Source organism: Phalacrocorax carbo, chromosome 9 (genome assembly GCF_963921805.1).
Source record: "Phalacrocorax carbo chromosome 9, bPhaCar2.1, whole genome shotgun sequence".
Taxonomy (NCBI): Eukaryota; Metazoa; Chordata; class Aves; order Suliformes; family Phalacrocoracidae; genus Phalacrocorax; species Phalacrocorax carbo.
The window spans coordinates 3,693,195-3,819,790 of record NC_087521.1 but is presented as its reverse complement, the minus strand read 5'-3'; the positions used below and the strand labels follow the sequence as shown (position 1 = coordinate 3,819,790).

The 126,596-nt window shown below is 40.9% G+C and overlaps 3 protein-coding genes and 2 long non-coding RNA genes across 10 annotated transcripts; 3 read left to right on the top strand and 2 right to left on the bottom strand.

Annotated features, from left to right (window-relative positions):
- The first annotated feature begins 38,144 nt into the window (after positions 1-38,144).
- ARHGAP11A (Rho GTPase activating protein 11A) lies at positions 38,145-51,221 on the top strand. Of its 3 annotated transcripts, XM_064460137.1 has the most exons (12): positions 38,145-38,375; positions 40,556-40,626; positions 40,961-41,057; positions 41,589-41,839; positions 42,388-42,548; positions 42,654-42,800; positions 44,507-44,581; positions 45,232-45,399; positions 46,664-46,799; positions 47,153-47,261; positions 48,033-48,180; positions 48,588-51,221. In XM_064460137.1, exons 1-12 carry the CDS (start codon positions 38,244-38,246, stop codon positions 50,177-50,179), a joined length of 3,087 nt encoding a protein of 1,028 aa, XP_064316207.1. In that variant the 5' UTR covers positions 38,145-38,243; the 3' UTR covers positions 50,180-51,221. The 3 variants fall into 3 exon arrangements, with proteins under 3 accessions (XP_064316207.1, XP_064316209.1, XP_064316208.1); XM_064460138.1 differs by lacking the exon at positions 44,507-44,581 and having other exon boundaries at positions 38,146-38,375; XM_064460139.1 differs by lacking the exons at positions 44,507-44,581; positions 45,232-45,399.
- A 1,532-nt stretch (positions 51,222-52,753) lies between these two features.
- Positions 52,754-81,590, top strand: SCG5 (secretogranin V). Of its 2 annotated transcripts, none has more exons than XM_064460140.1 (6): positions 52,754-52,828; positions 54,149-54,381; positions 68,304-68,453; positions 71,395-71,507; positions 77,052-77,105; positions 80,887-81,590. In XM_064460140.1, the coding sequence occupies exons 1-6, from the start codon at positions 52,773-52,775 to the stop codon at positions 80,980-80,982; spliced, it is 702 nt and encodes a 233-aa protein (XP_064316210.1). In that variant the 5' UTR covers positions 52,754-52,772; the 3' UTR covers positions 80,983-81,590. The 2 variants fall into 2 exon arrangements, with proteins under 2 accessions (XP_064316210.1, XP_064316211.1); XM_064460141.1 differs by lacking the exon at positions 52,754-52,828 and adding an exon at positions 53,359-53,442.
- LOC135314983 (uncharacterized) lies at positions 55,971-60,615 on the bottom strand. 2 transcript variants are annotated; one of them, XR_010374386.1, is made up of 3 exons: positions 60,493-60,615; positions 58,833-59,230; positions 55,971-58,121 (listed from the first exon to the last, which is right to left on the bottom strand). It is a non-coding gene; the product is annotated as an uncharacterized LOC135314983 (long non-coding RNA). The 2 variants fall into 2 exon arrangements; XR_010374387.1 differs by having other exon boundaries at positions 58,833-59,116.
- Positions 81,591-82,818: 1,228 nt separating the features above from the next.
- Positions 82,819-99,604, bottom strand: LOC135314982 (uncharacterized). Of its 2 annotated transcripts, XR_010374384.1 has the most exons (4): positions 93,617-93,736; positions 93,055-93,141; positions 85,715-85,907; positions 82,819-83,427 (listed from the first exon to the last, which is right to left on the bottom strand). It is a non-coding gene; the product is annotated as an uncharacterized LOC135314982 (long non-coding RNA). The 2 variants fall into 2 exon arrangements; XR_010374385.1 differs by lacking the exons at positions 93,055-93,141; positions 93,617-93,736 and adding an exon at positions 99,442-99,604.
- Positions 99,605-106,042: 6,438 nt separating this feature from the next.
- Positions 106,043-109,727, top strand: GREM1 (gremlin 1, DAN family BMP antagonist). The gene has a single exon (XM_009512455.2). The coding sequence runs from the start codon at positions 106,044-106,046 to the stop codon at positions 106,596-106,598; it is 555 nt and encodes a 184-aa protein (XP_009510750.2). The 5' UTR covers position 106,043; the 3' UTR covers positions 106,599-109,727.
- Positions 109,728-126,596: the final 16,869 nt, after the last annotated feature.

The window sequence follows — 126,596 nt, the reverse complement described above, 5'->3', positions numbered from 1 at the left end:
CCCTACAGTAGTCCATAGCAAAATAGTTTTCTTTCCTTTATGGTCTTTCAGAGTTAATGTACTTAATCAGTTTTGATTCAGGTCATCAGGATGCTTATGTGTACATACTATTTGCCAACTGATTTGATAAAAACTGCACAAAAGCGAATCTCCTTCCCTTCCTCCTCCCTTTCCCCCCCAAAACCCCAACCATGCTGCAACACCTTCTTTCATAAAACGCATGTGTATAAAGTATGGATAGATAAGGTGAAAAACAGCCGGTACCCTTGAAATAACGACTATACAGAAACAGTGAGACTCAAGATACAGAGAGGAAAAGCTAACAATACTACTAAGAATGCTTCTTTTTGGTTCACTGTCTGATTTAAAAGAACAAAACAGCTACTTAGACAGGATGTAGATAACATCATCCCAAACGTCCTTTTGTAAACATTTTCCAAGGAGACAGTGATTAGCTACTTCCTTTACTGGATATCTCTTGGTCAGCACCAAGAGGCAAGACACCACTCACTAGAAATTTATTACGTGTATCGGTTTAACCTTTTTAAAGTGGTTTCACAGATAAATTGTTGCAGATATAACAGTCCATTTGAAAGTGTCGCAGAGTGAAAGTTGGGCTCACAGAAGTGGGTTTTTTTGGTTTGTTTAATATTTACTTTAAAATTTTCTGTTTATCAAATAGCACCTAAAATTACAGTGCTCCTTCGAGTTGGAAAGAAATGTAGACGTGATTTCCATGTGGTTTGTTTCTAACAGAGCTGCTTCGGAATTTCCAAACTGAGTGGGCCAAATTTAGTTTTGCTGCTGCAGGGTTCAAGGCCTGTATTACTGATTTTGCCCTTGTTATTTGCAGTGACAAAGTCAGCGGTCAGGATTTTGTGAAGAAGCAGGAGTGACAGTTGAGGTGAGGAGAAACGAGGAGTAATCACAGGGGTTTCACAAGATGCGGGTGTGCAGGAACTGGTGTTCCTCTGCCCTGCCTGATCTCATCTGCAGGGCAGGAACCTTTTCCAAGGGGATTTCACCCTGAAGCGCAAGGTTGCACTGATTTGAACTGAACACTGGACTGAGTGCTGAAAATCTAAGTGGACGTGATACATCACATAGACAAGACCCATACCCCTCCTCTGCTGAGGGACTCTTGTTTTGCATCGCCTTAAGGGAAATGCTCTTTTCCCTTCTCACCAGGTTTGGCTTGCCTCTCTTGCTGTTTCTCTTCCTAGGCTCAGTACGTGAGTCAGCTGGGGAAGAGAGGAAGTGAGAGGAGAGGGGAGGAAGAGCATCTTCCCTCAAACCCATTCCAGCGACTCACTCGAGCCCTTGGTGCTGGGGATCAGAAGAAGCAGAACAGGGCTAAGGACAAAGGCAGTCTGGCTGCAGATAACAGCAGTGGCTGCCAAGGGCTTTCTGTCTTCTCTTGTTATTGATACAAGAATTAACAGTAAGGTGACCATTATTTAAAAGGAAAAAAAAAAAAGAGTCTTAGTTGTGGGCCGAAAAGATTCATCTTTCTAGGGCTCCATTTGGCTCTCTTGTTCTCAGTTAGTCTGTATACTTGTGGCTTGACCTGGAGGATATTTGCTCCACATGAACTGCAGAAGGAAGGGCGGTTGACTGAATAATTTATTTGACACCTTTTCATTTGAGCAGAACTGATATTCCATAACAGATTTGGAGCTAGTTAGAAGAACTAGCCTGTGTTTTTCAAAGCTGTTTACAAAAATTGCTACACACAACAGTACTTTGTTGAATTTCTACTTTGTCCCTGAAGAATATCATCAGGATAGGTCAATGCACTCATCAGTCTCTATAGTTCTTAGGCTTACTAAGAATGAATGGAGAAAACACCTTGAAGAGGTCGGTGACCGAAATACCAGTAGAACAGTGCTCATACTCTTTACAGGAGAATATGTAACACTCCTATGTTGATACCATCAGACTTCTACTTACACGAAGGGAATGTAAAACCTGTTCTCAGTTTGCTGGATTTAATAGACATTTTGGAATAAATTATACTGGGGACAGGATCAGGCAGATAAATGGAATAAAGAAAATTTTGAGTAAGCAGAGAGATAATGGACCACCTTCATTTGTGGTCTGTTGTGGCTAGATTTAAAATGAATACAGAGAAATGTCAATTACTTAGACCTAAAATGATGCAAGTTTTCCTGAACTCCTAGGGTCTTTTCCTTCTGCCAGCTTTATACCTCCTTGCCTTCCCAGCTTTAACGCAATGTGTACTGCTTCCTGTTTTAAAGGACTGCTCGGAATAGCAGCATTGTCAAGCATTACTGTCACTTTTCTGGGTCAGAAGCATTATCTATCGCTGGCTTCAGTTTTAATCAGGGAGAGTAGCTATAGCAGTACTGAACAGAATGTAATTGTGAATATATACCAAAATCAATGTTCAGTACCGTATCAATAATCACATCGTTTGAAGGTATTTAGGCGCCAATTCAGCAAACATATTTAAACCTACTCTTATTTTAAATGCCAAACAGGGACAGCTTGAAAATTCATATGCTGAAAATTAATCTGGTTTAAAGGAAATTCTTATTTGTTAGGAGCAGCTCCTTGAGGGGCAATATTAAGGGGTTCTTGTAAAGCCCTAGCTGAAGTACTTTGTTAGGTTGAGGAGCTTAGTCTCTAATTTTAGTGGTGTCTGTTAACATCTAACTTGCAAAGCAATGCACAATTGTCAAGATATGCTGAGCACCTTTAGTGCTAAGATTTCTGGTAGTCAGGCTACAAGAGGGTTAGGTAAAGCATCCAAAACATTTTGTAGCCTCAGCTAGAAGGGTTTGGTTTTTTTTCCAAAACTGTTAGTTTGCAGCTTTTTTATTTTGCCCCTTTGATCATCTGTAAAAAAGATTTAGCAGTACCCTTCTTGAACACTTTTGAAAACTTATAAAATCCTGTGGTATCAACATGAACAGTGAAGTCTTATGACAACCTGAAAATAATATGGTAATAAAAGTTAGTGATTCTCTTTCTGTCTGAAAAGTGGTTGTTTGGGTGTGTTTTCCATCTTTCTAGCTACCTGTCCTATTTTATCACTTCTTTTGAATTTTGAAAGGAAGAGTAGTTAATGTTTGTTCAGGATGACTCACAGGTTAAAAAAAATTTGTGTCCTATTGTCACCGAAATCGGGACTAAACCTCGTAACACCAATGTAGTGTTAAAGGCAGGCATTCTTTATTTGCGGCACTGGATGCACGGGCATCGCTCCTCCTGACGTGCATCCCTGTCAGATCTCATTGTGCCGGTTAAGTACATGCTTCGTATACCTGTTCATTAGCTTTCTGATAAAAGCTATACATATTCGTTATATGCAGATGTCATTTGCGCAGGCCTATTGCTGTCTCCGGGTGGTTGTCAGGGGTCTCTGGATGAAGGATATACTCTTCCTCACTGTGCCCGCTAGTTAACCCTTGATTTTGCACAAACTCAGTTCTGAGATCACGTATATACTGTCCTTGAGGGATGCTCTGTTCTGGTTTAGTGTTTGCTCTGCAGTTCCTTATCTTTATGGCTCTGTACATCTGCTTTTCTTAAGGCCAAATGTCATCGTGACTTTGTTTAGGTACTTCAAATCTCGAGGCCTCTCTGACTCCCTAAAGCAACAAGGTTTTGTCACCGTGCAGGCTGTTCTTGTTTCGGCTGCCTCCTTATCTTGGCTAAGTTTTGGCTCCGGGTCCCAGCCTTAGCTGAGCTGCACCAGACCGTATTAGTAACTCCCAACCATTTATACCCTGAACCATTGCTACCGAAAAGTGAGGCTTTAATTTAATCCTTAAAACAGAGGTTTGGACCCTAAGGACTAGGAGTGAGGGTTTGGGATCTAAAAACTGGGCTTTGAGTCTGAAAGGAGAGGGGTTCTGACAGAAACACATTATCTATTGCATTAATGATTAACTAATGACTAAAATACAGATTAAAGAATACACTGCTTGTCCCCAGACTTAATGTTCAGTTGGATGGTATAGCAGCATCCATGGTTGGTTAACTTCATCACCCTGGTTACGCTATGTCTTTGTCAAATACAAGCACATTTTAAAATTTGAGTTTAAACTTAGTGGTATCTGTCTTTAAAAGGTCAGAAAACAAAGAGGAGGAGGGAAAAACATTGTCAATAAATTGTGTGACCAAGGACTCAGAGTAACTGAGCTAGTATTCTTAACGCAGATTGGTTTATATGGCTTTTAAGAACATACCAAACACTATTATTCTCAGCATCAGTTACAGAATATTATTTAAGAATGTGGACAAAAAAGTTTCATGCATGTTTCCATAGTAGAGAGAACTGACCATAAGGAAGGAAAATTGTGCTTAAATAGACATGTCAGATTCTACCAATATTCAAATCACTATTTTACAAGGTGCAAACTATTTGTATTTGGACAGGAAGGTTGTTGAAGTGCTTTTGTCTCAGTCTGCGGTTGTGGCAATGAAAAAATAGTTTAAACCCTTAAACAAAACAGGTCTGTAGATCCCTCAGCTTTTTTTTTGCAGGATAGGTGGCAAAAAAATAGATAGTAGCACCCTGCAGGAGTAATTGCTGATTAAGATTCAGAACCTTATACCTCTTTTACCTAGTTTTTATGATTTCCCTGACACACAGTATATTTATGCACTAGTTACCAAGGGCTCAGTTTGACCCACGAGTGGGAAGTATTCACGTGCCATGCTGATTTTACAGCATTGCTAATCATCATTAGAAGTTGGGCAAGTACATGGATGTGCCAGACCATTTCATTTTCATACGAACTTCCAAGACTGTGCTATGCTAACAGTTGTGGTGATGATGCTCAGGTAAACAGAAGCAGTTTTAATGTTTGACATGCCTCCGTAGGAAGTTGTTCCCTTGGAGCTGTGTAGATTGCAGACCACGCTTAGGTATACCATACAGGACTGAAAGAGTTACTTCATTGATTTTTTGTTGTTGTTTTCATGTTTTATTTTAACTACCTGTATTTACTTGTATACAGTTCAAGTTAATATGCAGCCACCTTTTCAAGCATTGTTTGTATCCCTCAACACTACTTTCATCATTTACCTCATTCTCCTGTTCCTTGAACTCTAATCTCAGTGTTTTTGGAAACGTCAGGGATAGGAGGAAATTCAGGAGGTCACCCCAGCTATTTAACAAGCTTATCTCAGCCGTGCACCTCTCGCTTTCATTTTTCTGCTATTTATGTATGGACCAGAACATGCTGGGTTCTTCAGAATTTCATTTTCTCTGTTGTGCAAATACTTTTCCTTTTTTATCTCATCTGCCTCTTTGGCTCTCACACGGCAAATTATTTGACAAGACAGTTATTCAAAGTGTTCTGCAATTAGTTTATGGAATATGTTTTGAAAAACAACAAAAACTTCCCACTAGGAAAAGTCCTTGTGCTATCTTCCGACTGATTAAACACTATGCTTTTTGCAAGCTTAATTCTTTTAATCTTTTTGATACTTCGAAAAATTGCTTAAAGGAATCTTTTAATTTGAAGCTGTTTGACTTTGTTAAATCTTTGTCAGTTTTAATTTTTATATTCCATGACCACATGGTTGTAATTTCTCATTTTCTCACAGTTTTAATGAGTTAATCACACAGAACCTGGGGAAGGTAGGGAACTACCAACATTGTCATTTTACTAATGGACAACTGGTCAGCAAGATTGACACCTCAGTCCATGGAGTATTTTGTATTCCAAATTCTTTAGATCCAAGTTAAAATTCTTTTTACTCTGCTGCTTCGATCTGGTGGCATCTAAAGCTCTGTTTCTGGACAGGCTAGTCTTACTAGCAATCAAAATCCACAGGCTGTTTGCTCCTCTGGCTATGTTGCTTGAAAAGCTTGATCCAAGGACTGCTTCATATTAAATATAACAGAAATGGAACCTAATTTCTCCCCTTCCCAAGAAAGTGTTCTGGCAGTTGGCTGTGTTAGTATTTGTTGTGTGCATCCCCTGTGCACACAAGGTTCCTTAATTATTGAATAGGAGAGAGTGAGAGCACCCTTCTCTCTTAAATACCCTATAGACTGGCATCTAAGACATTTTTCCACTGAGACATGGGAGGTAAGATTTTAATTTCCACAGACCGCAGAAGGAATTGAACCCATTGTCTCATATAATGATATCATGAGTGCTAGAGCACTCTCTAGGAGTGAGAGCATCTCTGTTTGGGCTCCTAGTGTCTGAGCCATTGAATTTAAACACATTACAAAAACAGAGTGTTGACTTCCTTGCCCTTTGAAGGGAATCTATCTTGGGGAAAGATTCCAGAACCTCAAGTAAAAGAAGTGCCTCCTTTCAGCAAAGACCACTTATGTACCTCAGATGATGGAATTTAAGATATGATCTCTCAGAAGGAATTACTATTAACTATGCTCAGCTGCTCCCAGGTCAGAATGCAGCCTCTTGTCAATCTGAGTAACTTAAGGTTCGGGGTTCTGCTCCGTGGCCAAGCACCTAACATGGCTTGTTACTGCTCATAACTTCTAGTCAGCACTGTGTTTCACTGGATCTAAACTGCATGAAATGGTCAAGGCCACAGAGGAAAGCTGAGGAAGAGCAAATACTGAATTTAGATTCCAAAAATCTGGTGCTAATATCTTAACCAAGAGCCAGCCTTCCTGTCTCAAATATTTCATCATAATTCAATACACACATCATAAGCATGCTGTTGACTTACGCTTCCATCTTTCCTGGATTACATCACCTTCTTGCATTGCAGTTGTATTGCTACTGTTTGAAAGCACCACCCTCTTTAAATGTGTAATTGCAGTCATCACGCAATCATCTTTATCTGTATTCATTACTATAGCAATCAGAAAAAAAAAAAATTCCCTAGCCCATGCCATGCAAAAAGGTCTTAAAGTTTCAGCTTCTCTCTTTCCACTTTATGCTGAGTGAATGCGTGTGACACAGTGGAAATTCTGTGCTTTGGTTTGGTTGAAGGCTGCTCACGTTAGTGGGGGTAGAAAACTGAATTAAATTAGAACCCTTGTTATAAAAAGGGAAATAAAATTTCTGACCTGCTCAGCAGTACTCAGAGGAAACATATGTACCCTCTCTCCGGCTTCATTCACGCATTCTTGGCAGGGTAACTCACCAGCTAGGAAGAGGAGCAGTGCTGGTAAAGGAGGAAATAAGTTCCAACATGAGACAGATGCTCAAACTGCATATTCTAATGTTAGAAGCTGAATCATTGCCTTCCCTGAGCCTCAGTGAGGCCTTGCCTACGCTATATTTCTGAGGAGACCTTGCCTAGTTATAATGGCTGAGATCACTAACATAAATATTCTCAGTCATGAACATCCCAGTTTTCATCTCTGTTTCCTCCTTCTTTCTTTAAATACAGCAGAGAGGCTTTCTGCTACCACCAGTTTTACCCTCTGAAGCACAGAGGAAAGCTGAATGGCCTTGTGGCTATTCATAACGACACGATACCCACAGGCTGAAAGGAGAGATGCCATCCGTGCATAAGCAGTTATTCTAGTTTATTTTTTAATTATGAATAATACTGTATTTGAGCTTCTTCCTAATGTTGCATTGTCTCATGAGATTCCATTTTGTGGTTGGGTTTTTAATTAATAAATTTCGTAATAAAAAAATAAAACTCTAAAACCTAGCTGAAGAGGTCAGTGAGTGGTTTTGTTCACATCAAAACTAAAGTGGCACGATTTATATCACATGAATGTTCTTGCTTTCAGGCTACAGCCTGGCATCTACAGTTGTCCCCCCTGTTTTCACAACATTTGCATGACATTACCTTTGAGACCAATGCCTTTGATTTACATTATCTTTGGGACCAATACTTTGTGTCCAGTTTCACTACGGTTTGCCAATAGGTTCAAAAGTTACTGCTTGAGCACATGTGCAGGCACCTATAAACGCCCACTGTGATTGCACAAGTTTCATTTCCTTAGGAAACCAAACTGAAAACAAGAAGCAAAACCAGAGAACTCAAAACTGTGTCTCCTAATCCAATATGCTATCCACATTCTAGCAAGTTAAAATTGAGTATTTAGTTTCCCCTGTAAGTTTTACAGGTGAAAATCAGCCTGATCCACTGCTTATCAGGTTTAAATGCAGGAAATCTTGATTTCTTTGTTTGCTATTAGTCAGTTGTGTAATTTTGGCCAAATTCCCATCTCCCATTTCCCCTTTTGCCTGTTCTAGACAGTTTGGTGGGACAGGAGCAAACACTTTGTGTCTTTACAGTGCTTAGCGTGCTGATGCCCATGAAAGACACTTAACATCAGTTCATATACATAGTGCAGCATCCCTGCAGAAGAGAATTCTTACTGGAGAAGAGAAGACTGAAGGGGGATCTTGTCAATACTTATAAATATCTGAAGGGTGGCTGTCAAGAGGATGGGGCCGGGCTCTTTTCAGCGGTGCCCAGCGCCAGGCCAAGGGGCCACGGGCACAAGCTGGAACACGGGAAGCTCCCCCTGAACATGAGGACAAACCCCTTCCCTGTGCGGGTGCCCGAGCAGGGGCACAGGCTGCCCAGAGGGGCTGTGGGGTCCCTTCCCTGGAGACATTCACCCCCCGCCTGGACGCGGCCCTGTGCCCCTGCTCTGGGGGTGCCTGCTCCAGCAGGGGTGGGACGGGGTGAGCTCCAGAGGGCCCTGCCAACCCCTGCCATCCTGTGATTCTGTGATTCTGTGAATCCTCTAGTTGATTATTGTATAGTTAACCAGAAAAGAAACAATATCTGAGGACTTCCGTCTCCAATACACCAGAAAATAGAGCTCTTCACAGCTAACTTTTTGAAATCTTCCTGCAGATTAGAGGGGATTTATCAACTCTGTGGGCAATTTTAAACTGGTACATCTTTTTTCTGGATCATTCAAAAGCAGGAAAAATATCAAACAAGTTACTCCTTATCAGGAATTAATCAAAATGCTAGTTTCTTCTACTCTTAACCACTCTTCTTAAGGATTCTTCTCTTAAGCACTCATTTCTTTGGCTATTTAGAAAACGCAAGGATCCTAAGAGTGAATTACAGTCTTACTTACTATTTCTCCTTTTTCTAAATCGAGAAGGAAAACTACATTGAGAAATTCTGTGTAGTTTTGATGTTGCTGGCGGTGCAAGTGCTGATAACTGTAGTAGAGTTTTTTTAAGTGGGTTCAAAGGAGCTATAAAAGCCTGGCTTGCTCAGTACCTTACTGTAAACAGACCAAGGGATGGGTTCTACGATAAGATAGTAAGCGCACACCACACCCTAGATTCAGTTACATCAGGAAAAATGATAGGTTTTCATTCACAATGCCTCTCTGAGATGCTGTTTACCTCTGCTTTTCTTTCAGCACAGACTGAAATAATGGATTTGTGCCTCTAAAGTCTATAAGTAAGGGTTCTGAACTGTTAAAAGCCATCCTTGGCTTAACCATAACTGACGTAGTCTCATTTTGCATGAAAAATGTGTGCTGTGCTTTGGACTAATGTAACATTGATCCCGCAAAGCCTGTGAAAATTGTGAGGAACAGTCAGTGAAACTTGAGCTTAGTTTGGATTAGGTGTCCATCATTCTCAGTTTATGTTCAATCAGTAACAAATTTTATACTGGCAAAGCCACCTCCTTCCTCCAGTTACTTTTAGGTCTCCTCGTCCTTCCACAGTGTGTTTACAAAGGCCTATTTCTCTTCCATGCACTATCCTAGGAATTTCCAATGTTCAGAAACTTCTGATTAATTTTCCTACCTGATGGATAACTAATCAGAGTTTGTTCCTGATTCATAAAAGGAATTTTAAGAAAAAAAACTTTGACAACAAGATATAACTAGTATATACAGCATCAATTAACGGCTGAGGACTAAAAAAAAACCTTCAGGCTTGCATGAACTGATGCTCTATGCAAATTAGCACGACATGCGGTGGCAATGAGTACAGTTAAGCTGATGAATGGAGGTTGGAATAGTAAGGAGAAGCAAATATGTTGTCTGTTCTAGGAATGTGAGAACTGTCATTCTAGAATGCATCGATGCTCTTTCCTTCCAACCTCGAACCTTGCATTTATATAATACATTGAGTACTTCAAGCAAGACTTTAAAAAAAAAAAAAGTGTGTTTTTACTAAAAAGTAAAACCGAAGCGAACATTTCCATCGTGTTGTAGATTTTATAATAGGCTATTTTGTACTTGGAGTGCTGCTTAGGAAACAAGCCCAAGTACCCGGGGTTCAGCCGTGTAATGAATGCAGCAGTACTGTCATGAAACAGGACCTTTTCAGATCCCTTAGGTGGAAAGAAATTTTACTTTGGTGCTGAATTCTACTTCCACTTTTTTTTCAAATGCCTGTGACGATCACTGAAGCAGCACATTGTGCAAATTGTGCGCAGTAACTACAGAACACTGTGTTTTTCAAAAATGGGTAGTGCCTCTGTATATTGAAGATCAGAGCTGAAGCATTAGGAAACTGGTGTCGGGGAAGGCATATAAAATACACTTCGACATACGACACTTGTACCCACACAGCTGTACATGGAGTACAGAAGACTCTTTTTCAGGTTATGGACAGAATAAGAGGTGTGATTTACGCTTTTAGAATCAATCCTTACAACTGAGATAAGTTGCTGTGTAAAAAGCTTCAGATGATAGATAAATAAGGGAAATAACTTGGCAACATAGAAAATATTACTTAACATTGTTTTGGAAAAAAAAAAAGCACAGATATTTATCCTTTCTTATCAGCACATTTACGAACAAAATTAATTTACCAGGTTTTGCACATTTATAAAATCTAGCTCATAGCTTACCGATTCTACCATTCATTAAATGTTCGTTATTAGACTTACTACATCTCTTAAAATGACTCATGCACTTTTATGTAGAATTTCAATAACAACCTGGTTGCTAGGGTACATGTGATCACTCTGACATACAAAGCGTCTGTTAGAAATAGATTTTTTAAAAGTATATCATGAACAGATCTGTAGGGTGTTTTATTCATTAAATGTTTCTGACAGTAGTTAATTATGCAAAACAGCATGACATTTTATGCCTTCAAATAAATATTGAGCTGTATTTTACACAATCCCTAACTGATATGGATGACAAGTTTTTTTTCCATTTCAGTAAACAACTTTTTATTTCTGCCATATGCATGTGATACAATAGTTTCCTGAGTGATTTTCCTTGACTTATTTTTTTCCCCACTGGCCCACTCGGTCAACATTGTTGCTTGCCTATAATTGGGTTTTATCTTTGTTTCAAGCTTCTCCTACATTTTTTTCTGAGGACCAGTACAAAAACATTACCTCAAATGTACATATGGCTTTTGATACACGCTTCTATGTCTTCATCTTAGAACTACTGTCTTGTTTATGCACATGGCACTGTATTTGTCCCTGCATGAAATGCTTGCTTGCAGACACCGGAGAGGTTTGCAGGCACTATCACTCCTCCATTAGTCCAACCTTCTCCAGATTTTATGCACATGGATGGTGTGACACAATCTAAGCTTTAAGACCAGAGCCATCTCTGCCATACTGTTCTTTAATTTTAAATTGTTTCCTGAAAAAGAAATGTTGAAGGAACACTAAACCTGCAAAGTGATAGGGTTGGCGTGTGAGGAGACCAGAATTCATGCTGTCTATAAAACTAGAGGTGGGTTAAATAAATTATTTTTTTCAGTTCCATTGCAAAATCAAAGCAATCAGGAAGTCTATCCGTTTTATGTCAATCCAAAGGACTTTTTTTTTTCTTCTTAAAATACGTTTCTCTTAGTTTGGATTCACAAAAAATACTTCCTTGTGAGTCATTAAGGATTTTACTCATTTATTCCGTGTAACATTTGGGTCTTTTCAATTGTTTTTAATTTAGCTCAGTAATGAAACACAGCATGATTTTTCAAAATGAAACGTCAAACATATTTCATTATTTATGAGATGAAAACTTTTGCCTAAATAATAGCAAAACCCTAGAGCTTAATACTCCATACCTCTTAGTAACGTGTATCAGATTCAACTAGTGTTTGCAAATAGTAGAGTAGAAAAGACATTTTTGATTACTAAAAAATTCCCTAGATTTATAGAAATCCTTGCTTTAGTCTCTAGGTAAATGCGTATCATTAGGCAGTCTTTACCTAAATACAAACATATTATTTCTGCAGGACTCCTGCCTAACAACCGTGCATTCAGTGCACGTGATAATCAATGCTCACTAATTACTGAAAGCGCTATATTGCGAGAGAGGAAGCTAGCTAAAAGGAAGCTATCAAGCGTCGCTGAAAGGGAAAGTGCTGTTACGAGAGTATGATTGCTAGAGCTCTCCAAGGGTCAGTCTTTAAACAGTTCTTGTTTAATAATTTCATTAATAAGCTTAGTATGGAGGTGCAAGAGTGTGATAATTGAGTTTGCCAGTAGCAAAAAATAGGTCTATCATTAACATGGGGGAAGGCTGCGATATCCAGGAAGACCTGGATGACTGTAAGGACTGGAATATTTAATAGTATGGTATAGTGTGAATAGTATGAAATTTAATAGTATGAAGTACATGAACTCTTTGGGACTAATACTGAGAGTTTCTGTTAATTTGTGAGCTCACTGACTGGAAGTGGCTGTGGTGGCGACAACTGTTGTGAGTGGTGGATCACAGAATGATTTATGAGTCACCGGTGTGATGTGGCTGTGGAAGGGCAAGGGTACTACAGGACGTTGATTACAGTAGTGTTGGAAAGCAGTTGTGTTACTGGATGAGCAGGAGCTCTCCCATCCACAATAGTTCTCAGCATCCAAGCTCAAGAATTATGAACTCAGAGTGAAACAAGTGTTACAGAAGGAGGTCCTCCGTGTCTCTGCTGTATTCCAGTCTGTCATAAAGTCTTTGTTCATTCAGCTGCATATATGAAGTTTCATTCTAAAAGAAAACACTAGCACAAGAACAGATAGAAACTTCCCATGAATAAATTCAGATCAAGCATTAGAAGTTTCTGGCAAAGCGGTCAGTCAAATCCAGGGATGACGGGGTTGTGGCTTCTCCTGTTACGGGCAAGCAATTCAATAATCCTTAAGACAATTTGGAACATTTAGGAAAAGGATTAGATTACGTAATTGGGTGCAATTGCAGGAGATTAGATTTAGTGACCCACAGCATAATTTAGGTCTGACAGTTGATAAGCTGATAAGGTGATAGTTTAGGTCCTATGAACAGTTTGCTATTTTCTGCAGTATACTGCTCCATGAATTATTTACAGTTTCTTGCAGTCTGCACTGAATATGGAATAATTAGCTTCCATTTTACAATTTCTGTTGTTATTACTTAACTCATTTTAGTAAAGATTGAAAGAAAAACTGTTTATTTTGTACTTGTGGAATACCAAAGTACTGAGAGTAAAACCCAAACGGGTAAATCAAGTAATGTCGGGTGTCCCGTCTAAGCTATCTATTACCTGATTTTCCAAGTATTTCAAAATTTATATTCAAATCATAGTTATCACTAACTTCTGCTGAGGAAACTCAGCTCTGCTGCAAGTGCGGCCTTTATTTTCTTCTGTGTCTTGAGTGATACTTAGATTGAGGAACTGCATGGAAGAGGCAATTTAATATAAAACCCTCCATTGTGTTCTATAACACTAGTTTAAGCTGTAGCAAAAGACCATATTTTTTTTTTCACCCGATTTGCCCCTAACAAGTAGAGGTGTTTATCTGAGTAGTTTTATCTTAAGGTGACTGTTAAGGGTTGAAACTGAAATAGTGCCGATATGCAAAGGACTTAAGCAGACAACATGGTTGGATTAGTATCATTTGTTGGCTGCTCTACCAGTCACTGTCATTACCCTCTGAGTGTCAGTTCGGAGGATAGCCCCCACAGGCTCTATTTCCACCATATAGGGCTTCAGTGGTGATGCCGGTCTAAGGCATTCTTGTCTTTCCCATGCCTGAACGTTCATTACTCCGGTGCTGTAGTTCACGCCCCCTGCCTCATAGCTGTACAGCCGACGGTGGGATTGTGTTGTGAGCTAAGTCAGCCAACAGATCCACCTCATCTGTGCATGTGTTCTTTCCTTCTAACATAAATCTGTTAAGTTCTCCACTTCACAGAATGAGTCACAAACTGTTGCTCTGGCTTAATCTAGAAGGGGGACATGCACTACATCATGAGCCCAGGAACAATCAACCTGAATAGCTCCTCAGGCCACGGTATCATAGAACAATGACTTCTGGGTATGTCTGTGATGGACACTGGATGTGTGACCATTGCCTGGGTAGACAAAAGAGTTCAACTGTGAGTTGCTGTTTGGTAAAAGTGGCTGTAGTCATGACAAAATTATCAGATGAAGCAAGTTTTAATCAGGGCTGGCAAATCCACACCATCATCTTGGTGAATTTAACAAAGCATGAAAAGATTGATTTATCCGCTGGGACTGTGCAGAAGTTGATCCTATTATTTAACCTTCTCAGTCTACAGAAGTCTAGAATGTAATTTAACACAGATAATACAATGTATTTTGTCTTGATTTTGCTCTCAGAGATGGTTCCATTTTGGTAGCTGAAATTTACAGAAATACCCAGCTAGCGGCAAACACTGGCATGAAGAATTTCAGCCCAAACAGTTGCAGTTTGCTAGTTAGAAACAAGTAAAAGTAAGTTATTTTTATGGAAAATTGTAAGTATTATAACACAAAAATGCTAAGCCCGTAAGCATTGCACTTGCTGCCCTACTTAAAAAAAAAAAAGGCGGGAATGTTGTTTTTTAGCTGTGGTTTTACTCTGTCCTTACATGCTTTGCTTTGATTTTGACACAGCCTGTATGAGAACTTCTAAAAACTGTGATACAATAGGTGTTTTTAAAGCATGCTTCTGGGAAACCTTTGTGCCTGTCAGGTAGTGATTTTGTAAAATCTGACCAAAAAGAGAGCATTAATCTCATCACTAGATACCAGTTTCTTCTTTAGCTTTCTTTCTCAGTCATGTGCAAGTAGTTTCTATTTCATCAGAATTCCTGAACAGTCAGACCTGAACTTTTCTCGTACTCCGCTGTAAGGTACTGCACGTTGCACAGGTGCATTTGAGAAGTGTTTTCTCTCAGATATTTATTGACATCTTGGATTTAAGCCAGAGTTTATATGTTCATGATTTTTACATCAGTGTTCTGTCAAGCTCACCTGCCATATGCTTTAACCAAGGGGGTCATTCTGCTTTTGATACCATTCCTTTCAAAGAGAAGGTAAAAACTGGAAATTATAACAGATTAGATAATTGCAGTAAAATGATCGTCTTCCTTTTTGCATACGCTTCTCATAGGTATCAGGTAAGGCAAGTGCCCATGCTTTAATTTTACCTAGTGTTGAGCAATGAGTGGTAAGTTGAAGGACAGCCTTTCAAGTTACTTAAATTATGGCAACTGGGCATGACTGCTTAAAGATGAATCCATGTTGCAATCTTCTTGTATTTTGTCTATTCAAATTTTGCTCACCAACTTACTTGCTAACTCAACAGTGGTCTTATACGGAGTCTGAAAAAGGAACATGTGACAGATGGATTTCAAATGAGTTAACTAAACTACACTAACTTGAATGCAAATGCTATATTTGGCCACATTGTGATGTGTAGAAGACTTTAGGTCATTTATAGCCTAGGTTTGTGCTTTAGAAACAACTTGTTTCTGGTTTGAAAATGGAGAAAGCATAAATAAATAAAATAAAAACAAATAGCTATTGAAACGGGAATTCTAAATGAGAAACAGTTCAAGTCCCATTCTCAATCCAGGCTTTTGTGTAAAGGAACACCACCTATATTTCAAATAGTAAAACCATGGACTGAAGTCTTAACTTCTTTCCCTCTCATTCTAGCTAAAAGTGTAGACAAGGGTCCCTGTAAAGTAAACACTTATCCAGTAAGAAAAGTGTCGTGGAAAATTTACATTTCTTGAATAGATAGACTCCATCTTTCTGTTTTTATGGCATATAACACCTGACAAATAAGACTAGACATTTTTAAAAGAAATTCTACAGTTGAGAAGTATATTGAACTCATTGAACAAACTAATTGAAGGAGAGAAGGGAGTAAGGTTCAGTGCTGCGTACATCACTGAGCAGAGGAGACAAAAACACATTTCCTATTGAAAAGTTCCCAGGCATTGGTTCACCTAATGCAAAATTTGTCCTATTAGAAATACTGCTTTAGTTTCACTTTTCTTTCTCTTCCATGTTCTCTCTCTCCTCTCATAGTAGTAATTTATTTGCTGGTTTTTATTAAGTCACATGTGTCCCTTGTTATACAAACAAATAAATTACACACTCTTTAAAGAATAGATGGAAACAACATCCCAGTAGAGGAGGAAGGAACTACATGGCCCTTCCACTGAGGTGGTATGCCATGTGTGCTTCATGGAAGACTACAGCCTTCTTACCCTAAGTCTATGCCTAAACAATTCTGACCTTCTAGTCTCTGAGATTCACTGATTATTTTAAACTTAGCCACCTAAGCATATAAGTAACACTTATAATTTAAAAATTCAAATAAAAATCAGCCTTAAACTCTAGCCTACTGGCTGGAGTAATCAGATGAATATAATGAATCAGATGAATATAATTCTGATTTCCACACCAATATATTTACAAGCATTTAGATGAAAGACCAGGGAGGTGGACCTCTATCTTGCTCTTGGGTGAACACCCTAACCAGTTAGGTGCATCTCTTGCTGAATGCATGAAATAATGCACAAAACAATCTTAAGGCATATTGTTTTCCTACAGGGTGTCAAAAACTAAGACAAGAACAGACTAGATGATACATCCTCCTATTTTGATCTACTTTCACCCTCACAAGAAAAATGTAGTGTATATATTTGTCACAGAAAAAAGCCCTTTTAGTGAGAGCCTAAGTTGCCTTACATTCAATATTTAATTACATATTCAGGAGACAATCTCCACTTCCAGCAGCAGTGCAAATGAGTAATGATTTGGAAGAAGCAATTTTCAGAGATTACTGTAGATAAGTACATAAAGTTTCAGATGTTATCAGCAGGGTTTCTGAGCTTTGTAATGGTTAATTAAGAAGGTAGGTATGTCACTCGGCATTGACCCAAAGAAGAATACATATCCTTAGGCTCCAAAGAGCTTTTTAAACAGATCTTAAGTAGTTGTTCCCTTTACAGCCCGAGTATGTGTTAGAACTAAAATGGAAAGAGAGGAAAAGAATAAAAAGTTCTGTGAGGAAACATCAAAGGCCATTAGAGAAAGAGCTTTTTAAAAGGGGACAGTAGCATATGGCAAAATGATCAGTCACTGCTATATAGGAAAGAATAATATTCAGCTATTAAATGGAACTGACTGACTATATTTTGAGAGCAATAGAACATTCAAAATGTATAAAACTTGCCTGTGAAGTGTTTTCTCTTTAGTGAAAGGCTATTTTTAAAAAGTTTGCTATTTTTAAAAAAGTTTACTTCTTCAAATTGATTTATTATTTTTAATGGAAAATATTTATTGTTCATATATTGCATATCAGTAATGTCTGGTTGTTCTAGGCTGAAAAAAATATGCAGATAAAAAGAGTTCAGCAGGTCTACCACTTTGATGCATTTAAATAAAAAAACCCAGAAACTCCATGTGGCTTCGTAAATAAGAGAATGTTTTAATTAAATGGAACCATTGGTTGACAAAAGAATGACCACTTTTAGTCATATCATTTTAATGAAGTCATTTTACATTTAATAACTCAGATGATTTAACACTGAGATTAATTGATAATTTTTTTCTTAAAGTTATTGCTATAGAGTATTCTTCTCCATTGAACCTAGTTCAGTCTTTCAGTATATATTCTTGTATCTCTACTTTATGCAAAGAATGGCCTCTCTGACAACTCACTGACTACGTGGTAAATTTGAAGTATTGAAGACTTTTAAATGGACTAAAATGCAGAGTGTCATTCTGAACCTAGATCCAATCTCTTTCAAACTGTGATGTTATTTGAAATCTGGACTCACTTTGAGATACACATCCTTCATTTTAGAGATGCTTTCTCTAGTAAGCAAGCAAGAGCACAACCTTATCCAGTCTTCCAGTATTGCAATATAGTAAAAGGCAATTTGGCATGCCAGTTCCTCTTAACTGGAACAATGATGCAAAGGGTAAACAGCAGGACACATTTCAAAAGGAAGTAAGGGCCCATTACTCTCTTAATTCCAGTAGCCTCTTCAGAAAATTCAGTTACAAAGGATATCTAATCAGGCACGTGATGTTTTATATATAGCAGACCATAATTTGTTGAGTTTTGATCTAGTTCTTCGTCTATACTATGAGCTCGATATGTTAAAAATAGGCTAATGTATAGCTACAACTAACTGCGGTAGCATTTGAGGAACAGATTATAATACTGGACTTGGGAAGTGTGTAATCCAGAGTAAATCTGGTTGTAAACCAGGACATTAATAACTCAAATGTTAGTGGATACATTATCAATTAACTGATAGAAAAAAATGTGTTTTTTTTAAATTGAGGCTGTTTTTTGCAATTATTCCTAGATATTGCCACATTTTAATTTTGTATCTTTTATTTTCATTATGAATATTTCAGAATAGTTGAGTCTGTAGATAAAAAAAAAATACACAATGTCAAAGAGCGCAGAAATACAAATGTAAAAAAGTAGGTTCCTAATTTATTTTTCTCAGTTCTGATTTTTGTTTTGAATTGCTGTTTTAAGGCTGCTCAGTGTATTTGCCAGGGGACCAACAATTCATATTTTACTGAAAGAAACAAGTTATTTACAATAGTAACTTGAATGCATGTTACACTGGAAAGCATACGCACCTCATATAGATGGATTAGAATTGACATTTTGCAGAGTACCTAGCCTGCACAGAGAAAAGAATCCCATTCTTTTTTTTTTTAAATTTTCATGTTTTTGGTCCAGGTGGCATGACCGGTGAGGTGCAAGACTGGCTTGTTCTTCACGAGACTCATCCAAGTCATTGCATAGAATGAATATCATGTCCTTTTGGGAGATCATGTGTTCATCTCATCTTCACCTTGGTAAAAAAGCAAGGAACAAAGTTGGAGAAGCAATACGGGAACCAGAAGCCCTGTGTTGGCTGCTGTGTTGGCAATGCCACATTGAGCAAAACCAGCAAAATCCTGTTTGACTTGGAAGAAAAGGCTAGGAATCAGAGGGAAAGTTACATCAATGCCAGCATCCACAACATCAAAAGGTTATCAGTTAAGAACGAGTTCAACACCACCCACGAGCCAGAGAGACTTGGTGCATTTTGTTGGGTTCGTTTGGTTTTTTTTTTTTCTCTGAAAACAGGTTCTTCTGGAAAACCACCTGTCTGAAGCATGACAATTTTTAATTTATATTTCAAGAGAAATTTCTGTTTATATTGCCTTATGCTAAGTTTATGGCACATTTCCCTGCAGCAATGTATCTTATGCCAATGTATGTTTTCAGAACTTGGCTGATTCATGAGATGTGAAATAGGTTGCTTTAGCCTTTTTGTTTAAAACAAAAACAGCTACAGTGTTTGTTGGCATAGCCTGTATTAACTATCTCAATGTCTGTAACATAAAAGAGTATGAACCTTGCTATGACCTTGCTAGTCACCCGAGGGTCTGATACGAGCATATACTGCTTTACTGAGAGCTTGTTCTGTAGCATATCTATGCATGCTCTGTCACACAATAATGTGGTATCACCAGGGTGATTCTGGTGCCTGTTTTATGAGACATTACTGAAAAGCAATGGGGAGAATGTGCTGAGGCTATCTTCCCTTTTAACTCCATTTTTGAAAGTGAAGATTTGTGCAGGAAACCTGCGCTGACATTCTTAGGTTCCCTGCTGAAATATCCGGAAAGATAATGTGCTGCTACATCCAAGACCAGTCCTATGGATTTCTCAGGAAGTGTACGTGCAGCTTTGCATCCCTTAAAGACATGCCAAGTAAAGGATTTGTAGAGCATTTCCAATGACGTAGGAGTCTTTCAGACAGAAGCAGCCAGCATGTCCATCATTCACGGCATGGTTCTCTCACACAGAAAGTAATAGGTGAAGCCAGACAGCCTAGACATCTAGGGAATACTTTTGGGGAAATGACAAGGAAAATCAATTGGGAAAAAAATCAGGAAAAGATATCTTTACTAGCCTAGCTCGCTAAAAAGTCCAAGTATAGTTACATGCGTTAGGAAAGTACAACAATGCCAAAACTGAAACTCCATAGAAGAAACCCACCCTTTTTCCTCACATGGGGGGCGAAGAAATGCTAAAAAACTTTCCAAGCTCTTGCACATGAGGAGTGACACACCCAGAGCAGAATGATCCCTTGGCTAGAACTGGGTTTGCACTGTGTTGATGCAGAGTGATTAACTTTCAACCCAAAAAGCAGGTAAGATTTCTTCTTGGTTAAGAGTTTGCAGAACGAGAACTCTCATACTGTGAAGTTCTTAGATGTGGCCTGAAATGAACACATTTCTGAGAGTAGGCTGTTATACTCTGACAACACTGGGTGGCATTGTACAATATTTAACATTATAAAGTAATAGAATATGTATACAAGTTTTTAAAAGTTTAGCATCTTCTGCCCTTCCAGCCCTCAGATTGTGAAAATACTGGGAGGAACTCACAGCTAGCTTGGACACACATTCTTGTGCAGCAGTTTTAGCTCCTGAGCGTACAGGCAGGCATGATGTCTTTATTGCTGCCTCTCAAAGGAAGTGTTCATGTCTTTGCATATAATTAGCTCCACTGTGAAGGAGTCCTGAGAAGAAAAAGGCTTGGTTATCTTGTTAGACTTGCGGTTCAGCAGGATGGGAGGGTAGTGAGGTAGAAGAGAGGGTTTTGCACTTAGTCATAAGTGGTGCTGGAGGCAACTAAAATCATTAGTATAGACTGGCTGTGTGTGGGATTCCATTACCAGCAGAGGAGGAGAGACCCACAAGCCGAGAGTGGTTTCAAAGAAATGCTGCAGGGTGGAAATTCCATTCCCTCCTGAGCTCTGGACGTAGGGGCTCGTTTCCCATTAGGGAACAAGAAAGAAGGATAAAAATAAATATCAATGCAGAGAAACCACACCCATATGTCAGCCAAGACAACTAGACACAAATCTGAATGATATTCCTGACGATAAGAGTGAAATTTGTTTTCCCTTCAGTTATTTGGTATCTTACAGTATCTAGCAAGTAAACTTTGGCATGAAACACTACTGAAGAGGCACATAAGCAAGTTCAGCATAAACACTTACCTATGTTTAAGGAAATAAATTGAGTTAGTATCTAGATATTTTGAAAAACAGATTAGAAATAATATTAGATTACTAACCTGTCTTTTACTGTTATCTCTGTGGCTTTACCTCATGTAATTTTAATGTTTGTTTCTCCTCTTTTGTTGTATAAGGTACAACATAACTGGTAGGACCCGCTTGACTAAAGTATATCTGATAGGACTTGATATATCTGATTTTTCAGCAAGTAATACATAGCAAACCAAAGAAAACCTTTTTTGTCTCACTCCTTCAGTGGTAGTTAGCTAAGAATAAAGACAAGCAGCTATTGAAGTTGCAAGCTATTTTTAATAGGATGCTACTTCTTAGGAATCAGGGCTTAAAAATCTTTTTTAATTAAAGAAGGAGGAAAGAATACTAATAAACGAGATATCTGGTCCTGGAACAGTAACATGCATTAGTTGCTTTATTTGCATTATTTGACTACGTACAATATTGGTAATTGTAGGAGTATATAAAACTACATCTCCACCTCAAAAATATATAAAACTACCTCTTACCTCCATCAAAAGTACGCATGTAATGATGTTCACACAAATGTACTTGCACAAAAATATATTGCTTATTACAATGCTGTACAGGTTAAACTGATTTCATAAAGAGTAATTGGAGCCATACTGGAAATGGCTAACTTCCCATAAAGAAGCAAAATGCTTGAAATGCTCTGCCTTCTCATCAGAAGATACTCAGGGCAGGGGCTTTCCTTATTGATTCAGGAAAATGAAGCAGAATTGTTTCCACTCTCAATTTTATGCCCCCGGTTTGGAAGACTAAATTAGTGCTCTACGGCCAGTGACAAAAGGAAGGCACTTTTATCGGGCTATTCAGACCACCTGTGGCAGAATTCAAACTGCTGCCCCATTTTAGGTGGTCTGAATCACCTTACAGAAGATTCCCGTCTTTTCCCATTAATACATATAATTTAGGAAACCTGCTCACGTGTGTAGGAACTTACTGTAGCTGTATATAAATTTGGCAGTAATATTGAAATTGCCTTCTACAAGACCAGTAAAATATAGGTATGCACTTCACAGGCACTGCATCATTTTTACTCCACTGTATTTATTCACAATGGAACGTAGCCTTGTACATTCTCTTACTGCTCTCCTCCATATTTATGTTTAGATGGCTGAGATTAGAAACACATTACCTTACTTCTCCTTTTAAAAACTGTTTCACTTTTCTACTTAAACCCTTCTCTGCCCCAGCCCCCACACAAAGAAGTGGAATTTGGAAAATGGGATTAGAAATCACTTTTTGAGTCACTCAGTAGTACCCTTTCATAGGCAACCATGAAATCTCTTTTGTAAAGTAATAAGGTGCGTCCTAAAGCCAATGAGGTTATTTACCCCATTACTCCTTTTGTAAGGTTATTTTGGAACCTTAGTTTCCTGATGGTTGGAATTTTTATTCTAATTTACAATCTAAATGTGTTCATGCTACATATATCTACGTGTGTCTTGACTATCACTAGCCTTAATCTAAATAATATCTTACTTTATCTCGGAAGGGTTTCTCTAATACCTTTTTAGACAATGGAATTTGTTCTTTTTCTTTTCCCCCAAGACAATTCTTTTAGGCTCCCCTTGCAATACATGCTCTTTGTTCCTTTCATCATCCTAGGAGCTCTTTGGATTGTCCTGTCAGCAAAGGGTAACTAATTGCCAATGGTAGCAAGATTCAAAGGATAAGAAGGGAAGCCAGACTTTTTCAATCTGTCTAAAAAAACCCCAACAAAATATTTACAGCAGTCTTGCTGCCAACCCTTAGTTTTGTAGAAGGATGGATTTTCACAAGCGTGACACGTATATGTATAAGGAATATATATATATAAGCAATTTATTTGTTATAGTGAAACCTCCACGATGAGAAAACATTTGCAATAGAACTGAATGAAGATCCTAATTTATCTCTGCTTATTGTACAATGTGTGGATTTTACATCACTTGACAGAGAACTTCATCTAAGAGCTATATTTTTCTAGGCCAATAAGGACTATACTGAAGTTCTGCTCCTACCTGGTTAATATAAGCCACCTTAGTTAACTTTACTGATAGCAGGTGTCTAATGTTGATGTGTGTGAACAACCATATTAGCTCCATAGCAAAAGATATATAGGTCTCAAAAGTCGTGTTATAACTTCTATAAAATCATGGTTGTACAATATTAGTCGACAGTTATTTCATCAAGATTTTATGAGTTCTGTTTAGCTTAATTGAAATGCTTATATATGCGTATGTATAAAATTATATATTTATATAAATTTAAAGAAAGACATTTAGACAGTATTTTATCTTGTCTTAGACCACTTAGAACACTACAAAGCCAGAAGGATTTTTATGGAGTTGCTGTCAATGTACAAGTTAATTAGGCTTATAATCAATAAGAGCCAGGAAAAATGAGAGTGGGCTGATAATAATGGATGAGAAGCGTTTTCATATCCAAACCCACAAGTATTGAAAATCTTGAAATGGATGAAATCAGAGCATTTAAAACCTTAAATCTACATCTAGACTTTGTTTTGAAAAGTGCCAGTAACTGAATATTTCAATTTGCTCTGCACTTGATTGGCAAATCCAAGTCTCTGGGGGTGCCCATTAGTGACTACACCAGCTATTCTTAGTGCTGACCATCACTGTGCATCAAACCTAGATACTTTGAGATAATCAGTCAAAATGGCATTTAAATTCAAACAGCTCCTAAAACCCTATGGCCCTTCTTTTAATTATTAAGTACTATTCCAGCCAACTTTATGAAATTCATTTAACTTAGGGGCGCAGGTCTTAGAAGCTAAACCGTAACACTCAATCTGTGCTAACGGTTGGTGAGATCATTTCAGCACCTGAAGCCCTGTAACCCCTTTTCTTCCTTCCTGTGTGCACCGTGTCTTGTACCCTGTCCCTCGGCTGGCCATGCAGTGCCTGCCCCATGAAGCAGTCGTGTCCCTCCATCATGGGACTGTGTTTCAGCGGTGCAGCAAGTGATGTGCAGAGGGATGGGAAGCCAGGACCAGCAAGCCATGGAGTTACTTCTGCTTGGCTTCCCGTGCTCAAGCCCTTCACACAGGCAAGTTTCAAACACATAGTGGGGAGGAGACGGGGCAGCTTGGCAGATCCACATGACTGACTCCAGGCCCTGGTGTGAAGAAAAGTTCCTGGGGATTAGATTAAGAGACCTTTAATGTAGACAATTAGAAGGTCTGGGTTTAAGGTCATCCTATCCATATTTCAGAAATGAAACTCTCATCAACATCAGATAGCCCTAGCAGCACTGAAGACAGTATTGCCTAAATATTTTCAGAAGCTGAATACCTAAGACAATGAAGCTGTTTTCTGAAAATGTACATTTTCAGGTGTTAAAGTCTAAGCTATTCTCGTTAATCAATTGTAATCATTTTAATTATGGAAATCATTGAGTTTAAATTGGACATGAGATACACTGAACGTTTGGCTTTGAAAAATAAGTAGAAGATTCGGAGTCATCATCACCAGACAATAAATATATAATAAATATCAATGAATTTATTTTAATTAAAAAAAAAAAAACAACCAGCACAGAAAAACAAATCTGCCAAGTACCACAAGTTACCTGTTGCTCTCTTCACGTTGTTCTTTTCATTGTCAGTCACGTAACAGACATTATCCTGGCACCATGGGTTTGAATCTGTCTTGAAGAGAGTGGGATGGATTTTAATTTTTAAAAAAAGCAGCAGGTGGAAAGTGACTGGGTAAAGATGACAGTTGACTGAAAAAAAAAAAAAGCAGCTGCCTACTCTTTACCCAAATACATGCTCTCTGGAGCAGCTGAAACTGAAAATTTTGACACTAAAGGATGCAGCTTGCTTTGCTTCATGCTATATCATCGCATCCACCAGTACTAACAGCATACATCAACCAGCGTATCTTCTTCACAGAACATGCAAAACATTTACAAGCTGTTCTGCATCAGATACACTTCAACGCAGTAACTGCTGAAAGAGGAGGACCTCTCAAAATGTACCTTTTGTTCTGCAATTAGCTTATGGTTTCTCAAGCAGGAAATCAGCTTCAGGGGTGGTGGTTTTTCTGAGCTAACATAACCAACGTAGGAATTGTTTGATCTTTGCAGGTTTTTAAACGGATAGTTTTGTGCAGAGTCAACAGAGAGAGTTAAGTGTCTCTGTAGCTACCTGAAAATATCTCATAAATCTATAAATAAATGGAAGTAGAAATTACTGAAATGAGAATTGCTTCGCATTCCGATTTTTTTTTAATTATTTTACATTTAGCTGTCTTGAGAGCTTGTATATTTATGAAAGATCGAAACCAAACAGGAGAAATAACATGCTTATGCAATAATATGCTAATAACTTTGTTTCCTAAAAAACATGAACAAGGGGAGTTTTGCTTGTTTGAGGATTACACGATGTAGGTTATTTAAATAAGTATCTGACTGGTAAAGGGAAAACTCTCTAATCTGAAAAGGGGAAGAGCAGCCCTACAGCTGTGACACTGGAACCGGCGGGTGCCAGTCTTCCATTCCTGGCAAACTTTCCCCCGAGAGCGTGTGCAATTCATAGCCTGTTTCTGCTGGAAATGTCTCATTTTCACCTTTCCTTTCTGCCAAAAACAGTTACAAATACCACAATCTGAAAAGTGCAGTATTTCTTGATTTTGCTTTATTCCTTTATTTTTTTATTTTTGAAGGAAATGTGGATTATAAACATTTACTTGGTAGAATACAGTACTCACAAGAGATTGTGGCAATTTAAGAGTAAAATAAAATTGGATGTAGCGTGGGAAGCCAGGATGACATGTAGCGTTTTCACCTTGACAGCCTTTCACTGGAGGTGGCACAGCAAAAGATCTTGACACATCTTGACACTAGTGTGAATGCCTTCAAGTGGAAGGCAGGTAATTTTTTTCAGCTGCAGTAAGAATCTAAACTTATTGGTAGTCATGAGACAAAAGAAACAGAAGAACTGCATTTCCTAGATGAGTGTTGATCTTATGTGTATTTTTAGGAGCAAAAGTAAGTAACTAAAAATAAAATAATTTTTAAAATAATTTATATAAATAACATATATGTAAAAATAGCTATATATGCATAGAACTAGTTTGCCTAGTAGAGTAAAGCTGTGGAGAAAGTCTAATATGGCGATTTGGACAACTGAGCTATTTGGAAATGTCATGTTAAAAGCAGTGCAAAATTCCAGAGATCACAAAGAATGGAGGAACTTCAAGTATACAGCAGTAGGTTCTTATCTGCCTCTTTTGTTAGCTCTCTTTTCTGTTCTTTTTTTCTTCTGAGCTGCTGCCTTCTCTTAAGTTCTCATTCTTGATGTGTTTAGTCTCTTTCAGTCATCTTTTACATTTTCTTCTAAAATAACTGAAAATAATAGATGCGTAGACACTTAATTCTGATCCTATAAAATAAACAGGTTTACTACATGAAATTTCAACTTTATTTTAATAGGATTGCTGACTACGTTAACATTAAATATGGTCAGTTTTCATTTATATAAGGCGATGAGGAGTGAGACAACACACTTAAAGCCTACATAATACAACACTTAGGTAATAAAGCTAGATGAATATATGATGACATGTAATAAAGAAAAGATTAACCATTGAACAATGCTTAGCTATGATGTGCAGACAGTTTCAAAAGCCTGCAGGCTCACACAGCGAGGGGTGCCACATACACGTGTATCAGTGAGGGAAGCGGCAGAGCCATGGTCGTGTGGCGCTGCTCCCAAGTGACAAATGCCACCCCCTGAGGCTGGGTCCCATACGACCGCACCAGACATACCTACACCGCAGAGGTCCGGCTCCCACAGTCATACGCATGACCTGAGTTGCTCTGCACTCGTGACACGCTGAGTCTGTGAAATGGATTAAGATCCACCCACAAATAGTAGAAAGGTATCTGTATGTGTAAGAGGTTTCAGGATTGTGGCTTTGTAGGTAACAAAGCTGCTTCTAACTACATTCACATATAACACTTAAGACAGTGAGATGTCAGTGCTGTTTGTTAAAGTAACTGTAATGAAAATAGGATTAATAACGTGACCTTACTACTGCCACCTACAATAATGCTGCATGTTTGGGTCCGGTTTTTTCTAAAACTTTGTCAGTAGACTATTCAGATCTGAAAAAGGGTGATAAAGAAGCTGTACTGTGGTCTCTTAAAACAGTTGCCATTGTCTAAGTTGAGGTCTGTTTGGTTTTTTTCTCCATCATATTTACTAACCAGTCCTGGCTTGTGAAAATGTAGTTGGTGCCTTGGTTGAACTGTTTGCGTAAGCCTATTTGAAGCTCTGATCTGATCTTCAATGTGAGCTGGACTCAATGGCCATTAGAAGTCTATGTATGTATTACAAAGGTAACAGGATCGGGCCATATAGGAGAAATTGATGTCTAAGTCACACAGTACCACTGTTTCTGCCCAGTTAGAATTACCCAGTTAGAATTTACGAAAAAAGGGGTTGTGTAGTGGGTAGTTAGTGGGACTGAATTTCAAGAGACCTGGATTCTATATTTAGCTTAGCCATTGACCTTCCAAGACAAGCCATATCATTGATCTGTGCCTCTTCTACCTAATAATATGTGCTGCCTTGTTTTCTTCATTCCAAGCTTTTTCTAATAGATTCTGTCCCTCACTGGGTTTATGTAGCATCTAGCGTGGTGAGGCTAAAATGTTAGCTAAGTCCAGCAGGCACGTCTGTAGTATGAATGTGTAAAAAGAAAGGGAAGGAGGAAAAAAAGAAGTAACAAAAATAACAGTGATTATTCTTGTTCATATACAATTATCTTTCCTACTGGAGGGGAAAAACCCTGAATTTGTATAAACAAATTAGATAAATCAACCCCTAAGATTAAAAGAGTGGAAAAGGAATTGGGGGAATATATTAAATAAACCCACAAAATAATTATCTGCTGTCATATAAACATTCAGTAAACAGAGCGCCTTTTACAGATGGAGGTTTAAGAGGAGCCCAGGACCACACAGCAGGAGAAAGGCGGAGTTAGGAACGGGTCAGGTTTCCCATCGCAAGCACTGGGGTATCATAACAATCCCACGACAAACAACTATGTAACTGGTGAGTATAGGATGACTAGGGGAGAAACTGAGGAAGGAAAGCCTGTGTGTGCTCTTCAAAACAAGTTTGCTTACAACCACACGTCAGGTTGTTCCTAGGCCAAAAAGTGCACAAATACGCACAGCAGAGCCCTCCAGTGACATGTACATCACTACGCAGTCTATGAAACTAAACAAAAATGCCACCTGAATATTACCTACAGATTTTACTTCTTTGAACGCTCTCATTGTTGGTATGTTAAGACAGTTTCACTCCACACAGGAAAGCCCCATTCCAGGAAAGAAACAGAGAATGGGGTTAAAAAATGGCTTCTGTTCTCTGCTGTATTCCAGTAAAATTGTCCTTCGAATTAGCAGGTGCAATTTAGTTACTGCTTGTTTTTGTCCAACCCCAACTCTAGCCCTAGATACAGCAGCACGACCCTCAACCTGCACTGAGCTCCTAAAACTACACACACTCCGTTGCAAAATGATCTAGTGATCATTGCATCTAGTGATACATTAAATTTGAAAATTGTTTAAATTATAAGGCTATTGTGAAAGTAGTTTGTGACAACTGATCTGTAGTGATGAAAAATACTTATATAATATTCAAATCCTTTAGCACCCTTCAAACATTTGAAAAAACCAAAGGACACTAATTGTGTAGGCATAGCTTTAAGCTTAAAAACCTTTTTATGCAAGAAATTAAGTCTTCATCAAGAAAATAACTGTTGAAATCTTAATATCTTTCAGTGACAGCCACATTTGAAGAGCAATTTTATAGCATAATCATCCATGTTGCATAATTTGGACAGGCTTTTGTTCTCATTTTAATTTCCCATACACCGCTTGCTTTACCACCTCTCCTTCCCACACCAATTGAAAGGGAGAGATCAAAAGTCAGGAGAGAAAACATCAAGATTTGGGTCTGGAGTTAAACTTCTAAAGATTTCAGAAGAGCTCCTGCTTCAAACATGCTATGGCATATCTGGCTAAAGCCTTGGGTACCTCACATGGGCTCGGGCAGCTGCATTCCGCCTGAGATCCCACTGTAGGCACAAGTCCAAGACAGCAACCTGAAAACCCCCACTCGGCTTCCACCCAGGACTAGAAGCATCTAATCATCCTGCTCTTTGATTTTCACATTCTCAAGGCATCTAGAATACGAACCTGCCCAGATGATGTGCCAGAAGAAGAGGCATTTTTTTCCCTTCTACTTTACCTCATAACAAAGGTTGTCTGAAATCTAGAAATTAGTTCCTTAGTCTAAACCTTCCTCCAGTAATGATCTGACAGGTTTCCTCAAAATAGGCCTACAGGACTGGGTAGACAACAAAATGGCATTTCACATTCTTGCTTTATTATCAGTGTAGCTGGAGGAGAGGTTTATACCAATCTTTTACACAATTTCATTAACAGTGACAGCATTTGCCAAGAAATGCAATTTTCACTTTCTTGCACCCAAGAGAGTCAAACACACATTGTTCTACCATTAGAAAAACTGTCTAACCACCAGTTGTTACCCTTAGTATGTAAACTGCTGGACTGTGATATACAAGAGGTCAGACTAGACAATCTAAGAGTAATTTCTGGCTTTACACTCTATGATAATCTATGGAAACTAATGTGTCGCCATAAATAAATAAGGCATTTTGCCTCTGAGACACTACTTTCACAATGTGACAATTCGCTAAGGCAACAATGAAAAACTAAAATATTGTCCTTCTGGAATATTTGTGACAAGTTCTGTGACACAAGACATGATGCTTAGTGTCCCATCTAACTTTTGCCTTGGGGCTTGCCCAAGTCTTTGTACTTTCAACTGCCTGAGGATTTCAGCAGGTGAGCTGAGTCCTACATATAGTTTGTGAAGCACTTCTGATCGCAAGTATTCTATAAATGTGGAGTAATACAAGAGGAATCTTAATTTCCCTTCCATGTACAGAATTATACCAGTCTGAAGCTTTTATTTCCTCCTAAGGAAGTTTTACTAACCCTTCAACTCTATAAACATAGGTCTTCAGAACAAATGCATTGTCTCAGTAATGCATTCTCAGCAGGATTACTGCAGTGGATCAAAACCATATCTCTTCATAGAAGGAACCTGTATTGGGCTTGCATGGGAAGGTTTTTCCAGCGGGGAGGCTATAGGGGTGGCTTCCTCCATGTCCGATGGAGCCAATGCCAGTGCCTGCAAGATGGACCTGCCGCTGGCCAAGGCCGAGCACATCCGCAACAGTCATGGCACCTCTGGGATAACTTACTTAAGAAGTGGAAAAAAACTGTAGTGGAGCAGCAGCTGGAGAGAGGAGTGAGACTATGTGAGAGGAACAGCCCTGCAGACACTGAGGTCAGTGAAGAAAGAGCGGGAGGAGGTGCTCCAGGTGCTGGAGCAGAGATTCCCCTGCAGCCCGTGGTGAAAACAATGGTAAGACAGGCTGTCCCCCTGCAGCCCATGGAGGTTAGTGGTGGAGCAGATATCTACCTGCAGCCCGTGGAAGTTAGCGGTGGAGCAGATATCCACCTGCAGTCCGTGGAAGTTAGCGGTGGAGCAGATACCCACCTGCAGCCCATGGAAGTTAGCGGTGGAGCAGATACCCACCTGCAGCCCATGGAAGTTAGCGGTGGAGCAGATATCCACCTGCAGCCCATGGAAGACCCCGCACTGGAGCAGGGTCCTGGCAGGACCTGTGGCCCCATGGAGAGAGGAGCCCGCGCTGGAGCAGGTTTGCTGGCAGGACTTGTGACCCCACGGGGGGACCCACGCTGGAGCAGTCTGCTCCTGAAGGGCTGCACCCCGGGGAAGGGACCCATGGTGGGGCAGTTTGTGAAGAACTGCAGCCTGTGGGAAGGACCCATGTTGGAGAAGTTCATGGAGGACCGTCTCCTGTGGAAGGGACCCCACACTAGAGCAGGGGAAGAGTGTGAGGAGTCCTCTTCAAGAAGAAATACCTGCAGAGACAGTGTGAGATGAGCTGACCCCAACCCCCATTCCCTGTCCCCCTGTGCGGCTCACTTGGTGGAGAAGAGGTAGAGAAAATCAGGAGTGGAGTTGAGAGCAGGAAGAAGGGAGGGGTGGGGGGAAAGTGTTTTGAGATTTGGTTTTATTTCTCATTGCCATTATTGGTAATCAAATTAATTTTCCTGAGTTGAGTCTGTTTTGCCCATGACGGTAATTGGTGAACAATGTCTCCCTGTCCTTATCTTCACCCATGAGCCTTTGATTGTGTTTTCTCTCCCCCGTCCCGTTGAGGAGGGGGAGTGACAGAGCAGCTTTGGTGGGTACCTGTCATCCATCTACCACAAAACCATACTGCCTTTCGTCCATTTTTCAAACTAACTCGGCGATGCCAACTGAAGTGGGAACTGGGAAGATACATCTCTTGAACTATGGTACACAAATAACGGATATAAGACACCTGAAAGTCTTACACAAAAGCAGAAAAATACATAACCCATCACTCTTTCCTGAGAGTGGGTGGGAAATCATTGCTCCACATAGCAAATACTGACAAAATTGTTCAGTGACTCGACTCCATTAATAACCTCACTGAGCCTAGCATCTGCTTCCCTTACAGCTCATGTCAGTATCGCACAATTGTATTCTCAAATAGCGGTTATCCAAATAAACTGAATTCTTGACACAGAGAGTTTTTAAAAACACAGATTTTCCCTTGGATATAATATTTCCAACCTTCAATGAAATAACTATTTATTATTTCAAAATTAAAGTATCCTAATTCTAAATGAGGATTATGGAATCCCTATATAAGCCTCCTACTTACATAGAGACTTACACAGAGAAAAGGAAATTAAAATTCCTATTATCTGAGCATTATCCCTAATTTCTAGGATTCACAAGATATTAGGGAGAATCAGTTGATGAAAAAATCAATTTCTCCTTTACCTACCAGGAAGTTTATGAAAGCGATGTGCTGAAAAAAGAGCTTGTATTAAGTAGAATTTTAAAAGAAAATGGAGGATGAGAAGTGAGAGGAAGAGATGTTTTTTTTTTCTTCTGAGCGCCACTATAGACCTTTGATTCAGACTTGGCTAGAGGAAACTCTTATGGTTTGGGGTTTTTTCACCTGATAGCAGCATTAAATCTATGGTACTGCATCCTCCTTCTCTTTTTTCTCTCTTTCTTTTTTGTCCTCTGAAAGGGAACTAATTACCATCTTGCTCTGCTCAGAAGACCTTGCTTGAGACTGAATAAGCTATTGTTGTCCCTGCCTTTAGAGAACAAGCAAACTCGCAGTAAATGCCTTGAGAACTTGCAGGGGAAGTCTGCAGTCTTTGCTGATGTGGGAAAATGTGCAGCAGCAGCTAAGACACACATTTCCAAATAAGCTTGTGTCTCTGCAAGATATAAACAAATAAATGCATTTCTGTGCACTAGTGGCAGGGTAAGTGTCATTATCCTACCTATATCCTTAGACCAGGCTCTTGTAAGACTAATTGGTATAGGTGGGGAAAAAAACCAGGTAAGCCTTTAGGTACTCAGGCTCTTTTTCAAGTCTAAAATAGAAAAACTGGGTAAAAGCTACCCCCCGCTCCCCCCCAGATCCCCCCCCCCCCAAAAAACAACAACCCACAAACAAACAAACACCAAAACACACAAAAAACCCCACCAACCAAACAAAAACAATTCAAAAGAGAAGTTAGAAACTACTTGAAACTGTTTTTAAATAAATCTAGCATGCCAGGATTTCAAACTGGTTTTGCTTTGTATATCTCGAAAGTAAAAAACTAAACATAGAACTGCTATCCTGAATAGAAACAAAAGACTGCTGTGAGTGTCTCCTCTGAGAAATGGAGCACTCTAGAAAAATTGAATGGGGGTAAAAGATTACCCACCCTGAGGCTACTTATCCTGAATTACCAATATTGCCTAGGATGTCAACAAAGCACTCTTTCTATCTACTATAGGCTACCATTCATTGAACTACTAAAACTTTCAAGTTTTTTTTTTCTAGTATTGTTAAACAAAAGCATTATTTCCAGGACAGTGGCTTGAACCTGGGAAATCTTTCCTGGGCTTTTGGATGTATTCAGTTACTTGGGTCCTCCCCCAGATTTCCAGTTGTCATACACATATGTTAAGGTGGAAATATGCATCATCAACTTCAGTGTTAGGTTTAGACTCCTTTTACCTTTCTGTTAAATAAACCTTATTTAAACTGGAGAATGCAACTCCTGCTCTCCAGTTTGACTTTTTTCTTTCTGGGTACCTCTGTTCTTTTTAATATTACTACCAAGGTAGGAAGCAAACCAATTGTTTCTTATATCTTTTAAATTCTATGCAATATTTGCAAGCTACTAAGGTGAATGTTACTAGTCTTCATTTATTACTACCATCCTGAGCAGGCCATCAGTTGATCTGCCTTGCTTACGTGTTGCTTAAGCTGTCTTACAGTCTGTGTTGTCAATAAAATATAAATCTATAACTATTCTATGTTATGGTTGTATCGATCTATATTTTAACTCATGGAGTCGGCTGTGGTTTAGGCAGCAGATGTGAAAGTCTGTGTCTGTTAGAGGGCTTGTTCAACTCTGCTTTTATTTTAAAGGTACATCCTGCAGCTTGATGTACAGATCAATGTTTTGGTTTTACCAGAGAATATTCCGCATTGAGGAACTGTTTAAAACATGGTCCTTGTTAGAGGTATCTTTTATTTATATTTTTATTTTAAATTCTGTGTTTTAGGGTTGAAAAGAATGGGTGAAGACTGCACATCTAGTCATTAAATCATTCTATCACAGGTAAATTGCCAGTTTCAGACTGTTCAACCACTCAGGCACAAGATCTGTAAGTGAGGTGGGAGAAAACCAGCAAAAAAAAGAACAGTCTTCCTACTAGTGTTGTTTAAGATAAAATGAAATGTATCATAAGTGCAAAACATTATTCACAGTGTCAGGTACAAACTCTTAGCTTCAGCCATGCTTGAAAACATCAAGCACTTACAACAGCAAGTCTCTACCTCAGGTTGAGTTGACCAGTGTGGTATCATCAGTAGCTAAGCTGCTTTGAATCAGAAGCACACTTTAAATTTCATATGCTGGTTTCCAAGCCAGTATGTGGCTTCAAAAATATTGTCCCTCTCCTTAGCATGGTAAAAGGAATTTTTCAAATTTCTCAGCCTAATCAACAAATCTTCTTACTTTCAGTCATTTTCTAATTCTTTATTTTCTAGAAGTGTTCCAGATGATGTGGTAAACTTGAAACCTGCTCACAGTTGTTTGATTTATTATAATTAGCATTTGAAGGTATCAGAAGTACTGTCTCCAGCCCCAAAGAAAAGTAGGTATAATGCTTCCTCAGTGCAATAAGCATGGAAGTTTAGTCACTGACTCTAGATCCCAGCATTATATACGTTAGAATCTGCCTATCAAATCTACAGGCTTTGCCAAAGTTTCACCAATGTAAATTAGAGATGCAGGGATCTTTTCCCTCACATGGTGATTCCTCCGTTCCTTCAAACATGTGGTCTTGCAGAGTAAATGGAAGAAAGGTATGCTGTGTACTGCTGTTCTCCAAGAGCTGTCCCAAAATTTCATTAGGAAAACTTATTTGACTACGGCACTAGTGGCTGTAGAAAACAAATTCAGTTACTACTTTTCATAAAGTAGTAAATTTAAGTAAAGTTGTAAATCAAGCTTTACAACACTTCATACAAAATACTGATGATTCTTAGTGTGGAATATTCAAACCTGAAAGAGTTAGCTTTGATAATCTCTACCCAAGATACCTGTATGGAGCAAGCTCAGATAGAGTTGACAATTCATACAATAGATACTAAGGTTTTAAGATCATTGTACCTAATTTTCTGCAACATTCTCTTCCAAAACCTGAGGAAGACAAGATGGTAAGTTGAGACCAAATTCACAACCCAAATGAACTGTGGGTGAAATAGAATTATTCTATCCTCAAACCATGATTCAGAGGAAATTAATGTTTGGAATTCATTCAGAGGAATGTCAGTTTGGAAGATGCTCTTTCTAACCTTATTTTCTTACTTCAAATACACTTTAAATCCTTTTCTTTACTATTTTCTTGATCTGGAATTAGTTTTCATCAAGCTAGTGACAGACGTAGGGGATATAGTTGACCTTAAATGTTTAAGGTATTCAGAGTATCCAGATTGTTTTGGTTCTGAAATAATTCCGAATGGTTGCAAGCAGGGACACCATTGCATGAGACTGATCCCTCCCAACACTTCCAGTCCTGGGCAAAACCGTTACTGAAGACAAACAAAGCAGCAGAGGGAGTGGGACATGGAAAAGGGACATAACTAACGTAAGTGCAGGCTGAACAGCACGTAGAGATGACAACTGGGAATTGGAGTAAATAATTTCTCATTAAGAAAGCAAGCCAGGAAGAGACAAGAAGGAGTGAGGATGTTCAGAATAAACTGTACTAGTAGTCAGACTCTGAGGACATCAATGCGCAAACGTACCTTGTGCAGCCACTTTTCTGGGTTTCTCCTGGATGATATGGTCTGGCTTTCCGCCCTCACAATCTTTCTTCATGATCTTTCTGCACTCAGCTGGTTTGGCTGAAGAAGTGAGGCAAATCCAGCCCCTGTATTGCCAGAACGAGGGATACTTACACTCTTTCCCACCAAGTTCTGAGTTTGTTCAGGGAGGGGTACTTCAGAGTAAGGTCTGTTTTCTGTATTCCTTATGATGTTACTCTGCTTCTTGAAGTAGCTTGTTTCTGCTTCCTCTGGCTGGGTTTCTGGTTGGTTTGACCACTGGCTGTTCTGAGTGGTTACTGAAATGAGACTATGAGTAAACATTTGACTTCTTTTTCAAAGCTCTCATTTCTGGAGTAGCTTCCAAAATTCACAAAATGCCACACTTAAATGTGTGTGTGTGCAAATACATTTGTGTATCACATGCTGGATGTGAAAAGGAACGTAAGCCTGACCCTTCTGATGGCAAAAGAGAGTTATGCCATTTACTTCACTCAGGACAGGATTTCACCCATAGCCTCTGAAAATTAGAATTACTTAAAATGACAGAAGCGTGGCATGTCAATTCTTAGACAAGGGGGGGGGGGAAGGGGGGGAATGCAAAGAGCTGTTTATTTTTTCTAACTCAGTTTTGAAACAGTTAAATAGATTTGAGTTGGGATGCTACAACCAGTTCCAAAACTAGATGCCTAGTTTTTATTTGCAAAGTAGTTTTTCTGTTCATCTCTACCTATAAATACAGTAGAAATATGTTAAAATAGATACCTCAAGGATATTTAAATATTTGACAAATGTTTTTTACAACATCACTAAATAATACTGTGGCTTTAAATATCTTCTGCAAAACATAAAAATATTATTTCTGTCACTTTTTGGGGAAAAAATACAGCTCATACTATCATCATGTGTTTTTTCTTACGTGAATGGAAAACACTTGACATGAAAAGTTTTGATATATTTATCAGATCACAGCTCCCTCTTGTGTAATTCATCATTACTAGAGAAAACTAAGTTGGATAGCGAATGCTTAAACTAAATCCTATGATATCTGTTTATTTTATTCCTTTACTTTTACTTTTCTCATCAGTGATATTTTATGTTTCAGAATTTTGTATTTTCATGTAATTTCAATGGCAGGACAGATAATAATACTTACAGTAAAACTGCATTTAGAGAAATATTACTTTTGCTCAATGACATGATTTTGATGTCCATAATCAAAATTCTGGGGGTTTACTTAAGAAAATGTATGTCTAATTTGCTATTTATTATTGCTGCTAGGTCCTTCTTCCACATAACTTTCTAGGGGTCTTTTTCTGTTTATATTTTGATGACTTTTGGAGGACCTCTAGCTATTCTTCTTTTGTTTTGTTTACTAGTTTTTGTGTCCATAGGTGTTCGGAGCACCATAACGTAGTTGTTATCATCCTGTGTCTAAGCTCTGTGGTATTCTCTATCAGCGAAATAAGACTAACTTTAGAACTAGGACCAGAATATGTTTAAAGGAAAAGCTGGAAAGCTTGTTTCTGCTACAGGACTTATTTCTGACTCTACTCAGAAAGACTGCATTTCATTAATTTCACTGCTATTAACACTTGGAGAGTTACCTTTCTAATAGAAACTTTAAAAAAAAAAACCAAACACGCAGTTCTTCCTATAACAACATGGTGCAACCCCCCAGATGACCCTCCTGGAGAAGGTGTGTGAGAGCATGGTAGGGAATAGGGAAGCAAACCCAAATTTAGGAAGTACAAACCCCGTGCTAATGGTTTAACTGCCGATTAAAGTGTCAACTGTGGTTTTGTCCACAGAAAATGATGAACCACCTTAGATGGATCTGCACAGACTAAAGCAGGAGAAATAACATCACTGACTAGGGCAGCTGTGAAGGTGTTTACTCTGTTTTCTGACCCAATATACACCACCATCACAATTATGTAAGGTTGACATCATATATTCATTCCTCCCAGAAGGATTCAGTTTATTCACGACACCGCTGCGGTTTACTGTTTCAAGTCGGAATTTATTTTCAAAGCAGCAAACATTTGCTTTCAAGTAACCAACCAACCCCAAACTTGGTAACGCTGGCCTGAACCTTGCCGGGGGCGTGGGGAAGGAAAGGCTGCCCAGAGACCGGGCGGCCCCCCGCAGCCCCCCGCCGCCCCCCGCCCCGGCCACCACTGCCCCGCTGCCCGGCCCGCCCCTCCGCTACCCCCTTAGCGGCGGCCTGGAGCGAGGACCTTTAGGTAGCCGCCGCGATCGCCTGAGGGCGGCACTGGGGGCGGCGGGAGGCTGCGAGGCGGCGCAGAAAGCAGGCGCCGCTGGGGCAGCCCCGGCTAGCCGTTGGGCGACCGGGGCCTGATTTCGAACGGCGAGCGGCCCAATCAGAGGCGCGGGCGGGGTAGGACGCTGGTTTTGAGCCGGTAACCGGCGGCGCGAGCGCGGAGCGATGAGTGGGGTGTGAGAGGGGCGGCGGCGCCGTCGTGATGGCGGAGCAGAGGCGGAGGCTGGTGCGGCTGGCGGTGCGGGAGGAGCTGCGGGCCTCCTACGGGATCAAGGTGAAGAGCGGGAGCTGCCCAGCAGCGGCGGCCAACCAGCCGGGGGCGGCGGCTGCGGAGGTAAGGAGGCGGCAAGGCCCGGAGGGGCCGGGCGGGCACCGGCCTCGTGACCCCGCCGTAACGCTGTTGCCCCGGCCCGGTGGCGGCCGCGGCGTGTCCTGCTCTGTGCTGACCCAGCCGGTATTCCCCCAACACGCGCCCGTGCCTACGGTCCACGCCAGCGCTTTTTTACACTTACCGTGCTTAATGTCACTCGCTGTGGAATTTAAATCTTAGTCGTTGTATTCTTTCTTGGAATGCATGGCTGCTACGTAGTTTCCAAAAGCTTTATTTCTTTCATCGTGAATCCTTAGATTTTTGAAGGGCTTTATTTGTATGATTTCTTGGTACAACATGTGACTGTGGGTATTTTGGTACAGACAGAGCTGGCCTTGATGTGCCTGTGCTGTGAGGAATATCTGCCCTGCTGTCTTAAATATCTACTTTGAATTTGTTGAAGTGTGTTTTCTGTCTTGGGACTATTATTTAAAACTGAAGTATCATAATGGATGCTAGTCCATGCAGCACTGACGTCCATTTCAGAACACGGACCTTCTGGTAGACTCTAATTTATAAAACGCGGACCTCTGTCGAGTCCTAAACGGGATGTCTGTGCAATTGATATGGCACAGGACTGGCCATTCTCAGCATGAGCCTACTGTAATGCTGAGAAGATATTACAAAATACTGCAGTAATCCTTGGTCAATATAAGCCAAAGAAGTTGCGAAAACACGTGCTTGAGTCGGTTGGTTTGGAAAGGGGGAGAGCAAGAGTAAAGTTAGAATTAGTTTCTTCCCTGTTGTCAGTATCAAACGTATGGTTCTAGACTTTTTTTTCCCCATTTGAAGCAAAAGTAATAAGAACTGTGAATAATAGATGTATGTCATGATAAAAGATGTCTCTATATCTCCCTGTAGTGCTTAAATTTTATACGAGGAAGAAAATGTATATTTAAATAATAATTGAGCAAGGTAGGAGGAGGTACAGAATAACATTTGTTTTGCCAGGGGGCATTCTACTTCTGTTGTAAGGGAACAGACAGAACTTTAATCACAACTTCTGATGTTTCAAGCAAAACCTAGTAAATAAGGCTACCAGTTATGAATTTTAAAAGCTGAATTACAAGGCACTGGAAATCTCTAGTATATAATCTTGTATATACAGGAAAAAAATATCTTTGAGTTAATTTTTTTTTAGTAGCAACCTGAAATACAACAACAAACGTGTTGCTTCTCTTTCCTTACCGGGTTATGTGTGTTTTCTGTAGAATAGATAGGCCCAAGGTGGCCTCTTGGGTTAGTTATTAACTATTTTCCCAACGTGGTCAGCACTTTGAATTTCAGTTATAAATGACCAAGAGTTTGCATTCATCTCTGATAACAAGTTGGGTGTGATCCCAATCCTCTTCTGGTTGGGGGGGAGGAGCTGGCTTGCATGTTCTGTAAATGTAAATAGAAAAGAGGTGGGGCAAAGAAATGAAAGTACAAGTTGTTACATTGAAGCGCATGCTTTTGTAACTGAAACAATCACACAGTAACCCCGGATAAACATTTTTTCTTCTAAATGCTGTAGGTGAGCCTCAGGAGTAATGACTGAAGAAACCGCTTTTCCAATGTCTAACAGATACTCTGATGTCTTGCTATAAGGCAATAGAGTTTTAATAGTTTCTTAAATACAAATGCTGACTATAAGAGTTCAGAACAGTTTTCTACACTCTTCTGTTGAATTTAATCCTCCCTGAAACAGTAATCTTGAGTGTCTTGGATGAAGAAGAAAAAAATAAATTTTTTTAAAGTTATTTCATATGTGTTGTGTTGATTTTTAAGAAAAATAGGATTTTGTCAATTTGAAAAGGTAAGGTGAGATTCCAGAACAGTCCGCTTAATATCCTTTCTGATTTGGGGACCCTGTAGGAAAACTGACTCCTTGTAAAATAAAAAGGGCAAAACATACTGCAGAAAACCTTTCTATTTCACAATGATCTCGGGTGTTACCTCTAACTAGAATCAGCATAGGCTCAGGTATCTACAGATGATAGTGGTGTTCCTGACTACATCTCTTATCTCTCTTATCTGAAAGACTTTGGTTTTTGTCTTAACTACCTTTCTGTTTGCACTTTGTGGAATATGTGCTTTTCTGTAATATGCAGTTGGTAATACTATCAACTTTTGAATAACATGAATTGAATTTTGTATTTTAGGGTAAAATCTTTGGAATATCTTTTCATGCGTTACCTCAATCACTTGTGCCAGAATATGGTTATATTCCAAGGTAAATTAACACCATATATTTATTTAGGTTTGCACTTGCTTTGCTCTCTTAATGGTATTGAACTCTTGTCAGAAGGGGGAATGTAATTTTTATTCCAGGCCTGCTAAAGCTTATGGGGGGCGGGGTATAAGAATAGTTTCAGCTGGGGAAGGAGGGTTGCAGAAGTTAAATGGGGAGCCACAGCTATCATTCAGTTGTATTTCTTTATACTTCCTGTCATTGGGGAAAACTATGCTATATATTAAGTTTTATCTATTTATAATGAAATAGTTTTTCTGGAAAAAAAACCACAAGCTTTATTCTGTGTCAGAGTATGTTACTGTTCTTTCCTCAGCTTTCTTGTAGATACTTGTGAATATTTGGAAGAACATGTTCATACCGAGGGACTCTTCAGGAAGTCTGGATCTCTTGTTCGTTTAAAAGCTTTAAAGGTATTCTCTAAAGCCTCTCTTTTTTTTTTTCCTTTTTAATAAGCTGCATTTCACTTGATCACTGCATGTTCTAGGTTTTTGAACTCTTTTCAGTCATATTTGAGTTTTATTATTGGAATTAGACGGGTAATATTACCTACTTTAGAAATGAGAGGAAATCTAGTCCAGAAACTGGCAAACCTAACCTTTTTTTGGGGGAGGAAATTTTTTTGCTTTCCAGATGGTGAGAATGCACTTGTGACTGAACAAACGTGTTAGCTGTTACGCACAATGGATAGTGTGAGGATATTTGTTTAGCAGTGTTCTCCCAGAAGGATGTGTACATGGGAAACCTGTAAATTAACACATGTGGTCTGACAACATCGTCTGTGTCTCTTTGTAGATAGTGAGGTAAAACATGACAAGGCTGAAACTAAAAATGGGGAAGATGTGACTGTCTTTTGTGATACAGACTAGAGGATTTATGCCGAAACATAAAAATCTGATGGTATGTTAAAGACTTCAAATCATGTTTCTTATAAACAATTTCAGAGTAAACTGGATCAAGGTGAAAACTGCTTCTCAGCTGCACTGCCATGTGATGTTGCAGGGCTTCTTAAACAGTTCTTTAGAGAGCTGCCAGAACCCATCCTTCCACTGCACCTGCAGGAAGGCCTTTTCAAAGCTCAAGAGCTCGGAAGTGAGAAGAAAACTGCAACTGTGTTGCTGTCGTGTTTGATGGCTGACAGAACAATTGAAGCTTTGAGATACTTTTTCAACTTTCTGAGAACTGTGTCCCTAAGGTCAGTGCAAAGAGAGCACTTGTAAACAGCTCCCAATTCCTTCTAAGATTTCTCTCTTTCCAAGCAACTGCTTTAACTGCCTGTGAGTGGTTTGTGACTTTAAACTTTCTTATCTGCAGTCATTCGCTAGAATTCAGTCGGAGTCTGTTCTTCCATAAATCCAAAGTGTTTCCTTTATGAAACCTTACTTTGAAGACTTGACTTTGTTCCGTTCTTTCATAGCTGTATTCTTCATTGTTTGGAAAGCAAAAGGAGTGACTGATAAAAATAACACAATCTAACTGATATCTTGTATTCCCCAAACTGACCGAGGTCTGTAACATACTGTTCTCAATAACAGTCAGGCGGTTCTGTAGGCTGGGGTCCATAAGTCTACACATTAGTCTCTGTATGTGAGCACTCCAGTGAATGACTCGGTATTTCTTTTTCACTGCATTTGTCTTATTTGGTCTCTTCTCTCTTCCACTGCTTATGTCCTGGTTATTTGTGTTTAAAAAAAAAAAAAAAACCCAAACAAAACAAAAAACCAACCAACTTTTCTTGTTAAGATCCAGTGAAAACAGAATGGATAGCAGTAATCTGGCAGTGATTTTTGCTCCCAACCTATTGCACTCAAATGAAAATGAAAAGATGTCAGCCAGTACAGAAAAAAAACTTCGCTTGCAAGCTGCTGTTGTGCAAACATTTATTGACCATGCAGCAGAAATTGGTAAGATAATAAATGTTTATTAAAACGTCTTGTTGCACATGTATAAAGCTTTTCTTTTCAACTTTCTAAATAACCTCAAAAAACCCTATTTCTCAACTAATTCAGGACAAGTACCAGAATTTATCTTGGAGAAGATTCCTCTGATGTTAGGTGTTGATGCTTTTCAGTCTACTCCCTCACTGTGTGGCTACGAAGACAGTGAAAATGAATCTCCCAGTGAACGTAAGAAAAAGAGGCACCGAAGTGTTGGGGGTAGGTATGTTGTATGAAAGTTTCAGCAACTATAATAGAATTATTTTGAGACTTTGGGTGTGCTGATCCTAAGCACTTCATTCTTCCACAAGCAGAATAGATGCCTGTGAAATTTGTTTGGGTTTGATTTGCAAAATCTATATAAGACATCAGTAATTGCGTAACTTTATGGTATGTTTACTCTGAGTTTTTTTAGTATGTCTGTCTGCCAAAGAAGCTGTTTTTCTTGTGTTTGGATTTGTGAAGCCAGACTAATGTTCCAGCTTTTTGTGAGTCAACTTCAGATACTGTTGCAGGACACTGAAAGCTTTTTTTTTCGCTGGTTTTGAAATTATACTTAGACACCTAAAGCTATTGCATTCATTGATAAGTGGGTCATGAGAAGGCAAGGATATAAATGGCGTGTGTGTTTTGAGTTACAGTAATTAATTTGTGCCTTGAAGTGTAACCCTGAACTGGATATTACTGGATACTGTGTGCTCTGATACCATGGATCTGTTGGTGGGTTTGTTATTTTTTTGTTGGTTTTTTTCAGTTTAGCTATTCAATGGTGGGGAGGTTGCCAAATACGGACAATCAAATGGTATATTCTCTGTTCTTCTGTGTTCTCTTTGAGGAAATACTCTGGAATACGTATGCTTGACTTGAGTCAAATCCACTGTAGCACTGACCTTTTATACATTGCTATAAAAATATTAGTACATATTTAGCTCATGTACCTGGAATATTGGACCTGACAGCAATTGAAATTAAGGCTTTACTATTGCATATGTTTAGCCAAGGCATGTTTTTCTTCTGTAATAGACTTTTCTACTCAGAAGAAGGGAGATCATCCTGGAGTTACAAGGTGATAAATGTTTGTGGATGTTAAAATTTTGAGGAGAAGCAATTAGAATTTGGTAATGCTGAGAAATAGGATTACAATAGTAGGCAGCTTCTACTCTTTCTCCAGATGCAGTAAAACATATTATTACACTTTATTTTTGAAGATGAGTTTTTAAAAACTACCCGATATCTACCAGACACCATAAAAGTACCACAGTCTTGTAGTTTGCTAAGCTTTGCTATTTCCATGTGTTCATACAACTGTAGGTTACAATAGCAGTTAATAAAAATACTTCATTTTACACTTTTAAAGACAGGAAAAACAATAAAACCTCATGCATATACTCTGTTGGGTTTAACTTTGCCTTTAAAAACACCAACACACCAAAACAAATGCGCATAGTTCACAGAAAAGTTGTGTGTTATTTCTTTGCAAGACCAAAACTTCATACTTCTATTTGGGCCTAACTTCAAAGCTCTAAAAGCTTTTTGGCTTCAAGACAACTGTCCAGTAAAATGAGAAAGCCTGTGAGAGGGCCTTCAATGGATACCTCCTAGGTTCGCCTACAAGAAATCAGAAGGCAAATAATTTTATAATGGCCAGTAAAATTTTCTACAAGAAACTTCTGTTGTCTGTGCAGGAATTTTCTTTTTTTTCACTCTTTTTTTTTTTTTTTTGTTAAGGAAAATAGAATTTTTCAGCTACTGTGAAAGCAACAAAATCTATGTTGGTGAGATCTGGACTATGGTTTTCCTTACATAAAACAACAATTTAAACTGATTTGCTTCATTTCTCTCTGAAAGAACGCAAGTTGAGTTGAAAATAGAGCAAGACAAACTTCATCTTTAAATTTGATTGCTCGGTGTGTCTTGCATTTCAGATATTGTTAGTGGAGCACTGAATAAATTTAAATCTAACAGAACACCCTCCACTACACCTCAACAAGACAGAAGCGGTAGGTATTGGTGTATTTGTACTAAGTAAAGCCTATGCAGTATCTTCTGGATTTGTCAACTATATTCCACATTTTTTTAACTGAAAAACTAGAACTAGTTGAACATAAGTGATTATGTTTAAATTGTTTAAAACTTTGAATATAGATACACATTTACTAAGGATACTGCATTTACTGTAGTTTTTGGAGCAGCTACAATCACTGCAGCAGTGGCCTGTGTGGTTCTAGGATTACACAACTGAACTTGCACTTTTTGTCTAATGCACACTAAGGCTTCAGTGCAGTAGTGCAGCATTTTATCATCTTGGGAATTAATTTGCCAGGACTGAAATTCTTTCACTCTTACTCTGTCTCTTCAACTTACAGAAGATGCTATACTGCTTTTTGGTTTTCCCCCTAATACCCATATTATTTCATTAATGTGTGGGTTTGGATTTTCCCCTCTGGTACTCTAGCTTGCAAAAAAACCAACAAAATAAAAAAAGACCCCAAACCTTAAGCTATACTGATTGCTTTGCCTGTTCAAAGTGCATGCCTTTTGGCTAAGCTTTTAAAATTTTCTTTCACAGCTTAAAAAAAAAAGTGTTTGTATTTTAGTAAGCTCTCAACATTTTAAGCTGCTATTGCAAATTTGACTTCCTTAATTTCAGTCCTGTCATCGGTGACTCCAGTGGTTTTTACTCCAAGTACCAAGCGTAAACTTCCAACTGATTGCTCTCAGGGCTTGTCCAGCAAGAAGAGACGATCTTTTAAGCATAGTTTTGCTTTTGAGTTGTTACCAAGTAGCATTTTTAACAGCAGCTCAACACCAGCATCAGGTACAGTGCCTTCATTTTTTCCTTGATGCTTGAAGTGGTTCTTTATGGCTTTTAATTTAAATATACTGTCTTTTATTCTTGTTAGGCTATCAGTGATAATCTTCATTTAACCGTGCTCCTTGAGCTACTTTCCCATCTTGGTAAATAGTCCGATTATGTTCATCAGTGACTGTCATGTAACATGGATTGAGCAAAAGCAGAATTCTGTTTCTTGTTTTCTGTTAGATTAATCTCTCAACTCTGCAATCCTGATGTCATTTTATCTTTTTCAGTCCCTCTGTATCACCTAGGTTATACTCACGTTTCTGTGATAGCACACAAATCCGAGAAGACTGGCTATGCTTCCAACCTTTTGAAAGTTGTAGCCTTCTGTCTCCTAAATACTTAAATAGCTGGTCTTAGCCCTATGTGGAATGTAATTGTTGCTATTGGAAAGGTACTTCCTTGAACCAGTTGCCTCTTGTTTTCTCTAGATGCTAAATAATGTCAGAATTCTATAGAAAAAGTTTTACTCTTGTTTTGACAATGCTTTGATACCACTTCATTCTATTAGAGTGCTTCCAACTCTCAGGCTCTTCTGCAAATCCTGTTTTATTTTTGTTTGGTTCTTTAATGTGCTACCAACTGAAGCTAGAGTGAAAACATATTTCTAGATTGGCGTGTTTGTTTTGTCTGAAGATCAATTTCTTTTCCTCAGTTGAGTAATATAAAACTTCCTGGGTTTTTTGTTTATTAAATAATTTTATGGTCACCATGATATTCTTGTTTCTATGGATAAGCAAACCAAAGCAATGACGTCTTCAAAAGATATTAGTTAATGCATTTGTTTCGTAAAAAAGTTTAGTAGTAGAATAGCAACTGTTTCATTTATTGTTTCTTTAACTGTTCTGGCTAGCTATTTTAAAAAAAAAAAAAAAAGCACACTACAAGTAATAGTAAGACTGAATCTAACTTTTCTTATTATGCTCTTAAATCTGAGGAACTGACCTGCTGATAGCAGTGTGGAAACTTACTTGAGGTACTGATATCAGTAGCATGCAATTGATTGCAATCCAGCTGCTTCTATGGATGCTATAAGCAACAGCTTCATTTAATATTAAATAAAAGTGGAGGTCTCAAAGTAATTTCAAGTCAGCACTCCACAAAATAAGCAAACAAATCTGTGCTGTTTAAAAACTTACGCTTTGTTGTATTAACTGTTAAGCTTTTATCTGAAAAAATGTGACTATTTTAAGATCATGTAAATATGATTTTGTTCCTGCAGTTCAGTTTGAAGCCAGCCCTTGTGTGTCTCTTGAGTCGTCACAAACCTCCTTGTCTCCTTCAACTGGTGGTGAAAATCATCTGTCTAGTACAGGGAACAGGAGAAGTAAAAGACATGCAAACAAAAAATTATACAGGTAATTTGCCTTAGTTCTCAGAAACTAAAGATAACTTGGGAAAGGTAGGTCTAGAGCCCTGGGCTAATGAAGTGTAAAATCTCAATCTGTCTTCAAATGATCCTTTTTGCTGTTCAAAACATATCAAATTTTTATAGCAATCTTGAAATCGCCAGAGCTTCCATGTGGCAAAATGGAGCTCAGAACAAAATAAGATCAGTATAGTAGCCTTGTGCCTATTAAAAAAGCTTGGCAAGAAGGCAACAGAAGAAGTAAAAGTAGAAGAAATAACTGTAAATAAGTGTCAGCATGTTTTCATTGTCCTCCTAAGAACGTTTTTTTCATGTATCACTTCTTTCCTTCTGTCCTGCCAGGGCTGAATCAGGAAAGACAGGTTGTTTTTCTCCAAAGATTAGCCGAAAAGAAATGGTTCGTAGGTCATTGCGCTTGAAGTTTGGTTTGGGGAAAAGCAACAGAGAAATAGTAAGTATTCTGCTTTGAACCCAGATTTCTTGTTACCATGCAAATTTTAATTTTGGGCACTGCTTTTCCAGTAGCAGGAAGGACTTATTTGGTAATGGAGGGATCACAGCATAACTGGACCTGCTATCAAGTACAAGAAGCCCTAGGTTTATTTTCATAGCAATAACTGATCAGCTTGTACTGCGAGAGGCTGGGAGAGGGGATGGCTGGGACAGCTGACCTGAATTGAGCAAGGGACTATTCCCTGCCATATAATGTCATGCTCACCAATAAAACTGGGAGTGGGGGGGGGGTTTTGCAAAGTAGCTGCTGCTCAGGGGCTGTCTGGGCATCGGTCTACTTGTGTGATTGCTTTTGCATCAGTTGTGAGTTTGTGGGTTTTTTTGGTCATCGTCCCCCTGCTTGCTGTTCCAGTTCTCCCACTCATCCTGCTGGGGAGTGGGGGAAGTGAGCAACCGGCTGGTTCGAAGCTTACGTGCCAGATGGGGTCAACCCACTGCACTTGTGATCAGTAAGTCTCTCAGTTCCTTAAATTCTGGTATTACAGAGCCTATGCACAGGAACACTATGTTCAGAGCGTGGTTAAGCCCACCTTACTGCAGGTGGGTTGTTTCCTACCTAGGTCTACAGAGAATCGAGGGAAGATGAAGTATGACCAGGAAAAGGCTGCTCTGGCTGAGTTACGTAGCCTTTTCCTGGAGGTTCCTCTATAAATGAGATTTCAAATTACAAGTCTATAAGGAAGTAATTAACACCTTGTGTTTGTTCAAGAATATTGCATCGGGATGTGCGGTTGGTAATAGATCTGAAAATATTGGAAGGCGTCTTGCAAGTCAACAAGGTTTGGAAAGCAGAACTGAATGTGCAAAAAGAGGTGTACTTTTCAGCCCATGTGTCAATGAAAAGTTCTCTAAGAAAGGTAATTATCTAACAGAATATATTAGAACGGGAAAATTTATACTTCTGTAAAGCAAAAATAACTTTATGAATAAAGTTATAAAAGCAAATGGATTAAAAATGCTTCTAGCTATTTGGACAAGTTGCTTGAATGTTAGTGGCTCCTGGGGAAAAAGAATTTGTTTAGGACAGGCTGCTTGTGTTTCTAGAGTATTTCAGTAGTTCTCTTATGTTAGTTAAGCAAGGTGAGATATGTGATCTTGGTTCTTTAATATTACGACCTTTTTTCACATCTCAAACTTAAGGGACTAATGGTATCTTTAAATTCAGTGCTGCTTTGATAATCAGAGGGTTTTTAGCAATAATTTTGCCTCTAATGATCATTAAAACTGCAACATATTATTCTTAAACACTGACCTTTATTTTAAGGTTCAAAGAATGTGAGCAAGTCAGAAGAAAACTTGCTAACTCCAAAATGTCACGATAAAATAGTTCACCGAATGTCATGGACTAATCCTACTGTTACGGATTCTCAAGTGATCATTCGGAATGAGGGAACTCTGCCAGGACACCCTGAAATAGGAGCTGGTTCTTCAGAATCTGTTTTGATATTTGGAAAGCCACCAGTTGTTCCAGATGAACTCAAATCCACAACTGTAAGCAAACAAGACAACAGCTTAGAACTCTTGCTTTGTGAAGAGGAAAGTAATTCAACTGCAGAAACATTACTGAAAGTTAAGGAAGCCTTCTCTGCATCTGGAAGTAATCTTCACAATTTGATAGGTGATACAAAATCTTCCCTCTCAGATGTAGCAGGTGAAACATTGAATGAAAGTCTGTGTCTCAGAGGGTGCAGTCCAGAGAAAGAGTTGTTGGCTGAAGAAGCTTCTGAAAATCTAGCAAATACAAAATCCAGAGACATGTTGCACCAATTTAACCAATCTTATGCTGTTGATAAACAGCAGTCAAAAAAAGATGAAATTAAGGTTTTGGAGAAAAGAAACTTCAAAACTTCTATTGAGATTGAACTTCAGGTCCCAAAACCAGATATAAAAAATGTAACAGAACCTCCTGTGCCTCAAGTACCGGCCAGGGAAGAGAAGTTGACTGTTCAGAGCAGTTCATCAAAAGATGACTTAAACAAATCAGATTTCATTAGAAGAAAAGAGGAAATAGAACTAACACACTCACAAACAGCTGGAAACTCTATGGTAAAATGCTGTAATTTGGAAGAAGATACTGCTGAACTTCCTGTGGTAGGACAGCTTCCTACTACTTCGCGGTTGCCTAAGTCACAAAAGGAAGTAGGCAACCAATACTTGCGAGCTGAAAATTCCGGTAAAACTTTGACTAAGACATCAAGTGCTTCTGACCATGGAAAGGTTTCTGATCACATACAATGGTTCAACAAGCTTTCATTAAATGATCCAAGTTCTGCAAGCAAAACTAAACCACCTCTTAAGTTTCAACGTACTCCTGTTAGGCAGTCTGTAAGAAGAATAAATTCCTTGCTGGAGGATAACAGACGATCTGTAAGCTCTCAGCTGCTTAAAGCAAGTGATGTTGGCTCACCACTTGTTAAATCTTTGAGCTATGATTCTGCACTATTCTCCTGCACAGAAAAGCCCTCAAAGAATTCTGTGGCTTTGCCACTCAGGAGTGAAAGTACATATGACCAAGTTTCTGTATCTCGTAAGCAGCTAGACTTAACATCCAAATCATGTTGCAGGCTGTTAAAGCCATCAGACAAGCTTGATGTTTCTGTCAAAACTGCTGGAATCCACGAACAGAAAGTGACTGTTCATCCATCAAAGTCGGTTCTAGAAGATCTAACCAATCACGAAACAGTGAAATCCAGTTTAAAGGTTAATGGAAATGTAAATATTCCAGGTGCTGCCCCAGAAAAAGCTACGATCACAAGAAGTGCTTCAGGAAAAGAAAGAGTTCGTTATAGAGGCTCTCCAAAGAATCCAATATCTAAAGTGAAACTGCTTCCAACTGCAAAACCAGTAGACTTATGAGATCAAATATGACAGCTACGTGGGCTTACTGAAACTGGTTAACCTTTGGAAAATCTAAATTTGTATGTTTTTAGCTCTAATTATTTGTGATGTACAAGTGATGGACTTGTACAAATAACAACATTTTATGTTGAGGCTTTCTACATTTACTGAAACGTTTGTAAATGCTAGTCAGGTCATCCAAATGACTTTGATTTCTAAAACAAAAATAACCTGTTTTTACAAATGTTTGTGTTAAATCTCATATTTAATTTCTCTGTTCCTAAAAACATGGTGCATCTCCCAAAACAATTTTTGCAGTATTTAGACTAAGTACCAAGTTTAAAAAAAAAAAATTCTCAGACATATAAACCAAAACTAACAGATACATGAAAGAAAATGTCTTGATGCTGAGTATGGACAGTAAAATTTATCTATTACTTCAGTTTTAAGTGTATTGTAGCACTACTTTGATATCAAAGTTGGACCTTACCCCAGTTCTACTTGTTTTGAGACAATGGGTTTTATTTCTGTTGGAGTAAATGGGGAGCATATTTTCCTCGCTGTGTAGGTAAGAGTTGTATTTTGACATGTGTACACACACACTGGAGAATTATTAGAACACATGGAAAATAAACATAGTTATTGAAGTGAAAAGTCTTAAAACTCCATCCAGCAATGTGTTCTCTAATAGGTACCAAGTATTTTCAGCTGTGAGCAGTAAAATGTTTTATCTTAGTATGAAAGTATGGTTTTAACTTATTTTTAGAGTTAGAGTGGTGTTAAGTAGCGGGTGCAGAAGCAGCGTTTATATGCTGATAATGTTGCAAGAGGTGAACGTCAGAAGCCATAGCGTGTTAAAAGTCGATTTGCACAAGCCGTTGTTTACATCTTTTGGAATTAAAACCGTTTGTCTGTGTCATCAGTTGTAAAATTATTTAAGAGTAGACACTTGAAACTGTTCATTAGTTTTCTGTATATGCAGATTGCTTATTGGCAAAATGTAAGAGCTGAAAGCACTGGATACTTTTGGTTTTAATAAAACCAGTGGTTTTGTCCCTCTTCTGAGCCTGTTTTTCTATAATGACTTAGAAATTTAGATTATGTTGTCCATAGTCTGCATATGACATCAAAAATGAGTAAGTCTGAAAATCCTGAAGTCAGAAGTGATTCTTTTCTCAGAACGTGGCTCTCCTTTTTGCTCATCTTGGACACGTGTTAGTGATTCTCACAACTAGCCCAAGGCTTAGCGCAATGTAACGTAGCAGGTTGTAGCCTTCTAAACTTCTTGAGCGATATGTTAATGAAAGGAATGGTTCTGTTTGCCTTCTGTTCCCTGCCTCTTTCCCCACCTATCCGCCAACTTAACTAGCTGAATTGGTTCCCTTCAGTGACCTGGGGAAACCTCCTGCCCCCTTCTCCTGCCTCGCTATGTTGTTGTTAAGATCCAACACTACAGAAACAGCCATGAGAGGATCTTAACAGGATTGCTTAAGCAGTGGAAGCTTTAGTTTCATGGAATAAGGGAGCCAACATAACGGTTCACCGCTCTCCAAAGAGGAAGCTGCTCCTCCCTCCTCTGGGCTACATGCTCCTGCCCTCTGCCTTTAGCCGGTGCTGGCAGATCCCTCAGTCAGCTGAACGTAGGCACCAGAGCACCACGTTTTTGTGTCATTTCACTGAGATAAATAAGGCTCAGCAACGCAACTGCCAGCTGTCGCAGCTGATGCAAGGAGGTAGGAGATGGGCATAGGGCAGGAGATAAAGGCGATGGCAGGAGGAAGAAAATGAGATCTGACTCCTGTAATAGTGAGCTGTCACATCAATTCCTGTTTGAAAGAGCAAGGCTTGAGCTGAGATTTTTTTTTTTTCTGTTAATATGTAACAGAATTTTTGAATGCTAGTGTAGCTTTGACAATGTGTCGTGGATGGAGCATAAGCTATTTTTGATCATTAATGCAAGCTGGTCTTGAACCAGTAGGCTTAAATGTCGGAAAGGGAGATTTTGGTAGGGGCCTGACAAACCCTTAAACACCAGGGAAGATTGTCAAAGAAATTTGTAGGCTCTGTTTTTAGAGGTTTTACAGAGCAGTTTAGGCATACATCGGTTTACATAAAGTTGATAATATTTTGGGCAAAGACTAGAAATGCCAGATGCCCAGTGGGGGTCCCTACTGCTTAATCCTGCATTATACAGACATGTATAATGTGCTAGAGGCCAGCAAAAAAAGAGAGTAATCTACATTTGAAAGCGTAGTTCGTGGATCTCTTGTGGTTTATGGCATGTAATTTCAGACCTTTTCTGTAGTTATCCTAAAACGGAACGTCTCATGTTGACGTCAGTAGCGGTGAAGATGTGTTACATGAAAGAGTCTTTAGAAATCACTGTTTTGCCAAGTGCTATTAAATGATAGGGTTCATTCAGCGGCATCCTTTTATAGTTATATATTTTATATATATATAGTTTTATAGGCATCCTCTGCTATGGATGATGTATACAGATTTGTGTAACCTGGGGGCCTTTACCTGCGAGAGCTTAGAGGCGGTTGCCACGTTGTTACCTCAAAAACCCGTGGTTAAGTAATACTGCTGTTCCCTAAGTGAACCGTTGGTCATGTTATTCCGGGGGGAGAAATCGCAGCGGGAAGACGGACACAATCCTAGGAATACGTAATATCTTATTTCTGTAACCGTTAATCCATCAACAACCTTCAGTTTATTTTTAGGCTATTGTGTTTAGCTGAAAAGGAGATCTTGAACACCCCCCAGCCCCCCCAAGCTTTGTGCCGTCTGCTTAACCGGGCAGAGCCGTGCTGCGGCGAGGGGAGAGGGGGCGCGGGGCCGGGGCCGCGGAGCCGCCGCACCGGGAGCGGGAGCGGCAGCGGGAGCGGCACCGGCGGGGGCCGGCGGCGGGGCCGGTGCGTGGCGGGGGGCGTCCCGGTGCTGCCGCCGCGCTGCCCTGGCTGCCGGGAAGGGTGCGGGGCACGGCCCGGCTTGCGGGGCGAGCAGCGGAGCCGCAGCCCCGCTCGCCTCCGTGTTAACCGGGCATGTTTTGTAGAAAGCAGGTTTTTTTTTTTCCCCCTTAAAATACGAGGAGCGGCCCGGCCGGCGCGCGGCGCTGCGCGGCAGGGCCTGGGGGGCGGGGAATGTTCCTGCCGTTGGCTTTTTCAGCCATTTTTTGCCTCAAAGACGCTTTCAGGTGCCTTGCGTGGCGGTTGGAGCGGTGGCACATCCCTAAACGGCTGGCGTGGAGAAATCGGGCAGCTGCGTGTGCTTGAAGGAAGGCAAGGGGGACTCGAGGGGGTTTCGTTTGTTCAAGGGGTTGGAAGTGATGAAGTGATGCGTTTTAATTCTCCTCTGACGTGAGGGGGAAAGGAGCGTTCTGATTAAAATTCAGCCTCTCAAAGAGGGCAGTAAGTGGTGCTTGGGTTTGGTGGTTTGGTTGGTTTTTTTCCTAATTAAGCTGCACTGTGCAGCCATTTAATGAAAGGGCTTCAAGGAAACAAATAAAACGTATTTGCTTTAGGTGGTGAAGATGATGCACATGAAGTAGAAAGCCTCTAGTCTTAAGGTACAAATAAAATATAATCCAGGTTGTTCAGCAGTTTCTAGTGAATCATTTTTCAGGCAATGCGGGAACAGAGCTTGGAAAACAGAGCTCTTTGCTTTTAGCCCAGAGCTTTATAAAATAGTATAATAAACATGGGGGGGAGGGGAAATGCATTCTCATTAAATGAAACAGTGGATCCATTTTGTTTGTTAATGAATGTTATGGGCCAATGCAAATCAGAAAGTTGATTTCTGCAGTTTGCTGCTTAATATTTTCTCTAGAAGAGAAGAACCTGTTCACCCCCGCATTTTCAGCTGCCCCTAGAAGCTGTGGTAGTAAACTGGGATGTGTAGTAGTAAGATCAGAAGTTATTCCCAGTACAGGTACTGGAGTTTTTTCCCTTGCTGGCATTTATAACCAAATTCCTTTCTTTTTCACAGGATAAAAGTGTCTATGAGAATGACAACTGCCTTGCTTTGCAACATGCTATTTCTGCTGGCATTTGGATTGGCTTCAGCTTTTAGCCACAGCCCTAGGAGCCCTGACAGAGTTTCTGAAGCAGATATTCAGCGGCTCCTCCATGGGGTGATGGAGCAACTGGGCATTGCCAGACCCCGGGTAGAATATCCGGCGCACCAGGCTATGAATCTAGTTGGTCCACAGAGCATTGAAGGTAGCTAATTTCTACTTTGAATTATGATGGATTTATCGGTATCCTTTGGCAATAATTGTTGTTTTGCATGTAGGTGCAGAATATCCTGAGCTTAAAATCATGGACTTCTCCACCATGTTGTTGCCTGATCTTTGTTTTAAAATCATCCATTTTTTACCTTCCTTAACGTAATGATTTTGGCAGAAGTAGCAGGGCTTTTTGATATGCAGGCTTCATAGAAGAAGTCATGTTGTCTTAGAAGCATCTGGTCTCTAGAACCTCAAAACAATGGGTTTACTAAATTCTTCCCCAAATAGCGTGTATAAATATATCGCATACGTATTTCACGTGAAACAAATGTGAACTATGGAGCCCAAATCTTATGGGTTTTTAGAAATATTTGCAGACCGGAAGAGATCAAATGTTTGCGTGTCATGCGAGATAATGGGAGAAGCCTTACATGGGGGGTTCTTCCTACGTGCTTCCAAACCCTGTGCAGCCCTCAGTGGGTCGGGGTTAGTGGGGGAGCAGGCAGGGCTCTGGCTGCGGGGGTCGGAAGGAGCCCGGTGCTCTCCTCTCCCTGCATCCACAAGGAGCACCACAACACTGTGTTGCCGTGATGAACGCTCTGAGCTCAGGTTCATTTTCTGGCTAGTACTTCTGGTCTCGCTCTCTGTGAGTAAATTTTCCTTGGAATCAGTCTTTTGTAACTGTGCAAACCATCTGAGGTACCTGGCTCAAATGTTAGGGTATTAGGATAATGTTGCGATGTATTGCTATTTGAATTGTGATACACTAGGTTTTATTTTGGGATTACAGCAAAAGGTTGAAGGCGTGCAGCGCCAAATATTTATGTGCAAACATCGAAATGGAGCAGAACCTCCTAACCCTTCCCTCAGAATTAAATCAATTTGACAAGTAAGTCTTCACAGTCATAAGTCTGTGCCTTTTATTTTGTCCCCATTCAGCTGTACAGACTATCCTCGCCAAAGAGATACAGTTGCCTTAATGGAGGCGAAGGAGATGATTAAGGCTGAATGGGCATTTCTACCAGATAACTGCAGACCTAAGTTTATATATATTCTGAGGCAACTTTGATGGACAAATGCCTTTCTGCAAATTTAAATGACAGAGACGGGGCTTAAGGAATAAAATTTAGTCTGCGCCCTTTCCTACTCCTTTATGAGTGTTTGTATGTAGAGAAATTGGGACAGACTGGTAGAAGTGAGTAATTTTACTCTGTCTCCCTCTTTTCCCCAGACTTTTTTTTTTTTTTTTTAAACCTTAGAAAAGACAAGCAAATCTGCGTCTCTGGCAAATATTTCATCCCAGCTGTTTGCCATTACTTTCTAATTACAATGTTAACAAAACCAGATTAAGAACCTCTTAAGTACTGAAACTTTTCTGGTGCTTGTGAGACTTGAATAATACTAGTTTTCCAGTCATCCATACAGTCTGCAGCAAAACGTGGGTTGGACAAACCTTTCCCCCCGCCTTTCTTTTCTTTTTTCCTTTTTTAAAACAAAAATACTTCCAGTATATGTAACAGAGTAAAACTAAAAGGTGATAAATCCAGTTTATTTATCATATTTAACATTCTGCTCTTGCTCAGATGAGGATGATGCTCTTTTCTCCATCTACCGTGGGTAATTAACAGCCTATTGAGAAATCTCTGCGAAAGCAGAAAAGCCTTGTGAGGTGAACGCTATCAGTCAGCGAGAAATAAACATGCAAATCAGACCTTCGTGCATATTGGTGCTTTTCATAGTGTTTTGCGGTGAGTTTTTCAGATAGTAATCACTTGCTCTTTCTCTCATTTCTTATGGTCGTAGGTGTCTATAGGCAGCTAGATAGATAATCTCTTAAAGTATCTGATTAGAAACTTCAACTTAAGAAAGGGTTTTGAAAGTGTTGGTTCCAGTTACAAGATTCACATGGTCTTATGACATTCTACACAACGTTTTCTCTTACTGCTTTTTTAAAAGGTGCGTATAACTAAGTAAACTTTCACCACGGGTTTATCTTTAAATACAGACCATAAATTACAGGATAGCTAATCCAATAAAACTGGCATTTCATTTTGTCGCAGGCATTTTAACTACTACTTTGTGAAAGACTTCAAAATTTAAGATACCAATTACTAATCAGTTAACAATGCTCCGTTTCGTACTCTTTCAATATATTTTTTTTGTGTGTGTGTGTGTAATTTTGGGGAAAACCTGCACAATGGATTTGACTTTCTCTTAGGTATCTACTTTGGAAACAGAACTGCTAAAATGGCATGGTGAGACATTTATTCAAGACAGTCTAGTTCTGCAAGAGATTCCCATACATAATGCTTCCACGTATGGTATCTGCCTGAAAAACTGCCGTTTTTACCATTTTCCCCACAGTCTGCCCACTGCTTGGTTATTGCCAGGGGACTGACGCTCCCGACCTCCCAGCGGCACCAGTCAGCCCATGTGTGCTGAACAAAACAGAGCAGGAACCGGATTCCGGCAAGCACCTTGTCCTCTGGCAAGGAATGAGGACAGGAGGCGTTTGAACGAGGACTCCCATGAGGCACTGACCTCTTATGGGCAGACGAAGTGTAACGCTCAGTATAGCAAAAATATTGTGGCCTTTCTGAACTGGGTTTTTGTTGTTGTTGTTTGGGGGCGGCAGGGCTGGATCTTACACACATATTTTGTGAAATTTTGTCACATGATGTAGAAAGATAATTTCCTCAGAGGGAGAAGCTCCAATCTCTGCTCTGCTAAACAGACCTGCAGCACTTCCCGGAGTAATGTTTCTGATGGCAGCGAGACATTACAGGTTGCTTGTGTCTCAGTGGGCAAGGAGGTGAACTGAGCAGTGCGAGGAACGGCGTCGTGGGTTGTAGTATTTAAGTGCCTGTAGCCCAGGTGTCAGCTGACAGGGGTATTGAGGAGGCTTGAGAGAGGACTTGTGATTGATGTTCCCAGTGGCATCCATATGAACAATACATAATTCATGGTTGAGCTACAGAAAAAATAACTGCATGTGGTTTTTTGAGTCCATCAGTACGAGGTTTCAGACTCTGAAGGATTCTCCTCTGGGCTTTCCACAACACACTTACATTGTCATCACTGGCTAATGGTTTTGCGTGCAAGTGCTTAGCAAAATCTACAGGAAAATAGAGGGGGAAACTAAGGGGGCAGGGAAGAAGGAGGTTGAACAATATGTCACAGCAAAATAGGGTTTTCATCCTAAATACTGTCATGGCAAAGTGCTTCACTAACTGCTCTCCTGAGGCACCGTCTTCATTGGGAATTTTTGCCTGAAAGTAGCGGAGAGTAGAATTGGGTATGAAACTTATTATTTATGAGAAATTCTGAGCTGCCAGGAGTGTGATTTCCAGCCATTTTTCAGGCTGTAGGTTGCAGTGACCAATGTAGACAGGTTAAAACCTGGTTTAACCCATGCCAGCATCCTCATCATCAACCCACTGACTGCTCTGGAGTGCATCTGTTTCTCATTTTGACCAGGTACTGCATCTCAGCATAAAAAAAAAACAAACAACTTTATCAATCAGAGCTTAATAAATTTAGTATGTTCCTATAGAAAGTTGTTTTACTTAACAAAATGCTTTTGTCAGACATGACCCCAGCAGTGTAGACCTGCAGCAGTGTTGATAGCTGCAGATGCCACCGCTTCAGCCGAGCCAGGATTCCAGAAGTACCACTGATTTTTCAGAAGGCCAAGATTTTACCCGTTATATGTGCACACTTGCAAAGGAGGTGCTGTCAGGAGAAATTAATTTCTGTGGCTTTGGAATTTGGAAACAAATTTAGGCTGCCATAATATAGACAAGTTTATACTAGCAGCCTGATTATAATTAAATGTTTGCAAATTTGATTATTATAATAAACTTTTTCCAGCTGAATACAATCTTAATAATTTTGTAAGTCACAAAAATACTATTGCTGTTAGTTCATTTCCTAATTATGCCCGTTATCCATCTCAGCTATCTAAATTTTTTCCAGTGTTAATCATGATATTTTGACTTTCAAATGATAAAAACCAGAGGATGGATGTGCTGCAGGGAGCTACACATGGTCTTCCCTTGCCCCCCCGCCCCCAAAACAACCCCAAACCCCGCAAACGCCGTAGGGCTGCCTTGGCTGTGGTAAGTGAAGTCGCAAACTTGCTTCGTACTGAAGACAACTGAAAGATGGACACTTTTCAGAAAATACATTTAGCAGCATGTGTTCTCTTTCCTAAGTGACCGGATAGTTTTCTTGTTTATGGATAGAAAAAAAAAAAGTACAGCTTGTTATTTGAAATAAGTTCCTTCCTTTTCTTATGTTGAAATCTATAAATACGTGGGGGTTTTTTTTCCCCTTCTCCTTCGCTTTGTATTTGTCGACTCACCTGTTACCTCGGGTCAAGCTGCTAAAATAGGAGCAGAGTCTAGAAGATGCCTGAGAAAGTTTAATCTACGAAGAAATTACCACGAAGTCCAAACCGTGTGTAGTCCAAGGAGAGCTCGGAGGTCCAGAGGACAGTGAGTGCCGTGGCTTTTCTCTCTGGGTTGCAGCGTGAGCTGCCCCAGCCCGCAGGGAGGTGCGGAGGCGGCGTGAGCTCTTCCTTTGCTGGGGCCCTGTTAGATGAGGGGGAGCAGTTCACAGGGTAAATATGTCACAAAAATGGGAATTTGCTGGCTGATTCCCTGTGCTTAGATACAGCTGCTGGCAAATGGTGCGCGGCATGTCAGCACGGCGAAGCCAGACAGGTCCTGCGTGACAAGTGACAAGTGAAGAGGTATTTTTAACACCAGAGGTGGTATCTTAGGAGGAGCTGGTTTTTGCTGACCACAGGACGGATTTTCTTTCTGCACACCCCCTGATGCCTCAAAGTAATAACTCCATATTAACTACTATAATTTCTCTAATAATATCTCTTCTCCTTGTTAATTTGTCTTTTCAGAAAGCTGTATTGGAGTCACTTATCAGTATCTATAAAAAGACAGAAAAAACATAGAGAAGTAAAATAGGAATTTTCAATGAGTAGCTGCGTTTCTGTAGTTATTACTTAAGTTTATCACTAAACTACTGTACAAGCACCACTGGGCTATATTCAAGTTTTCTGTAGACAAGAAGGGGGCTGTCGCTATGTTAATAGAAGACAAAAGTATAACATAAATATATGCCTCCAACATTACAAAAACTTAGAAGTTATATTTTTCTGCCTGGCAGGGAGTTTATGAAGTAAGAGGCCACATTGTTTTGTTTTTTTTCCATGCATGCTTATAAGTTTGTGCCAATATTTAAGTTGGGGTTTTTTTGGGGGGGGGCGGAGGGGAGGGGAATATGTATATAATACAAATTTCAGGACTGTTATACCATGCAAAGGAGAAGAGTAAAATCTCAAACACACGGGGGCACCAGTAGCTCAGCTCGGGCAGTTCACAGCACTTCACTTCCTAATGGGAAACGTGAAGTCCTATTTTCATTTTGCAAATGTCCCCTCCATACATTTTCATTGCCTCCTGTACAACTCAGTACAACAGAAAGCCCCTTGGGCGCTTTGGGGGCATTTGATTTGGTTGTTCTGTTTTTATTTTTTTTAAAAACATTTCGGACAAGATGATGGTTGATAAAGGCGCTGGCATGACAGCTCAGAGGGTCTGAAGTTTTCAGTCGGCAGAAGAGGCGTAATGCTGTCAACCTCCGTGGCAACATTAAATGATGTCTCTTAAATCTTGATCGTTTGTAGGAATAAGGAAATGTGGTGCCTCTTTGGGAGGCTTTTGACTCTCCTGCAGAGACTGCTCGTAGCTACTGAGAAAAGGCTGGGCTTTATTTGATTATTTTGAAAGGAAATAAATACCTGATTATTGTGTTAGAAAAAGGTATTTACCATTTGCCTGACTGAGATGATAAAACTTGAAAGAGTCTGGAACACTATGTTAATATTTCTGCTGACAACTGGTAGCGAATGACTTGTCAGCACAAACTCCGTACAGATAGCGCTTTGCGTGAAATCTGCTGCCTGTAACATTACGCGGATTACTTGTGCGTGTTAATAATGTCTATTTTGTTTACATTTTTCTTGATAAGAAAACTAAGACAGACGCTGCTGGATTACCTTGCTGTCTGGCCTGTAACATACCTCCAAGACCGCCGCTTCTTTCCTACAGGGACAGTAAAATCTTCTTAGTACAAAGTTGCCAAAACTTCTGCTTATGAGCGCACTCGTTGAAACCAGCGCGGAAATGACCTTTGTACTGGTTTGCTTCTGTGTTAGGATGTGCTGTGCCTATACCTGAGTATGTTTGGACTTCCTCGAGCGACCAGAAGCAGTAACCGTTGATGTCTGGGGGTCAGCGAACAGGGCAATGTGATGCCTGCATCCTCTTTGCTCTAGGTGACATCCTCTGCGCCAGCGTCCGGGGATGGCTGTGTAGGAGCCGCCGGGCTGGGGCAGACCTCCCGCAGCCAATTCTGCTGCTTCGGGGCGCCTTTGTAGTGTCCATTTAGTGCAAAGAGACCACACAATTGCTTGGGATTTGGGTTATTGTAGCTGTCCTATAGAGAAAGTCCTGCTGCAGTTAAGACACAGTTATATTCACATTGGGACTGCTTTTACTGAAGCACACATGACTTCAATCAAATGCTGCGTTATGGGCCTGACATTTAACAAACAAAATCAAACCCCAACATCACTCTACTAGTCTCTGCTTTCAGGGTTTGTTTTTTCTTTGATTATTTTTTTTTTTTTTTGCAAATACTGAAACAGACCAGGAAATATGATTTCAAAATTTAATATGGGCATCTCAGATTTGTAACATAAAATGAAAATGGTAAAGCTACACTTTTTAATACGTTAATATGGTAGATATCTGGATTTGTATAGATCTGACTAAAACTACCTATCACTACCTATCTGACTAAAACTACCTTTGTATTTAATTCCCCAAACTGTAATGTCAAATGTAACCAGAATTTGGGTATCAGGCAGTGGTGCATGTTGTAAGAGAGGCAGTTTAGAATGCTAATTTCACAGCTCTGTGAAGAAATTGCATCTAAAATTATTATACCTGCAACTCCACAAACAGCAAAACAATGAGGTGGCATGACTTGATTTGTTCTTCATTAAAGACAAGCGCTTGAAATGTTGGCCCATAATAACCTTGCTTCCATATCAATTAGTAAGCCACGACAAGCAGTGAATAATAAGAAAGCAAAGTTGCTCTGCGGAGGTGGTATGGTGCTGCCTCAGCGCGATTGACGGCTTTGCCCCTTGAGGAGCAAGAGCAGGGTCCCGCACAGGCTGTGTGCGCTACCCCTGCGGGCTCTGCCACGGTTGAGCTTGGGGAACTGCCCTTGCTCGATGCCCCTGTGCTGCAGGAGGTGTGCAGGCACGGCTGTTGTCCCTCGGCGTGTCTGGGGAGAGGCAGGGAGAATTCTCTAAATGAGTGGGCTTGGCAGAGAAGCCCAGCTAGTGGGCAAGAAGAAAAGCCTATTAATCCCTGTTTCTCTCTAGATCTTTGTTATTTGCCCCTGGGTCTGACTGAGGGACCTATTCAGCTTTGAGACTTCAAACCTTTTCTTGAAAGCCACGTGCATCTAGCAGCCCTCATGGCTGCAGGAGGGAATGCACACGTCGCGTCCCTCTTCTGAGGAACCAAGAAGATAAAGTGACTCCAGCTCTTAAAAACTCCCACTAACCACCGTTACATGGTACAGACTACTGCTGCTATTCGTAACGTCACCTTTAAAAGGTGTCACCAAAGGAGAAAGCAGCTTGAGATGGGACTCCTTCAGGGAAGAAAGGTGGCAGGTCTGTAGGGGTTTATAATTAAGTACCTAAAAATCATACGCCTAACGATAATTAATCAATTAGAGTGGGATTTGTAGCCACAGTTATATTTTTGTACGTGTAACTAAAGGGAAATAATCCAATAAGAGAGGTAAGAAACCTGAGGACGAGAGGGAATGTGATAGCTTCTGTATTGTCTAATGCCTTATAGTGCTTCTGTTTTCTAGTGTTGGCAGATGGTATATAGAAATTTAATATGAAACTGTTAAATTTTATCTAGCAATGGAATAGCGTCCATAAGTATTTAAAAATCTGTCAGTGAAGATCAGTCAAATTATGATGAGCTGTTGTTTTCAGATTTTTTTTTGCCCTGCTCGTCTTTCACATGGATAAAATAAATCCTTGAGTCCATTAGTTAGGTTTTGTACCTTTTTTTTAATTGTTCTCAAAATCTCCTGCTCCCATCTGAATTTTAAATTAACTTGCAGTAAGAAAAGCTTCTTAAATTTATTTGGTTCTATGAAAAGATATTTTGGAAGTCTAGATGAAGAAGAGATTCTTGCTTTTCTTGACTGTGGTGTCATGTGCAGGAGGTAGGATCTCTGGCACGGTCCGGGGTTTCCAGAGCTATTATACTCTCTGTGCTTCCCATGGTGCGTACTTTCAGCAGTACCCTCACAGCTGCTGCAGGGATGAATGAGAAGAGGAATGTTCTCAGCTGCTGAACAGGAGGGAAGAAGCAGCTGGTGTCTCCCCTTGGGATGCTTTAGTACATCAGGTTAGCTGGCCCGAGTCCCTCTTGCTGCACCAAAGAGCAGCAGTGGGCCTGGTTTTACCTGGCAGGGCTCTTCATCTCACCGCTCTCTTGCATCTTCAGCGTGTGCCAACGGTTCTGTTCGAGTGCAAAAGAAACCTCGTCTTGACTTGGGCCACGTTGGCGAATAGGAAGGCCTCTGCTTTTGGAGTTGTGAGTCATACTGGCCCACCAAAGCAGAGGCTTGGGAGCCTTGTGGCCCCATGCTGGTGTTGTTCACTAAGAGGTCGTCTGGGGGGAGTTAAAGAAATCTGCCCTGGTGGCAGCCATCAGACAGGCATGCAAAGCTTTTAAACGCTTCTGCTGAAGAACCATCTGGGACTTTGAGACATCTGTATAGAAAATGGAATGGAAATAATCTGAACGGGAAATGAACAGGAAAGCTTTGTGAAGCGCAGTGGAGCAGTAGACAGAAAACGTGGTCCTGTTCTGGACAATTCTGGTGCCCCCGTGCTTCACATCACAGGATTGAAAGCAGTATTTCTCTATGAGTGTGTTGACGTTGATGGAGCACCTTGGCTTCTCATGCAGCTGGTGTCAATGCCAGCAAACAAAGCGCTCCAGTCTTTCCTTGGCACATTTACATTCATAGGACTGAAAGGGCGTCCTACCCCTCATTGGATAGGCTTCCTTTTGTCGCCCTGTTTCACAGAGCCGTGCACTGCACGCGTGGTCGTTAGCAAGGTGACGTTACGGCGGCTACAGGTGCGTGCGGTTTGCTGGCCGTGCCGTCCCTTGGCTCTGCTAACTGGAAGCCAGTGCGGCAGAGGGGGCCCGTTGCCGCGCGCTGCAGGTTGCACCGTCTTTGTAAAAAGGGTAAGCTTACCCAGCCGGCGAAGCGCGAAAGCTTTCTGCTCAGACTGAAAGGCAAATTAATAGAGTCCATTAGAGGACCGTTCAACCAAGGGAGGCATAAGAGATTGCTTTTGCACTCTGCCAGCAAGTGAGCTGCTCGATTTTTAATTTTTTTTTTTAATTGTGTGTGCAGTTTGAATAATGAATAATAATGGCATATAAGCTACTGTTATAAATTTATTTTGAGAGGGGCATGGGCATTACTTTGTTCCTAACCATTTCACAATAAAAGCACTTCATATCTTAAATATTTGTACTGTTTGCAATTAAAATATGGGATGAAATGGAATTATTCACTGAAAGCAAGGTCAGTAATTGTGTGATGTATGTGCTTAAGGCTTTAGAAAACACATTGAAAGGAATTTGTCCCTCTGCAGAGAAAAAGAAAATCAATCTTTATAGTTTTAAGAAACTGTCATTAGGAAGACAAGCTGGCTCTGGAATCTGGGGTGCTTGAGTGTGTATGGCTGTAGTTTTCTTAGGTTTTCTGCGGCATGCTCTTGAATGGTTAAGGAAGTTGGCTCGGTTTGTATTTTACTGTTCTCGGTTCTTCTATGCTCTTTCTGCTTCCCTGATCTCTTATTTAGCAGCTTCTGTGGAATCGAGAAAATGTGATAATTTGTAATTTTGTCAGTGCCCCTCATTTCCTGATCTTAATCTCAGCAGCCAGGATAGGACTCTCTAGGATGAAGCTAACCGAAGGCGCATGGGGGAAGCGGCATTGGGACTGTAAAGCTTTTAGCGATGTTAGAAAGAGTAAGGAACATGACAATGTATTTTTTGCATTCAGGTATTTTTTTGACAGTTTGAATTAATCAGATTCCACGATGGGGGTCTTGCAGACAACAAAGGAAAGGAAAAGGGAAGTCAGTGGATGGTGTCCCAATTTAAGATACACAAGCACCAGGAAGCATTCCGCCAAACTTGCCTTTGATTAGGGATGAGATGTCACTTCTGAAGGTGACAACGACACAGCCAGGGTACATACAGCAAGAGGACTGGCGACGGAAGTGCAGGATAGTATGGAAAGCTGTCCCAGTGAAAGGCAAAAGAGCTATCTCTGTACCAGAGAGGACGACTGGAAAAAAAAAAAAAAGACAATTTTTCCTAGTTATAAGAACAAATAGTCCAGACGAACAAAAGCTTTTGCAAAGTAGTTAAGGTGGCATTGTACCTCTGAGTAATAACTCTTTACTCCCTCAGGAATCTTGCGCAAATGGGGTAAGGTATGCCAGGCTTCCCCTGCAGCTCATATTTGCTTGGCGTTTGTACAGCTCAGGACCATAAGAGGTGCAGTTCTTACTCAGGGGGAGTGTTCCTTTGTGCATCTGGGAAGGGCTTGGACACTTCAAGAATCTGCTTCATGATGTTTAAGAGCAAAAATATGAAAACTAGGGCATCTAACATGACTCTCGAAGTAAAGGTCTTTAATTTGGGATCTGGGATGTCTTCACTCACAACAGGTAACAGCGATCCATTCTATTTTGTATCTCCTCGCTAAGGCTGGCCAAGCCACCTCTTTTCTGAATTTGGAAGTGGGATAACCCTATCTACACAGTGATAAGGGAAACTGTTCCAATGAGACTGAAAGGCAAATTTGCCCTGTTATTTGTCTTTAAGTGGTCTGTAGTCATTTTCCGCTTTTGAAAATCTATTCTCACTGACTTTCTTAAAATTACTGTTCTGGGGGGCAGCCTTGCTGTTTGTATTTGATGTGGAGGATCGCTTCTGAGAGCAGGTTTGTTCCAGTTGTGCTGTGCGCTATCAGTAGATGGGTAGCAGCAACTAGAACTTCAGTGGGCTAACAGCATTTCCATGGGATGTGTTTGATCAGGGGAATACTCAATACTGGCAGAAAACTAGTTCTTTGTGTTTTCTCCCCCCCCCTTCTTTTTTTCCTTTTTTCTCACCAAGAACGGAGTGGTTGTGTTGTCCTCCCACCCATAAAGACAGTATTGCTCCTGCAAAGAAATGAGCTAAAACATGGGCACTTTGGATTTTTACTCATTCCATCTCTAATTGAGATGATATCAGCAGTTGGTGCAATGATTAAAGACTTTTTCCAGAATTACAGGAAAGGGGAGAGGCATTGTTCCATTTTTCTTTTCCACCCTGCGACAGTTCAAGACTAGTGCCAGGAGGTGGTTACTTATACATATATTTTAAATGACATCCAAAGCTTACTTAAGACAATACTGACCTGAGTCCAAAAGACCTAAACTTCTAGTTTATCCTGTAGGGATGTAAAATAACTACATGCTGACACAGAAATCGTGCACGTGAAAGGGAGCTGGCTGTTCTGGAAGGTTGGGGTTATTTTGCTAGTATGTGGCACACAAAAGCCAGTTCATACAAGAAATAAGGAGAGACGGGAAAAACATACATTTATCTAGCCCATCTTTTTTTCAGTACAAACATGTTCTCTGTGCTGTTCTGGATTTTTGCTAGTCCAGTTTCAAATAATTTAACAATGGTGTCTCTCGTGCTTCCCTTGGATAGAAAATTATGAAAAGTTCCTCATTATTTAGTAGTCTTGTCTGTCCCTTTCCGTCTCTGCCTCAAGGTTCACTAGGCCTATCTTACACTATTTTTGTAGCTAACTGTGTATGTTTGTATCACGATATTTTGATGTGGTAGCTGAAGTGTATTTAATCCTAATATGTTCCTTCTAATCAGTATCATTACAATACCAGAAGTAATGCAGTTGTGAATTACTGTGCATAATACCCCTATTTGGTTTATTCATAGCATTTCATTATTATTATTGCAGTCGTTACTGAGCGCACTATTTATCAGAGTTTATAAGGAATAAGCTTTGCAAGCGCTATTAAATCACTCAAGTGTGCTAAATTATGGCACCAGAGCAGGTGCTATTGTCTCCAGCTCTTTTGGAAAGAAAGGAAAAACCCTTAAACGATCCTGGACATTTATATCTAAAGGAAACAATCCTTTATATTAATATAAAAAGATTGTTTTGTACTCAGTCAAGGCAATTGTTGGCAGTCGGTTTAAACCTACATGTATATATAGCGCACTGGAGTCTGCTAAGTACCTGTGTTTTCTTTATGGATGGAGCTTTGGTGCCAAGAGGTCTGCACCACATACAAGGTAGATACGCTTCTATCTGATGGATCGTCCCATAGTGCACCTCATTGTATACAGGATGTTCAAACACGTATTGATTATGTGGTTCTGTAGTTTACAGCAGAATCATAACCTGATGCTTTTAAGTACGTATATGCAATCAATCTTCATGTGAAGGAGCTCAGTACAAAAGAAGTATTTTATGCTCTACGTTAGATGTTGGATGAAATGACATTAAACGTATGTTATCCATTTTTTAACCTCATCACCATAGCATTATTGTGAATCTATACAGTTCTTACAGTATCGTCTTTGTGTTGACTATGGACTGTAAATGTATAATAAAGTTCATAGCGTGTATAATGCTATTCTGGTTTTAGTACCAGGGCTCATGGTCAGCTACAAGGGAAAAACCTCATAGAACACAGACGCATATGATTTTACAGGGCTACTTTTATGTTTGTTACATACCTGTAAAACTTTCCTTCAACGTTGCATTACAGAATAAGAAGCTTGTACTTGAGGGGGGGGGAAAATTAGCACATTTATTAGGTTTTAGTCCATCATGCAGATAAAATTGAAACATATATATTTATAGACTAATTTGCTTCTGGTATTATAACGCCAGCTTTCAACTGATTATTTGCAAAATACAGGCAATTTGACTCAACTACCACTTCTAAATGTAGAAATGAATACAGACTTTGTCAAGACTACCTTATGTTAGCAATTTTTGAAAGTCATCATGTTAGCTTACAATGCCTAGCTGTATAAAAACTTATTTAGGCTGACAGTATTTGTTTGTAAGTTAGGACAGGAGTACTTGAATGATTCTTCTGGAGCAGCTTTCATGTTCAGGGGCTTCACTCCAATCTTTTAGAATAGAATAGAACCACTGAGGTTGGAAAAGACCCCTAGGATCATCAAGGCCAACCGTCAGCCCAACACTACCGTGTCTCCTAAAGGGAGATGCTGCAGTCATTAACTTCATCTTGCCATGATGTTGTCTGGCCATGTCTTCTTCAATTACTAGTCGCTACGATGAACAGTAACGGTATTGGTGACTGAATATGATTGTGTAGCAAATGTATTAAGTTCTATTACTGTCTCATGTTTCTTTGCATTTTTTAACCTATAGCTTACATAGTTAAGGAAAAAACCAACGCTAAGATTAATAATAAGTGGCTGATTCTGTTTCCTGGTTTCATTTTTCATTACTTAACCCTGTGACCTAAATCAGATAACTTATGTTTCTGAAAGAGGCGCTTGAAATCTAAACTTGGATCTGTCTCTATAACAATTATATGTGTATATATATAAAAATCTAAGTCTGGATTACTTGAAGCAACTAAGGCACTTACACTTTTAATCTTGTGAAAAGACAGTGTGTGTAAATCATCTTTGCTAGGTGGTGCACATGAGGGTCTCCAGCACTTGGGTCCTTATGGCAATATCCCAAACATTGTGGCTGAGCTGACGGGAGATAACGTGCCAAAGGATTTCAGTGAAGATCAAGGATATCCTGACCCTCCAAATCCCTGCCCTATTGGAAAAACAGGTAATTTTGCTGTCGCCTTCACACCTCTGGCTTTACCGTACTTCCAGTCTTCCAGCGCTGTACTAGGCAATATGATGCTTGATCAGCAATGGGTGTTTCCTTTCATTCTCTGCCCCAGGAGCAAAAGTGTTGAGCGCTCCAGGTGGTTTAGGTGAGATTATTTTTTTCCATATGTGCGCCTTCTGTATCGCTGTAAGACTGCTAGAGAAGGTCAGGCGGAAGAAATCCTCTTGCCCTCAGGGTAGAAGATAGTGAGATCTATGATGGCATCTTGTTCCTGAGGGAATTCATTTTTAGGCTGGCCCCTGAAAAAAAGTTATCGTTGCGTACAGATGAGATTCACCCTTATTTTAGAGACTTCCATTGTGCCAAGAGAAGTGAAACTGTCCGCCCCGATCTCCAACCCAGACCATGAGTCAACATTTAAGATACCTTGGCTCCAACCCACGTGGCTTTACAGCTGGCTGAGGGCGTGTCCGTGGGAGCAATGGCGAGCTGCGTGGCTGCTGCCTGCAGGCTGGCTCTGGCAGTGCCGCCTCAGGTGCCCGAGCGGCGTGGTACCCGAGACCCTGGCCCGTCCCGCCGCCTGCAGCGCCGCGCGTGCCAAGCCGGGCGGGTGGCTGCTGCTGAAGGCTCTCTAGAGCGGCCCTGCGTGGGCGTGATATAGACATTCCCCTGGGGAACTGGTCTTTTCCCTGTTATCTGAGCCGAGGAATGACTTCCAGTGCTGAAAGTAGTAGTAAAACACCCATTGGCTGCCTTGGGAGCTGGAAGCGGGAATGAGCACTCTATTTTTCCCTCAATTTTTATTTGTGAGCTGAGAGATCCCTTCAAAATCTTTTCAGTTTCGTCTTCTTTTATGTTGTTTGGATAATGCAAAACAGTTGTCTGTGTTCTTATTAAAAATGTTCTAGCTAGCTTAGAACGGATCAAAAAATAAATATTTGTCATGAAAAGGTTTGCAGTGTTCTTTAGATTTCATTCAAAAATACGGCAAAATCTCTAATAGTCTTCCCTTCGTGTTTTCTGTTACAAGCCATTTGGTGATAATGCCTGCATTTCTTCTGAAATAATATCTAATCTTCCATTTTGTTCAATATAGTTGTTGTCTGACAGGTTGCAAACGATGGGTTTAGGTTTTCTCACACATACAAGCACACACGCTGACTTTCTATCTTCTGTGCTTGCCCACTAGACTTCTGTTAGTGATTAGGTAAATAAATTAAAAACCTGGCATCCAGATAAATGCCACTGAAAATCCCTTCCGTTTTTCTTTCTTAGGTGAAATAAAAGTTGTTAGCGAAGCTCATACAGTGAGATCTGAACCCAGGGGGAATTCTCAGGGAAGTGCTGCCTGCCCAGATAAATGGCTCTGTCATAGGTACGCCGTGAGTGAAGATAGTATCTACTAGGATTAGAGTAAAATGTTTTTCAGAGCCTTAAATGGAAATTCAAGTGGGGACTGTGTTATGCATACAAATTACCGGAGGCCTTCCTCAATCAGGTCTGTGGATTTGCTTAATGGAAAACAATTTTTCCAGTCACTGTCTATATATGCGCATTCCACAGCAGGAATACATAAGCCTGGAGCACTTGAGCTTGAAGACTTTTGGATTAGCGGTTGCAGAGGGCACACGTATGTCCAGCTGTCCTTTGTGTTTTCTGCCAAAAGACACAGACGCTCTAGAAGGTCTACCACATATCTGTTGTCACCTGCTTCTCTCTTGAGGTGACCCTGTCCCTGCTGAGCCTGAAATAATTTTAAGTGCTGGTAGTTAACTTTAGTGGTTTCGGAGTTACTTAGCCAGTATGGTTAGTTTTCCTCCTGTTTCCTATTGGCAACTTTATTTTTTCTCCATTCTAAGGAGAAAAGAGAGAAAGCAGGATCTGTTGGACTTAGAATAACCTCCTCAGCTCATTGAATCAACTCATTTTTAAGTCAAGTCTCTACCGTTTCCCACATCTTAAGGGAAAAAGATAAACCATCTGCAAATCTTTTTACATGATGATGACACGAGGACAGGAGGGGAAGTCCACAGGTGTGTCCCCTGGAGTGCCTGCGCTCTGGCAGGTGTAGCTGGTTGGGTGCCCAGCACCCTGCCTTGGGCAGTAGGATCGCCTTGGGTACGCCTGAGAGGAACTCGGACCGCGAGCTCCCCAGGCTGACAAAGCAGAGGGAGCTCCAGGGAGAGACTCAATCCAAAACACTACTCTGGCCTTGAGGTGCTGAATCTTTGCTTAATCTAAAGATGATTTATTTTGGTAAAAAGTCCATAAGCTGATTTTTTTAAAGAGTATTATCCTTGATGTGACACTGCAAAACCACCCACTGTGATTAAAGGAGGTTTCTGGACCCATCAGATTAGCTACCAATCTGCAGAAGCATCTTCAGCGTAAAACTTTTTCTCATTATATTTTTATGAGATCTTATGATGCATAAATGATTTTCAGCTATTTTGAACAAGGTAGTAAACCAGAAATGGAGTTCCATGAAGAGCTACTCATTGAAGGAAATGCTGTCTTTGCTCACAGCATTGTTTTACTGCGGGCTTCAAAAGTATTGCCTCACTTCTACAACTTCCTGTGGCCATTTAAAAATGAAAAGAGTGTTCCCTTCTAAATTAGAATAACATGCATTTCTATGCAAAATCAAACTCAATCACTAATTTAAAAGAAAAACAAAAAGGAGGGGGACAGCTTGGAAAATAATTTTGTTTAGTTTTGAAGTTTCATTAAGTTGTGCTTTTTAAAAAAAATAAATATATCCTGACAAACTGCTTTTAAAAGAAAAAAAAAATACCTGACATTTTCCAGTCATCATCATCTTAATTTTTTTTTTTTAATTCCATAATAGCATTTAAGAAGTTTGCTGGTTAATGTGGTATATATTGTGTGTTTCAAGGCTACTAAGCACTCAATGCTTTCTAACATACTTTTGCAGTTGATGATGGGTGTCTAGAAAACACCCCAGACACAGCGGAGTTCAGCAGGGAATACCAGCTGCACCAACACCTTTTTGATCCGGAGCATGACTATCCCAGCATGGGCAAGTGGGTGAGTGCATGCTTCTTGCTTGTTTTTGTTGCGTGTGAAACTGGGTATTGTCTGCTGCGTGGGATACTATGAAACCACAGGGAGAATATTGTGCTTATTGCTGGAAAAATTATCACCCTAAGGGACACTTGTCAAAAAGGTGAACTTGCCGTTAAAGATATAGAAATAATGCCTGGGATGGATGAAAAGCGCATAAAAATAGAAAGTAGAAATCCTTGTCTTACCACCTGTCCCAAAGCATGACAACTATATATGTGCTCGAGAAATGCAACAAATCACATTTCAAACTACAGTGAGCATGTAAGCAAAATCAGTGCTGATCTTCGCACAAGGTTTCAAAACCTAAGAGGGCCCCAATTTGAAAGATGATTCAGGTCCAGTGACAATTCACTGTTCAGCTACTTAGATGCTTTAAACCAAACCAAAACAAAAAACCAAACCCAAAACCAAAAACGGAGTGCAGCGGTGCCTAAACACCTTAAAAAATTTACGTCCAGACCACTTGCTCTAAGGAATCCTCTCTAGCTTAAGGATTTTGGAGGACTTGATGCTGCTTCTTCCTCTATTCAGGTTGCGCACTATATTGTATTGAAAACCTATTTTACACATCGCCTATAATAAATACAGCAAGCTACACATCTTGCTCTTGAGTGTACAAGGACTTTAATAACTCCAGCTAGACTTTTTCTGCAGGCTAGAGGCTCCAAAGAGGGCTCTGCTGCTTAATCTTAGATTACATCAGTTAAATGTCCAATCCCAAATCCATCTTCAGGCGCCAGGAAAACAATAACAATGATCATAATTTATGCTTCTAGAGCAAATAATGAAATCTCATTTTACATTGTTATAATACTTTACTTAAGATTGCCCTAAACCAGTGCTCTGTAAGCATATATCGATAAATGGACATGTTTGGCAGCCTCTTCTGCTGTAATTGTGAGACAATGATTCATTGTTCATAATCAAACCAGTGTAAGATTTATAGTCCTAATTACTTATGTGAGTGCTAAATTTCTAGAGAGAATCATGCCAAAAATCCAAATTTTTGGAAACTCGTGTTGCATTCTGAGTAATTACCATCAAAGGTTTTCATTTTAAAAACACCAGATGGTGTACTTTCCTATTTATGCCAGATAATGCTGTTAGTTTTCTTATTATTCATAAGTAATTTACTTTCATAATACCATTTTGAAGACTATAAGAGCACCCCTCTAAATCTTTGGCCTATAGCAATATTTCAGAATGAAGCATACGTACTGCGTTGTCATCGGCAACATATATACTTAAATGGTAGGTAATCATTAGTGAATGCTGGCCATTTTTCTTTTCTCCATTCATCACTACTAATTCAGGGGAAAAAGCTGCTCATGCATGGATTAAAACAGACTGTTAGGTACTAAACAGTAATCATATCTAGCTGCAGCATAGCCAACTCCAGATCTTTTTAATTAGAGGTGAAACAGCTGGTAACGTGCATGAGCAAATGTTCTGCCGAGATCCAGGAGAATCGCCCTGGTCGCCGCCTCACTGTATATTACTACACCTTAAAAAGAGAAATACAATGGTATCTGGTTTTGTGGCTGGTTTTGTTATTTTTGTCTCTCTGGAAAAGTAAGAGCAGAAAAAAAATAGCTCTAAAAATTAGCTATTTGAGACTTCATAAAGGAGAGGTAAAGTAGACCAGATCTTTTAGGTCACTTACTGCCATCCGGATTAAGTCATAAATGACCGACGCGGCCGACCGTGGGCTGCCCAGCAGGTAACTGGGTGCATCCTCATCCTCCCACTGCCCCCAGCCAGCAGAATTCCCTCTGCCCGCCAGCAGCTCGTTCCCACTTCTCCCGTGGAAGGGCCTCGGACAAAATGCCCCAGGGGCTGTAACGCCTGCGCAATTCCAGGCTGCGCTTCCACGAAGCCCTGCCTGCTGGGAACGCCCTAGGCCGTCAGTGCTGCCCGATGCCCTCGGAGCCAGCGCCTCGCCGGGACCCGCGTGAGCTGCCGTGCGCTCGCAGCTCTCGGGGAAGCTTCTCCCCTGCTTTTCCCTGCCACAGAGCAGATGAGGCAGCGTCACAGTTCCTACTGACTTCTCCTTCCAAGGAGCCAGCCTGCATTCCTTAGCGCAACCACAGTAAAACCCAAATTACATTAGCAGGTCAGGGAAAAAAAAAAAAAAAAAAAAAAAAGGCCTGTGTGCTCATGAATAATGGGAAAGAAACAGGTTGATTGGTTTGTTTCGGTGACAGATGTTCATGCTTGCAAAGCTGTGGGACATCTGCAGTACCCTGCGAATAGTAGATGCGTTTCTTAAGGGTAAAACGAGTCCAGAAACTGTCTTACATGCAAAGTGTACAACCCTCTGTAGATGCTAACTGTGTGTAAATACTGCTGATACATACAAAGATATGAATCTATAAATCATGATAAATGTATACTGGGTTAAGAGAGGGAAGAAAGAGGAAGAATTTTCCTGTCTTTGGCAGAACTCTCCATATATCAATATGCCGACATATGGGAAGTCTTGGGAACAGGCTCTGTTTATAGGGCAAGATAGAGAGTTTATACTCTCCTCTCCAGCCCTGAAAACTCTTTTTCTTCTCCATATATGTGGAAAATGTAGAGGGGACAGTGGGAGTAGTAAGATGAGGGACTTTTGGAGGTTTCTACCATAGTGCACAAGTATAGTTTCTACAACTTCTGGCCACAGAGGTTTTGGAGATTTTTCCCCTTCAGTTCAGACTTTTCCTTGCAGGGGACAGGTACTTTCCATTTGAGTCTGCCTTTTCTGCACCTTGCAACTTGACTAGATGGTCAGAAGAAGTGGTGTTGGCATCCAGAAAGACTTGCACGCAGAGAGTTTACAACACACAATTTAAAAGTCTGAAACCCACTTATATGTAGGTTGTATATTTACTGAAGCCTGAAGTGTCAACCATTACCAAGCGTAGGGGTTAAAAGGAGGGAAGTTCAGCTGTGTTTTCTGACACCAGTATCAGTACAAATGGAGAATTAAAAGCAACTATGTTTTCCAGCAACATTTATTTTACTGAAGCAGTGGGCAATACTTCACTCTCAGGGTAGAAATAACACCAGTTTTACTTATCAGCTACAGTGGCAGGATCCGAGACGGTACAAAGAAAGGCCAATGGGAAGCAGGGATGGAAACATTTGACTCCTTGTTAAAGAAGTTGCCATCTCTGGCTTCCTAATTTTAATGAAATCCTGAAGCTAGTCACTCATAAATTTCATTTTATTCCAACTTCAGTTACAGTGAGCAACGTTAAATGCATCATTCTTTGCCAGCTGATATTTTTAAATATCTGGATGACAGTGGTGATTATTAGGATGGGTTATGATAGGTCTGGTACCTGTCTTCAACTTCAGGCAGTAAATACAGATTGTTTAATTCAGTATAGTATGTTTGGCGTAATAGAAATTGTCATGCTTGATATTCCTGATAACACTGTAAATTGACTGGAAAAAAAAGCCCTCCCAAGAGGAGGCAACCTTGCTAATGCAATTTTCCTTTTCAGTTTTGCTTAATAATTGTGCAAGTCCAGAATACAGAGGTGTTGATTTTTACTGATTTAAATTTCAGAGAAGTCTGAAAGATTTGCGGGTAAATCTCTCTCTGGCATTAGTTAGTTGGTTGTAAGCATTTTAACTTCTGAGTTTTTTTCCACGCAAACCCCAACCTGTTGTACCCTAATCCAAGTAGCTGGGGAGGTACGAAGGAAGTTCCAGGAGCGAGGGGAAAGTAGCAACTCAAGTGCAGCACATCTCCGGATGAGGTGTATCTTTAACTGGAAAAACTGTGCCTTGCTTCCTAATGAGTCCTACGTGGGGGTGAGAATGGTGAACCCTTCATGGGTAAATTTTGGTGGCTGGTGAGCTGAGGCCCTTATGCAGTGGGACATATTTTCAGGGTTGCTATTACTGTACAAGCACACTCGTCGCTTATGCTCCCTAATCTCGTTTGCTTTACACTCCACATAATGCAGTTACGGTCTTAAAATACTCCCAAACAGACTAAACAAAATACGATCTTCCTGAGCAGGAACAGTTCAATTGTAAGGAATTTTCCTGAGTGACAGAAATGTTAGCTCCAGTAGTCATGAAATTCTTTTTATTTCAGAAACAGTATTTCTCCTCTCATGAACAGCGTAAGGTCAAATAATTCACAAAGAGAGGCTTCGGCAGTGCTTTGTTTCCTAACAAGAATAATTTATGCATCCGTGGATTTCTTTAAAATGTTAGATTTAAGTTTTCCCAAAGTGAGTTTGCATAAATGGCTAGCCAAGAATGTCTCCCTTGGCCAACTTCATCTCTGTTCCCTTTTGGCACAGCTCAGACAAAATAACTGAGGTTGGGCAAGAGATAGGCCTTGTGAATTTGGGGTTTAATGAACATGAGAAGTACAGAACAGACAATTTTGGCAGATTTCACTGTAACACTTGAAAATGTTTGTTTTTTCTCATATCAAGGCTGCATAGAGGCTAGAAGTGTTTGGTCAATTTATCTCGTGCTAGAATTACACTTTCTATTTATGTAATCAACGTTAGGTCAGTTGTTTATAGCAGAATTAATGGCCTTGTTTATACAGTGTTCTGCTTTTATACATGTAATTCTTCTCTCCTTCCATTTTCAGGTTAGGGCTTGGTTTTGTTTTTCTTCATAGTACACAATTGAAACAAAATGTGTTGAGCATGTGTGTGTTATTCCAGACTTTATTAGAATTCACTACTTGTATGAAATACAACAATATGTGGATACACTTATGTAAACTATGGTCAGAGGGGGGTTTTTTGTGTTGGGTTTTTTTTTTCTTTTCTCATCATCATAACTTTCTCTTCTGCCAAGAAGTTTTTGGCAGTTTTTAAAAGGTTTGCCATTAAAAATGTTATAGACCAAATGGTTTTTAGAAACTTTATTGAGGGCACTACTTAAACAAAGGAAGAGTTGGCGCTGAACTCCTTTCAGCAGAACTTTGCACTGGGAAGTGTTGATATCTGGAAGGGAATAAGCAAAGACAACAAAACAGCAGGAATGACGCCAACTGCCGTTTTTAAAAGGAATTAGAAAATCCCTTGTAAAGATTTTTTGCTCCTGTTCTTGTGTCACCTCAAAAGTATAGAAAGATGTACCAGAAGCAGGATTCCTGATTCCTTGCCCCCCAACTCTTATTCTTCCTCCTTTCCTTCTTCTTTTTTTTTTTTAAATATATGTGTATTTTTACCATGTATCACATGATGGGGAACATCCAGTCTATATCATTATACTAGCGTGTACTTGAAGCACTTATTGCCCAACCACAGGCAATAATAAAGTGCCACATAGTGGAAAATTACTGGCTTTTTAATTGTTGGTAAGACTGACTGCTCATGAAAAACTGCAAAACGTTAGCAGGAATATCCAGATACTTATTGGTGGTTTATCTGTCCCGTAAAACTACACACCCCTCTGAACTTGCTAACATTTGATAGCAAAAGCAGTATTTTAAAAGAAGAGTATAATGAATTTGATGGCTGCATTTTTTCCCCCTTCCAGAGCAAGAATTTACTCCTTGAGAAGATCAGTGGTGGTCCAAAAAGAAGAAAGAGGGTAACTATCAGAATACTTTATAGCCCCTGTGTCATCTGGAGAGCTAATAAGAATTAAAACCGTACTGCTGAAATGAAGAGTTAGTCTAATGCATCTGCGTTATACCTTAGGTAATGTGCCGAGGCAGGGAATCTCTGTGATAAACTACTGCAGCAGGTTTCAGAACTGCCCACCGAACACAGGATGCATTTCTCGAAATAGATTGTTGCTTTCAGAAGGTGCACTTCAATACAGAGCGTCAGTTAAAAAAACTTTATATTATCTGTGGTTTTAAATGGATCCTATCTGCACAAAATTTAAAATTACTTAAATGTCTTTAAAACAGAGTTTAAAAGTCTCCTATTAAAAATATTCGTAAAATTAGTTAGCACTACCCATGCACGTGAATATGGTTTTGCTGTAAATGACAGCAGGACCGGTCCTTTAGCTGATGTAATGTGATTCAGTTGCATTCTTAGATTTACCTCAGATTCAACTCCTAACTCTGTGTCCCACTTACTTGAAAGACAAAGATGAATGGATTCTCATCTTTCTGTTCCTGAAAGAAGGCAGGCAATCCACAGAGAACTTCTGCACAGTCCACCTCACCATCTTCCCTCTTTTTTTTTGGTAGTGTCAGCCTTTCTTTTATCAAAAAATCACTTTAAGGCAGGGTCAAAGTCTTTAGCTTTGCTGCTGGTATATTTTTTGTTTTACAAGAAGAAAAAGTCTCTTTTCTTCTTTTACAAGAAGAAAAACTCTCTGCCAGAAAGTAGCTTTTCAAAATATGACAGCACGGTTTATACTGTAAATGAAGTAAATTTGGTTTAAAATAACTGAACCGTAACTGAAGATGATTTGCCTGTTTGTTTATTTAACTCTCCATACTAAAGTCTTTGCTAGAAAGGGAGCAGAGGAGTTGCTTTCTTACCAATTCACACGTCACTGGTAATAAACACTGTTCAACCATAAGTTAATGATCTCTCTTGAGCTTGGTATCTGCCTCCCACTTCCAGCTGATTTTCAAGTTTGTTTGTGGAAAAGGAAGAAGGGTAGGCACCTGACTTTTAACTCTAAAGTAAGTAGAATTTACTCTGAGAGTAGTTACATGGAATATTTATTAATAGCTAGAACAGCATGTTAAAGTGGGATTAGTGCAATATATACAGGAGAAAAAAAAAACCCAGCGTTTTCTGTCTGTGTGCTGACTGATGCAATCGGATGCAAAAGGAATAATGCCTGGAGAGACACGACAGCCACATGGCCGGAGCTAGCCCAGAATTTTGGAGGTGAAACTTCAGTTTCTTGCTTTGCAGTAGATTTATTTTCTTAGCGCAGGCATGTCACTTAACGGTAAAGTCATTATAATTTAAAGTTATTTTATTGTTTTGAGCGTAATACTGTAATGGTTACTAATGCTTTAATGAACAATTCAGAATTTTCCCTCTGTTGGCAGAAGGGTAACCTCGAGCTGTCAGCAGCCGAGTGCATTTTTCCAGAAGCCAAAAAGCCCACTGGATCCCCCTCCTGCCTTCTGCGGTCCCTGCCACTCCTCCAGGCCCTTCTGCACAGACAGAGAGTTTAAGGAGGACAGCTTCTGGCAACAGATTGGTCTTTTTGGGTCAGAATGTCCCAATTTTAGCTTAAAGCAAATCCTCTTTGGAGAACTGGGTTGTCCATGGAGAGTAGCCATGGTCTGTCCATATGAAGCTATAGCGTAACAGTCACAGAGGCACTACTGGAGCCTACAAAGCTTCATAGTATATGTGCGTATTGATATATGTCTGTACATAAACACACACACGAGCATACATACACGCAAGCAGCCCATAGCGCAAAGGGAGGTAGTTACCGTTCGCCTCTGCGTTATTTTTCTGCAGCCTTTGCAGTGCAAGACAAGGAAGCCGCCAGCGACCTCTGATTTCGCTAGCAGTTCTCCCCTGTTTTTTTTTTAACATTCATGCATGAGTGTAGAAGTGAGAATCTAACACCCCGAACACGACAGGAGTGCTTCTGCAATCACGGCGTCACGTTGCCGTGGGCTCACAGCTGTGCACAGAGGTACTCGGGAAACGCGTTGCTTTGAATTCAGCACAGCTGTATAGGATTAAATATTTTTTAGTCAAATCGGCCAAAAAATTTGCATTATATTTTGTGTTTTCTTTCGTCGGTTTAGGAGGCTTCAAATTTTTATGTATTCTCATTCTTTTCTAGTTTCTTTCAAAAAGTAGCAAGCAAGTACCATTCCAAAAAAAGAGACCAATTAATCTTCCTAAGAATCTTCAAATAATTCCTAGAAGTTTATGCAACGGCCGAATTTCACTAAATTAACATTAAACAGAACTTCTTCAAACAAACACAAACAAATCACTTACATGTGTCTTATTTTTAACAATTTAAAGCATTAAATTAGCGTTAGTTTTATTTTCAAAGATTTTTTCCACATTCATTTCTGGTTCTTAATATTTTTATGTTTTCATTTGCAGCAGGCAAAGCACTCAAAAAAAAAAAATAATGAAAGAAAGCGAAAGGGCTGCTCTGTGCTATGATTAAGTATTAATGGTAGCGTCTACAAATCTAAAGAAACCCAAGGGCTTAAAGTCGAAGACTGAACCCCAATTATTTTCCAGCGATTTGACAAATACTTGGGATATTTGAAAAGAAATATTTCATGCCTATTTTAAAAGTTTTTTTTTTTTCCTCTGTATTTTTGAACTTCTACATTTTGGTGAAAGAAGCACAGAAATATCTCAAGAAAAGTAATTTCTATGATACTGATTTCTATCAGCCTGACAAGAATCAGGAGATACTGGAAAATCTGCATTCCTCCAAAGTTTGTCCTTAGGCAAACAATTTTTGTTGGCATCAAAAACCAGCACACTAGAATTTTTGTCTGCATCTGTGAAGGAGAAAGTATATACTTGAATTTTGTTTACGCTGACATTGTAACAGGCCAGAAAGTGGGTGTAAACAATATTTAAGTTAATTCTGGAGCTCCACCAAACGGCCTGACACTTGCAAATGCAGTAAATACCTTTTATTCCACGGGTATAGATAAAATTCAAGCACAGGCTTTCTACGTTACTATGATCTCCAAACAGTTTTGAGACAGGATCTGTTAATCTTCAGCCTCACGTTGTGCTGCATACATGGCGCAAAGCGAAGTTAAATCCTCTCTGGGGATCTTCTTTCCAGCATTCCCTTGTTCTGGCAGTGGTAGAAGAGCCACTTCCTATGCCAAAACCTTACTTGGCTCTGCTTCTGTGCCAGCAATTTTTTATCTCAGCATCAAGAGAGGACGCAAGGAGGGGGTTTCCTGGAGAGGAGATGGGCTGGAGAGGAGACGTTGGTCAAAAATGGTATCGTGGTATCCAATTTGTCGCCCAGCATAAGGCCCATCGGAGGCTAGTGATTTAAGCTACAGCTTACCTGTGCTCCTCTAGCAAGTTCTGTCCTGCCTCAAGAATTAGAGGTAGATCTGCTGGTCTTTCTCTGCTGAGCTGAGCTAATGAGGAGTGGAGCACAAAGGCAACGTTTGATTCAGACAGTCCTATAGTCTCGATAGTCCTCCTTCTCTTGCATTCTTTTCAGAGGATTGGATTAAATTCTTGCCCACAAAGAAATCAGAAAACAAAACATTGATTGACTTTTAGATTTACTCCCTGGGAGCAACTACTTTTTTTTTTTTTTTTTCAGTCTGCAACTATTTGACAGATAAGAAATATATATATCCGCTAATCCTAGTTACCTTTTATATGTTTCCCGGTTTCTAATAAGTATAAATAATTTTAAACTTTTTCAGAGTGTGAACCCGTATCTGCAAGGACAGCGACTGGATAATGTTGTAGCAAAGAAGTCTGTTCCACATTTTTCCGATGAAGACAAGGGTCCTGAATAAGTACAATAAAAATGAATGATGAAAACTCATGCCATCTTCTGCTAGATAATAATATTGCTTATATATAATCATCTATTAAAATCCTTGTGAATGGCAGCATGTTTATTATTTATATAATTGTAGATGAAAAACAGCTGTATTTATAACAGTATGTTCTCCTAGATAACAAAAATATGGTTCTGCTTTTTGTTAAGTTATGGTAAAAGGACATTTCTGTTGTTTTTATTTTAGTCATGGAGCAAACTTTAAAAATGTTAGTCATTTTAATAGCTAACGCAAGGTAAATGGTCTTAACGAGCAGCTTGTAAATAGGAAGATGTAAAAAAATAATAAAAAAAAGCCCGGTCTGACTCCAACATTTAATCTTAAGTGTTACCATGTTTGACACATGAAAATTATAGTTTTATGTTTTGTTCGCAAATATTGTTACTTAGCAAAGACGAAGTATTTATTTTACCCAGAGAATTTTGGCTTTTGGTCCATTTTAATAAACATTTAAGCAATCTACAATGTTTGCAAAGTGACATTTTCCAAAATATTTGAGAGGCTCATTTGTCTCGGTTATTGCTGTTTAAATTTAAAAATTAAAGAACTGCTTTTTGACTCTATCCACTGGAATATTTTTCTGTTAGTTTTAATCGTTCCATGTCCACATCGTTCCTGAACACTTGCACATCTTTCTTTCCTGATCAGTGGTACTGTTGTGTGGAAATTGATCTCCCCTAGTGTTCTTGGTCTTTGTAACAGCAGCATTTGTGCATTAGGTGTCCCTGGGATGCTGTAAGTGAAGATGGAGACATTTGCCTGTGTTAATAAGGTAGTGCCAACATCCCTGAATCTAAACCCAGGATATGAAGGTCGTTGCAGTTGATGATCTTCTGAAAAAGTATGATACTCTAGTAACACTGGTGGCTATCGCTGCTCCTGAAGTTGCTCCGGGAAGCTTAAATTGGTTTTTTGCCTCTAGGGGAGGGAAGAATTTTATATTCCAGAAAAATGAGTTCTCCCTTTTTGAAAGATGTGAATATAAAATGACTTAAAATGTTGTTATTTTCACAGTGCATCTGAAATATTTCAAGCCATGTGCACGAGGCATTGGAATTATGGAAAACAGCGTTAGCTTACAGCTTTGCACTTCAAATCAATGGAAAAAAACCTGTAGTTTCCTTCCCTGTCCTGCAGAAAGACACAGTAAAATAATGATGACCTCTTAGAAAAAAACAGATGAGAAACTTACAGAAACCCAAGGTCCTAGCTACATAGGATTAAAGTGGACGGGGTGGCACAAATATGATAGCGTATGGCATTTGCTTGTTCTATCCCAGCGTTTAGTAATTCGTAATAAATTACGTATGTAGAGTGTCAACCCTCTCATGTCATTTACGGGTTGGCTGCAAACCTCCGTAACAGTCGAGAGATTCTGGAAGAGAAAACTAAATAATATGTAATGCACTGGGGTTTATACTCCCGTGTGACACGAAATTGAGGCGCTTGTGTGAACCACAGAGCTCCTCCCACTCCCAGCGCCTGGAATGGGACAGTCGTTATCCAGCTGTTCACACGAGAGAACACGCGCGCTCTGCTTCTTAAGCTTACTCTTTTTATCTGTGCTCCTGCTTAGCCTTCACACAGGTGTTGAGAGTTGCAGGTTTGCAAAGGTTGTCTCCAAAACCAGAAAAAACTACGTATCATCACGGCAGGAATCTGAGATCGGAACCCGCTGATGCCTAGTGGTCCGGAGTATGTGAAATGGTCATTGCTCCCACGTAACCCCACAGCCAGCCACTGGTGCTGCCACCAGGCTTCCAGTTGGCCAGAGGCTAGATTCCCCTTCCTAAGAGACTGGTGTTTCTACAGGTATTCAACTGTCCTAGCAATACTTTTAAAGTAATCTGAGCCACATTCTGTCATTAACTCCAGTAAAACCCATTTTAATCACAACAATGAAGCAACCACAAAAGCGATTTAATTAATTTTTAAGCTCTTAGTAAGGATGAGCACACAATAAAAGGCAACGTGTACAGTAAATGGGGGGTTTACAAAGGGAGGGGCGAAGAAGTGTTGTTTGCTTAATAGTATCAGAAATCCCACGTCTGATTGCTTGAAGCGCTTTAGCTCACTACACCCGCTGCGCGGAGACGTGATAATCCGGCGCCGCAAACGGACCAGAACAGGGATCCCCAGTGGCTGCCTGGGACCCTGGTGGGGCCCGAGGAGCTGCCCTTCTGTCTAGGATAGATCTGCACAGAGCAGGCGAAGGAAAAATTACACAATGTAGGGATGTTTTTGTCTTTAAATGCAAGCAAAAAAACCCCTTTACACTGCACAACACAGTGATGCGTCTTACAGGAACACTGCTGGAAGGAATCAAACGCATGGTGGTGAGCAGCCATCTGCTGAATCCATCAGGCAGCTTGAGTGTTTCACCAGGAAGACCCAACAGCACTATTGTGAAATTTTAATAAAATATATCTATTACACCACGGTAATGAGATTAATTACTCTCAGTTTCATAGTAGAGCTGCCTTTCTGTACTGGGAGCAGTAGTCCCCATAGTAATTAAAAAACAAAAAACACCAAAAACCAAGCAAAAAAAGTCATCCCTCCCACTTCGCCAACAACAGTCCAATCATGTATATGTAGTTTTTTTATAAAGGATCATCACAGTGCTGGTCTTTTGCAATCCAGGAACAAAGATACCTACCAGCCCCCTCACTAAGAGCTCACGCCACCAAACCAAACCAGTATTTACAAGAATGTAAATAGCTGCTCAGCTCTTACAAGTGTAATCACCCTTTTACATTTATGATGCATGTGACTCAAGGAGCAGGTATATAGCTATTGTTGTTTAGACTTTTCATTGCATTAAAACCTTTTTAGATTATTTTAAAATCGGCAAATGTGTTAATTACCGCTAACGTATTTGAGACACAACATGTTTGAAAGAAGCTATACAAAATAAAGTGTATTGCCATGCCACATTGCTTTTGTCTGGTAGAGAAATATTTATGACCCTAGTTTAAAAAAAGCACTGCATAACAGGGCAGATTATAGTATTTGATTTGTGACACAAAACTTAATCTGGAGGGGGGGGGGGTGTATACACACACACACACACACACACACACACACTCTAACATACACTATTAAAAAGATAATATAGTCTTATAATAAACTCAGTAGTAAAGAATATAAAGACGTCAACCCACAGAAGAAAGTAATATAAAAATGCTTAGTGAATTATTAGGAGGGGAGCTAGCGATATGCTCCTTTCTATTGGCACATTTGCAGTCACCTAACAAAGCCCTCCTGCTAGTCTATTCAACAGCTCATGAGCAAACCAGGGAAACCTGGAAGTGGTTCCTGGGAATGTGATGTCAGAATCCCGAGAATCACTTACAGGGCTGTAAGTAAAGCTGGCTGAAGCTTAGTTTATCAAAATATGATGAAGCCTATCTTCATCTGTTAAACCGAGGAAGGACACAGGCAGAAAGATGACTACCTAGCCAGTTAAGTTTTTGGCTTCATTGTGGACAAAGTAAAATTCAAGTCCTTTTATTTCCAAATGCCAGGAGTCAGGGATGAAGAAAAGTATTTTTTTGACGCTGGAGAGGAGACTTGAGTCCATGCCCTCAAATCAGGCCTCTAACGGTTAGCTGTGCGAAAGCATTGAAAAGGCTTTAATTTTCATGCTCTACAAAAACTAATTTTTGAAACATTTACGTTTGTTGAGAAAAAGCCCAAAACAACATACCAACGCAAAACAAACTTGGAATCTTCTGGCTTTTTTGCTAGTAAGCTTACTAAACCAACTCTTACCTCATTTGTAGTGCTATTACCCTTGTCCTGTGAATTAATTTTTACGTGCAGCTCTGGAATGTGTGGATCGTTAAGTCAAGGAGTTCAAAGATAACTTTTCAGTCAAAGTCACAGACTCAGATGTACAGAAGGCGAAAGGGAACGCAGGCAAATTCAGCAGGTGCTACCATGACCACACAAAAAACCTAAACTGTACAGGGAAAGTACAGTTTCACATGACCCATAGGGGAGAGGAGCGTGTTCACTGTTTTAACAGCTAAGTGCACTAGAGGTAAGATTTAAGGTACTTCTTCATCCAAGTCAGAAGCTGTCAAGACTATCGGGGAATCAAAGGAAAACACCTCCAATTTTGAAACAACTGAATCCAAGGTTTCAGGCTAGTGGAGCTAACAAGTAGATTAAACGATGTTTCCACCATCCTTGATGCAAAAAGGATGGCAATCTGACCTGCCTTAAAGAAAAGACAACAGCAACAAAAACCAAACAGAACATACCGAATCCATTGCCACATGTATACATATGCATGCACTTAAAAATTCAGTTTTGTTTGAGGTCGTGCAATTACCTTCAATAATCTTAAATAAGTATCATGTTCAGGAATTATAATAAGTCTTCTTTTAAAATACAGAATTACTGTGTCTTTAAGGGACACCCATTTATGGTGCCTAGAGCCAAAGGCAGATTCCAACCGTGAGTAAAGACAACAAGCTCCCTTAAAGTGCTCAGCCACTGACAATGACCTGTTCAGATGCAAACTAAATAAAAACTAAAAGGAAATGTAGAAGAGGGTGCAATTGCCATCATGAAGGACCCCATGAACCACAAATGTGGCTGATTGGCACAGGACTGGGTCCTAAGCCAAGATTTCCAAATATGAGACAATGAAAACATTAAATATTTCCCAGGTACATACATGGTCCAGGTCTACCATACTGAAGCCTTAGGTTAGGTGAAGAACGGCAGTGAATTCCAGGTCGTCATCCTAATTCACCGTGAGAAGGAAGTATGTTGTATCAGTTCATGGTTGCTCTTTTTATGATGCTAACTGTTTTGCTGCAATTACATGGATCCTGATAGTTGGAAGAGCTGCTAGCCATGTGTTCAACCTATGGGAGCATAACAAACCTTAAATTATGTGAGTGTCATGGTAGCAGCATTACCAATTGGAACTAAAAGAGCTTAAAAAAAAATCGTGTTTTACTAATGAGGTCTATATTTGTATGTGGGAAAGGAGTCGGGAGATGGTAGGACTTGGGAATTGCTTCAGACTTTAAGGATTAGGTAGACCTGATTCACCTCTTTTTATTTTTCCCTACAGTTCCTGTTCCCAAAACACATGGAATGCAGGTCCCATTGCAATGCATGGGTGTCTCTTCATTTAATCACTGTGTTTCTTCATCCTACTCTGCTCTCCAAGAAAAACAGTGGTGGGAGTCAGTGGCTAAATTTCATTGTAAACTAAGTGAGGCAAAGGAGAAAGCACGAAGAAAAATAACGCGTTATTTGCTACTAGCCTCAAACTCTGACCAGTGTCATTCATTTACAGGCCATTAAGCCCTGATTTTAAATGTATAAACACTGGCTACTTTTATTCCAGATCTTTGTTCCAAACCTAACCACCATATGACAATGTAGCTTTCTTGGGAGTCACCAAAGCTCTCCATTACAGATGATAGGTGTTTTAGGTCTGGGCATCTGAATATTTGTTAGATCACAGAAAGGGTATTCACCTCTGATGCTGAATTCAGTTTTAGCCTCCTTTAATTAATTCTTTTTTCTGAGAAACAAACAAACAAAAAAACCCTTGCAGTTCTTCAGTGCCTTATCTACATTCCAATGCCCCAAAGTCCTCAAAAAGTGGCTGAAATTCAAGTGGGATAGCCCCTATCGGGAAATGTGGTCCTAATTCCCCATCCTATCGTAGAACACCGTTCCACATTGGGAAATAAAATACCACTTTGTAGCATTTCATGTTGCCAAATGGACAAAACAGGCTCACGAAAGAACAAGTCAGGTCATCCAGAGAAGCACTCATAATTCACCATTGGTTAATTTTCCCCCTTTCTTTAACAACAGTGCAACCAACCAGTGACAATCGTAAAACTTCAAGTGACTCCAACTAGTAGTGCCACGGCCATAACATTTATGGGCTTTAACGCTGTGTTGCTACAACTGAAGTAAGAAACCTATTTTTAATGCTGCATAAACCATTTATCAATTAAAAAAAAAAAAAAGTCATAGCTGATTTAAGTATGTTCTTTAAAAGTCTTTTTTAAAGGTAAGTTCTTTAAAAGTCGTTGTTACAACAGATAAGCATTGCTATCATAGTTCATGCGCAGGCCCTGGCTATTGGTTATCTTCACAAACCACCCTACACCTCAGCTGCCGCAGGGGCTTGTGCGTGTGCAGGTAACATCTGTGCACACAGTTAAGAAAACGGAAAAGTTTGCCCTATAAAGGAAATATAAAAGTATATTTCCTTTATAAGGAAATAAAAGTTTCCTTATACCTTCCTCCTGCAATTCCCAGTGTCTCCAGCTTTGATGCTGACTTTCTGATGGTTACGGGTCTGAAGTTAGGGGGCCTCAGAAGACGTTTTCAGGAGCTTTCATGAGTGCAAGTTATCCAGCAGGCAAGCAATAAGTGTCAGAATAATACACATTTCTTTCAGTTTAAAAGACGTTAATTATTTTCTGCTTTGGTAGTTGAGGCTATATTCTCATTTCTAACCATACTGGCTATTTCCTACTGTGTTGTTATGTTCCCAGCAACACCCCGTGAGCCCTCAAAGGGACAACAATTATCCACAAACTTGAAGATAAGACCTTCCTAGACTGCCCCTAACATATTGTTTCCTTGCTAAAAACACTTGGTGCCTGTTTTGTTGTGGATCTGGAAGTTTACAAAACTGGAAATTATTTCCAATTAACAGATGGGTGAACAGTCGCAAAGAGGTTGAGGGCTGGTTCCGCTCAAGGCTTAAGTGCCCACAGCTGGACTTGTGTGCAATACAAATACCAGAGTCCAAGCACGTGATCCTCAAGCCCTTGCCCGGTTCCTTAGGCAGCTGAAGTCTACACACAACTACGTTTTCTTGCCAATGATGTACCTAATCTTCTACTTCTGTGCATGCCTAGGACTGTCTGAAACTTGGTGAACCTATCTCAGTCCTAAACCCAACCTGAATCCTCAAATTTAGCAATTCCTCCCCTCTATTCCCTGGGTAATCAGCCTGGTAAGGACCCACCTCACACATATCTACAGGACCAGGCATTGCACAAAATACCACAGCACAAGTAGACACTTTAATTAAAAAAAAAAAAAAAGTCTTTGGAAGAGGTATGGCAAAAGAATCAAAGCTCTAACGGCGCCAGAGAAGGGGCTTAAGAATGAACACAGATTTGTCATCAAGGGCTTAGTAGGGCAGGGTGACCATGGGGAAGGACAGGGTAACGCCTGGGCTCTCGCTAATCCTCAAGGAGCATTTGGGTAGCCTGCCAGTCACGGGACAAAAACACAGAAGTAGTCGTAGAGCATGGCGAAAATGATCCAATCACGCTCACCCATCCTCCCCACTAGATGCGTTATTTTTGGCTCCTTGTCTTTATTTAATTGTTCCCTGAATTGTTGAACAGCCTCAGCAGGGAGGCGCAGAGTCCTCCTGTACAAACGGGCTCCTGCCTCATGGCTAACAGGTTACACCTCTGGAGGTGTAGGAGGTACCGGTTTGAACCCCTCCCAGTGAGCAGATAGAGACCACAATCTCTTCTTTTCTGATTCCTGAAACAATACCAGCCTTCTTTTACTCATTTTAATGTACTATTTTTGCAGGAAAATGAGATGTATTTATCTGCTACTCAAACAATTGGCAGAATGTTACATTTAGCAAGACAAATTAGCAAGAGTTCATGTACTTGACTGTGCGTTCTTTAGTAACTTTTAAGTTTTCTTTAGATCATTTTGCACCTGTTGAAAAGAAAGCATTTAAAAAACCAACTTTCTTATTCACTGTTAGCATTCCAGTGACAAATTTGATCTTGCAATCATTGTCATCCATCGGGTTTGTGAACCACGGGCTCCAGTAACCCTAAAGTCTAACAGGACGTCCCCTTATAGCAAGACATGTCTTGTTATAAGCATTTTCAGCACTGAAGCTAAGTCACTGTCTTTTCCTCCACACCAGCAGGAATAATTCCTTTCAAGGTGATTTCAGGTGGAATTCTCCCTATTAAAATATCCAGGGCCGAATACTGAGGGGTTTTCAAAGCTTTTCCAGAAGCTGGTGGTAGTGTACTCAAAGGAAGAGGGATCTGGACCCCAGACAGAACAGACAATTCAACTGGAGATGCTAAAACATAGCAGTACTTGGTCTGACACAGTACTTCACTGAATCAGAAACAAACACACCCCATTTGGTTATGGTGGTTTTTCTCTGTCTAGGAAGGCAGTTCTGTTACACGTGATTGCAGTAGTCACATCCTCCCTGTTGGGCAGAGGCTTTCTAAACAAATCATCCCATCTCCATTGGATAAAAAAGTGCTTTCTGCTTCCAGATAGCCTGTGCCTTCACCTGGATTTATCTTAACTAATTATATCAAGATAAAAACCACTGTATCTTGCCTCTAGTATGTTTTTACATCATGATATCCGTCTCAATGTAAAAACTTCAGCGTACAGGAAAGGCATAGCCAAAAGAAGTCATAAACTCTGAATCCAAGAATCTACTATATTAAAAAGGAGGATTTCTTCTTTGCCTTACAATGCAGAAAATATCCCGTCCATTTCTGTTTTCTCTTTGGTCAGATCAGAAGAACAAGACATAGCTACAAGGAACTTTTCTTCTTTTTTTTTTTTAATGTGTGTCGTGGCTTAACCCCAGCCAGCAACTGAGCGCCACGCGGCTGCTCGCTCACTCCCCCGCTGCGGGACGGGTGGAAAAGAATCAGAAGAGTGTAAGTCAGAAAACTCCTGGGTCAAAGACAGTTTAACAGGGAAAGCAAAAGCCGCCCATGCAAGCAAAGCAAAGCAAGGCATTCATTCACCCCTTCCCACGGGCAGGCGGGGGCTCAGCCCTCCCCAGGAGAGCAGGGCTCCATCACGCGTAACGGTGACTTGGGAAGGGAAACGCCATCACTCCCAGTGTCCCCCCTTCCTCCCTCTTCCCCCAGCTTTACATGCTGAGCCTGACCTCATGTGGTACAGAATACCATATAGAATATTTCCTTCTCTGGAAATATTAAAAACCTGCCTGGATGTGTTCCCGTGCCCCCTGCTCTGGGGGTGCCTGCTCAAGCAGGGGGGCTGGACAAGATGATCTCCGGGGGTCCCTTCCAACCCCTGCCAGTCTGTGATTCTGCGATATCCCTTGGGTCGGTTGGGGTCAGCTGTCCCGGCCGTGCCCCCTCCCAGCTCCTTGTGCCCCCCAGCCCCTCGCTGCCGGGGTGGGGTGAGGGGCAGAAAAGGCCTTGACTCTGTGTGAGCCCGGCTCAGCAGTAACAAAAGCATCTCTGTGTTACCAACACTGTTTTCAGCACAAATCCCACCCATAGCCCCATACCAGCTACTATGAGGAAAATTACCCCAGCCAAAACCGGCATAATGTGTCTGATAGCTTTTGGTGACGCCAGCTCCCAAGGATTCTTTCCTCTAAATGTTCTATTGTATTTTTCAAAAGGAAAAATATGTAATTTTTACTGTGAATTCGTATGTTCATTTTGAAACCCTGACAAGAAATAATGATACCTCCTTCACAAGGAGTCTCGTTCCATCTGGTTGAGAACCAAAAAGCCCTGCCACAGCCTGATCTGAAGTGTAATTGATTTGGTCACTTGCGTTTTAACTTCTTCGCTTACGTCTTTAGTGCATTAAGACTTCCTGGGGAGGGCAAAGAAAACTGTTTACATTTTTAGACTTTCTAAAAGTGCATCCAAAAGCTCCAAGTGTTTGGTGCCTGATTAATTACAAACACCTAGAGGATTGCTCCTGAGCCTATTTACAGAATCTCTCCTATCATCAAGTGATTTTACACTTTTCCAGGCACTTTGAATTGCATGTTATTAATGAAAAAAAAAATCATTTAATCAAACTGCCAGTGAAAGCGGCTAATGGAGAATTGCTGGGCAGTGTGGTTAGTCCCAGAACGAAAGATGGCAGCTCTTCCATGGCTCTGAACACCTCCACAGAAAGGGAAGAGTGATGTTTGTTGTAGCTATATTTGGAGAATAAAGTAAAAGGACTTGGAAAATGCTAATTAGAATTCAAGATCCTGTAAGAAAGAGAAAGATCAATGAACAAATATCCAAATGCCCTTAGCCAAACAGGCTAAACAGGATACTTTTGACAAGGAAACAGAAGAAGCAAAACAGAGCAGCTGGAAATATCAAGACAAGAGATTTGGCCCCAGGCTCGCCTGTGTAGTTTCCCAGAAGTTATTTTTTTTGGCAATTTTTGAAACAGTAAATTTTTGGTAACCATACAGATAAAAAATAGACTATTTTTGTATTTTATTATGATTGTATTGTACTTCTAATTCTTAAGTTCATAAAGTTTAGCAGTCTAGTATGCACGTCAACTAGAATGCCCTTTAACGGGGGAAAGACGTATATATAAATTTTTTTGGGGTCTTCTAGAAAGGCTTGCCTGACTCAAACCTCTTGGATTGGTGCGCATGCTTCATTTTATACACTCTGAATAGTCCCACTGAAAACAGAGTCAAGCATCTGTTAAGTCCCTGCAGGATTCAGGTCTGAATCTAAGTTTAGCAAAAAAATGAAGTATGTGCATAAATCCACCTTTCCTACCTAAGCCCTTAACTATCTGTTTGCATTTATGGATATATTAAAAATGTTATTCAAATCATCGACGACTGCTAAATTGGAGCCTTATCTTTAGCAGTTCTTTTAGATAACCACAACTGGTTAAACACTTCTTTGTCTGCCTTTAGACTTTTTGTCCACAACAGTGAAAACTTGGCTTATACACTGGAAATATAATTTTTCTTATTGTGGAGAATTACAGGAGTTAAAAGTCCTTCTTCCCCATTAAATGCTTTCACAAATTTCAAAAGGGATGCATTCAGGCACGTAGACACTATAGATGTAGAGAAATAGGTGAAAGTTAAGAAAATATGATTTATCTTCCCAGAGTAAGTCAAACTCTCAACTCCTCATTAACTGCATGTTTCATGGGAAGTTTGGTGCCAACCCAACTTTAAAGATTTAGGCCAGAATGATTCTGGCTCCTTTGAAAACTCTGTTCCCTACTGAATTTCTATAGGTGGGGAAACGGAGTCAAGAGAAAATCATTGTGACTGAAAGCGAAAAGGTTGAAGGTGGGGGGTGGGATGTACTTGAGCCTCTTACACCTAAATAACAATAGCAGTGAGGAAGAGTTCTGTTTCCTTCCACCTGCATTAGTGTTCACTCCAAGAAGCGGGCTAACGGATGCTGGAGCAGTACAACTGTTTAACAGAGTTCTTTCCTTCCTGTAACACAGCAGCCATTTCTGTGAGACGGGATTTCAAATATAAAATGCAGAAGTTCTACACAGTCTAAAGACGCTGTTGTCTCAGCCAAAAAGGGCTTCAGCTCTTTCATTCCTGCAAAGCTGCTTTTTAATCTGGCATTCCATTATCACCTGGATATTGCCAGGAAAAACAAAAAGACCAGATAAGATTTGAATTTTGAAAAGAGGGCAATGGGATAAAGGAAACACCCAAACCAAAACAAAAGCCTTGCAAAGTGTCTTACATGATAAAATAGGTCTCCTGCCTCTCTTACTTCTTTTCCTTTCACTACAGGCAGTAAGGGGCAGAGTCAGGGAAGAAGCCTAGACTTCTTAACTTCCAGCTACCCACCCTACCTGCTAGGCTGACACTGTATGCTCTACAGGTGTTGCACAGAAGCCCCACACTGCACGGAGAAACTCTCCTCTTCCAGGTAACATCCCGAGTTACGGGTGGTTACACAACAACAAACTGCCTTTCCTCATAGCAAGAGAGGAGGAAAAATGACTGTTTTGCCAGAACTATGGGTGAGCTATCTATACATGTCTTAAAAGTGTATGCAACCGAAGACGTTGGGATGCAGCAAGGTGTGAGAAGGGAGTCTTTTAGTTGTGCAACATAACCGGAAACTGTATTTCATAGCTGTCATATCCCTGGAATGAAATATGTGAGCAAGATCAAGCTCCTTAGATGCCTCCTTTCGTAATACCCAGTTACGACTTCAGACTATAAGGGCTTCTCATGCTCACACAAACTCAGTTTGCTTAGCTGAGTCACTTCTTGTATCACATTGCTCCAGAGCTGCCCTGAAAGCAAAGCGTGTCAGCAAACACCTCCTACAGATTCATGAGACAGAAGAAAAAGAAAAGCAAATGCATGAAGGCAGAGGAATTTTTCATGGGTATTTTACGGCGTTCATTTTCTTGGCAAATTCTTCTATAGCTATCAAACACATAAGATGCATCAAAAAAAAAAATTGTGAAAAGAGTTATAAAAAGGTTAGCTTGACAAATTATATTTCCTCATTTGGCATGAAAGTTTATATTTGTCCAGCAGTCAAACTTCATCCTAATAAAATAAGCTTTTCTAAATCACTTTTGAAAAATAGTCACATATGGATTGTATTATATATGTAGGTGTTTTGAGGCCAGCAAACATATTTTTTGTTCTATGTCTGCAGCACGCAGCAGAGTGGAATGCTGGTGGGTGACCACGGCTGTAGGTGCAGAGATCATTACAAGCCCACAGCCTGACTATACATGTAGTATATGTTAAACAAGAAAGCATTTCAGACATACCAGGCCACCATACCTTTCAGAGCGGGATCCCAGACTTTTCAAGTATTTAGGTGCTAAAAGCTAGGGATTTTCTCTTGAACCCGTTCATTCTTTTGATTTCCAATGTTCTGCTTCTGAACATTCAGAAATGAAATGGGGGTGTATTCCTAGATGGAGGAGTGTGTTGAGATAAAAAATATTTCATTAAAAAAAATAAAACCAAAATAAACATTTTGCCTTGCTTAATTTTCTCTCGTTCAGCTGATGGAAATCTATACATTGAAATGTTGATGTTCTGTCAATATAAATCTAAAATAGTGTTTTTTCAATATGTACAATATTATCCAAAGCTTTCTTCTCAGGCTGTGGGGTGGAGCCTCAGCCACATGGACATTAATTTTGAAACTCAGGTAAGATAAAGATTTAAATTCTTTATTTAAACAGAACTTTGCTAGTCTCAAGTAATTTTTCCACAGTCTCAAGTTTGATTTTTCCACTAAACTTTATGAGAAGTTAAACTCAATTCAGACTAACCTCAGCCTTTTCTAGTATTATTTTATATGGCTTGCTATGAAGTACAATGATCAGATAAGGTTCAGCTGCTCTATTTAGATGACGGGTTTTTTTCATACAATAATCTGTAACAGAATAAACAGTGGAGTACCTGAACAGGAACCACAGGACTGGTGTGTTAGTAGATTCTCTTGAAACCAAAGCCCACAGCATCCCCTTCCCTCATACTAAGCCATCTCTGTCTACCTACTTAGGTTTGAAATAAAAAGTGAAAAGTCCTTTTCCTTGTTGGTTTATCATAAGGCTTTTTGTCCATTACTTTTAGATACATCTAAATCCCACGGGGAACTGGATTCTTTGAGTATGACTTCCTTTCTATGACAAAACATGAGGGTTTTTTTCCCATGTAAACAAGCTCCCACACATGGGCAATAATGTAATGATGTACACATCCAACACACTATATATAATCTTGCTTATGCTCCAAGTCATGAATTACACTGCTCGTCTTGCCCACCAAGGTAGGAAGATCAGCTGTGTACACTACCAGAAGGTCAACAATACCTGTAACGTGAAGATATCCCTCACCTCTGAGAGCACGTCCTGCAAAATTCATTCCTGAAACCAGAGATCTCTGCGACACGCACATCTTCTATCGCATCATGGAACAACTGTGCCACGCACCATGGCCTCACACCTCCGCTGGTCAGCCTCAAATCCCGCCCTGGATGGCAGGTGGCGAGCAGCAGACTGCAGTGGAAGTCAGCACTTGCATCTAGCCTTGTTACAAGCTCAATAAGAAAAGTTACGGTTGTGTTGGTGAGACAAATTCATCCTTAACACTTCACTCTCTTACTTTCCCAAGTTTTTCACAAGTACTGCTGGAATCTTAAAGGGCAAAAAGCACAGCAAATCATCCCTCCCTCTGCATTAACAAGAAGTTGAGGCATGCTGGTAGGTAGGTATGTAGGTGCGTACATTCATGTTTTCTGCTTTAAAATACATTAATATTTTGGCATTACTCTTCTTGAATGTTACCAACTGAAAGGAAACATCTCAAGTTGCCGCCATACAAAAAGCACTGAAAACATTAGAGATTTTGTCATCAATGGCTGAGTTTTATGTACACTTTTAGTTTTTCCTCTGTAAATTAGTGCCAGATTCATAGCCCTGTAAACCAAGCTCCTTTCTCTCCTTAGCAGAACAGTTCAAAATATCAAGTAAAGCAGTTCAGATGTGCCCTGTCTCTCCCGGACTGTTTGCCTTATTTCTGACCTGGAGGAACACGTCTAGGAGTGAGAGACATTGGATTTCTAGGTATATTAGGGCCAGATTCTCCACTGGCATAAATCAGTTACATCTCCATGAAGTTATTATAAGCTATTCCAATTTACTCAAGAAGAGGATCTGGCCCCTGTCAGTCTCTGGCTTCTCTGCAAAGGCTTTTAATAAGGCGCCAACTGTCCTGGCAGTGAGGATATATTGAGTAGCGCTCAAAGTCAGCAGTAGCAGACAGGAGTTCAGCCCAATAACATTTTCCTCTGCAAGAATGAAGTACAGCGCACTTCTTTTAAAACAATTCCTACTGTTCCATTAAAACAAAGAACAACTCACACAGAGAATACCAGCAAGAAATGGGAGAGGCAATTTAAAAAAAAGTAAAAAAAAAAAGTTAAAAAGCCCAACAAAACAATTGCGAGTGGGTAGTTGAATCCGGCCAGGTTCACAGTACGTGGCCGTTACTGCCCCCTGACACCAAAGCTCTTTGTCTCAAACCTATGCCTCAAAAATATGCATATTCCCATAAGCCTCTTTTATACTAAATAATTATATAAAATTTCCCCATCAGTACTCCAGCTCCAGTTAGCAGCACTGGTGAGTATCAACAGAATTTCAAGCGTGGATAAGGGAGGAGGAAGGGGAAGTATTTTCTTTTAAGCAGTGGGGACTTTTTAATCCAGAAGATAGCAGAACCTCATCTTTGGCTCGGATCTGACCAGCACAGCTGAACCTTTGGAGTAAACTCAGGGAACGTTTTGTTAAAGAATCCAGCAGTAAAAAGAATACGAACTTCCAAGCTGAAAATGATCTGGATACCTGATGTTAAAAGAACAATGAGGGAAAAGATGTCTTTCCCCCACCTCCCACAAGCACAAAGAAATAAAAATAGACATAAATGTTTCTTCTTTTTTGCCAAGTTTTTTTTTTTTTTATTTCTGCCCTCATTCAGTCCAAGGAAACAGACAGAGCTATAATTATTTACCTTGCTGTTACCCAACTGGTTTATTTATCTGAACAAGCAGGCAAACTCTTGCAGGATTAATTCTACTTTCCAGCCATTGGAGAAATCTGAAAAAATTGTCTTGCTGCACCCAAGATGCTCGTGCCTACTTGAAACACTCTGTGGATTAAACTGAGTGAAAGAAAACAGATGGGAAAATATGGTGGTTATTATTATATACAACAATATCATATTGGTATGAATAGGACATTCAATTGCAAGAAACAGAGAGAGGTCTTGAGGAGGCAACACACCTTCCACACCTAGAGATGCTTCCTAAAGGGTTTCTTTGTTTGCTTTAAGTCAGACTGAGATCTACTCCAGCTCAGCCACTCTGGCTAGATGCTTGACTGCAGCGAGGCATTAAGCGGAGATCACTGCTCTGCAGTCGATGCCCAGAAGTATCATTATCTAGGAAGGTCAATGCCAGAGTGGCATGTAAGCTACATCCCAGGAAAACAGAGCAGAAAGGCAGCTTGCCTGCAGGCTAGCAGCAATGCCTGGAAGTGCATGCAGTGCCAGTGCCATCATCAGGCACCAACGGGAGCTCAGAGCAACCACAGAAAACACTTCCTCCAGCACCAAATGCCTGGACCGTGGCCCTGGGGAAGGGGCAGCTCCCCCCCTACCCCTCCAGCCCGGCTCTAGGGCAGGCAATCAGAGAGCGAGGCAAAGAGCAGAAGAGAGGTGAACAGACCCCTTCCCTACACATGGGTATGACTACTTAACAGAAGAAAAAGAAAAGGAGCATAAAGTCTGCCAACATACCAAGAGGTGGGAATTGTGACTTTTTCTCTGCATTCACAAAGGAAGGACCCCAGTTAATTAAAAACATCTATTAATTTTAATAGCACTTTTTTGAGTAAAATAACAAAAAAAATCCTATAAATTCCCTAGGCCTCTCCTTCCATCCATCTAGATGTCATTTGCTGTGATTCCTTGCCAGTAATCCTTCCCCCCTTCATTGTATTTGAATTTCAGTGACCCCTGGACACCAACACATTTTCTCTCTCATGCTGCCACCTACCACTGCACTACGGTTGCTTGCCCTGTTGCTTCTGCAGCATTCCTACATGCTGCTGGTCGAGTAATTGATGTGATTATTTTTCTACAAGTTATTGCTAAATGTGTGTGTGTGTTACAGCAACAGGCCTAATTTACTACCTTGCTGAGCACTTGCCTATGTAACTGGCACTAAGCGGAGCCGTGCTTTGGCCTTAACAAAGAGCAAGCTGCTGCTAAGGACTGTGAGAAGTCAGAAACCTGGCATCTTGCCTAGCCCTGGCATCCCTAACGTAGCAGATCCTTTCATTTTGATTCGTCTTCCCCCATCTGCAAAACCAGGGACAATAAAAATCTCGATTTGCCAGGTGGGATCCGAGCCCCTCCGAGGCCCACGGTGGGTGCTGACTACCAGGGCTCGGTCACCGAGGTGCCGGGCTGGTGTGGCGAGCCATGCCGGACAGTCAGGAGAACACAAACGGGTGCTCGCAGCTCCACCTGCACGGCCCGGGGCCCTCGCAGGGCGCTTCTCTCTGCTCTACTTCGTGCTGGGCGATGCCCACCGCTGGAAGCGGCAGCCCACAACCGTCTCAAGTTTAATTAGCAAGCCCAAAGGTCAACCCGTACTTCAGAGGCTGCTCCCGCTCGTACTGGCTCCGTCCCTCGGTAGCGTTGCAATCCTCCGTGCTAAAAAGCGCCCGGCGGGCACCGAGGGAGGGGCGAGCTGCCGCTGCCGGGCCCCCTCGCCCCCCAGGGCTCTGCCCCTCGATGCCCCCCGCCCGCTACGGGCTCGGAGAAAGCTCCGGGCAGCCGCGGAGCGGCCGGGCGCGCCGCGCTCAGGGCCGCGAAGAGCCGGCTCCGCCAAGGCGCTCAGCCCCCGCCGGTGCCCGCCTAATCCCGAGCGGCCCCTGGCAGGCGCTGCGGGCCGGCCCGGGCCCCGCGGCCGCGGAGCGGGACGGGACGGGACGGGGCGGTGGGTCTCCCCGCGGCCGCCCCGACGGGCCGGCGACTCCGGCCGCCTCCGCGCTCAGCCCGGGCGGGACGCGCCGCTCCTGCGCCCTCCCTGCCCTTCGCGGGCTGCCCTCGGAGCTCACAGCCCTCGGAGGGGCGCAGTGACCGGGGGGGGGGGGGGAGAAAGCCCCCCGAGGTGCCCTGCCAGAAACCCCAAAAACCACGCAACCAAACCACGACGTCTGATAAAGAGCCGTGAGTGCGGCTGCGGATGGGGAGCCACCCTTTACCCCCAACCCCCCGCACATATACACAGAGGAGGTTTTTTGCCAAAGCCGCCCAACTCCCGGCGAACTTGCAGAAGGCAAACCTCGGCAATGCCAACCGTCGGCTGCCTCCCTGCCGGCCACGGCAGGCCGCTGAGGGGCTACCCCCGGCCGGCTCTGGGGCAGGAGGGCAGCGCCCCAGCAGCCCAGCCCGCGGCCCCGGGCAGCCTGCAGGGAAGGGCACCGGGGGCGGGCGAGGGGGGGGAACCTAACTCTTCTTAAATGTCATACTTTAATGGGGATGGAAAATGTGAATTTTCTGTGCATTCCAGGAACAATTCCTTGGGGTGGTGACCTTTAGCACCGATTGTCTTAAGAGAGGAAAGTAGTCGAGTGTTTATCTGCACGACTGAAAGCTTTCCCTGGTGGAAGTTTATGGAAGTGTTAAAGGGGGCGGATAACACGGGCTTTGGAGGCGCTTGTCCAATGATCTGGAGGGGCTTGGAGAGCAGATCTCAGCTGGCAGACATTTAAATGGGAGACAGCTCGGCGCTGCTGCAATTTGTAGGCAGGATCCGAGACTCTCTCTCTATGGACTCCCGGGCAGCTCCGGGCTCCCACGCCACCCGCTCCGCCGAGTGACCCTCCGGGCAGCGCCCCGCCGAGCCCCAGGCCCCGCCGAGGAGCCGCCGCCGAGCCGAGCCGGGCCCCACCGAGGAGCCGCCGCCGCCGCGCAGGTGAGTCGGGACGCGCTGCGCTGCGCTCGGCGGGGGCGCAAACGGCTCCGCCAGCCGCAGAGCTCGGCCAGTCTCTGTGGGAGGCAAAATTTTAATCTCTTTATCCTACCTTCGGGGAGGGGGAAGGGGAGGAGTCGTTCATCGGTGTCTAGCAAAACTCCTGGGCGCCTCGGTTTTGCAGCGGGTGACACCCGTCCCTCCCGTCAGCGGGAGCGAGGCGGACACGGACACCGCCGCGGCAGCCGGGCTTTAGGGCGCCGTTACATCGCTCTCCCCTAACAAGCGCAGGGATTGCAAAAGCCCCGTTAGCTCTGCCTCTCATCTCCGCCTACAGCATCACTCCCGACAAATTGGATTCAGCGCCCATCCGACACACGGCAAAATCCCGGCCCGGCCTCTGCGCGGAGCGGGGCGGGGGCAGGTCCCCAGGTGCCGGCCCCGTCCCCTCCCGTCCCGTCCCGCCACGCTGCCCTGCGAGACCGCTCAGCCCCCAGCTCTGCCCTGGCCCGCCTTTGCAAACCTCTGCTCCTCCGCGGAGCGTGCGCCTGAGCCTCCAGGGGCTCCGCGGGGCGGGGGCCGTACCGCTCGGTGGGGTCGGGGTGTGCGGGTGGGGGGGGGGGGGGTCGGGCGCGGCGGAGCGGAAGGTCTGCACCAGCTGCGCGCCCGCGGGCAGCGCCGCGCCTCCTCGGGCGCCTTCGGGCGGGGCGGGCCTCGGCTCCGCCGCCGCGCTCGGCGCCCCTCCGCCTTCCCCTCCGCAGCCCCCCCGCCCTGCCCTCCCATCTGACGCGGGGCGTTTTGCCGCCCCGACGGCTCCGTGCATCCGCGGCCGCCGCTCCCCCTGTCCCGCGCTGACAGGCTCCGGGCTCGGCTCGGCTCGGCCAGGCGCTGGGCTTTTCCCCCCAGGACGAGGCTTGTGTCCTCGCCCCGTCCGTTTTATCGCGATTCCCCTGGGGGTCGGGAGTCACTTTCCGGGAGCTCGTCCTTCGTTGGGTAAGCCCAGACGGAGGCCGCCCCCCCCCGGGGAGGAGACCCGGGCGGTGTCGCCCGCCGCCGCGAGGAGCGTCCGCGCCCGCGGGCAGCCGGGCGAGCCCAGCCGAGCCGAGCCCGGCCGCGCCGAGCCCGGCCGCGCCGGCGGTCTCTGCGCCCCGACGGCCGCCAGTAATCCCTGCGGCGCACCCAGGCTGCGCCCCGCGACAGCCCCGGCTTACCTCGGCGGGCCGGGCGGTGCGGCGGGGCCGTCCCGTCCCGGGCGGGGCCCCCTCGCATCCCGGTGGGCCGGGGGGGGTGGTGGGGTGGGTGCGCGGCCCCGGTCCGCTCCTCGGAGCTGCAGCGTCCCTTCCCGGCCGTCCGCTGCGGCCTCGCTCCCGGTGTCCCGCGCGTGGCTCCTCGCCGTGAACGGATGGCGAGTGAGCCCCTTTCGGCTCATCGGGGCTGAGATCCAGTGCTGGGGAAACCTCGTCGCGCAGGGACGCGGGCGAGCCGCCCTGCCTGCTGCCGGAGCGCGGGGCTGCGTTACCCGTTTTGGGGGTGCGCGGAGACGCCCGGCCGTGGCGGCCGCAGCCCCCCAGAGCCGCCGCTGCCCCTGAGCTACGCCCGGGGGTTCGTGGGCTGGAGGGCCGCTGCTCTCCTGCTCCTCGCTGCGCCGAGAAAGCCCGGGAGTCACCCGCGACCATGCGGTGGAGGCTGAATGTAAGTGATAAAGGGCGCCAATGGCCCCACCTTTCTGCTCCTCCTTAGGATTCAGCCCCAAGCGGTGCTAAAGCATGTATTTTTCTGTCGGCAATGTCACCCAGAAATGCCTAGCTTCTCCTCAGGACTTTCTCCTTTTCAGGATGCATGGCTGTGTGCGGGAGCAAAACTACTCTGGTGGTTTTAGGGCTGCCTGAGCAAATCTGTCTGCAGGGAGTTTCGCTCTGGGGAGCGCAGCTGTCAGCCTGCATGGGTGTCTTCATTTAGGGTTTGGAACCAGCCGTGCCCACCATGATGTTCAAGTTCCCTTAGTCCCGCAGGATGTCCTACAGAGCGATGCTCTCTTAAACAGGGAATTCTCAAAGTTTCAAAGTTGGGTGTTTTTTTTTTTCCTCTTCCTTGTATCGCTGGCAACACTCATTATGTGCCTTACAAAAGCCATCTCTGTGACTCCCAGGAAGCAATTATCTGAAACGTAAATGCACCCAAATTCCAGTAGACAGAGATGTTAGTTTTGCTGTCTTGGTCGCAGAGAAGAATTATGGTTCTCTGGGAACTGCCTTTGCTATGCCTTTTTGTATATTTAAAAATACAGATCTATGAACTAAGAAAACATTACATAAGGCTATTTCTGTAATTCATATATAATAAGCCAGGCATAAAATTATTCTGATCCTTTGGGACATAAACCACTTCAATTTTCTCAGTAGTCAAAGGGTTGTGTTTTGCCTTTTTCCTTGGCTGGTATTTGAAGCCCACCAAATACATCTATTTTTTTTAGGTCTTCGTCAGATTATTTTTCATGCTTTCTGTGAAGCACATGAGTCCATGTCTCATCATAATATTTTCCTAGTAAATATGGTTCGCAGATGAAATTATGGGCCTGCTGAGGTCTGTGAGAATTTTGCTGTATATTTCAACAGAACCAGGATTCCATCCAGTTCTTTTAAACAAATTGCTTTGTGCTGAAAAATTTCAGTAATAACTTTCTGACTCTGCCTGGGAACTCGCAGGGAAGTGCAGTTTATGATCTGACATGTGGCGATCCTTAATTTATAGCAGAAAAATGTATAAATGAAAAAATTACAGCTTAATTGTGTGAAATAATAAACCTGAAAGCGTTTACACGTCTCTATGAGCGGTTGCGAGTATTAATCCACAAAATTCCTAATCTGTTTTAGATGATGAGATCCCAGGCTCTAGATAAACCACATATGAGGTGATATGAATGTTAGGGCCCAATTCTGCTCCTGTTTGAAGTCAGCAATAAAATTTCTCTTGGCTTTAGGAGTAAGAGTTTACAGATAATGAAAAGTAGGACTCAGCTTAGCAGGAAAATACGGAAAGAAAAGATTTTTAAAGTATTTGGTTACTTTTAAAAAATCAATATTAATTACAAGATTGTGTGTGTGATGCAGATACATCTCCAGATCTGAACAAAATAAGTGGGAATTGACCTAGGCATTTTGGTTGTAGTCATCTGTTCGGTCAAAGGGTTCTCAGGTAGCTTCCCAAAAGGATTTCTGATTAGGCCAATGCTCCCGTAACAGCCAGTATCAAGTACTGAAAGTTTTGAAGAAATTTGGATTATCAGATTTTACAGCCCGATTCCTCACAGCTCTTACCCAGGCTGTTACTTCCACAGTTACGGCTGTGGCAAGGAAAGAACCATTTACTTCAGGGGAGATTTTCTTTTTGGTAAAACTTCGGGTATGGTAACAGGGATTTAGCTACTTGTACTCGTCCGTGTTCTATTTTTTCTCAGTAATAGAAAAAAAAAATCTGTTAAGAAAACATTCACAAACAGTGATTCATAGATGGATGAACCACTCTAGTTCCTAATGTAAGCAAACAGAGGTGTCATCTGCTCTCACAAGCAAATGCACTGCCTTGGGACCAGAGGTGGTGCAGGGTGCCTGTACTGCATTTTGGCTGCTTTCCTTCCTGAGGCATCCCACATCATTTGCCTTTGTATTTTGTATTTGTAAAAAATAATCTTACTTTTAAAATAAATGTTTAATAAGTTCCTACTAAAAGAAGGTCCTGCTTGAGCTGCTGTGGGGGTCATGAAGTTCACACAGCCTCTTCTGCGCATCTGTGTTTAAACTGTAGTTACCCTTAAATGACTGGATTACTTTTACTTTTAGACGTGTGTTTTGGAAGTGAACACAACAAATGTTTTTGCTGAGCTGCTAATTTTCATTTGAATCGCAATTTCTTTTATGAGCATGTAGTATAGCTTCTGCCTTTAAGGTTGGGAACCATCTCAGTGAAAAATTACCTTTCCTCCCCCAGTTTCGGATTATATTCAAACACATGCTTGCATTTCCTTAGGGTTAAGCACATGCTTAATAAAGATGCATGAATCTGGGATACAGATCTTACAATAGTAAACATTATAATCAAATTTTCCCCAAATTCCCATCCCAAAGTACACCTCATTGTCACATCGCTAGACCTTACTGTGTTATCAATTGCACATTTATGAAAAAAAAAAAAAAAAAGGTGAAGCAAAGTGGAGGACATCAGTTTTAGAAATAAAAGTAGTCCAGGAATATGCACGTTGGTGGAACTTCCAACTCAGTTATGGGACACTAAACAAACACCTGAAGTTTCCTGGTACTGCTTATAAACCAGCAATTTATTTTCAGTTGCATACGATGACTTTTTTTTTTCTTTCAAGACTCTGGCACCATGTTGAGTAAATAAAGTGCATATTAAAATACCGTCTAAATACAGCATGGGTATATAGTCACTGGAGAAATAGGAATAGTTTTGGAAGGAGTCATTCTGGTCCCTTGAGGATATAAGGAGTGGTTTATAACTCTTTTTTTTAAATTATTTTAAAGACAAAATTAAAAAGGAAATATGCTTAAATAATGTTCAGGATGTAATAGGAACGTGGAAAAACCAGCAAATGTGAAGTCCATGCTGACACTTGAAATTATGCTGCATTAGTCTTCAATTAGAATTCCCAGCTTTTTTTTTTTTTTTGTTCTATGTCAAAGCCTTAAGGATATTAAAATTGCATGTTCTGTACCATATTTCATTTACATATTAAAAGCAGCCCTTCCAAGTTGTCTGTTGGAGTCAGGAATAGTGTCATTCTTACATCCCTGACTTGAAACCTGAAGCTTCTGCCAAACATCAGACATACTGGTACATAAACATAAATGAATAAAACCGATGCATGGATTTATCATACATATTATAAACTGTAGGTGCTCTAGCAATCTGTAGACAAACACTTAAAATATTAGATCCACAAGCAAATCCCTGAATGCAATGGAACCCTCCCATGATAGTTTTTCCACTCCAGTAATTCCTTTCCCGGTCCGTTCAGAGAGAAATGCTTTTTGAGCATAATATAACATTTATTTTCTCCACGTGACTGGAAAGACCTAGTAACCGAGAAATTAACAGCTACCTTTTATAGCAAATGGTACTTACCCTGAGCCTCTACTGAGTCTCTAGGTGGCCCTTACCACGTTGGCATTTGGCTGCTTTCCTGCCTAGTTGTGTGGTCTCAGGCAGAGCGGGTAAAGCTGTCCAGGATGGTGCCCTTGGTTTCACATATCTTTCTTGGGTGGTAACATGAGCAGGACTCTCAAACAGTGATTTGCCCCTTACTGATAAAACGAATCAAACAAGGGGTACAACCACAGCACTCCAAGCAGGTAAAAGACACCGACGTCCTCAGGTTCTTTGCAGTTCTTCCCCTTTTTTTAATGCACGTGCCTCTTCGCAGTTGTGCTGTTTTGTGGGGTGTTCGCAAGCAGTCACTCATTTCTAGTGGTTTCTTCCAGGCTCCCCACAGCAAGGGTCCCTGAGAGTCCCGTTCCCCGCTCTCTCTCTCGCGGCCACATCCCTTGCTTTCCAGCACAACATGGAGACCACCGTACTTCTGGAAAGGCGGAAAGTGTGGCAGCTGATGAGTTTCTTCCCAGATGGCTGGTGTCTTGAGCTGAGTGAGCAGCCAAAAGAGCTCAGAGCTTTGGGAAGCAGCAGAAATGGTGGAATAAGGGAGGCAGGAGAGTCTGTTCCTATGCTAGTAATTGGGTCTGGAGCAGGGGTGCTGTTTTGAAGAACGTGATAGTCTCCACTTAATGCACTTGAAGCGTTTTTTTGTGTGTGTATACAAACTACATTCTTTTCTGATGCTGATACCTCATGATAAGTAGTGTCATGTATGAAACTCTGCTGACCTCATAGTTCCTTTCAATATCATGCTGTGTATGAAATGAATAAAATTCAGAGATCTGTAAAATTCTTAACACTGTGACTGTAGCTGTGTAACTTCTCTCAAGGATTCAGAGTAATGCGTGAGTAGGTGTAATTTGAAATTACAGCTGCATCTCTTTTAACCTCTAACTAAATATTCTTTTATGTTAGTTGCCTATGTTGTTGCACATCTCTTATCTTAAGCTTCATTACACTTAGACACATTGGACCACTTCAGAGGGGCAGTGTGACAGACTTGGGATGCTGTAATTCAGTCAACAGGTGGATATAGCATTCACATTATAGTCTGGATGTGTATTATGCAAGAAGCTGTACAAAGCTTCTGAGTCTGACTAAGGAACACATAGCTACACTGGATCTCCGAAGTCAAAGAGTTTAGTCCTCTGGCACTGCAGATTGCTGTGTCATATAAATCCTTGCGTAGCATGAAATCTGTTCTTCCACCAGTGTAAGTCAGGAGCAGCTTTCCTAATGTCAGTGAGCTATAAGAAGGGAATGAGAACTCTTAACTAGGGTAATATACATGGAGAAAAGAGCTGGAAAAAGATGCATGTGACACTAAATGAAATTCTGTTTGGGATTACTTTAGTCTTTGACTTTCAACCACTGTACATTAAAGCTTTTATCACTTGATAATTTGGCTAAATGCTTACCTTTTGTAAGCGTACGCACGCACACACATATTTCTTTTATGGAACTCAGAATTTACTGCATGCCTGACTTCTCTTGATAGCTGAAATCCACAACTGTGCTTTATTCCCTCAACTTCCTCTCTATAGGATGGTCCGCACACTGTATGCCGTCGGCACCGTGTTTCTTCTGATGGGATTTCTGCTACCGGCAGCAGAAGGGAGAAAGAGGAATCGAGGATCTCAAGGCGCTATACCTCCTCCTGACAAAGATCAGCCCAATGATTCAGAGCAAATACAGACGCAGCAGCAGTCGGGCTCTAGGCATCGAGAACGAGGAAAAGGCACCTCAATGCCTGCGGAAGAGGTGCTGGAGTCTAGTCAGGAGGCATTGCACATCACTGAGCGCAAATACCTAAAGCGGGATTGGTGTAAAACTCAACCCCTCAAACAAACTATCCACGAAGAAGGCTGCAACAGTCGTACCATTATCAACAGGTTCTGCTATGGCCAGTGCAATTCATTCTACATCCCCAGGCATGTCCGTAAGGAGGAAGGCTCCTTCCAATCCTGTTCCTTCTGCAAGCCCAAGAAATTCACCACCATGACTGTTACACTCAATTGCCCCGAGCTTCAGCCCCCGAGAAAGAAGAAAAGAATCACCCGAGTTAAGGAATGCCGGTGTATATCTATTGATTTGGACTAAACTGAGAAAAATACGGTACCGATTGCACTCTGACTGTACGCAATCATTGCCAGCATGAGAGTGAATGGCATGAACTAGCATACCTTCAGGGCTGGACAAAATTATTGATTACCTAAAACAAGAAAAAAAACCCAAAAATAAAGAAAAAAAATGATGTAAGGAGAGGACACGCACATGGATGTTTCTGTCTAAGAGAGAAAATGGATGTGTACAAGCAAATACGTGAATGTTCATTATGACAAAAATATTTAACGGGTATGAAATACTAAAAATATCTATTTACCCACAGTCATGAGTTAGGTTTCCTAGTGGATATTCACATTTTTGCCGCTTGCTGGGGAAGTGGAGCTGTGGCTATTGCTAATGTTCACCTGCCGTGCTATTTGCTTTTACTGTATTAAGAGAAACCTCAAAGTGAGAGGACAATATATTTGAAAGCATTCATCTATTCTTAAATATGAAGTAGGCAAAAAGCAGTTTAAAGCGTAGCAAAACCATCACTGAAAATAGCGGCTGTATCAAGAGTTTATAGCATGCTCCTTCAAAACAAATAACTGTAATCCAAAAGCCATGTCTGGAGAACAATGGGGGGACGTGGGAGTGTTGAAAAGTCAGTATAGGTGGATGGAAAACAGAGCTGCAGCAAGTTAGAAAGCAAAAGGCCAAAGTAAGTAGACGGGGAGAGTACAAAAGGGAGTAGAAGAAGGAAAGATACATAAATAGGAAGACCCAGAGGAAGAGATATTGTCTTCTGTTTATGTTTTGCTTTAATTTATATACCTAGTCATATATTACATAAATTAAAGAGAATCTATATACAAGGCTATAAATATACTTCTGAATTCTAATGGCTTTCTAAAGCAATCAAAACCCATTCTTGTGCCACTAGATCCATTTGATGTCTTGTATTTCTGATATCAGTTATTCTTCATATCTACATATATATGTATATGCAGTATCTTTTAGTCATTGGTATCTATACATACATACAATGAGTACGCATATTCCATTGTGTGTAGCCAAACTCTCTCCTTCTCTTTTTCACACGCATACATAAAAGACGTACATAACCACAGCACAAAAATCTTGCTAACCAAGATCAAGTACAGAATGGCAGTAATTTAGTACATGAAGAGCAAAGCAAATATTAAAACAAGCATCATGTGACGGCAAATGCAATAACCACACAAGAGACAAAAGACACGACATTCATGACTAGTAAACATTGCATTGTTATTGTTATTTTAGCTTTGCCACAGGCATGCAGTTTGTTGAAAAAGAGATGCAGAACTTTGCCAGCAATAATCCTCTTTTTATATCTTTTACCACAGACTTGCCTTTAAACTGGATTTGGACTAAGTAAAGAGAATTTCCTGAAAATTAAGGGCTCACTGCCCCTCTCATTTGGGGAGAAAAAAAAAAAAACATAAAAGGGGACATACTACTTCCAACAGCTTGATGAATCTCACCTGTGAGGTTATCCTGCCTTTTGTCTCCTTCAGGATTAGGAGCTTAAACTTGATCAGGGCTGTGGGTTTTGGCAAGAGCACAGAAGGTCCTGCAAAAGAAATTGGTGTAGCTAGGTGGACCCTGAGCCATTGGACCTGAGGGACAGCCCTTCCATGCACCTTGCCCTTGCTTTCCTGGAGGTCCGATGGGAAGCCTGGGGGTTTCCTCACTGGCTGCATCTCACGCCGCGTGGTGTGCAAACGACGCACGCTGTCCTGGCTTCTGGCTTTGCAAGGGCGCTTCCCAACCAGGTGGTGAAGAGGTGGCGGGGTGCTGCACACCCTCGTGCCTGTGCCTGCAGGGCCCTGACACCTGGCCCTGCCCAGTGGGGTACCAAAGGAAAGGCGCGTCCCTACGCTGGCGTCAGTACTGGGCCTGAGAGCAACCCGGACATCGCTGATGTGAGTGAAATGGGAGTTACATCCACGTTAATTGTATGATGGGGGGCGGGTAGCCCAGGACTCGGTTTCCCCGTTCCGCAGTAATACTCTCTAGCGTCCACTATCAGGGTGGCTGCTCTTTCGCACACCAGATGCCTCTTTCAGCCACCGGGTGATTATCTTGGCATCATATCTTTCCGTTGAATGCTGAGGAAGACAATTCTGCTCTTACTGAGATGTCCAAAGAGAAGAATGTGCAGTGGCATGTCACAGACGCATCCAGTGTGCAGTCACTATAGTAGGTGCCCCAGCTGTTACACAGTGCGTCATGCAGTTATTGGCGATATCCTGCATCTCTGCGATTAATATATTGTAAAATCCACTGCTGTGAGGTCTGCATTTGTAGGAATAAGAGATTGCAACTCATCGATTCATATTATTAAAATGCATTTCATTCGGTGTACTCTTACTCAGCAGGTTTGACACATTTCTTCATGGATTTTAAAATCCAATTTTAAGATCTGGAATTACAGGACGTAGATTTCCACTGTGTGGAATGTGAATAGTTAAACAGAAAGATATGGATATTTAATGTTATTATTAATACAAATCCTCTTTCACTGATAATAGGCAGGGGTTGTTTTCCTTTAAATTACTGTTTTTGAGTTGGTTTGCAGGGGAAAGGGCCAATCTCAGGCATTGCTGAAAATTTTGTACTAGCTAGGGCTTCTGTTCAAAAAATGGGCACACCTTACGAAAGAATTTTTTTTCTCCATGTGAAGTTGTCTTTTACAGTGACTGCTATGTCCCTAAACCCTTAGCCATTAAGCAAAGCTTCAGACATTACTGACTCCCTTATTTAAGATTAGGCTAGTATTCTGAAGGAAAACTGATAAATGTTTTACAAATCTTTATGTTCCAAAATAGCCTGTACATAGACCATGACGGAACTCCCCTTGAGGCAGATTCCCTCCCAATATGTAAATTTTATACAAAGAACTTTTATGAATTGCTAGTTATTGCCTGAGAGTAAGAAAGTTCTGCTAACTTACAATTATACAAGATATTTAATATCAACCACAATATGTATTTAAATGCCTGCTTTATTCTAAAAACAATGGACTATATAACCTAAGGCTGCAGTTTTTTCATGCTCGGTCTCACAAAGCAAAACTTGGTTTAAAATGAAGTTTTAATTATTTTGTAACTGAATAGAATTGGAGTTTTTTTTCTTCCCAGCATTTTGTACGTCATTTTAACTACTAGTAACAAATAAATAAAATATCTTCTCCAGCCCATGACTATTGTTGGTTTTTTTTTTTTCATTTCTTCCTTAAGTTTCCAGCTCTTTCTGGATCTGTTGTACTTTACTCTGACTTCTGTGGTTTCTTCTAATTATAAAAGGGCTTACATTATGACAATGAGACACAGAGACAAGCAATGGCACCATCATTCAACACGGCTGCTTCAATAAGGTTTTTAAATGAGATCTGTCACTTCCCCCTCACCCTTCCACAATTTATAGAAGGAAAATCTTAATCTTTACTTGCACTTTTCCCCTTGTAAACCATATAGTGACAGTTCAAAATATAAATCAGCCTTGAACTGTTGTAGAGTTGAAGTTGGAGTCGGCGGGCCTGCCTTACACCTTACCTCAGTTTTTACATCTAGCTAGCAGTTTGCTCCCACTTTTAGAAGAAAAAGGGTAAGGAACACCTTTACGATACAGCACAATTGCAAGCTGTAAATAGGGACAGAGAAGATGAAAAATAATTAGAGAACAGGAAGATTTGAAATGTCCTTTTTACCTTCTCTGTCCCTGCTGGTGGCACTTGAGCAAGGCCTGTGCTGAGGAAGGAATACAACCCCAGAGAACAGGTTTCTTCAAACTTCCCACCCCGCCGGTGGGAGATGGGCAGCAGCGGTACGAATGTTACCTTCCCAACCGGCCACCCCGGCAGGTGTGGAGGGGCTCGGTCAGTCCTTGCAGCCCCCCGTGCAGTCCTGCTCTCTGCAGGACCGGCGGCATTGTCTGCCCTTGTGGAGAACGTGGCTCTGACCGGGATCACCGCCTCGCTGAACCGGACTGAGAACAGCCTCTGGGTTCACAAAAGCCTCTGAGCTTATGGGAAATGCAGGCCTGTTTCAGATGTACACCTTTGAGCTCAAAGGACCGACAACGGCGTAGTCAGGTGCTCAAGAGTGAACGACATATAGTGTTTTCCTGTAGTGCACACAGATAACCAGAGAGAAGCATCCGATGTCCCATCTCCAGCTCTGAAAAGCTGGGTGCTGCTGAGGTTTGGTGTGGTTTTCCCTCATGCAAAGCCCTTGTGAAATAGTGGAGCTGAGCAGCCCACTAGCGCTGGTTGTCTGGGGTTTTTAAAGGCGTTTTGGTTTAGTCTTCTGTCTCTTCTAGCACTTTGGTTTTTGTGCGTGTGCACTTCTAAAACTTCCTGAAAGGCTAATAACATTAAAATCATTATCTCTAGAAGGCAACTGATTTTTTCTGGCGTGAGATACAGGCACAGTTGGACAGAACAAGTTTCCTTGAAAAGATGTGCATATATAGCTGTACTTGAATATTTAAAACAGAGGGAAAAACCTCCTGGACTTACCTTTCTAGTGCTCTGTAGTACCATGGTCTTACTCTTTATATGCTAACAAGCTCAGACATTCATTATAATTTATGTTAGGCCTACATACCAGCTTTGAATTGAAGATATGTCCACATACCAGCTTTGAATTGAAGATATGTCCACTGTGAAGTCCCGTGTGCTTTTTAGTTACACCGATCAAAAGAAGATAACAGAGAGAGAATTCACACACCTTAATCACCTTTCAGGGACACAGAAGTAAAACTATTCTTTCTCTTTCCCCAGTGAGGTAGTCTAGATTTCTGCTTGGGATTTCTGTGTGTGCTCTGTCATCCATGTGCTGTGCAGTTGATTCGTACACACATTATAGGACTGAGGCATCAAGAACGTGTTGGATTTGCTGAGCATGTGCAAGACATCTGAGCACCACATGCACACAGTAGGTACGGTGTGTCCTGGATGGGTCAGTGGAACAGACAGTATCGCGGCTCCGCTCCAGCTGCCTGTCAGCAGTGGTGCCTGGCTGGGAAGAGGGATGTTGCATTTGCAAAAATGATGCAGTAATTTAACCGGGTCATTTACCATCTCCTGAGTTTAAAAAGATAAGCCCTGGAGAACTGTATGCTTGGGGAAAGATGTTTCTTTGTACTGTCCGGTGCACAGGAGTGAGCCCAGAGTTGTTAGGTCCAAAAGGTTTCCTGAATGAGAAGCACCAAGTCACTGGTACAAGACTGAGATGACAATGCTGGTTTGCTTAACCCAGTGGTCCCCTTACACAGTCCTCCTCTGCTTTTGAAAAAACATACATCTTATTCCCTCCAAATAACTCAACCCTGCCTTAGAAACGGCTTCATATTAATTACTGAAATACAGCAGTCAATGTTGGCAGGTGAAGGTCCAAAATTTTCTCTGAGTCATTCCGCTTACCTGGACGGTTGTATGAACCAAAGGCTTCTGAAGGGGAGAACTGCATCATTTAAAATTTAAGGGAGTGAAAAAAACAACGTATATTTGGCTTTAGTCAAAACACTGGCGATATCACTGCTACATATTTTTAATAACCATCAGATCTTGGCCTTCAGGTATCAAAACTATTAACCATAATAAGATTCAGATACCTTGCTTTATTTTTTTTTCATCAGCTGAGGCTGAAACCAGAAATACACAGCAATGCACAGGTATCGTAACGAATCCCAGTAGTGCAGCTTTTTGATGCTACCTTGTAATGCAGCTTCATAAAAACATCTGAAGCCTGTCTGCACTGCCTGCCTGGGAATGTAGCTGATGACTTTAAGGTGCCCTTTGACAATGTGTGGCTTCTGGCTGCCTGAATTCCTCCCCTAGCTTTTATGGGTCTGGGGGAAGGAGTGCAGAAATTTTAACTGTCACTTGCTCCCTTTCCTATTACTTTCTAAAAATATTGCAAATAAATTTCATAATCTACCTCTTTTAAATGATCAAGGAGCAATATATGAGGATCAAATTATACGCTGACATAAAAGAAGAATGTTTGGGATTGCGTTAAAAAAAACTTCTAAGTTGCGATATGCGATAACTCCTCCTTGCTGTGATACAGATGTAAGTCACACAGCTTGGGAAAGAATCAAGTGGAGAAGTTACATTGATTCTTAATAAAATTTCTGCAAATAAAATCTGAAATCGCCATGTTTGCATTTCTTTTTTGAAGACTGCCTTATGGAAACAGCCATATTCCGATTCCAAAAGATCAGAAGAACAAAGGTCAAAATAATATCTCCATCTCTCTCTACAATAATTGAGAGCTATATCCTTCTGTCTAGTAACATCAATATGGATTCCAGCAAGAAAGCAATTGGAAAGAATTAATGTGTCAGTTACAGCTCATCTGGGACACCAACATTCAAATTCATTAATCATAATTTTATAGTTATTGCATGGCATCGCTACAGAGTGATGTTAACTTCGTTTGATTAAATAACTAAAACAACAATAGATTAACTTGAAGACCTTAATATTGTTCTTCTTTTAAGTTAAACTTTAATGAATTTCTATGTTTTGTAATTAGTTTGTTGAGGTATAAAGGCACAGTCTTTTTTGTATATAAGAGCAGAGACGTTCTCAATCATAGCTTTGTATTAGTGTATTCTTCTATTCAGAGAATTTAAAAAATTGTGCTATATAGATATAACATACCTGTATTTATCTCTCTAAACAAAGGTGTCAGAAGCCTAGGAATGCATTAGATACGTTTAAAAGTCTGAAATATTTACATCTGATAAGTTTTACATAAAAGTATGGGCCAGCGTGCCAAGTGTCTGAACAATGTATTTTATAAAAGCGATTGGTATCGTCAACAGTGACCATAATTACAACAGTAGGCGCGAAGAATTTGTTTTTCAAGGAGGGGGAGAGGGTTGTGTGTACTCGGTGAAGTTTATTTCTAGCCAATTACTCTTAATGGCAAAGATGAAGGCTAGTTGAACCTCTCTCCTTAGGATCTGAAGGACCTCGAACGTTCCTTAGGAAACAGATGTTCACGAGGGACGTATATTTCCATTTTTGTTGTCAATTTGTTTCAAAGCCAAATGAATGAAGAGGCTAGATTTTGGGTGTTAAATCAGATCTAGCAAATAAAAAGGAGAAAGAAAACTATTTATACAATGGAAAGAACTTACTGAATGGATCTAAATCCTATGGTAGGTAATTTGATCTAATTTTTGCAGAAAGGCAAATGCCAGATGTTTGCTCCACTTTGATCTTAATAACACTTTAGGCTGCAGACAATAAGATTGGTTTAAAATTTATTGTCTCTTTGATTTCTCCATTCTAATGCTTTTTAAATTCTTTACACAAGACAGATCTATATATAGGCAACTGGGGTGGCATCAGAAGCGTTGTATACTTAAGACATTCTTGAAAACCTCAATGTGGAACAGTGTTTGCTGTTTCATGCATCAAAACAATGCCAGATTTCATACAAGCAACATTCAATTTTCTTTTTATTATAATGTCTCTTTTTATTTTGCATATGAAGTTCTGACTGTCGCATCTGTGGCACAGCTCCTTATATGCTTTTATCTTTCAATAACCTTATTAAAAGTCAAGGCAATATATTAAATCAACATTAAGCAGCAGGAGTTGAAAGAAAAGTTAATCCATTCCCTTGCATTGGGAGTGTAATCCATGTAGATCTTTAATTTCACCGTTAGTTTGCTTTTAGGATTCTTTTTGTTCAGAATATGCTTTAAAAGGAGAGCTGCCGCTGAATGGACACCTATGAAAGCCTCTGAGAACCTATAACATCCAAGAATCAGCCAGCTTGGCTTCAGTTTGGATCTTCACGTTCAAGGAGGCCATCGCTCTGTGAATGGGAGTTGAACTCAGCTTATGGCTGCTTATTAAGTGGCCTCAGGTTTCTAGCAGAATATCTCATATATTCACTATTACCGAGAAACAATGAAAATCAAGCGAGACTGAGAACAAATAGTAGAGCAAGCACAACGATTAAAAAGAAGCAAAGAGAAGAAAATCCTGGTATGCAGCCTGAATGTCTTATCATAATTCTCTGGCACAGTTCAGAGCCATCTGTCCCTTAGATCCACGCATGATAGCTCTAAACAATTGTTTTCACTCTGCTCAGCCCAGTAGTCTGAAAGTTCAAAAAGTCAGAGTCAGTTTTCCTCTGAAGGAAATGCTGACCGCTGCCTGCTGATGGACCTGCCATCACTCAGCCGGCTGAGAGAACGGCTACCTGGCAGCTTCTTGTAAAGCAGCCGTGTCGCTGGGCTACCAGAAGGCAGCAGCCTCCCTTCGCCTTTACCACCAAGTTTAGTTCTTTCAGCTTCATAAACCAAAAGAAAAATTCCTTCAGAACCAACTATTTTAGTTCATTACCAAGGACAAAACATTATACACAGATACATGGTAATAAACAGTCTTCTCTTCCTAGGACGTTACCAGGACAAGCGAGAAGGGTTCCTGTTACCTCACCCCAAGAGAGACGCTGGGTAAAGCGAAAATCTCACCCAGCGAGAATTGCCTTAGGTTCAAATGCACCTTCATGTCTTTTCTTCCTTATCTTTGCTACATCTCCAGAGCTAAAACACCTTTCATGTAGTCTACTCTCTTTATTTATCACAATTACATTGAAATACCGTCTGCATAATTCCAAGGCATGTTTTGTCAGGCTTCTCTTAGACATAACGTACCACCTGCACCATCAGAGAAGGGTCTATCTGGAGAGACTGGACAACTAAGTCACACAGCACAGGGAGGTTTACATGGCATGTGATTTCAATTAAGAGGCGTGCAGAAGCACTGGTTTCCTAAAAAGGCATGATGTTATGAGACTCCGAAAATCTTTTGCAACACTAGCCTTTGTGCATCATAGTTGAAAGGTGTGCAAGTGCTACCCAATGAAATTTAATGGAAGCCACACAAGGAAAGATTTTAGCCTCGACATTTATCTTTAACGACACATGGAACCACCTTGATCTGTTTTACTGTTGGTGAAAAAAGAAGGTAGTGTCTATTTCACAGGAGAGGATAGGAAGTAAGAGTCAGTGTGATGGATGGTGGAAAGAAACAGAGGGCAAGAGGGAAGAAATATGAGCGTCAGGTACCGAGCTCAAAGATGAGGTCTAGTCTGCTGTCAGAATGTGTATAAATAGCTTATTAATAACAGGAGAGATCTATTGGCATTAGTGTGAAAGGAGGAGTGTATTCTGTTTGTACTGTGTTGTCAGAAATAAGCCATCTGGGTAGAGTACAGTTTATATTTGTTAAGGATGACTGGACTATGCAAGTACAAATCAAGTACAGATTAATTCCTGTGAAAATATTCACTCACCTCAAGGCATTTATCCAGCAGATGACACTGCAGTCACCTCTGCCATCTCTAGCGAATCTGTCACATTCACTTACGGGGGGGCGTAGCTGCACTTCAGTGTAACACAGAGATCCCAGATAAGTTTTAACCTCACAAACATGGTTACCAGCAATAATTTAGTTAGAAAAGCTTGAAGTTTATTCTTTAATTGGCATCATTCAATGGGTGAGACAAACCCTGCTTTCTGTCCCAGCACAGGGAAAAACAAGGGTTATCAGGGAAATGTTCCTTTTACCTTCTGCAACGATTACATCACCTCATTGCTGAGCACAACCAACATTTAGGAATGGCATCCTGTTCTCTCCCTGGTTCTCATCCCACTTAACCTGCCCGTCGCAACAGCAGCTCGGCTTCCATCTGGGGCTGACACATTGGGAAAAGGAAGACCAAAATCATTTGGTGAGGTGACACTGAGGGTGGGGTTTATGATGAGAGGAACCCCTGCAAAGTGGGGTTTGGTGCTGCTTCCATTTTGTTCTTGCTGGCAAGGGAATGAAGTCAGGGAGGAGTGCAATATCAGAAATATACCTGCAGGGCGTCCTCGGCACAAGTTCGGCAGCTTGCTGCTGAAATTTCTCACTGTCGGTGCCAGTACAACCAACATCTCCTGGGAAACAATCTGCTTTATTGCTCCATGCCCAGATTTTTTGTGATATTTAGGAAATGCTGCACTCAATGTTGCAGGTTTTGCTTGATTTAGGCACCTAAGCCTCATCTCCAGTGACTTGCAATAAAGTAAGTTGTTCTTTGATCCGTTATTTATTTCCAAATAAAGTTAGCTATTTTGGTTCTGGGTTTTTCAGATTTCTGAGGTTTGTATTAATTCAATTTGCTGCTGAACAGGATACCGCCTGACAGCTGTGGAAATAGGTTCTCCAATCTGTGGATTGTGCCTTTAAGAACAAACTAGGCGTAGAGTCTATTCGAGTGAAATGATACGACGGAGCTACAGACTATCGCCTTTCCTCAGGGCTCATTGTTGGTACCGCAATGTGAAGTACATGTACAGATTTCATTCAGGTCAAAACAGCCTGGAAGCTGGGGTGGCAGCTCTGATTTTTCCAGCTTCAGCCTTGGTCTGTTTGGCTTTGCATAAAACTTACCCTTACAGCACAACCTTGGACACAACTTGTTTTATGCACACGGTGCAAGCTGCCAAAGCTTATATGTAGGGCTGTATTTGGGGAAGGACTTCCATAATGTAAGGCCTGGAGTGCTTATTACCCTCTGAGCTGAAATCGGATGTTACTCCCTGAGGCACAGGTCAGCACGTCCATCATGCATAGACGAGACTGTCTGCTCCTCTCAGTTGGAGAGGGATGTTATTTTGTTAAGGAGCAGGATGTTATTCCTAGAGGTCTGCCCCTTGGTAGGGTCAAGAGTAATATTTTATGGTTAATGTTTATGATTAATTTTGGCTGTGGCCTTTCCTTTCAGAATTTGTATGGTGTCAGTTCAAGTTGGTAAGGGGGAAGCTTGACAAGGTTAAGGCGTGAACCATATACTCACTTTTCCTTCCAAAGTAAATACTACAACAACAATGCACATGGGAACCAAGCAGCACATTCCTAAATCAAACCAGAAGATTCACACAGGGAACTAAAACAGTAGGGTCCAAGAGGGTGGTTTTTGCCTTTTTTTTCAGTCCAAAGGATACATTTTCAGAAGGATGCCTTGGGAATTAGCTCAACACAATCCCAGGAGCAAAAAGGGCAGTTTGGCATCAGATTTCTTGTGCTCACATTACTTAAAATTAATATTGCCTTTGCCCCTTTTCTCGCAAAAAATATCTGCTGAAGTAAGGTGAATGATTCTCAGCTGTTCAACAGTGCTTAAAGGAAAGGACATGCTAGCATCACAGTGTGATGCAAGTTTATATTGAATCTTGCATTTGGAGAATATCCAGATTTTCTGCCTGGCGTGGAATAGGATCTTCAGATTCATGTGCAAGTTGTTCTCTTTTTAAGAATCTTAACTCTTTTCTCAGCTTCTGGAAATTCTGATTTCCCTTCACGTTTTTTATTAATGTAGTAGTTTCACAATTGGCTTGCAGATGGATTTAGTTTGATATTTTAGAAGACACTTTAGACCACAAGAGATGGGAAACAACTTCTAAAATCTCAAGGCATGCTTTTTGTTGTCAGGACACGGTGTATGGTCCCATAATAACTTGCTTTCTGTGCGAGTATTACCAAAGAGAGAGCAATGACAAGAAAGAAGCTGTATTCTTGTGATATTGTGAAAACTTCCAAAAATATGCTATTGTACGAAAGCAATAAAGACGACAGCTTCAGAATTGTGTGCGTGAAGCAGTGTCAGAAACCCATCTTGGATCTGCACCATCATCTTGGAGTTTTGGAATGCATCATCCAAGGGGGTGTGTGCGTGAAGATTATTATATGAGCGTTTCTGATGATGACTTTAAATCAGGAAAAAAGAGAGGGCAAAATTCACATGGTGAAACTCTCTCTCTCCCCACCCCTTCTTGCCTCTTATTCATCCTCTAGGAACTAATTTCTGTCGTCAGAATACACCTCCCATTGTGCTTTCCGTTAATTTCTGAGCTCTTGAAAAATCTTTCAAATCTTTAAAATCACTGAACTTCAGACCCTGAGGGAAGCGATGTTTTGGGAATGCATAATGCATACACCTCAAACATCTGAAAGCATTTTGTGCTCTGTAATTAAAACCCTATTACCCCACATCATGAATGCAGAGCCTCCTCAGAACATTTGCATCATGCCAGTGCATCTCTCAGAGATAGGGTTGTTATGAGTTCTCTGAATCACACATAAAACTAGCACTGCCAGGCTTCATCAGTACTTCAGTGGAAATCAAAGATGCTCAAAGTAAAAAAAAAAAAGGCACAGCACACTTCTGCCTGATTCACAATCGATCGACAGCACAAAATACTGCTGTGGGTGCTGCAAGCGAGGTTGGCAAAGAGCACGTTCATGCAATATGATGTTGCCATTTTTTAGAGGTTAAGGGAAGTGAAAGATAAAAACTACAGACATCAAAATTTAAAACTGTCCCTTAACTCACACACACGGGCCTGTGGAGCTCACTTTATGTGGCGATTTGTGGGTCAAGCTTTTCGTAACCATTTCAAATTTTACTGCTCAGCTCATTACGTAATCGGAGAGTTCTCAATGGTTCATTGGCGATATTTTCATTAGTTATGAATCGTGTGGTAGGTTTTTGTGCCTGACTCTGTGACTAATAGAGTCTGAAATGAGAACTTTTATTAGCACAAATACTTACAAGCATGACCAATAATCTGGCTGAGAAATTTGGAGATCAATTAATGGAGCCATTTCAAATGGCTTAATCATTGCAGTGCTGGAATTTACAGTTTGAATAAATTTCATTATTAGCAATGAACAAATGTTGGAACTGGATAAATGCACATGAAACTAGTAATGGTTTCTTAAACAGGGAGGGAGAAAGAGGAAGACAGTAAAATTTACAAAGAGGAAACAATGCGGAATGAAAAAAAAAAAGTTGTCTTATAACACACTGCGATTGAAAAAATTATTCCTCACTCACCCCTCACATTCTTTTTAAGAAGCTGCAGAGGGTTTTCATGAAGGCCCAGCATGCCTAAACAAGTTTCACTCTGAAAGAATAAGTTGTAAAAGTTAAACCACCACTCATTTCTTTTGAGCCTGTCTTCAGCTGTGATCTGTGGAGTTTTAGTTTCTCTTGTCAGGGATAGATAAAACAGCACTGTAAGACCAAACTTGAAAAATCTTAACTTTTCTTAAGCGTGTGGGAATTACCCGTGTAAGAACACTATTTCTTCCAGCCGTAGCCCACACAGTAGATAGCCTGTATGGAAGCCAGACGCTTCTGAAGCCCATACACCTGTTCAGGCACTGTCTTACAGAAAAGATCTGGCAAATTTATGAATGTGTCAAAGATTGTTCGTAAGACACAAAAAACCTAGACCAAAGAGACACAACGAAATGCAACAATTGTGTACAAAGCAAACCTGAGACTTGCAAACTGGTTTGAACACTTTTTTCATCCTTCCCCAAAACACAGCACGGTGAAAGGCAGATAGCCCGTTCGGCCGGCTTTGTGGCTTGTACTTTTTCTGCATCTGGAATCCCTTGGTTTGTTGACTCACGGCAGCGGCACTCTCAGGACGGAGGACTGCTTTGTTTGACCTAGCGTATCCTCAATATTTGCATTGTTAATTTCATTATTTTGCAAAGCACCTTGGGACGTGTCTCATGAAAGAGGTTACTCGTAGCAATCCCCAGTCTGCTTTGATGGAAGTTTTCTGACAAGCACATCTCAAATGCTGCTGTCATCAGCTCATTTGCTTTAAAATTGTTTCAATAACTACAGTATGCCAGCTTTTAATATTGATTTTGTGCTAACTATCCTTCCCTGAACTAATGGATGTATGCAAATGTCTGTATATATTACTGAAATGTAGATATTAGATCTATGGCTGGATCAGCTTCTTTTACCATATTAAAAACATAGCTTGTATTAGAGAGAGGTGTGTATATATATATATTTAGAAATAATATACATATATGTATATATATGTATCTGCATGTTTATAAATAAAATAATTTAGGATTTGCCTGCTTTTATCTCCAAATTTAACCCATGGATAAATAGCTGTAATATTTACAGATATGAAACAAAGCATCTCTGAAATGATTTCATTGCATGAATATAATCTGCCTATTAATTAGAAGCAGACAATTTGTATTATAGTACTTAACACCAATCTATCATAAATTCATTCCATATTTATGAAATAACACTTGTCAATAACCCTAGAGCTGGAATACACTAACAATTAAATAATGAAGCATTCTAGAGCATAGAAAGCAAGGTTTATGCCTGATGAGAGCTTTGTATATTCAGAAAAGTAGCATTTATTTTCGAACTTCAGGATTGGTCTCACTATTTTGGATTTCTACTCAACTTTGGTGTTATTATATAGGTTTATTCTTGGAAAGAAATTCACTGTATCTGATATATTTGCTTCCCTGCATGTGGTATTCCTCCCTCCGAATAGGGAGGCACAGCACTATGGCAAATATTGCTTATCGGCTGGATCCTGTGAGTTGGTGAAAAAATCCTGGATTCCAAGAAGCGTAAAGACAGTTCAAGAACTTCAGGATTCCAACACTTCTTTTGGACCTGAGGGTCAAATTTAAGCACTTAATTGACACTGTATCAGTTGTTCATGTGGGTGAAGAAAAACAATCTGTCATCTGACATCTTGGCGTATCAGTAGGATTCCAAGCAAGAAAGCTTATAATATCCAGCTCTTTGGTGGCACACCATTTTATTGTCTTAAAGGTTCAAGAAACTAGACAATAATGAGGAAAGGAGAGCAACTGCCTCTAAGTTGGATTGCTTTGGCTTAGCTAATTGTAATTAAGATGATCTAACTCATTACATTAAGCCTGTGCTTAACTGCTCAGTGCCTACCTATTTTGAACATGCTCATCATTGTGGTATTTAGGCATCTAGCGTGTTTTACCAATACCTATGTGCCTCCTCTTCTACAGAAAGTCGATTGCAAACCAGTTCCTTATGTTTGTTTAATGTCTCCATCTGGGTGGTTATTTCTGTCTGGCATCTCCACTTCATTTCTGTAGCTGAAATCCTTGCTCAGGTTCTTGTCTTCTCCAGTATCAATGCAGTAGTCTTGTAATGAGAAATGCAACTTTTCAAACTAAAAAACATTGGTTTGTTCATGCTGCTGTAGGTTTGCTGAGTATCTCCACCGACTCCCTCTTTTAACCTGAGTGGTTTGTTATGATTTTCAAAGCCCTTCATAGCATATCTTTGCTCTTACTCTCTGTTGGCATGATGACTCCAACCTTTGATCGGCCAAGGATAATGATTTTCAAACAAACACACTAATGCTGTTCTCAGAAACATCTAAAACCAAATCACACCCTTTCTATTATAAATTTATGTGATGTGTGATGTCAAAAAACCCCCTCAAAACTGGCTAAAATATATCAGTCGTTGGAGAGTTGCTGGGCATCCTGGTGAAGATGCTTCCAGTTCCTGTACTCCCCCAATGGTTGGTTGCTGGATGAAATTGCTACATAATTTTATACTTAAATTGTAACTGTTTTCTATTCTGAGGGTAGAGAAACTGGAAAAAAAAAATCTCTAATGATCTGTAGTAAGGTTTCCTAGGCTATATCAGTCTGGAGTAATACAAGTAAAAGTAAAATACACATAAAATTATAATGTATAGAATTTTTTCCCCCCTTAGATAATGGAGCTCAAATATTAGCATCTGGAGACATGAATGATACATACCTTTGAGATACTACTTTAATACCATTTGGTGGGCAGTATGCTCTGCGTTACTGAAAAGCACTGAAGAGCTCTTCAATACTATGTATTTGGAAATGTGGTAAGTTGCCAAAAGTGACATGAGAACGACAGGAAATCCACATCCGCAGATGTGTATGCAAATGGTTTCAGATGCAACCCCCTCCCCGCAACATTCAACATTCAAGAAATTTACATCAGTAAGCTACATGTTTGAGTTCTTTGCAGATCCCCAAAATATTGTGTGTCTTTTTAACAAGCAGACTGAACCTGGAACATTAACTGGATCAGAAAGCAGTGTAAATAAAAAATGTTATTTAGAGAGAATTATTCAGAGAAACCTACAGTATCTCAGCAATATATTTTGCATGCAAAAATACAATTGATAAAATAAACAAAAATACTGAGGAGGAAAATATAGTTTTTTATTTACAGTCAATGGTTCCTTAAGAACTTAGTTTAAAATTAAATACTCCATTCTGCTACAATAACTTCTACAAAGTTAATCATGTGCACATCTTGTTTTCTGAGAAAATTAAACTTTTGGATACCAAATAGAAACACACACACACACACACACACACGCGTGTATACAAATATAAGAGGAAGCGGGAAAAAAAAGAACCTGAATCTATTTATATCTATTCTTTTGGGACATTTATAACATATTTAGTCAAGAACCACCCAAAGAAGTTTGATTCCTCAAAACAAAACAAAAAAACCCAAAACTAAACCAAACTAATATTCCATTATTTTTGCTGTACATTTTGTGGGATGAAAAGTGCAAAGTTGAGCTGAATTAAAATGACAGCAAATATGTAGCTGCTGAGTGTACGTGTTAACATTGAAGCAAAACTGTGATTTTATTAAAGCAAATCCCATATTGACATGAGAGACTCAAACCATGTTACGTCTGTGAAACTTGCTAGGTTTACAGACAATATTAATAGCATTGCGGGAGAATTTGCCATTTTGCTGCATCTTCAAAAAGAAGTTAACCAGCCAGAGAGACCTGTATTTTGATGTTTTTGAGTCATATGGAGAGAAGAGAGGGACGAGTACCAACAACAATAACATTCAACAGTGCAACTATTCAACTCAGTATGATTGAAAAGGAAAACACAAAAAATTTCAAAACAGCAAAATGAAAGTTGAAAACCATACTATAATCCTACTAAAAACACTTTCTAGAGGCCAACTCTGATTCCTCCTAAAATAATATTTCTCCACTTTTGCTTCTTATAACTTCCGAATATGGTGAAGCTTCTAGCTTTGTACTGCGGAGAGTAATAGCTGAGTACAATGACAGGGGCAGCTTTTCTTCTTGAGGCTGATATACCCAAACCCCCAAGTGTCATTATAATAAATATATAGTCTCAAAAATCTGTAAAAATAATTCTCTTTCTCTTGGGCAACACATTGCCAGTCATCAGCTGGGCATTCACACCTTTGCTGAGAGCTCCTACAAGAAGTTGGACTTTTACCAACTCTCTGTAAAAAGTCCTTACCCACTCCCATCTGACACGGAGCATGAGCCTTCTCTTCATTTACAACAGGTATCATTGACGTTTCAAACCCAGGGCAATATGACAAGGATGCATTTCATTTGACATAGCTTTTCTGACCTTGACGCCTGAAAATCCATTAGATTTCCCTCTGAAGTCTCTCCCTTTTTCTGAGCTATATGCAGATGAAACGGTGCTCTTCAGGCTACGGTAGTTACAAGTGAATGTGTTGAGCATGCACACAGATTATTTTACTTGACGGGTGCTCAAGCCCCCATAGAAGCTTGTCCAAAACAAGCTGGCTTGATTATCTGATATAATATAATCTTTTAATTAAAACCAAAACCCAAACCCAAACACTTCAATAGAAAGTTAGGTGAGGGGGGACTTCAGATGAAAATCCACTAGAAAGAAATAGTGAGCTTTATATTGTTTCAGTGGCATTTTTTACCAACATTTTCATTTTAGGTACGTTACTGAGTCTCTTTAGTCGGCCCCTGGATAAGTGATGGAAAATAAGTGTAAAATGTAACGCCAAAACACTGAGATACAGCTCCCATATCACACATGCTTCTGGTGTAGGACCAAGCAGAAGCCGATTACGTAACTAAATGCACAAGTTCTGCCCCCTGTTCAGAGAGACAGGCGTTCCTGATGTAAAATGGTAAGTAACAGAAATGCACAAACCCCCTGTACTGATTGTCTCTTTGAAACTGAGTTGTGTTCAACTTAGGTGAATTACTAAGGTTCAGCTCACGCTCAGTAAATTGTGGCTTGGAAGTTAATTGACCCAATAGTTGAGTTTTTCTTGGAGCTTTAGCAACCAGTTTGCTAACTATGTGACTTTAATTTCATAAAAGGAGGAGAGTGGGGAATTCTATGAATCGCTGAGGAAAAATGGCGATAGGGGAGGAGTTCCCCATGCCAGTCTGCTGAATTTGAACATTACAAGGGATCTTTAAGGAATGAGATTCATAGCTGGACCTTGCAATTTCTTTACAGCCCTTCTAAAGCAGACTGGACTGTTACACAAAATGAATAACAGAATGAAATGAATAACAGAATGAATAAGAATCAGAAAAATGGTATTGTTTCTATGTGGAACGAAAATAAATCAGTTTTATTCCTTCACCTTCCTGTCAGATATGAAAGGAGTATAGAATAGAACTGTGACCTTGTTCCATTTTGATTCATGACAAAATGGTATCTTTCCCCCTAAAATCTAGAAGATACTCACACCACAAAAACTCATCCTAATAAAGAGAAAAATTAAGTATAAGAAGAAGAACATGGCTTTTATCCATCTTATAGTGTGTAGCTGTTAATGGCAATATATTCCTTAAACTATTTTACAATTAAGAAATTAGCATCCGGTGCTCTACAATATATATGTTAATTTGCTGACTATTGATGCTCCAAGCAGTAGGAAAGCGATATATTCTTTGATCTCTACACAGTTTCTACAGTCTCTATAACGTATTATCTGTGGACAGTTGCTCAGGATGTGCATTTGTCCAGCTACAATGGAATGTATTTACAACATGCCAAATGAGAAAGCAAAAATACAGAACTAGAAGCTTGTTCCCTCTGGGAGAAGTCAGAGATATAATGTATCATTTAAATTTTTCTAACGCATAATTCACAGATCGACAAAAATAATCTGTCGCAGATTAAAAAAAAAAAAAAAGATTAAAGAAACACTATTGACCAGTAACCAGGTATTACAGCTCCTCTTTCTGAAGTCTCTTGAGCTTAACCTCTAAGGACGCTGTGTGTCGCAGTCAATGCAGCATACGAATCTCAGACTGTGTCAATACTCTTTAGGACTTCGAGCTATCAAATACATTACAGTTTAATGGGCATCACAAAAACACCCCACCTGCCATCTTCCTAAAGATCCTAATTATTTTGTGCTCCAGTTAAGTTCTAACTGCAGTGAAGACAACAGTTATCACTGACGATAGAATTCGGCCCCATCGTTTGGCTCTACGCTACAAGTGCTAGTTTATGATTAGGAAAGGCTGAGAACTCAGATAGCACCTAAACTCTTTTTACGTCTAGGAAAAGATGAAGGTTCTTGGCAGGATGACACTGGGAAACCTGAAATACCACTGCCTACAACTCTGTTAATGGACCTCTCTTTCAACAGTTTTTGTAGTCAACATTTTAGTGGTCAAAGCACAATAAAAGAGTAAGAATATATAAGTGGTTCTGTTCATATTAAATAATCGTATAAGCAATAAATACAAGAACACAGGCACAGAATGAAGTTCATACATGAATGCAGAATTTCTGAACTCTACAGAACCTAATTAAAGGATACGTACAACTATACAAAATATCTCTGCTCTTTTGGAAGAGTCTGCTAGCTTTTACTTTATTCTGCAAATATAACTATGATGGCTTTCCCTTTTGAAAATGTATGGCCACTGACAGTATTTTCCAGTCTCCCTTCCAGGAGTCCCTGGGGAAATCCTGGCTCAGGGAATTTAACTGCAGTGTAACTCCAGAGAAGCTGTACTTTCAGGAATTGATGGCTAAAGCAAAGACGCTATGCCAACAGCCTCAGCCTCCATCCTCCAAAAGTTCCCAGAGGTCCAAAACCTTTTGAGGCAGATCCTACCACAGAAAAAAAAATCCATGCCCCATACTGTGATAGTTCAGGATAATTTTTGTAACAGGATTCTAAAAGAGATTTTATTCAGTCTCACAACCCCATAATGTCCTTTATGGACATTTTTTACTGTGTGGGCCACAGGAATACTTACATAAATAAAACCTTTTGCATATATAAGCACTTGCGCTATCAGCCT

Excerpts from the sequence above, each read along its gene's own strand:
- SCG5 (XM_064460140.1), top strand. The coding sequence starts at position 52,773 with ATGTTATTCCGGGGGGAGAAATCGCAGCGGGAAGACGGACACAATCCT. Across the intron at positions 68,454-71,394 it reads CTGCCCTATTGGAAAAACAG|TTGATGATGGGTGTCTAGAA; the intron begins GTAATTTTGCTG and ends ATACTTTTGCAG. Across the intron at positions 77,106-80,886 it reads GTCCAAAAAGAAGAAAGAGG|AGTGTGAACCCGTATCTGCA; the intron begins GTAACTATCAGA and ends AAACTTTTTCAG.
- ARHGAP11A (XM_064460137.1), top strand. The coding sequence starts at position 38,244 with ATGGCGGAGCAGAGGCGGAGGCTGGTGCGGCTGGCGGTGCGGGAGGAG. Across the intron at positions 44,582-45,231 it reads ACCTCAACAAGACAGAAGCG|TCCTGTCATCGGTGACTCCA; the intron begins GTAGGTATTGGT and ends CCTTAATTTCAG. Across the intron at positions 45,400-46,663 it reads CAGCTCAACACCAGCATCAG|TTCAGTTTGAAGCCAGCCCT; the intron begins GTACAGTGCCTT and ends TTGTTCCTGCAG.
- GREM1 (XM_009512455.2), top strand. The coding sequence starts at position 106,044 with ATGGTCCGCACACTGTATGCCGTCGGCACCGTGTTTCTTCTGATGGGA.